This window comes from Myripristis murdjan, chromosome 1, assembly GCF_902150065.1.
Source record: "Myripristis murdjan chromosome 1, fMyrMur1.1, whole genome shotgun sequence".
In the NCBI taxonomy this organism is placed as follows: domain Eukaryota; kingdom Metazoa; phylum Chordata; class Actinopteri; order Holocentriformes; family Holocentridae; genus Myripristis; species Myripristis murdjan.
In genome coordinates, this window is record NC_043980.1 from 35,061,674 (window position 1) to 35,195,587 (window position 133,914).

The 133,914-nt window shown below is 41.6% G+C and overlaps 14 protein-coding genes across 19 annotated transcripts; 7 read left to right on the forward strand and 7 right to left on the reverse strand.

The window, feature by feature from the left end:
- Positions 1–221: 221 nt before the first annotated feature.
- Positions 222–13,710, reverse strand: ppp1r12c (protein phosphatase 1, regulatory subunit 12C). The gene is made up of 20 exons (XM_030078598.1): positions 13,354–13,710; positions 12,934–13,108; positions 12,038–12,168; positions 11,477–11,595; positions 10,648–10,807; positions 9,581–9,725; positions 9,356–9,430; positions 9,146–9,225; positions 8,748–8,860; positions 8,595–8,662; positions 8,100–8,230; positions 7,442–7,529; positions 6,109–6,226; positions 5,366–5,481; positions 5,019–5,077; positions 4,182–4,221; positions 3,316–3,420; positions 2,867–2,917; positions 2,409–2,459; positions 222–829 (listed from the first exon to the last, which is right to left on the reverse strand). Exons 1-20 carry the CDS (start codon positions 13,584–13,586, stop codon positions 743–745), a joined length of 2,145 nt encoding a protein of 714 aa, XP_029934458.1. The 5' UTR covers positions 13,587–13,710; the 3' UTR covers positions 222–742.
- Positions 13,711–13,799: 89 nt separating this feature from the next.
- LOC115378415 (nicotinate-nucleotide pyrophosphorylase [carboxylating]) lies at positions 13,800–20,055 on the forward strand. 2 transcript variants are annotated; one of them, XM_030078714.1, is made up of 6 exons: positions 13,800–13,937; positions 15,131–15,320; positions 15,858–16,145; positions 17,195–17,505; positions 18,233–18,364; positions 18,450–20,055. In XM_030078714.1, exons 3-6 carry the CDS (start codon positions 15,884–15,886, stop codon positions 18,675–18,677), a joined length of 933 nt encoding a protein of 310 aa, XP_029934574.1. In that variant the 5' UTR covers positions 13,800–13,937; positions 15,131–15,320; positions 15,858–15,883; the 3' UTR covers positions 18,678–20,055. The 2 variants fall into 2 exon arrangements, with proteins under 2 accessions (XP_029934574.1, XP_029934628.1); XM_030078768.1 differs by having other exon boundaries at positions 15,861–16,145.
- A 1,911-nt stretch (positions 20,056–21,966) lies between these two features.
- LOC115378061 (integrin alpha-M) lies at positions 21,967–38,453 on the forward strand. Its single transcript, XM_030078222.1, has 31 exons — positions 21,967–22,050; positions 23,168–23,285; positions 24,220–24,311; positions 25,001–25,083; positions 25,219–25,333; positions 25,465–25,595; positions 25,690–25,832; positions 26,473–26,623; positions 26,963–27,098; positions 27,203–27,276; positions 28,049–28,169; positions 28,928–29,070; positions 29,713–29,859; positions 30,365–30,562; positions 31,034–31,164; positions 31,341–31,498; positions 31,591–31,757; positions 33,065–33,181; positions 33,293–33,363; positions 33,463–33,604; positions 34,090–34,188; positions 34,334–34,413; positions 34,524–34,601; positions 34,745–34,820; positions 35,388–35,495; positions 35,586–35,627; positions 35,723–35,851; positions 35,952–36,065; positions 36,175–36,210; positions 36,327–36,437; positions 36,803–38,453. Exons 1-31 carry the CDS (start codon positions 22,011–22,013, stop codon positions 37,064–37,066), a joined length of 3,615 nt encoding a protein of 1,204 aa, XP_029934082.1. The 5' UTR covers positions 21,967–22,010; the 3' UTR covers positions 37,067–38,453.
- Positions 38,454–39,106: 653 nt separating this feature from the next.
- LOC115378137 (flocculation protein FLO11-like) lies at positions 39,107–46,442 on the reverse strand. 3 transcript variants are annotated; one of them, XM_030078409.1, is made up of 12 exons: positions 46,274–46,440; positions 46,005–46,160; positions 45,807–45,909; positions 44,782–45,132; positions 44,449–44,562; positions 44,194–44,308; positions 43,951–44,060; positions 43,487–43,614; positions 41,427–43,282; positions 40,934–41,041; positions 40,681–40,808; positions 39,107–40,186 (listed from the first exon to the last, which is right to left on the reverse strand). In XM_030078409.1, the coding sequence occupies exons 2-12, from the start codon at positions 46,085–46,087 to the stop codon at positions 39,860–39,862; spliced, it is 3,423 nt and encodes a 1,140-aa protein (XP_029934269.1). In that variant the 5' UTR covers positions 46,088–46,160; positions 46,274–46,440; the 3' UTR covers positions 39,107–39,859. The 3 variants fall into 3 exon arrangements, with proteins under 3 accessions (XP_029934269.1, XP_029934342.1, XP_029934199.1); XM_030078482.1 differs by having other exon boundaries at positions 40,732–40,808; positions 46,005–46,442; XM_030078339.1 differs by having other exon boundaries at positions 46,005–46,440.
- A 1,444-nt stretch (positions 46,443–47,886) lies between these two features.
- On the forward strand, positions 47,887–52,677 carry LOC115365509 (group XIIB secretory phospholipase A2-like protein). The gene is made up of 4 exons (XM_030060554.1): positions 47,887–48,167; positions 50,937–51,025; positions 51,196–51,361; positions 52,307–52,677. The coding sequence occupies exons 1-4, from the start codon at positions 47,918–47,920 to the stop codon at positions 52,423–52,425; spliced, it is 624 nt and encodes a 207-aa protein (XP_029916414.1). The 5' UTR covers positions 47,887–47,917; the 3' UTR covers positions 52,426–52,677.
- A 31-nt stretch (positions 52,678–52,708) lies between these two features.
- On the reverse strand, positions 52,709–60,236 carry LOC115365494 (uncharacterized). 2 transcript variants are annotated; one of them, XM_030060542.1, is made up of 7 exons: positions 60,010–60,236; positions 58,501–59,236; positions 58,159–58,350; positions 55,007–56,473; positions 54,818–54,976; positions 54,612–54,690; positions 52,709–53,397 (listed from the first exon to the last, which is right to left on the reverse strand). In XM_030060542.1, exons 2-6 carry the CDS (start codon positions 59,191–59,193, stop codon positions 54,625–54,627), a joined length of 2,577 nt encoding a protein of 858 aa, XP_029916402.1. In that variant the 5' UTR covers positions 59,194–59,236; positions 60,010–60,236; the 3' UTR covers positions 52,709–53,397; positions 54,612–54,624. The 2 variants fall into 2 exon arrangements, with proteins under 2 accessions (XP_029916402.1, XP_029916394.1); XM_030060534.1 differs by having other exon boundaries at positions 54,818–56,473.
- Positions 60,237–61,144: 908 nt separating this feature from the next.
- LOC115367545 (cyclin-dependent kinase 12-like) lies at positions 61,145–67,115 on the reverse strand. The gene is made up of 4 exons (XM_030063343.1): positions 66,968–67,115; positions 64,390–65,138; positions 64,100–64,201; positions 61,145–63,199 (listed from the first exon to the last, which is right to left on the reverse strand). Exons 2-4 carry the CDS (start codon positions 65,119–65,121, stop codon positions 62,039–62,041), a joined length of 1,995 nt encoding a protein of 664 aa, XP_029919203.1. The 5' UTR covers positions 65,122–65,138; positions 66,968–67,115; the 3' UTR covers positions 61,145–62,038.
- A 2,261-nt stretch (positions 67,116–69,376) lies between these two features.
- Positions 69,377–78,219, reverse strand: scrn2 (secernin 2). 2 transcript variants are annotated; one of them, XM_030058700.1, is made up of 9 exons: positions 78,042–78,219; positions 77,127–77,289; positions 75,332–75,513; positions 74,472–74,671; positions 73,903–74,118; positions 73,386–73,551; positions 72,542–72,722; positions 69,924–70,109; positions 69,377–69,769 (listed from the first exon to the last, which is right to left on the reverse strand). In XM_030058700.1, the coding sequence occupies exons 2-8, from the start codon at positions 77,286–77,288 to the stop codon at positions 69,957–69,959; spliced, it is 1,260 nt and encodes a 419-aa protein (XP_029914560.1). In that variant the 5' UTR covers position 77,289; positions 78,042–78,219; the 3' UTR covers positions 69,377–69,769; positions 69,924–69,956. The 2 variants fall into 2 exon arrangements, with proteins under 2 accessions (XP_029914560.1, XP_029914551.1); XM_030058691.1 differs by having other exon boundaries at positions 69,953–70,109; positions 78,042–78,210.
- Positions 78,220–86,591: 8,372 nt separating this feature from the next.
- sp6 (Sp6 transcription factor) lies at positions 86,592–93,014 on the forward strand. Its single transcript, XM_030058713.1, has 2 exons — positions 86,592–86,810; positions 91,256–93,014. The coding sequence occupies exon 2, from the start codon at positions 91,376–91,378 to the stop codon at positions 92,294–92,296; it is 921 nt and encodes a 306-aa protein (XP_029914573.1). The 5' UTR covers positions 86,592–86,810; positions 91,256–91,375; the 3' UTR covers positions 92,297–93,014.
- A 4,653-nt stretch (positions 93,015–97,667) lies between these two features.
- Positions 97,668–102,449, forward strand: cwc25 (CWC25 spliceosome associated protein homolog). The gene is made up of 9 exons (XM_030056283.1): positions 97,668–97,893; positions 99,193–99,365; positions 99,477–99,713; positions 99,831–99,900; positions 100,022–100,173; positions 100,490–100,562; positions 100,682–100,887; positions 101,633–101,800; positions 101,978–102,449. Exons 1-9 carry the CDS (start codon positions 97,876–97,878, stop codon positions 102,090–102,092), a joined length of 1,212 nt encoding a protein of 403 aa, XP_029912143.1. The 5' UTR covers positions 97,668–97,875; the 3' UTR covers positions 102,093–102,449.
- Positions 102,450–102,828: 379 nt separating this feature from the next.
- psmb3 (proteasome 20S subunit beta 3) lies at positions 102,829–106,517 on the forward strand. The gene is made up of 6 exons (XM_030056050.1): positions 102,829–102,986; positions 103,965–104,149; positions 104,899–105,006; positions 105,212–105,389; positions 106,164–106,258; positions 106,357–106,517. Exons 1-6 carry the CDS (start codon positions 102,984–102,986, stop codon positions 106,403–106,405), a joined length of 618 nt encoding a protein of 205 aa, XP_029911910.1. The 5' UTR covers positions 102,829–102,983; the 3' UTR covers positions 106,406–106,517.
- Positions 106,518–107,503: 986 nt separating this feature from the next.
- Positions 107,504–120,120, reverse strand: LOC115362015 (phosphatidylinositol 5-phosphate 4-kinase type-2 beta). Its single transcript, XM_030055812.1, has 10 exons — positions 119,498–120,120; positions 116,271–116,368; positions 115,440–115,536; positions 114,664–114,816; positions 112,883–113,029; positions 112,025–112,063; positions 111,397–111,510; positions 110,200–110,461; positions 109,733–109,836; positions 107,504–108,718 (listed from the first exon to the last, which is right to left on the reverse strand). Exons 1-10 carry the CDS (start codon positions 119,639–119,641, stop codon positions 108,638–108,640), a joined length of 1,239 nt encoding a protein of 412 aa, XP_029911672.1. The 5' UTR covers positions 119,642–120,120; the 3' UTR covers positions 107,504–108,637.
- A 2,102-nt stretch (positions 120,121–122,222) lies between these two features.
- LOC115362101 (polycomb complex protein BMI-1) lies at positions 122,223–128,399 on the forward strand. The gene is made up of 9 exons (XM_030055932.1): positions 122,223–122,423; positions 123,113–123,240; positions 123,897–123,993; positions 124,097–124,152; positions 124,306–124,435; positions 124,997–125,036; positions 125,179–125,277; positions 126,087–126,167; positions 127,142–128,399. The coding sequence occupies exons 2-9, from the start codon at positions 123,123–123,125 to the stop codon at positions 127,520–127,522; spliced, it is 1,002 nt and encodes a 333-aa protein (XP_029911792.1). The 5' UTR covers positions 122,223–122,423; positions 123,113–123,122; the 3' UTR covers positions 127,523–128,399.
- A 44-nt stretch (positions 128,400–128,443) lies between these two features.
- Positions 128,444–133,275, reverse strand: LOC115362266 (CDGSH iron-sulfur domain-containing protein 3, mitochondrial). Its single transcript, XM_030056160.1, has 3 exons — positions 133,022–133,275; positions 132,382–132,492; positions 128,444–129,780 (listed from the first exon to the last, which is right to left on the reverse strand). The coding sequence occupies exons 1-3, from the start codon at positions 133,112–133,114 to the stop codon at positions 129,595–129,597; spliced, it is 390 nt and encodes a 129-aa protein (XP_029912020.1). The 5' UTR covers positions 133,115–133,275; the 3' UTR covers positions 128,444–129,594.
- Positions 133,276–133,914: the final 639 nt, after the last annotated feature.

The window sequence follows — 133,914 nt, forward strand, 5'->3', positions numbered from 1 at the left end:
ATAAATATACAAGTTAAATATACATTCAGAGGAGTGGGGGTGTGGGGGGAGAATTGGCATGCAAATACAGTTTGGTCCAACTTTACAGTAGTCAGCTCCACAGAGTATCAACCCTAAATCATCCTGAGAGAAGTAGACTGACCACTTTGACTTTCCCCCCAAGCGACATGCAAGACCACACAGGATGGGGTGCGTTTTTGGCACATGTAAGATTTTCTGTCTTATTCTAATAAACCCCCCAAAAAGCTGAGCCTTTTTTTTTTTTTTTTTTTTTTTTTTAAATCTCACACATCTGACTGACATTCCCCCACCTCTCTCAGAGGTCTAGTAGTATGCTCTCTAAAACATTACTGAGCTTGCACTGTGCATGGCTTTAAGTCTCTCAATACATAATTCCTACAACAAAGTAATGGAGCAAAGCACATAAAATATTCCAGTTAAAAAAATACCATAAAAACTGACTTAAACAGGAATACCCTAAAGTACCCAGTAAACACATAGGAGGTGCAGTTGAGCTTGTTATACAGTAGATTTGCCAAAACATAGAGGCACCAACCACAGGAAAATAACCCCGCAATCTACCTCCTGTTCCAGTTACTGAGCAATGTCTCTTGTTGTTTTTTTTTGTTTTTTGTTTGTTTGTTGTTTTGAATCAGAGATGCTGGGCTCTCTGATCCTGGTTTGTATCTTGTGAGTTGGGCAACAGAGGAATCCTTTAACACTTGTTTGGGTTTTCCGAGGTTCATTTAGACAGTTTGCTGATGACTCGAATGAGAGCGGCGTTCTCATCCTTGAGCCTCTGGTTGTCTGCTCTGAGGTCCACCAGAACCTGCAGAAACACAGTCACACACACGGGTCACACACACGGGTCACACACACGGGTCACTCAGGCAGGTGCTCACAGCCACTTTGCTTTAGTTTCCTGCCCTCTCTCTACAGCACTTATCTATTCACCTGCGCTAGCATCTGTCTATCTTACACTATCACACCGGGAAATCTGCTGCGGTGAAAACCCTGCAGCTTCCGTTTTGCAAATGTTCATGTTTTATTTTATCTCCCAAAGACTAAATGCTGCTGCTGCAATTAAGAAAATTACACAATTTTCAGAGCTAACGCAATCTTAGAACCCGTCGGCTATCATCTGATGACAATTTAGCCTCTGGGGGGGAGTTCCGGTGTAGCTGCTGGCTCCTCGCTTCTGTTTCTTTTATTACACAAGTCGAATGTTTCTCCTCACAACACACACACAATGTTGGTGTTTTAGGTCCAGATGACATTTCGGCTAATGCCCTCTGCCTCTTTAGCTCCTCATGCCAACTGTTTGCCAATTTTTTCCCCCCCAAAGATGGGATAGTCATTTGAGTAGTCATTTTGCGTTACTGGTTAAGATTTGGGTTAGGAAAAAATTGGTTATGGCTGATATCAGGCAAAGGCTGTGGAGAATGAAAGTAAGTCAATTAGGTCATGACACCACCATCTTAGGGAAAAAAATATTGTGGACTGTTCACCTGCATGCAACCGCTCAGACTACAAACAGAAAGCAGAATGCTTCCAATACCAAAAACTTGTCTGTCTGCATTCATATGCACATATCTCTTAATAGAGGTCAGGAATAATGAGACTTGTTCAAATCACTCTGGATGAATTCAAATATGTATTCATGCAAGGCTACAATGAATGCTCTTAAAGGTGCATTAAGGTCAATCTTTACTGTCCCGTAGCACAAAATGATCAGAACATACCTGCAGGGGTTGGACAGGTTGACTGATCAATAAGAGTGACTTATCACTTACTTTTCCAAGTGCTGACATTTCTGAGTTTCAAAAGCCCCCGTGTGACGCACACACTGTTATGTTACCTCCTCACTAGACCTTTCTGTTTGTTATCCCAGTTTGAGGGCTTGCAACAGAGGATGATCAAAATTACATCATTACTGTAGGCCTTTTTCAGCTATAATTTCACAAATTTTGACATTTTAGAGATACGTTTTCCCCCCAGCAAAGGAAATGAGTTTAATGTATAGTTAAGTCCATAAGTATTTGGACAGTGACACAATATTCATCATTTTGTCCTTGTACACCACCACAGTGGATTTGAAATGGAGTAATCGAGATGTGATTGAAGTGCAGAATTTCAGCTTTAATTTGAGAGGTTGAACATCAACCTTTGGCATCAACCTTTTAGGAATTACAGCCAGTTTTGTACACTGACATTCCATTTTCAGAGGTCTTGATTACTCCATTACTCTGTTTTGATAAATCCATTTCAAATGCACTGCGGTGGTGTGCAAGAGCAAAATTATGAATTTTGTATCGCTGTCCAAATACCTATGGACCTAACTGTACAGTCACAACACTACATCTCTGAGCAGTATCAGCATTCAACAGTATTCAAGCGAGTGTATGCACCTTCAATTCATCCTCCAGTTCCACTGCTTTCTTCTGAAGTGCCAGCTTCTCCTGTGAAGGAAGGAGTGAGAGCATCACATGAGAGTTTATGTTTTATTGGCCAGCAACAACAGCTGAATACTTTACATATCACTATAAGATATCTGACATCTGTGCCTACAGTAATGAAGGCCCGGTTCAACTTAGAAAAATGTTTTTGACTTCCCTGGTAACTCTTTACATCTTTAAAACCAAAAGGACATTTGGTCGCTATCGTCCAAACACACAACCATGACAACGTTTCACTGTGGAGGATTTGGTTTGGCTTGATTTTGGAAATGTGTACTTGTACTGCATACGCTGTGGGAAATGTTTTGATGTGCATTTAGCTGGACAGACGTGCTGAAATCTTAATAAGACGGCTTGGTTTCAGAAGATCACATATCTTGAGTAGAGACACAGAGACGACGCAGACTTACAAAGCGCTCCAGCTCCAGGAGGGCCGGTCTCTCTGTGCTGCTCTCCTGACTCTGAAATACACAGAGGAGCAACATTAACAACTTCACACAGGCGACCTCACAACTGCATAAACTGCTCTATTCAATCACAGTGACATTTTCATTCCACAATATCAAAAAAAACAAACAAAATAAAACACACTACTTTTATAAAATGAGTGTCAACATCAAATGCAACAAATCAAGGTACTTGTTACAGAACAGCCAATAAAAGATCCACATTTCTTCAGGGTTTTCTTAAAGTGTTTAAATAAAATGAGCAAATAGGATATCAATAAACAACTACACTGGATGATTTGTGTCGTGCTGCTGTTGCTTTCAATCAGGCAAAAATCTGAACCTTTTTAGCATTTTGGACTTGAACGCTCCCATTCCTGATGTAAGACAAACTCAAAGGTGAGAGCGCTAACCTGCCGGAGTCTCTCCAGCTCCACTTTGTTCTGGCTGAGCAGCAGCTCTGTCTCCTGCAGCTTGTCTTTGAGCAAACAGTTCTCCTGCAGTACTGCCAGGTACAGCTAGAGGGCAAACAAACACACAAACACAAACATCACTGAATAAAACACTGAGTAGACACCAGCCTTGTGAAAGTCAGTAAATCATGACTGCACCTGGAAATTAACGGTGAAGTTACACAGCCTGTCAGGCATTTGTTGACTTGTCTCTCATTAGAGCCTTTTTAAAGGGGCAGTTCACCCATTTTGAATTTTCTTTCAGGTTTTTCCTCATCCTCTAAAATCTATGGGTATGCAGTAGTGATGCTATCCTCCTCTCACCATTCTGTCTGTGCTGGATGTTTCCCATGCAAACAATTAGCATCATGCCATTGTTTCAATACCCCCTGCCCCAGGTAGCTTTCTTTAAAAATAACCACCTAAATCCTCTCAAACAACACGGAGCAGCACTTTTACAAGCGCTGATGTCTGAAAAGGAAATGCACATCAGACTAGAGAGTGCAGAAAATGTTTCCTCATATCACTGTTTATGAGTCCGAACATGCTCCCATGTGTTGTAATGGCTCAAATAAACTAAGAAATCTCTTTTGGCTGTTCAGCCTCCATAACAAAAAGGAGCGATGTTATATGTCTAAAGATGCTCTTTTCAACCAATTCATTTCTATTTCACCGTCAAATTACTAAATACCACTTAAAAGGTAAGATAATAATCCCAAATTTTTCAAAACAGGTGAACTAACCCTTTAAAACATGATTCTTGTCCCTGCTCTGAAGAGTTTTCAACCACCCCTCTCCTATGAAGACATTTTGGGTTAGACACATACCGTTCTGTAGTCAAGTGACGAGTCTCCCTGTTGACTTTCACTGCAGACACACACACATTTAAAGGTTTAAAAGCACAATCAAACAAGAGAGTTTCTCACCCTCACAGCTGATTCTCCACAAACAGCTAAAAATAAATGGCAGCTTTTTTTTTCATTATCTCATATTTTTTGGATCAAAATCTCATTACTTTTTACTCCCTGGAAAGCTGTGTATCTGTAATGGATCCTTAACCGTGCTAATAGCTACACTCCATTTTATCACAGGAGATTCATTTCACACTCAAAAGTAAGATTATATTCTCTGGTAAAAAGAGAATTTCAATGCACCGTATTCACCTACAAGGCTATACTCTTACTTCAAAGAACCCCAGCATCTCTCACTCCAATTTGTTTTTAAATCTGGGGACTACAGTAGTGATGACAGGACTGGTTAGTCTTGCATGATACATTCATAATTACTAGGCTTGACACAGCTGATGTACTACTAACTAGATAAGAATAAATTATATAAGACATTGAAATGGGTATTTCTGGACATTTTTAAAGCTTCAATAGAACTCACAGCAACCATTTTTACATGAAATAGCAGGGTAAACACGGGATGCTGTGGAAAGGCTGCTTGATACTTTCTATGATGGTGCTTCTATGTGACCATGTTCTGTTGTTCACTGGTAGATCCACTGGTAGATCTCTTAAATATATACTGTAGAGGTCTCTACAGTATATATTTAAAAACATGAGCATCACATGCTCAAAAGGCTGTTTCCATGTCACAGCGAAACAAGAAGTCAACAAGATGCAGCTGGATTGATCAAAATCAAAAGCAGTGCAACTCACTTGGAAGTGCTGTTACCATGCGTATTGTCTGTGCGGCTTGTATCATCCTCATCTTCATTCTGAAAAAGGACAGATTTTTGTCATCAGCTACATGGTACCACAGTCAAAGCACACTTACTGCTGTAAATTAAGTAATCAACAGTTAAAAACACGAGGAAATAAAGCAATAAATGAAAGAATGAATGAATGTGTTTTCTTCAACCAACTCCTTGCTGTAAAGGAATCTGTTCCTCTGGCTTCTTAAACATTTACTGTATTCAGCTGTCATGCTGACATCTAGGTCTTATCTACATCTAGCTGTGATAAGACGGCTGCACACACGGTGATGATATGAGCTCATTTCTTACCTCTGCATCCATCTGCACGATCCCTGTGGAGCGTCTCTCTTTCCTCGCTCTCCTCCTGTCCCTCACTCCCAGCCGGGTCTCTCCCTCCGGCTCCACTTGCTTCACTGGGTCGGTATCTGAGCAGCATGGAGGTCAGCAGAACAGCATCACTACAAGACCTTTTGTTTTTGTTTCTGCAGCTGCTGCTCAACTCTGACGCCAGAGAGGAAATAGGTGTGTGGAAAGAACATCTAAAAATGTAAAAACCTGATGCAGATTGTTGTGATAGTGCACGTCAGTTGAGTCATTTTCTATCTAACAGTGAATAACGTAACATGGTAGATTTGTGTTCCAGTTTGGAGCTGTGACAGCATTATCAGCTCGCCACAACACTGCTGACACTGCAGGCGATGCAGAAGTGGTCTTCAGTGTGGCTACGAGGAGAAAAACGCCCTTATTCATATCTACTGTGAAGAGCACTCCACCCAAACTGAGCTCAATAAACACTGTGTTTCTATTAAAACTGCCCTCACACCTAACAGGGGTGAGAGATCAACTTTAGCCACTAGCTGAATGCTGGGAAAGGTTTGGGTGTGGCCAGTGAACTTGTTTTCTCTATCAGCTCCTTTTGGCAAGTCATCGCTGAGATGCGTCTCCCTGTTCCAAAAGTCAATCTGCCTGGTAAAGTGCAAATAGCTGGTGAATTTTGGGATACACAAGCCCCTGGGAGCAGTTTATTGTCTCTACATGCGAAGGTCACTCACCCCTCTCCGCAGGTGTGAGAGTGACGATGGGGCTGACAGGCTGGATGGTGCGAGGCGGCGGATCAGCGGCTTTGCTCACACTCCTCTCTGCCTCTTTCAGGTCTGTTAGAGTCACTCCCTGTCAAGACAAAGCAGCACAACCACTCACAGGCTTCGTGTCCTCTGTCCACTTTTTTTTTTCAATGCTCAGTGCAAATACAAATATTAAATATATACATTTTTATACTAAGTATATACAATTGAATAAATAAAATTCATCTTGTTGTAGAAGCAGCAGGCCCACACTGGTCTACATTTTCAATGAGGAACTGCATCACTTCATCTGTATTACTGCACATCAACAGCTGTCAAACTAATTGATTCACCACCACCCACATGTGATTCTGCCTCTGTTAACCCTATAAAGCCATTTGTATCATATATGATACACATTTTCAATTCTGTTTTTCGTTTTCAGTTTAATCAATACTTGACCAAAATACTGCTGTATACCTTTGAACACTTCCCCTGTTCACCCTGGACCATACCATTGGCACTTCAAGTACATATCATATTTCATACACCAGAAAGGTCGTGTAATAACATATTTTTTTAAATATATACATATATATATATATATATATTTTGTTATAGGACTAAATAAAGGGTTCATTTTCAAAAAATTGGAATTTTCTACCAATTCTTTCATAGTTCAGGCTTTATAGGGTTAAGCTTGCTAGCATCTGACAATGGATATGTTTCCAAATCTAACTTTTGATTTGGATTATGAGTCTGAGGAAGGAAACAAAAACATGGCAAGCATTACAGCTCATATGATTCCTGATTGAACTCCTCGTTACGCAGCCTCACAGAAAAGCTGAACATTAAACTGCAGAAGAGATGAGATGAGGCTAGTAGACAGACCGAGTGGACTTTTGAAACAAGTGGCTACAAATTAATATTGCAGCAGATGAAACGTTGCATTTAGGCTTCCCCTCAGATCGGTCTATGCTGATAAACAAGTTTTATTTTGGGGAAGTATACTGTGTGGTGGAACATTAAAAACGGTAATAAAAATTTTCAGTTTCATTTGAGATTGAAAACAATGATTGTTGCTGCAAACTTGTGACTGTCGTATTAAAGCAACAAAACACTGGGGGTCTGTGTTATAGTAAATAACATGATGTGTGATGATATTTACTATGACACAAGGCCTGTCAGGCTCTATTGCTTAACTTACACCACTGAGTTAGTTGCCTAAGATTCGACTCAGACCAGGAAGAAGTTTGCTGCTGTAGACTGTGAAGCTGGTTTTGACAGTGCATTTAATTCAGACGGGCTCAGTGAGCAGTACCTGCGTGGAGCGACGAGACTGGCGCATTAGGCGAGAGCGCGCTTTCCTCTGAGACTCAGACTCCTCGTCCCTGACTGGAGCCTGGAACCTGCAGCAATAAACATCCATAAACAAATACCAGCTATCAGAGCTCAGTTTCATGCAAATGTAGGAAAAGCTACATACATCCTGAAAACATCAACATTTTGGAGTTCAGTTACAGTACTTGGCCACTGCCATGTCACATTGGAGGGAAAAGAAAACCTGTGCCTTTTACCTCTACCCTACAAGTCCTTATTGGCAAAGCAATAGAAGCTCATGGGAACTACTTCCTGCAAAGCAACAAGATAGGCTGAGGCCAGTTGGGGCTTAACTGAGGAAAGCTATGCAATACAGATGTTAATGTAAAAGACATTATGTTTAACATTCAGTCGTTAGCACATTAATTCTGAGATCTAAACCTAAATGAACCTAAATGAGATCTAAACCTGAATGAAACAGAGCCGTCATTAATGTCATTAGTAACACCTGTGTTTAACTGCTATGTCATGTCAGAATGGCTGCTGTGTAAAAAAAAAGGTCTGTTAAACGAAGATATAACAATCATTTTAAATCATATGAGGTGAATGCCTCAAGAGTTGAGGTTTTTAGACACTGCTATCAGTGTGTTGTTTCTTACTTGCGCCTGTCAGTGTTGGGGGTGTTGGGACTCTCAGCCATGGCGTCCCTCTTCTGAGGAGTGGGCTGGACTCGTGCTGTGCGGTTAGCCCTGTCCTGCTCCTTCTCCTCCTCATCTCTCTCCTCTGGAGTCTGAAGCACATCAGAGGCATGAGGGAAATCACTATCACACATACATTACAAATTAAAAGTATATTAATTTGACTTTCAACTAGTTTCTTGTAACTGTCTAAACGTTCTTCCTATTATTCTGTGCAGCAAACCAAATCCATCCAGCTGACTGATCTGGCTTTAACAAATAATTTGGAAGCACTGCTTCACTCCTGTTTAATGATGCACTTCCCTCGACTGTGAAAAGAAAGACACGCCCACATGTGACTGACAGCTGCCTTTCAGTATTTGATGTGACAAATTAACACATTTTCAATCTTTGTTGGATTCATTTCCTGCTGAAAACACAACCCTGATCTGTTGTCTTATTCTTTTCGCTTCTTACTTTATCAGCGGGGCTGACTGTGGACGTGGTCACACTCTCACTGTCTGGGCTGGACACAGTGGAGCTTTCTGGGGACGAGAAACAGCATCCTTTCAGAGTCAGGTCGATCACAGCCATTTAGGAGATAATGTATATCCGCGCTGGTCAACTTACCAGGGCTGCTCTCTCTCTCCTCGCTCAGCTCCAGGCCGCCGGACACGCCTCGCTCTTTGGACTGGTCCTGCACGTTCATCTTGTCTTTGCTGCTCATCCTGCACACAGAGCTCCTGGAATGTGTAATATGGGTGTAAAAGTTAGCCTTAAGGCACTTCATAGGAAAACACGGCCTACAATAATGTTTCAACACTTCTGCGCTGATTACATGGGAGCTTTTTGCTGCTGGGATACATTTGGATATATATTTTACCATGTGTGTCACTTTAGTTCCTGCTGATGGGTACAATGCTATACATATGGCATAAATAAATATATTTATTTATATATATTTAACAACTCTATAACCTGCTATGTAAAAATATACAGAATGGGATAAATTCCACTTGGGTACTGACCTCCGACGTTTGCTTTGAGCATTTGCAGCAGTGGAGCCTGCTTGGTTTTGTCTGTCCAATATGGACTGTTCTTTACGCCACTGCAGAGACACACACTCGTCAGCGATCGAGACACAGGATAACTGTAAATCTTGACTGTACAAAGCACATTAACATAACGGCAGATGAAAATAAACTTTTTTCACTTGGAAAAACAAAAGTACATCTCACATTGGCTTGTTTCTGTGATAATTCTTCCAGGAGTGCCTCGACACTTTCATCGGCAACATCAAATGGCGTCTGACCCTGCAAAGTCCATTACAAAAGAAATCAAACTGATGTTCAAGAAGCCGTGATAAACACACGTTTAACTGTTGTAATTAATCATTTCAACTACTATGTCACTACTAGTCTTCCTAGGCTAAACCCACAAGACAAAAAAAAACCCTCAGTCACCCCGTTGCTGCGAGCCTCCATATTGCACAACTGTTCAGCCAGGATGCGACAGGCCTCCCCCTGCCCCCAGTGCGCTGCGGCGTGGAGAGGCGTCCAGCCGTCACAGTCGATAGCCGACACATCCAACCCACACTGGCACAGCAGCCTACACAACACAGCAGCATGGTGACAGGAGCAGGAATTACACGGCTGAACATATGGAGTGTACATTAGGAGCTAGCCGAGGGTGGAGATAACAGGACTGATTGGTAAAGAGAAAGTTTTGCAAACATCAGTCATCAGGATGCCCGACTTTGAAATAATAATAATAAAAAAATGTAGCATGCCACATTAATATAACATCAGAATGTTGATTATCAGACACAGCATCCCTAACTCTAATTTCAGCCTTTCTGATTTTTAAGGCATTTTATCAGTATAAGCACAAAAACACCACTGGTTACCAGTATCAGTGTAGATCTAAATCAGTCACCTAGGCCAGTGGTTCCCAAGCCAGTCCTCAAGGCTCCCCTGTCCTGCAAGTTTTTGTTCCATGCTCACCTGGTCCAATTAAAGCCCATACACCTTCTTGCACACCCTGCTCAGGTAGATCTGTTTCAACCAATCAGCATGAAGCCCTTAAATGGATCAGGTGTGAAAGAGGAGAGCTGAAACAAAAACCTACAGGACAGGGGGGCCTTGAGGACTGGTTTGGGAACCACTGACCTAGGCATGCAGACAAATCATGCTGTGACTAATCTTTAATGTCTGGTGTTTCTTTTAAAATGGCCTTTAACATACCAGTAATACTGTTCCTCTTTTTTCACAACTATTTACCGGCAAGAGGTGGATCTGCACTAATTAGCTGTCACTGATAAACAGCTAAGGAACTAAAAAAACAAGTAACCACATGCATCCTCCAGTCTGATCCTGTCCAGTCTGAGAGAGAAGAGCTAAAAATTGACTTGCTTGAATTTCTATAAAATATGTTCATACATCAGCCGTTAGAAACACTGCTGTATCTGGCTGGACAGACTGCCAGTTAAATTTATGTCATATCCAATAGGAAGAAAGTCAGAGATACATACTTGATGGCCTCCAGGTAGCCCTTGGCTGCAGCCACATGCAGTGGGGTGGCCCCGGTCCTGGGATGACGTATGTCAACGGGTGGGCCCTCGGTCAGCCAGGTCCGAGCATCTCTCATGATCTCCTCCTCCTCCAGCCGCTTGGCTGCCTCTAAGTCCACACCTGGACCCAAGAAAAAGTGTTAGACATGCACTGGAGACATGAGGCAGACACACTCGGGCTGAATCATACAGAAAGGAGAAGTGAGCTTCCTGTTCTCGGTTCCTCAGTGTGAGACTTCCACAACTCCTACTACTCCCATGCTCTTAAAACAGACGTCCTTTTTTGTGTCTAGAACAAACACTTGTCACGTGTCAACCCATTTTAAAAACAATGTTGTGTCAATGTGTTTTTAACAAAGAGTATATAAGAGTATATAATGTTTGTGATTTTTAAGTAAGGCTGCACAATATGCAAAGAGAAAAAAAATCAGCAATTATTAAAGCAATTATTTTCACAGATATAGAGATTTCAATATGCATTGCAATTTTAGTGGGAATGACATTTTTTGCATCATACTTTTCATTTTCACAAAAAAGTTTAAATGATGATAGGATTTTTTCTGGGGTCTGTACCAAACAAAATGTTTTCTTACATCTGGAGATTGCAATCTGTGGGCTAGGCTATCTCTGTAACACCATAATACTTCATTTACAACCATGTTTTGTCTCATGGTTTACTTGCATCTTCTGTGATTTGGATATTGCACTTAACCATACTGTGATTTTGATCATATTTTGATGAATTGTTCAGACCTGTTTTTGAGTATGGTTCTTAAAGAGGAGCCCTCACCCTGTCTCAGCGTGTACTCCTGAAGAAGAGACTCAGTGGCCTCGTCCTCAGCAATGTCCAGAGGGACATCACCATCGCAGTTGACAGCAGAGAGAGATGCACTCTCCTGAAGAAGGAAACTAACACCAAAGACAGAAAACAGTTAAGCCTAGATGATGACAACAGACTTACCTTATTACATCATCTGTACTGGCAGTGCTCAAGTTCAAGTATGGATCCAGAAAAGAAGCCAAAAGGCATTTGCACTATACACAGATAGGGTACAATAACAACAAATTAGTGGTAAGTGAAAGGTGCATTAATTCTTAAATCTTTTCAGCTGTGTGTGTGCCTGCGTGTGTGTGTGTGTGTGTGTGTGTGTGTGTGTGTGTGTGTGTGTGTGTGTGTGTGCCAGCCTATTCATGCTTTAGCTGACTTGTGGTCTTGCCAAACACAACAACAATGTTCGTATTGTTTAATGCAGAAATACTCTGGCACCCACGCGTATTCATGGCCCCCGTGGCAAAGACTACCCTATTACACAGCTGTTGGAATCTCCTAACTTAGAGACAGGCTACGCACTCTGCAATGTCCACATGGCCACAGGAAGCAGCTACATGCAGTGGCGTCCATCCCTCACTGTCAACCTGGTTCACATTGGCACCTTGCGCCAAAAGAAAGGACACCATCTCCATGCTGCCATCTATGCAAGCCTGTGCAAAGAGGGAGACAAGGAAAAACAAAACAATACAGCTATGACTATGTATTAGAGGTGGGGGAAAAATGATTTCACTTAAGTATCATGATTCTTTTTTTTAATGATTTTTTAATCTATTTTTTTATTACTGAAATTATTTTGTTTGGTTGTTGGTACCAAGCATGTCATAAGTTGCCGGCAAGTATCACTCCAAAGTTTTGTAAAAGGAAAGATCTCTGAATGAAAATGGGTTCTCTGGGCAGCCACGGCTCTCCCCTTTGCAGACATGCCCATCTTATGCTAATCTCATGCATTTTGGGCCACAAACCATGCAGTCCAAATGTGTTCTTTTGGCCTGTTGTAAAATGGTGTCCTTGTGCAGACGGGGGCCTAAACAGTCTTGGAGTTGCATAAAATGGCTTTGACTGGAAAGCTGAGACTCTTGTGGATTCAATGAGTCACATTTGATTCATGTGTGATGATGTTAGCCCCCACAGTAGCCATTTAATTGTAGTAAGACCATTTAAAAAAAAAAAAAAAACAACTTGACATCACTGCATAACATGACCTGTTGTGACCTCTAGGGTAATCCCAGCCTCATGAAACTTTACATGCACAAAGTAGAGAATGATTCAAAAAACAAAAATCTCAATAAATTGTAATATCGAAATGGCACCCAAGTATCGTGTCAGCATTAAATTGGGAGATCGGCATATCGTCCCAACTCTACTGTTTATCTCTGATCATTAATGTGAGATGTCCAGAGGGAAGGAGGCCTTACCTGATGGAGGGCAGTGATGCCATCGGCGTTGGCACAGTTAATAATGTCAGACAGATCTTCCCCATTCCTCTTTTTGGTGTCCCTCGCCTCCTTGAGCATCTCCTGGGCCTCCTCGGTGTCCCCGCTGGCACAGGCAGCCAGGAACTCGGCAGCCCGGTCAAACGTCACTCTCCTCCTGAAACACAGCGCACGGACACCGGGGTGACTCGTTTGCTCGCTTTGGGGGACAAACATGCATCGTAGCACCGCTGATTTTCATACACATACACACACACGCGCGCGCGCATGCAGCGTAGGTGGGGAAGCTGCAGCCTATTGCAGCCATAAACCTGTCCTCGTCGCAGCTTCCGATGTGCCGCCTAAGCTAGCCGTGTTAGCTGGTCGCTGTTTGAAACTGTGAGGCAGGAGATAATTTCTCACCGTCGTTTGAGGAGGTGGCTGCTCGGCTCGGAGGCCTCCCTGCTGTTTGTATCACTGCCGTCTCCACCGACACACTGGTCCCTCGGCTGCTCGTTGTTTACGGCCTCCGACTCCTCACCATCCTCGGCATCGCCCCGCCACCTCCGCCTAGGCACGGCGGGCTCTCTGTCGGTGCAGGAGCCGGCCCAGCGCTTCAGCTGCTCCCGCCGTTTAGCCTTCGCGGCGTCCCCCATTCTTTATCCAAGGAGGACTTTATTTTTTAAATAAAAGATAGAGTGGAAGGAAAAGACACACCCTCCATGTGTACACTTTCACTTCCTGGTTCTCGCTCTCAGTGAGGAGCCTCGGCTTGTGTTCGAGCTCGTAGTGAACGCGCAGAGCTGCGCAGGCTTGGCTGACGTCACCACCAGCCGAGGCTGTTTGGGCTTTTTTTTTTTCTAGCAAAGCGAGGAGTTTCTCTCTGGAGCCCTATCCCAGGGTTAACCTGAACTGACTGATGGCCAAGCCCACCCTAGTGCAGTGAGGCAGCACGACCACCCAACACTAAAAAGCCTGATAGTCTCTATTCAGCTGTTTCTCACTGTGTAAGTGTTCATTTATCCCTTTAACTGTGGGACTGGACAACAGTTCAACAGTATCCCTATGTATATATGGCGTATATAGGTATAATTTTTTTTTTTTTTTTTTTTTTTTTTTTACACATTTGCTCATAGTTTCTTATTTCTATATTTTTTGTTGTATTTTGTAATATTAATGTACATGCTTTTAAAAAACTATGATTAATTCATAAGTAGTATTAATGCATATAATTATACATAACACACATGCTTCATGCTCTTATATAATTATATATATATTTTAGATTTATATAGATTTAATATATATGCACACATTTATTTTTCATATATATATAAAATCTGTCAAGTCCAACACCATCCACCCCAGTGACTGCCACATGGAAATTATACTTAAAAATTAATCTACATCTATTTTATATATACATATTCCATTCTATAGATATTTTGCAGATATATGTCATCATACATATAATCTATGCAAAGGTTCAAAGGTGAAAGGTCTATTGATGTTCTACAGCCATATTTTAGTTTTGTTTTTTTTCTGTTTTTTTATATTCTTTGTATTGATCCACTTAATTTATTTTGTTACTTGTGTTTGCTTTTCTAAAGATATTTATTTCTCCCAGTATTGATAGATATATTTAGTCTAACGTTGTCCCTGTGCAATGTCTGTATGACCTGCTGCTGTGACACAAGAATGTCCCAGTTTGGGTTTAATAAAGTACATCTATCTATCTATCTATCTATCTATCTATCTATCTGTCTATCTATCTATCTATCTATCTATCTATCTATCTGTCTGTCTATCTATCTATCTATCTATCTATCTATCTATCTATCTATCTGACATTTCCCTCCTAACGTTTGGTGCTCATCTGACTCGCTGTCTGAGGCACCATCAAAAAATACGGTGACGTAACCAGCATTGCAAAAGTCGCACGAGGTGTTGAAGAAGCAAACACTCATTGCAGGCAATCGGCAACAAGGGGAATTTAGGCGTGTCTGCACAGGCCCACAGACAGACACAGCCATGATAACACATAATACACTCTATCCTGTTCATTTATTTTCATTGTAATAGTAAAAAGCTGCATATTGTGGCTTTAGTTGGCGCGCAGTGTCTGGCATAAGCCCAAGGGGGGATGATTATTGTTGTGTGACTGACTTAAACACATGATATTCTTTTACTTCCTTTTAAGAAAGTTGTACAGCGACCTGTAAATCAGCCTGGATGAAGAAATCAGTGTGGGGCCCACTAGCTGTTAGACAACTTGTAAACACTCCAGCGTGGACACAGGGTCAAATTCCACCTCTGCTGAGCATTATGCTGCTGGATCTATCACTACAGCTCCGTCAGTGACCAAAGGAGAAAGGGAGCCACAACTGAAAGTAAGTAAATATATCTCATTGCTATTGTGCTGTTCCATTAAGCTATACTTTATTATTTCAGAATGATTAACAGCAAAGCTAGCACACTCTTCTTGGAATATACCATATCATACTTTACCCAAATTCAGTTGCGGCCTAATATGCACCGACTTCTCTAGCGGAAGTGGGTTAGGCCACCCACATATTTCACATGCACACATCAGGCAGGAAGACTTACAATGTTTGGTGCATTCAAAAGAGATTTTTAAAAAAAACAAACAAACAGTGTTACAGTTGGAAACCAGACCCCCTGTCAAAAGAGGGGCTCATAGATATAGTAATTTTCAACTAAGTATAACATTTGTACATAGTATTTATTGTTAAAAAAAAAAAAGAAAAAGTTAAAAAAAGGAGGGTTGGAGGACAATGTCTTTGTGTTTTAGTAATCAAACTCTAGAAAAATATTGCACCTTTAATGTTGAATATTTCTGACTTCAGTATCATCTATCATTCATCGCCTTCACTTCATTTGTCACTAACTGCCGTGTATGTTTTCAGCAGAAAACATTTACCTCCTTCTATACATGTTCATGATGACACCGCCCAAATGTATAGCACCACACTCCATCCCACCCCACACACTGACCCGGCTGGCACGAGAGTGGCTGGCAGAGGACGCACCAAATTTTGACCCGGCGGGTGTTTGCGTGGGGTCACAAGAGGTCGAGGCGAGGCTGCTGTGTAAAACCCCCCACAGCGTGCTGGCAGGAAGCCCCTTCTTCACAGCCGTGTTGGCTGAGGTGGGCTGCACCGTGGACTGGATATACCAGGAGGGGGCTGAGATAGGTGGGCAGTGGACTCTTTTATCCCACGCACTTGACAGCACCATGATGTCATCCGTTTTATAAAACATGTAGTACTGACCACAGACCCGATGTGCTTTTTCATCTGAGAGCTACTTTGAAAAAAATGAAAAATGAAAGTGGCCAAGAGCTTCTCATGTTTTGTATTAGTTGCACTGATTCACATATCATATCAAACCACTCACCAATCAACTTTAAATCCATACCAGCAATTTTGTGCAGCAAAATGCAACACATTTTTGCTTGTATCAAAGTTTACTGAGTTTAAATTTCAATTTATCAAACACACACGGCATATAGAAACACCTTCACTTCACTTCCCATATCAAGAGTTCATCATCATTTCACAGGGCGCGTATATGCAAGTGCTTTCACACCTCCTCACAGTCAGATGAGTGTCACAAGAGAGGTGTATGATGGAGTAGGGTTTTTGCACTAAGTTCACTAATGTGAAATCAGTTAAATGTTCATATCTCAGCCTTATTCTGAATTTAGGTTTTATGACATTCATATCAGAAAAAGTGTCTTAACAAAGTTGTGTGGAGCCAAATAGGGCAGAATTGCTCATTCAGGGCTGCTTGGTGAATGTTCATTTAGTTTTGTAGTTGGAGGGAGGATGGGACATCTTGTATATTTGATTGACGTGACATGGGCAGGAAGTTCCGAAGTGCATTCATAAGTGCATACTAAATGCTGACTTTTTTTGGAGATAATTTTAGAATATTTTGATGAGCTACTCAGAAACAGGCAGTGAGCTTCTGGTAGCTCACAAGCTGACTTTCTGCAGATGTCAGTGAAATTTTCCAGTGTTTTTCAGCGACAGTTATCTGGCATTAACAAATGTTGACTGGAGAGCTGCTGGGCCACTCATACTGATACGGTTCAGATGTTCAAAACTATCGCAAAGTGTTAAATGAGAGACGACTGGTGGGGATTTGTGTGCCAAGGCACTGATTTTTACACTCTCTGAGTCAAATTACCCCTGATTATTTTGCGGTGTGTCATTTGAGCTCAATCGCCTGCTGCCACCAGGTCCAGATGGCGTCACACTGACAGCTGTGGTGAGAGGCCCAGCAAGGTGTCTCCTCATTGGGGAACGAGTGGCACTCAACTGCCTGGCCCGGGCCTCGGGGATCGCCACCCGGTGCTCTCAGCTCCAGAGAATGGCTGCTGCAGCGGGTTGGCATGGAGAAGTGGCAGGCACACGCAAGACCACCCCAGGCTTCCGTCTGGTGGAGAAGTACGCCATGCTGGTTGGCGGGGTGTCCATGCACAGGCAGGACCTGAGTGGGATGGTGATGCTGAAGGACAACCATATTTGGGCATCAGGAAGTATCACACAGGTAGACAGTTGCATCAGTGAGTGCAGTTAAAATGGCTACAGCAAAAAAAAAAAAAAAAAAAAAAAATGGCTACCTAAACACACCACTATGCCAGGTATTGAAGTTTGATGTGAGTGATTTTAACACTTCCAGATTGCACAGAGCCAAATCAGATAAACACAATTCTCCTGTCTACACTCATCAATTAAAATAATAATAATAAAAAAATAAAAATAAAAATAAAAATAATGGAAATTTGGCTTCACAATGAGGCAAGCAATCCAAATGTTATCCTTTTGAAAAAGACAAAGAAAAAGAGAAAAGACAAAAGACAGAACCAGGACAAAAAGAAAACCCAGGAACCCTGGTGGCTAACTTCATGTCATCCCTCCTGTTGCTCTCTACTATCACTTTTGAATAAAGCAGAAACGCTCCAAAAATAATCTATCAATCATCAATCTATTATCAAAAATAATCTTAAATAAAAGGAAAAGGTTTATATATATATATATATATATATATATATTTTTTTTTTTTTTTTTTTTTCTTAGATACCATGAAACTGCAGTTTCAGAGATTGGTGTGTCAAACTTTGAAATCAATTTCAACCTTTGAAGAAGCTAAGCCTGTGTGAACAAAAAAATGCAGCGGGGGAAGATTTTCCTGAGGACTTGAAATGGTTGACAGCTGAGACAGAGACCTGGTATGAATGCACGTGTCCTCAACTCTCAACCTGTTTGTCCACTAGGCTGTGAAAGCTGCCCGCTCAGTGTGCGGCTTCAGCAGCAAGATTGAGGTGGAGTGCAGCTCCAGGGAGGAGGGCAGTGAGGCGGCCAGAGCCGGGGCAGATATTGTTATGCTGGACAACTTTCAACCTCAGGTAAAAGAAACGCGCACCAAAGCACAGGTCATCTCCGGTGTTCATGGCACGGTTGTCATTTGCTCTGCTTCTGCCACCCATCCAGGATCTCCACACTGCAGCTCGTATGCTGAAGGCAGAGTTCCCAACTCTACTGATAGAAGCCAGCGGAGGAGTGACAATTGAGAGCTTACCTAAGTATTTCTCCTCCGACGTGGACATCATCTCCATGGGCTGCATCACACAGGGCTGCCCGGTTGTGGACTTCTCTCTTAAGGTTCAAAAGCCTCTCAGAGCTGCAGGAATGATGACCCCCTCCCCTAAAAATGTATAGATAGATAACACTGACTGCGGGAGAGACTGAGGAATGATCCCTGAACAGCTGCTGTACCACTAGATGTGGCAATTTCCAGAGATTTATGAAAGAATTAGACTCCCTTCACTGTGGAGGATAGTCATCAGAAGTGTCATACATAAAAAAAAAAAAAAAAATTAAAAAAAAATCATTAAAAAAAAACTCAAAAGAGAAGTGGAACTTGACTGCACTTTCAGTTTTTGTCTGTTTAAAATTATGCAGTTAAGTGTCAAAAGAGGGGACACAGAGTCGTAGATGGAAAAAGTACACACCGTCATATTTGTGAACTAATGGTGCTTTAACCACAGATTTCCTGAAGCTGCTGACCACACCTGCACAATGCTTAGGTGTTACAGACAGATCATCAGTATTCAGGATGTCTTGTATGTACTGTGATCTGAACTGATGTTTTATTTTAGGTCATGCCCCAGCATTTCAGTAGGCTAAAGGTCTGGCTGTTCAAAATGCAAATTCTCATCGTTTTAAGGCAGTCCACTGTAGATTTACTTCTGTGCTAAAGCTCACACAGCATGACAATGCTGTGTGCCCCAGCCTCTGTTAGGTTTCAAAATCAGTTACGATGACAATGTCCTGATGAATTTCCTCATACCGTTTTGATCTCTCAGTGACTGCAAGCTGTCAGACTTTCAGGCAGCAAAGCAGCCCAGACCATGATTTCCTGCACCGCGCCTCACAGTTTTGTTGATGAGGCTGTGGTGTTGGTGTGCAGTGTTTTTGCCCTCCAACATACATGTTTTTGGTCTCATTAGTCCACAGAATACTGCTCCAATAGCACTGTGGTCTTTATCAAATGTGAGACAGGCAGCCATTCTTTGTATTCCTTGTTTTCCACACTTGTTCAATGCTTTTCTTCTTATGAACTCATGGAAACAGATATTCACAGATGCAAATCCCTAGTTACTAGTTGAAGACAGAAATCTTTATAGAATACCCACATGTAAGGAGAACAGCAACGGTGCTAAATTTCTTCCAGTTGTTCCATTTACCTGCCTGACCTTTGACTGACTGAGGCCCATATTTTAAGAGATGCTTTTGTCACGTATCTTTTTTCTGAGGTCCTCTGAAATCTCTTTTAATTGGGGCATTCAATAGATTTATGTCCATCCAACTCTTGATGATTTTTGTGATAATGCAATACACCTTTAACCTATAACCCTTACACTCACACTGACCCTAATCGCCCTCAAAAGCGTGACATAATTTTTCACCCCAATAAGGGATTTCAGATTCCTACCCACACTCAGTGTAAAGTGAAAATGAACAGGGTTATAAAATGATTGTCTTTAGGTCCTGAACTGCTCATGAAAAGTTTGGCCTAGTATACATGTCTTTGTGTCTTCACATGGATTCTGATTATTTTGAAGTTGCAAGAGAAATAAAGAATCGTTAGAAATACCTTAGCTGGTGTTCTAGCATTTTGTTACCTCATGACATGAGGATAACATAGACTGCAAGGAAGATAAAACAACATCCACTCCATAACTGTGAGCTTTTAAATTCAGCATCACCTTAAAATAAACAATAAATAAATAATAACTTCATCAAGTCTTATTTATTTAGGGGAGACCGGGGCTGGTTGTCACACGGGTTGGTTGTCACATTGCTTATTACAGCCACACTAGAGGGCGCTGTAACGTGATATTGACATCAAACAGTTGGCCTGACATCCTGCTCATTTAGCACTGGTCATCTTGTTGATAAAACACAAAACATTGAGGTGAGGAGATATTATGTGATTTGTATGGGTCAGAGTAATTTTTTATGTTGGTATTGTTTTTGTATTAAAAGCTTGTAGGTTATTGGTCAATTAAAAATCAAACACTTCGGCAAAAGTCGAAGGTAATAGCTTTGATTTGAGTCAGCTTTTAGCTAGCTAGCTAAAGCCATGTGGTGGCTAGCTTAAAATGTTTGTCAAGAGGTTGGTTGGGGATGGTTGTCTCACTGCTCTGGGGGTTGGTTGTCACACGTGTGACAGCCCAGCTAAGGACTTCGATGTTAATTACAGAACATTAGCTCGTTTCTTGTTACTTGTTAGCTGTTTGTGTTTTATCCCAAGTTAGGTTAGGCAACTTCTGGTCATATTTTTCGATGGGGAAATCAGTTCAGAAAGACATTCAGCATGGCAAACATGTTGTAGTCCATATATTCTCAGATGTTTTCAATTATACACACACGCGCGCGCATTAATGTTGATGTTATGCATGAAATGTTTATGTTTTTAATAAAGGCTAGATTTTTTTAGCACTGTAAATTCCTTAATTTCACCTCTTATTACAGAGGACAACTCAAAAAAATAATCACCTTGTTCAAATTCATGTTTTAAAGACAAGGGGCATTGATGAGTACTATTACTATTCATTTTAAAACATATTTGGTGTTTCTAGCTTAAAAAAATAAAAAGTTACTTGTTATTTTAAATCACTTTTTTTTTGTGTCTCTGATGGTTAATTGCCGCTTATTTTAAGCCAAGATCTTAAGCTTCCATTTAATGTAGGAATGACTATTGAAATATGTTCAGATGATGAGCAATTCACACAAGAGTAAAAAGTGTGACCGGGGTCCCCTACTTTGTTTTATCCATGTTAAGAGCGATTTGCAAACAGCATCCGAAAATCCCATTAATTGATGCTATATGCCAAAAATAATCCAAAAACTGTCAGGAGTGGATGTGGTGGTTGGACCCAAATGCAGAAACACACAGGCATGAAGCTCAGCATACAACAAAATATTTAATAAACTCACAGGAATCATAGGAAATGCAGGGAACACATGACAGGAAAGGCAATGACTGGACAAGGAACAGAACTGAAAACAGGGCCGTATTCGACGTAGACGTACCGGTACACAGGAGTCATTGCAACATTTTGTGAGCAATGAATCTAAAAATCCAGGCCATCACAAAATTAAAAAATGCAAAAAAAGAGACTATTGAGCACAGAGAGTCCTATGAGGACGAGCATACTACCTGTGTGTTAATCAGTGGCAAGCCTCTGGCTAAGAGGGTCAAATGTTTTCGTGAATGATGTGATGCAGAATGTTTACGTAATGCTTTTATCTGAATTTGCACAATTAGACAATACACAATGAGAGAAGCAATCAGAGAAGCAGAGAAAAGGGGAAGTGAAAAATAGTGAAAAATGTTTTGCTGAGAACATTTCTGTGAGATCAACCGCAGCCTCTCTGCAGACACGCCCTGTATTTAAGGCACTCAGGAAGCATTGCCGACACACAGCTCATACGGTTTCACATGTGCCACTTCCTCCTGCCCTGAGAGGACTGACGGGATGCAAGATGGGTCACCTTGCTCTGTTCACTTACGTGGTGGCTGCCGGTAAGCTCAGATATTCGCTACATTTCAAATTATCATTGAACAAAAAAAAAATAATAATAATTAAATAATAATAATAATTAAATATGGCTCTGTAAATGGAAATAATTAGATGTGATTTATCTGTGGGAAGATAAAAGTGACAGTGGGCTTCTGTTTGAGTGTGAGATGGCTGACTTTTTTAAAACTGAAAAAACTAATCACACAGCAAATTAACAAAGGTTTTTTTTTTTTTTTTTTTTTTTTTTTTGCTGAATATGCAACAAGTTTGCAGTTTCAGATCTCCATCTCAGTTATCAGAAAATCTACATTGACTGTGGCCACATTAGAAAGCTGTTACTCTAATCCGCAAAAATGTGCCACATGCCAGACAGAGGTTCTGCGATGCTCCCTGTTCCTTTATACATTTCATAATCAGGAGCACAGCCTTATCTGCAAAACTTAATATTCATGCGTTAGATGAGGGCATGGCAAATCATGTCTTGTGTGGAAAAACAGCAAAAACTGCACTTTGTAAGAGTAATTCCATCTTGTCTTCATGTAAAGTCACAATATAAAACTGACAAGTGGCTATAACCTACAATGTTCATGCCACTTAAAAAGCCAGTTTTGCTGACGCGTTTAAAAACCTAACTGAACACCATTTTAAATTGTAGTTCTTACACATTCCACCTTAAATCTCACAGAGATACCTTGAGGGTTCCTGGTATCACTTTCCCAGGCAAAAAGGCGGTGTTATGCAAGTGATGCAGTGCAGCTGAAATGACATGAGCTTCTTCTTTTGCACAGATAGATAGATATGCCTTCTTGATATTTTTTCTTTATTTGAATTTTATTTATACCTTCACAAGTATTTCTAGAACTTGACACATTAATTGAAGAGATTAGTGTGTAGCTGATCCTGAATAATTCTATTTATAGCACAACTTAGAAAACATCAAAAAGCAACTGTAGCATTGCTGATTTGGTAGTGCCAGCTTGCCTTGAGAAAATAAAATATTCAAATTATTTTAAGACTCATAAATTCTGTTTTTCTATTCATTGTTATTTTAAATTAGACACAATGATGCCTTTGATTACATCAATTAAGCACATGGTGATATCTTGTGACACGTTGCAGTCACCTCCGGATGTTTGGCGTTCAACATTGACACGGTCAACACCGACATCTACCCAGGCGAGCCCGAGGATTTCTTTGGATACAAAGTTCTTCAGTTCATGTTTGGAGAGGACAAAGGGTAAGTGAACGCAACTTGGAATGTAAAGTAGTTCAAAACAAGAGAAATGTTCATGAATATTTATCATTTCAGAATGTGTCAAATACATTTGCATTGACGTCTGTGAATGTCTGATGAACCAAAGGGGAAGAAGTTGCACAGGTCATTTCAGTCTGAGTGTATTCTAGATTCAGACTTGAGCGCAGCCTTGTCTGTGACTGTGTAGTTTTTTGGGGGGGGGTTTTTTTCATCATTGTGGTGTGTATGTGTGTGTGTGTGTGTGTGTTTTAATGCAATCACTTCTCACAAACAGATAAACATCTGTGAATGCAGCTGCACTCGAATGCCTTTTTTTTTTGTGTGTTAACTGCTATATTCAGTCAGACTGAAAAACCTGTGCTTTTTTTCCACTTGTTCATGAAATATCATGTGCGATGTACAAATCCTCTCCTGCGTGCTGAAAACTTAAAAGTCGCTGTTTGAATGTTTGTGGATAGATTCAAACATTGTTCATATAATTCATACATATTTTATACACATTTACTATATAGCAGATTTATAAAGGCACCTTTTTTGCACTTTTCTCACTTTTGCAAAAACAGCAATGCAGCAGTTAGTCTCAAAACATTTGTGAACATTTGTCTATGAGCTCTGGTTTACCTTTTAAGTGATCATTTTGGGGATAAAATTTCCCCCAAATTTTGATATCCATTTGACATGATGGGGGAGAGTTCTGCTTTATCAATCAGAGAGTTGAGTGAAAAATTGACCTGTGGTTTATCTTGTTATTACACACATCACATCATGTGCAAGACGCAGACTCTGCAAACACAATGCAAGTCCTAATCCAAACAGCAAAACGTATTTCCTTGTTCTCAAATACATGAAATTGTGCCCAGTTTAACATATTATACATGCCTAATACCTTGTTACCCCTTGGCTGCCCCATCTACAGTGTGCTAGTCACTGCACCCCTGAAGCAAAATGGATCCGGGGCAATCTGCAGATATGATGAAAGCCAAAAATCCCGCTGCTTCGTCCCTGAAGGTAGATAAACATGATCTGTTTTGCAAATTAACCTGTTGTCCCCCACCAATAGTGCATTCAACCCCCAGCTTTTAGAGCTTTCCATTCACTTAAAGGACCATACAAGTGGTATGGTGCGTTAACCTGGCATGAGACGAACAGATACATTAATGAATGAAACTCAGAAGGGCTAATCCCTCTGGTCCAGAATCTGTAATAAAGAGCAGCAGCAGGAGTGTGAGCATGTCAGCAGCCACACGCTGAGTCAGAGGACACACCGCAAAGTCCTCTTCTTCAAAAACTGCAACTGCAGAGGGTGTGGCCAACTCAGCGTGAGAAATAATTATGTTGCTGCCGTGTTACACTGGGAAGTTCTGTCACTCTTGACTGAATGTCCTGAAAAGTCAATCAGGTGTTGAAAAACCTACTGAGAGTTTTGTGATGATGTGTGAAACTGGAGATTATGAGCTTTTTTTTGTGATTTCCCACGTCCCCTTTGGCCAAGGGGTGCAGAAAGTTAGTTACTTCTTCTTTGGCCCATGACCGATCTGAGCATCTTTTGGAAGTTATGCCGCTATGTAACAAAAACAGATTCCAACAACATAGACAATGGCAGGAAAACAAAATATAAACTAAGGAAATGGTGTAAATGTAAGAAACATGCTCATTATATTTGTATGTTCAGTACTAATGGTGTGCTACTGTCACAGACATTTCCATCTCAGGCAGAACGCTCCCACTCAAGCACTTTGGACTGTCCATAGCTGAGGACTCAACGCGCTCCCAGTTCACTGTAAGAGCAGCAGCGAGCTGAATCTATTTCATACTGCCTAACTGAAAACCCAGTTACCCCTGTGCCATCACTGCAATGATCTGTGAGAGACAAATGAGCCTAATCTGTGAAATCTACATGATGTTTCTAATTTAGGTGTGCAGCCCGAGTCTGGTGCATGAATGTTATCAGAACTCGTTTCTGCATGGTGCATGCTTCAATTTTGACAATCAGCTCCAGGAAATCTTTAACTTCACCCCTGCATTCGAAAGTAAGATATTCAGAGACTGCTAATCTGTTTTTGACATCTAGCTGGAAATGCCGTTGTTGCTGCGGTATGTTGCAGTTGCAGTGTGTTTTTCGTGCTGTCACTACTAAATTTCTTTTCATGTTTTTATTCAGAATGTACAAAGAAAACTGTGGACCTTGCCTTTCTCTTTGATGGATCAGAAAGTATGGCAACCGAAGAATTTCAAGAAAACATAAACTTCATAGAGAGTATAATGCACGGCCTGAAGAACTCATCAATCAAGGTCAGTACACTACTGTGGCGTTAAATGGTTCATAGCATGTACTGTGTGGATTTGATCAATTTAAACTCAGCCATTGTTTTATTTATCTTCACAGTTTGCTGCAGCTCAGTTCTCCTCAAAAACCAGGAAAGTTTTTGACTTCAAAGACTATGAAGAGGGGCGTGCCTCGGATTTATTAAGGAACGTAAAACATATGAAGGACCTTACCAACACGCATGGGGCGCTACATTTTGTGCTGTGAGTTGAGAAAAGTCATTTGGTGGTTACTGAGACACACAGCAGCTGATTTGAAAGGAAAACCCAAAATAGCTCATAACTGCAAAATGGCTATTGTTGGTGTACATCAAATTTCTGGGCCGATATTGTTGTTTGGTGATGTGTTATTACTATTCCCATGGTGGATCTCCAACGTAGGCCCTGTTTCCGCCCTGCATTAGCATCCCTCCTGCGTGATCCGATCACAGGCTGACACCTGTGTACAGGCAGAAACAGCAGCAATGCATCCTCAATACATCTTGAGATCTGATTGCTCAGGCCACATTCGGACGTGGCCTGGGACGCTTTTGTCTTTTTAATTCAATTCAGCCGCAAGACCTGTAAGCTGAACCCAAACGTGTTGACTATGGACCCGTGGATTCAAGCCTATGTCTTAAAATAGAGCGGCATCAACTTAAGTACTGAGTGGGAATATGAGGGTTTAGGTCAGGGGGGAGTTATGTTTTCAATCAATAGTGGACCTGTGAAGCCCTTTTACACTGTGACTGTGAAGAAGGGCTCTAAATACACTGGAACTTAAACTTGGGACTACACAAGTTCACAGAATGAATGGAATGAATGGATAGCATGACAGAGGTTACTTGCACTTATTTTTTTCCAGGGATAACATCCTTGAAGACCCAGCAGCCGGAGCCTCTCATGATGCGACCAAAGTTGTGGTAATAATCACAGATGGGGATCCCAGTGATAAAGACAGAAGAGGCATTATTGCAAAGTATGACAGTAAAAACATCATTCGATTCGTCATTGGGGTAAGTCGTGATCTGGGAGAAGATGCTACTTATTGTATTGTTTTTAAGATCGTCTCTCATTGCTGGCCTTGCTTTTGATCGGGGACAGGCAAACCTAGAACACTGGAGTAGTTTCCCACAGATTTTGCCAGAGTAAAATCAAAAGTATGGCTCTGTTTTAGAGTTCATCTGCTAGTATTTAGTATTTTCTTAGCAATGTGTCGGTTTTTTTCAGCACATGTACTGCTTGAAAAACACACAACAACTTCATGAATTAGGAGGCACTGATCTGAGTCCATTTTCTGCTGCTTTCTTGCCAATGTGAGGCTTCAAGGTACTTCATGATCTCTCTGTTTTCAGGTCAAAAATGTGACTCTGGACAAACTTAAGACCATTGCCTCACATCCAAAAGACACCAACACATTAAAAATTTCAAACTACAGCGGACTCACAGACATCCTGGGAAACTTTGAGAAAAAGATCTTTAACATAGAAGGTGATGATGAATTGTTTATTTTGTCCTCTGCAAACATGAGTATCGTTCCATTTATTTTTCCTAGTATGCCCCTGCAGCGCTAACTTGGTCTGTCCTGCATTTAGGCTCCAAAGCAGCTTTGGCTGACAACCTCGTTAATGAAATGTCTCAGAGTGGGTTCAGTGCCGCCTACCACAAGGTGAGTTAATCAACCTGAGGTCGTTTTATCACATTTAGCATACACACATACCTGTAGAATGGATCACTGCACAGCATCTGACTGAATTATTCCTTGTGCTATTACACTGTAGGGGGAGTGACTATTTACAGATCAACGTTCACTGTGCGTTCATGATTCAGTTGGTTGTTATTAGTAAAATGACTCAATGAATCCCACTTGGGCTGTCAGGCAGGGACAAGGCAACAGCTTCATAAAAGCTAAGCGTTCATTAGGCTACGATCTGGATCCAAAGCAGCAAGCCGCTTTTGGGCTACGCACAATATCTTGAGGGCCATAAATGGCTGCATACAATAAAGGAGCATACGGTAATATATTTTCTTCTCGGTTTAGCCTGCGGTGTTTGGGTTTCAGTTTATTTTGTAGCGAGAGGAAAGCCTTACCATTTCCAATGTTTTATCTTATTTGAAAAAAGAAAAATAATTCAGAGATCTGATAACAATATATGTAATCAACAAATATTCTGTCAAAGTGCTGCATTTCAGTACGTATTCTATACTGAACTTTTTTTTTTTTTGTAACGATTCAGTTTTTACACTCCTACTATTAAGCTGTTTTTTAATGATTTTTTTGCATGACATTTTTGCTGTCTTAATGCAACAACCAAGCCGCGTTGAGTACAGCTCATCAAGTCAGAGTAGACAGCGTGCCTACACGACACCCCTCCTCTATGTTCCTGATCAGACCTCCGGTGGTTTACACTGCCCTGCGTCACAGCTGTGTCTCTCCGCAGGGCACCTTGGTCCTGGGGTCAGTGGGCTCAAACTCCTGGAGTGGTGCTCTCCATGAGTTTCAAAGCCCCTCATCTGTGAGGCAAATTCAGGATGCAAACTTAACTGCTGACTCTTACGCAGGTAATGAACTCAATCTGTTTATCTCTCAATCTGTTTATGTACGTACTGTAGGAGGTCATAATCTGTGTGCTTGTGTATTGTTTAACTGTTGTCTTAAAGAATCATTCCAGTGATTTTGCATGTTTAGCATAATATCTACAAAACATATAGACTTCACGTTCCTGCTAATCTTTTCCCAAAGCAAGCTGTCATATTTAGAACTTTGATATCATTTTGCCAACCTTTTATAAGTTCAAACTTTCTTCACACCAAATTCCATCACTGTAATAAAGTCGTCCACATTAATTTTCCCAAAAGCAGCAGCACTGATGTGTTTTGGGCAGAATGACACAGTCCCTCCGCTGGAAAATAGTCCCAAGGAAACATTTGCTTTACACAGCCAATCTTCAGTTCTGTGGTTTGTGAATGGTGACGACTTTGTTAGCCACAGAAGCAGAACATTATAAGGTGGGTTTTTCAACCCTAAATTCAAATTTGAACATCAAGGGATTTTGCTTATATTTCAGAAAATCTTAAGTACCCCTGCATGATTTGCAAAATGTTTTGTTGCAATATAAAATGTGGGTGAACTGTGATAAACAGGCCAAACATTTTAAATCACTGGCATGATCCTTTACGATATAATCAGACACTTGACTTTTCTTGAAATAAATGGAAACAGTAAAAAGTTAAAAGTTTAGAGATGCGGTAAAGGAACACTTTAAATTTGACATTTCCCACCATCAGTGAAGTGTATGTGACTGATTTTGCTTATGCAGGATACTCCATTTCAACCGGAGAGTGGAATAATATATCTTTATATTTCACTGGTGCACCAAGATATAACCACACAGGAGAGGTCATATTTTTCAGTCAAGCAGATAAGAACTGGACTACAGAGGAAAGATTAAATGGGGAACAGGTTAGTAAATGGATTAAGGATTTTTTTTTTTTTTTTTTTTAAATATCTGTTTCAAACTGCTTTCTTTCTTTAACAGAAATCACCTTATGTGTGGCCTTTATGTGTGGCATTTAAATAAATAAATAAATAAATACACTGTCAAAATTGCAGTACACTGATATTGATACCAGTGTGTTAGCTCTATCTTATGGTACAGGAAGTGTTAGTGCAAGTGTTCCAGAAAATTAAAACCTGAGGGTTGTGCGTACTGTAAAAGCAAACATGTAGCAAAGGCTGATAGACCCTGCCAGTTTCCTCAGCGGCAGTCTGATTTGTTAACAGGAATTGTGCCGTTTCGAAATGAATGTACTACAGATTTCATAATGTCATACTGCAAGACAAGCAAGACAGGGCACTCTTGTGTTTGAAAGTTAAAACTTGTGGCTTCTGAGCGGAAACCAGGGTACTTCCTTGCCTCATATTTTGGCACCTTTGCTGCTTGCAGGAAGATATTTATTTGAGACAACAACACAAGAAAGCCAAGACAGTCCTTTATGTAGAAAACTTAGTCAGTATGGCTTCCTCCAAAGAATTTCAGGAGAAATTATTACGAAAGTACACTCTGGTATTTAGCTTCCTCTTTTGTATTTGACACATTTCCAGATTGGTTCCTACTTTGGAGCAGAGCTGTGCGCTGTAGATGTCGACTCCGACGGCAACACAGATTTCCTACTGGTGGGCGCACCGCTGTTTCACCACTCTCAAGATAAGAGAGAGGGACTGATCAGCATCTACAAACTGACTCATGAGGTAGACTGAGGCCGACACACTCACCATGTCACTAGATGACCTTTCTATCACAGCTTCTTGGCCTGTGCCCTTTTTTATGCTGTGATTTGCTGGGGAAACAACGTCTCAGCTGATGAGAGAAATACAATTGACAAATGGATCAAAGAGGCTGGTGCCACAGTCGGGAGCTCGCTTGACTCACTGGGTGCAGTGATGAAGGCCAGAACTAAGAGAGGGGTTTTGGCTATTTTGGATCATATGATGGCATATTCGACCATGGGGCGGGGGGTTCATATTCTAAGAAAAAAATTTGGATGTTCTCTGAGATTAAAGTGGTAAATTTATGAGGAAAAAACTCACAAATTTATGACAAAAGGACAACAAATATAGTTTTCCCAATTCCAAAAATCTTTGACCCTATCAGTCCTTTAGACTCAAGAAGATGGCAAAACAGAGCCCAGGTTGAAAAACACTGGGATTATCCTTTAAGTATGCCTTTGTTAACTAATCTTCTCATTTCCCGCAGCTGAAACTGAAGAGCGCAATGAATGTCTCTGTGCCGTCTCGGGGCAGATTTGGGACCACCATCACTTCTGTTGCAGATCTAAATGGAGACGGTCTCCGAGATGTAGCCGTCGGTGCACCACTGGAGGATAATAAAAAGGGGGCTGTGTACATTTACCTTGGTGACAAACACACAGGAATACGCAGCAATTACAGCCAGGTGAGACAGTGTTCAGGAAGATGCAGGCTCTATTTCTGTCAGTGAGGCATCACAGTGAGGCTTTCAATGTCTGTGTTCAAGGAGAGCTGCAGGGTGGCTGGCTGGTTACATCTGCAGGGGAAGCACTCTGTAAAATCTGCACTAAAACCCACCTCACCCTTCCACCAGAAGCTACTTCCCCCTGCTGCAAAATAATGGAACTGGAAGGGGCTTCAATAGAGTTTTGGTCATAAATATGCCAACAGGAGAGTCAAAAATAGACAAACCAAAAGATAATGAGTATTGGCAACTTCAATCCCCAAATACTGGCCATTAGCCTTCCAAACCCACATCAGCCGAACCGTCACCATGACAACAGGCATTTCTATTTTCCTTAACGTTTCTGAAGAGCACCTTCCTATATTGCAGAACTTTGTCAAATTGTTACCAAATGTCTGTGCAAAGTTTACAGTGTCAAAACTGGCATTTCAGAGAATCATCGGAAAGAAAATAGACTTTGGGCTGCAGCTCTTTGGCCAGGCAATCGATGGAAACGTCGATCTTGATGGCGATGGACTCACAGACATTGCGATTGGATCAAAGGGAAAAGTCGTCATTTTGAGGTATACTTACTAGTTTATTAAAGTAGGTAAATTATTAGGTAGCTAGTATAAGATCAGATTTATGTGACACAAATACTGCACTGTGCTATCAACATAAAAAAGAACATATTGTCATTTCCAATACCATGCCAGGTGGCACAGGGGCTTACGATCTAGAAACTAATTTTGTCTTCCAGGTCCAGGCCTGTCTTTAATGTCTCGGCTTATATGAGCTTTGAACCGGCTGAGATAAGCACTGACAAAATTGACTGCCCAGATACCACAGACACGTCTCTACTCATGGTTACTTTAACCGTCTGCTTCAACCTGACCGAGACGACCTCGAGACCAGCAGGTAGGGGCTCAGCCTGCTGTCGTGCTTCATGGTTAGTTGCCAGCTGCAGATACCGCCCTTTAACCGAGACCTCTTCTCGTACGGTTTCTCAGAGACACCAGAACCTGGACTGAACATCTCATACGTCCTTAATGTGGATTCGATGAGGCAAACAAAACGAGGTTTCTTCAGGGAACATGACAAAAGAGCTAGTCATCTTAAAGTTTCCCAGAAGCTGTCTGATTCAGTGACCTGCATCAACCACCCTGTCTACATGCCGGTAAGGGATTTCTTAACAGGACAAATCCACCCTCAGATGCTCTTACAGCTGATATCGTATCAGTCTGGGATGTTTGCTACATTTCAGGAGTTGCTTTGTGATGACATGTTCTAATTTAGTTTTTTATGTACCCATTGTTCTTCTGTCAACTTAATCTACTTTTACTTGGGTTACTGATTCCCTGTTTGTCCCCAAAAGACTTTGGGCAGCCCCAAGAGCATGGGGTTCTCTGGGCTGTAGATGTACAGGTAGAGCAATAGCGTGGTAAGCTCTACCAGTTTAGAAAAACATTTAAAAAAAAAAACTTTGTGCTTAGTTCACTTTCTATGAATGAAATAAATTAGAAATAGAAAGCCTTTATTGTCAGTGTGCGAATACAACAAAACAGGAGCGCTACTCCTGATCACTGAAATTAATAATAAGACAATTTAAAGACAGACAACATGTAAATAAAGATGAAACTAAAATAAATACTTTAAAAACAGAATGGATATTGCACTGTAAAAATGTAGTGAATTAAAAGTTAAAAGTGGCCCAGCAGATGACGGTGTTTTTCTAAAGTGTATGTCCAGTGCTGGAGTTAGGAGAGAGCTGCAAAAATGCAAGCAGCGGCTACTTGTGACTGCATTCTGGTTTATTGACACTGCTGTCAGAAGACAAAAACAGGGATATCTGCCATTTCTATGATGGCTTTGTGTGTTACATGATTTCACATTGAACACTGGCACAAAACGGTTGGTCTAGAAAAAGATACCGATGGACTGACCAAATTCTTCAATATGCTGTTTATATTTTAAGGGGGACAAAATCTATAATTCACCAGTTATATGCAGAAAATATGAAAGATACAACACAAAAGTTGTAGTTCAAAATGTGAGCTTTGGGGCATTGAACTAAAGTTCTCCTCTGTACTATACACTTGTTGAATTTCTGTGCCGAAACAAGACGAGGTAAAAACCTGGTATTATGTGGCTGGGCTGCAACAGCATTTGGAGAGCATCTGTTTTGACCTCAGCAGCTGCACTGGACAGCAGATTTCAAATCATAACATCTTTATCTAGTCGCGCTCCCTGTGTCCCGTGAGCGCTTTCTCAATGTGTTGAAACAGATGCACGTACCCTTGTCCTAAAGTGGAATGTGAAATTCTTATTCCCACCTGTCAAGTTTCTTATCAGAAATTTAGTTTGCATAATTAGCATACTGCAGTATGACTCAGCTTTGGTACAACATATCAATTAATCAAGTTAGGCTTACTGCCTCAATACTGCTGGAGGAATATGCAGATGATCTTTTTCCCCTTTTTACAGAAATGTGTGACAGATACTTTATCACCCATCAGCATCAGGCTGAAATTTGAGGAAGAACAAAGTGCGACCCAGGCTGCCTTCCTGAATGTGGACAGTGTCACACAGGCTGTTGCCGAGGTACGTTCAGTAGCCAAGGTAGCAAGATGTAAATAGATAAGAGCACCAATACTGACTTGCTTTGGATTATTAAATACAAAATGAACAGAGACGATCGTGTTTGTCTCACAGGTGCCTTTTGAAAAGTACTGCACAAAAAACGACACCTGTATCGCGGAGCTTGATGTGAATTTTGAATTCAGGTATGTAAATCTGTCAAATATGCTGACCTCCCATAACCTCAAGATCATAATAATTAAGCTGTATGTGCAGATGTAATGGAAAAGCTTGATTTCTTTCAGCACCCCAACGTTACTGGTGGTGGACCAGGACTACTTTAATGTCACCGTGGTGTTGCTGAATCGAGGCGATGACTCGTACAACACCAGCTTGACATTCCACTATCCTCCAGGCCTCTCCTTCTCCATGATGACATTTGTGACGGTGACATGCAAAAAACATTTAATTGTCTCACACAACCGAAGCATCGAAACCGAGACTATTTGATTGTTGATTTTGACTACACTGATTTTATAGTAGGAAAAAAATGTTGCACTGTTGCACACAAAATGCTACAGTATGCACATAAAACATGCTCTAGCTATATAAATAGAGTGCAAATAGATATATACCATGGCCTGACCTGAATTATTCTAGCAAAAATCATATTCTAGTGAAAGCAATGTATTTTACCCAGTATTTTACCCTAATCTAGCAATGCTGATTTTGACCATGCTGATTTTATAGCCGGAAAAAAATGTTCAGGAAATTAAGGATAATTAAGCCAGGAAACAACACAGCACTTCATCTTTAGCCCCCCTAATGCTGTCTCCTCTAATTTGCCTTTGCATTTTCTCAAAACTTAATTATATAAAAGCACAAGCAAGTTGAAGCAAACATTTCAACTAAGATTTGACCGATTTCACCAGGGAACAAGGTCGGTGCTGCACTCCTGCAATGACCTAGAGGGCGTGCTGGACAAAACGGCGTGTGGTATCAGCCTCCCTGTCTACCGACACAATTCCACTGTGAGTCATGTTCTCAAATTAATGATGGGATCAAGTGGAGTTTCATAAATCCAAGCCAAATTTCCTGTGGATGTTTCTTTCTTCTATCTGAACCTTATCTAACATCATTATCATGGGCCTTTTTTTTTTTTTTTTTTTTTTTAAGGCAACATTTAAGACTTTATTCCGAATCATGAGCTCCCACGATTGGAACGAGACAATGTCGATGACCATTATTGGGCAAAGGTAGAGTGTTACACATTTCCCTTCTCATTATCGAAATAAAACAAAATGCAAACCCATGATTTCACTCTTAATATTTACAATATTAAATGCATTTCTTCTCTCTGATACAGCGATAATGGAAACTCGACCAGAGGCTCCTTGACCAAAAGCATCGATGTACAATTTCAAATTCATTTGGCAGTAACAGTGTAAGTTGCTTTAGTAAAATCATAGCATGCAATCCAAATAATACTTTTAATGCTTAAATAGCCATAGGCTATTCATTATCTTCATTTTCTTAAAAAACTATCAAATCTAATTGCAAATGGTGATTTTCTTGTATTCTTTGTAGGAATGAAGACTCCATCACCTACCTGAACTTTACACCTGAGGACAGTGGACCGAAAATACTATCCACTATATATGAGGTAAAGTTGTGTATTAACATCAAAAAGTCAAATATGGAAAAAGAATAGAAACACCAAACGGATTATAAAATGCAGCCAGAGTGTTTAGATGTGTTTGCCAATGTCAAGTTAATTTCTCTAAACTGACCATATATATCAATATCTTATCAATATCATGATATGAACCTAGATATCGTCTGGGATTTAGGTATTGTAATATTGTGATATGGCATAAGTGATGTCTTTTCCTGGTCCTAACAGCAGTATTACAGTAAAAAAAAATGCAATTTTTTGAACTTATGTGACTGTCCCAGCTGGTTTATTAATTGCCTCCACCTGCTTGGTCATCTTATCCAAATTACTAATGACTGACTGTCAGTCCTCCTTACAGTATCGTCACAAAATCGCTATCGAGCTATTTGGCCAAAGATATTGTGATATTGGATTTTGTCCAAAATCACCCAGCCCTAACTGAAACACTGTCTCGCCATTAAATTTCTGAAGCCCTTCCTTTCTCAACATGTCTCGAGGCTTCTTAAGAGAAGATTATAAGCAACAACTGGACTAACTGTCTCACACCATCTGTAGGTGAAGAACCTGGGTTTTAAAAGTGTGCCTGTTTATGTGACCCTGTACATCCCAACAAAACTGGAGCACAACTTTGAACTGAAGAACTATCAAGTCTCAAATTCACAGGTAACATTTTATCGGGCCAGACACCACTTTACATCTGCTGCCGTTGTTAATATATAAAATGACAAATCCTTGATAACTTTCTTTTCAAAGAAAAAAACTGAGTGCAAAGAAGTCAACGACGGCGAATCTGAGGTGAGTGGAACATATTTGTTATCGAAATATTCACACCTGAATATGCTGTAAAAGCAAACTGGAATGAGCGAGCACTGCCGCCGCCTGTGTTGCAGCTCTGCTCCTCGGACAAACACGGCTGCAAATCCATCATGTGTGAGTCATTCGTTCTGGACAAATATTCAACTTCGACATTTATTCTGACTGGGGAGGTGACCTTTAAGGACCTCAAGCAACACGCAGAGGTACGTCTCAAAAAAATAAAAATCACCTGTATTGGTTTAAAAGGCAATTAATTATTGCGAGTGTAAATGTGACGTTAACAGACGTGCTCTCACTTGGCAGAAAAATGGGCTGGTGAAACAATTCACTGGAGATGGAGCGGAAGTTCTGTTTCACAGCTCTCTAAAGGTTGGCTACGACAAAAAGCGCTATGTTCTGGCATCTAGTAAGAACAAGGTGGGTTGAATACGGCTGCAGTAACACCACAATAACATTACTCACTTTTGGTTTGCTTTGAAGTACATTTACAGCCTCATTTTATCGAGCGGTTGTCTTTATTTGACAGAATAAAGACCAATCTGCGAGTTTCCCCCAAATAAAGGTAAATGGTTTTAGTAGAATACAAAGGGTATGCTCAGTCTACAAGCAGACTCAAATAATAAAAACTATTGTATTAAGAAGAAATTTCAGATCAAAGTTCTGTTTCCCCCCCAACAGGGCGATGTTAAGGTTGAGTTCATTGTTTCCCCAAATGAACCACTGATCATTGGAACAGGAGTTTCAGGGGGACTCTTGCTTTTGATCATCATCATTGTAATCATGTTTAAGGTGAGTGTCAATTTTACAGTTTCCAGGCTCAAATGGTTTCATTACAAAATGCTACGTGTGCGTTTGGAGTGTTGGGCCGGGTTAGCTGGAGTGTCTGATGGTCTGGCACAGCCTATAAAAGTTTGGAAGAAGACAATTTGACGCAATCTGGCCAGAGACATCACATGAGAGATTGTTATTTTTCATGGATCATTCTCTGAATTCAAGAGTTTTAAAGTTGTATATTAAGCAACTGAGGAGTTAAATAATTTTGCTTTAATAAAAAAAATAAATAATAAACACATTTCTCTGTTGTGAATTGTATCTCCTGAAAAATGTATTCATTGCGTTTGGGAATTTTTTTTTTCTGTTGCGTCTGTGCTAAGATGGGGTGCTTCAAGAGGAAAACTGTCGAGTATTACCAAGAGCAAGAGGAAAAAGCGAATGATGACCTGGAGGACTCCGAGGGAGAGGCAGACGGCCAATCCCAGCCTGAAAACAAGCCTGACCAACCTGCAGAGGCAAAACCGCTTCTTAATGATGGTTTCGCTGCCACCAACAGCAGCCCGCCGAGCAACATGGAGGAGGAATCGGAAAAAACACAGTCTGCCACCACTCTGCCATCAGATCATTATGCTAACGTTATCTGAGGTCATTCTCAGGGAAGACACTTGCAAAAACTGGAACCTTGTTATTTCTTTCATAATGTATTGGTAATATTATTTAAGGGATGGTCCATCTCTAAAAGTCCATTCCAGTCATAAGCACTCACTTCCTTTACAGTAGAAACTTGCTTTCTGTTTTCATACAAGTACCACAGTGTCTGTAAGCACAACACCAGATCGACTTTTGACTCTTACAGCAATTGGTGGCCAGTTCTTTCTGGATGGAGAAAGTTGTCCTCACGTAATTTGTGCAGCATTATCCATGTCTCAGTGAGCCAGATTCCATTATTCAATGATGGAAAAAGGCCTGAGATCATTGTGCTAATGGAACAACTTCAGCAGGTTCTCCTTGTTCTCTGTGGACTGTGGAAATCATCCAGTGAGAAATGTCCAGTGCTCACAACACGGAGTGAAGCAGCGGAGGAGTTTATGTAAGAGCCAAGACCCATTAACCACAGCGTCAGTCTCTCTGGTCCACTCAGTGGTGGTCTGTGGAAATTCTCCGCTACAGCCTGTAACTATGTTGAGATTCTGCATGCTACCATTTGTAAGAAACCTCTAAAACTCGGACCAAAAACCTTCTATACCTGCTGGAGAAAACAGATTTTAGTGCACACAGTATTGTCTGCCAGGTTCAGGGTTTGGGGACATATAGAGGTTTATTGGGGACATATAGAGGTATATTAAGTACTTTAGTGGACATTTTTAACTTGATCGATCTGGAAAATACTGGCCACCATTTACTTCAGTTGTTGGGCAAAAAGTCGATACAGTGTCCTGCTAACAAACTCTGTTGGTTGTATGAAAACTGACAGCTTTCGTGTTAAGGAGATGAGTAATTGTTAAGTGAAATTTAGGTTTAAGGGTGAACTATTCCTTTAATGTGTTTGTTGGACACTTCCCAGCCTTTAATTGTAATTTTATTTTGCTGGACCGAACCACTTAGTATTACCTTATGCATACATATTTACACGACTAGATTAAACCTTACTGCTGCATAATCCTTAGTTATTTCTGCTTTCTTGTAATATATTGGTTAATCTTCTTTACAGTGTTTGATGAGAAAACTCTTGTATATACAGTTATTATAAAAAAAAAATGTAGCTAAAAGAGATGTGCAACCATTTGAATTAGAGGCTGAAATGTTTTTTGAGAATCCTGTGAGTAACAGGATGCTTGTGGGATTTCCGTGGGGTCGGAGTCAATGTGACTATTCATCACGTGACTGGGATGAGACGGGAAAAAAAAAAGTCAACTGGAGCAGGCCGGACAACTTTGTAATAGCAATATTTCCGTAAAACACGAACACAATTTTTAATATGAATAAAACTTTTCTTTATTTTGAAAATAATGCTGGTTGTTCTGTCATTTTTTTATTCTCTCGCGTCTGCGTGACGTGTGGGTACTGATGATATACAGACTACAGGGCCAATGTGGGCCAAGCCACTGGCCAAAGGGTGTGAACAGGTAGTTTGAGGGATGGTGACAACATCAGATCAAAATCATTACATTGGCTGATGAGTAGACTCGTCTGCAGGGCACCCCTTACCTGCTGATAAATGCTGTTGTTTAGTGCAGCAACATTTTATTTATTTTTGATTCATAAGTTTTCATAATTCATAATTGTTTTACAAGGTTGAGTTTTTTTTAGTTGACAAATTTTTTTATGCAGAGACAAAGTAGACAATAACAGCGTGAAATAAATATTAAATAAAAAAATAACAGTGTTAAATGAATGTTAAGTTCAACAATTTCATGTCTCATTTCCTCTTGTTATTAAAATATCTTTTATCAGATATTACAGATGATATTGGCATTATATATCGGCCGTCAGCCACCCTGCTCTCTAAATATCTGCATCGGCAACTGGAAAATCCATTACCACCACTATAGTTTAGTAAAGTTGTGAACGTTGGCATGACAGATGTTACAGCAGGGAAACAAATACAGAAAAGGACGGTTAAGGTCTGACTGAGCCCCACGTGGTCTACACAAAAGTAAAAAAACAACTTATTTTCACAACTGTGTATTTGTATGTTTATTTGTTAGGTAAACCAAGAGGGATTTTTAGCACAGAAATCATTTTGATCAAATTCTCTTTCACACCAAACAACTTAAAATGCAGAAAGGAGCAACACAGTTAGCTAAAAAAAAAAAAAATCTTTAACACAGTAATGAAAACATGTATTTGAATGAGGGTGCATTTTTTTTAAGACAGAAAAAGTATTACAGGCAGCTTTCCAAACAACATGCTCGGACTCTGAGATAATCCTCTACTTGATTCAAATGGAAAAAACCCAAACAACTAGCACTTATCCTCCAAGGACAGCTTAATGTACCAAAACAGTGTTTGTATAATTCAATTTCTACAGTCCAACCACAGTTACAGAGAAAAGAGGAACAAGTGGTTTCTCACTTACATGCTTGTTTGCCCACTGAGGGCATGGCCACTCCAGTTTCCCTCATTGAGTTCAGCCACTATTATATACATGATTTATTACCTAATGTTATATAAAATACATGTTTGGCTAAAATATGCATCTCTTTATAATCAGGACTGAAATGTTTGTAGATTCAGACTAAGAGCTCCTGATGCAAAGTGAATAAAGAAATGTTTCAGTTAAGAAGCAAAAGTTGAACACCTTGGTTATTGAATCATACATTAATTTTCACATTTCAAATACCAGTGTACAAGTTATAGTTATAGTAATAGTTCTATCTATTCTATAACTAAAATGTCATATGTGCAACGCAAGAGTTGTAAGAGTTATTTCAGTGTTAATGTCCAAAGGGGGAAGCAGTGGGGTCTAAAGTCTTAAAAAGGTCCTTCACTGGTGCGACCCTGACGTTCCCTCTCACACACTTCTTGTGTCTGGAGGTTTGCTTCATTGGAAGGCTCGTGCAAGGTTGCGTCAGCGATGCCATTGGCTTGACAGGCAGGTTGTGCATGCCAGAGGTGCTCACCTGGGCTTGACTCATACCCGGACTGGTGGAGGTTGACCCGCGTCTTCTCTCAAGGGACATATGACAGTTTTGAGGAGAGATGCGACGCTCCTCTGTAACGGGGCGGGGTTCGTTTTTCTCAGCAGAATGTCTGCAGGATTCCTGAGCAACACAAGGGAAAGAAAGTAGGGCAAGACGAGGACAACACACATTAACCCGGGAAGAGGTGGACCTCAGCTCTTGTCATTTTTGACCTGAACCTTATTTTCCCATCATTCTACATCATACAACTCAATTCAAAATTTCTTTCTCTCCACTACAGAATTCCTTCTATTTGCTTGTCTGGGTGCTCTGCTCTCTAGTACAGTTCAATTTACGTTAGAACTGATCAGTATCATGGGGAAAAAAGGGTGGGGGAATAAGGAGCAGGTGGCAAAAAGCTGTAGTGACGCAACAGACGTTTTTAACAAGTGTGGCAGGGAAACAAAGCAACAAGATGAGAGACGGGATGACAAATCTATTGAAGCACAGCCAGATAGCAGATTGTCCCTCCATGATTGCAAACTGTGATCAATCTTGTCGGGTGCCCTCTCACTTCCCGAAAAAAAAAAAGCTGCCCTGCCCAATAACTGCCGCAATAACAAAGAAATTTCAACCTTGAGCTGACGATAAGCGTCCTCCCCCAGTTCCTTTTTCACTGTTTTCACCTCGTCTGTCTTCTGTCTTATCAGCTGTTGTTCTGTGTGGACACACCCAGTGCTGCTTTTGTGCTTGTTTTTACTTTCTGAAAAGAGGAAGAAAATATACTGATCAATTTTACCTGAAAAGTTGGGGGGGAAAAAACGCAGCATGACCATTTTATTCATGCAGACTAATTTCAATAATCTTATCAGTCAATTAATGCCATACCTGAAGGGATGTCAGCATTTCTTTGTTGCTGCCCGTCGTCTTGAAACGGACTCAGTGACACAAAGAGGGTTTTCAGAATGGACTGAGCAGTGCCTGCTGTTGAAGATCCTACAAAATTTAAAACGCATCATCAAAATAGTTTTCAGCACTAGAATTCTGCATTGCACAACAGGGCTGGGTCATATATCGATACTGAAATAACTGAATAGATATCGCCTGAGGTTTTAGATATTGTAATATGGTGATATGGCCTAAATGATGTCTTTTCCTTTTCCTATTAACTTCTGCTATTTGTCTCTGTCTCTTTGGTCAACATATCCACATTACTAATTATTGCTGATGAAAAATCATGTGTGTAAATATTAAATGTAATGAATATCAGTAGTCATCTCTATAGTATTGTTACAATACTGATCAATGTACTCCATTAAAGATACTGTGATATTTGATTTTGTCCATATCACCCAGCCCTATTTCACAGTAAGGCTCTTACCTCTGTGGGATGAGACATCAGAGAGCTGCTGCTGAGCCTGGGCTATGGAGGGATCTGGACTGGCATCACTGACAGAACTGAACATACGGCTGCAGGCAGGATTCACCAAGTGCTTTGGGGATTGATTAATGCTCTCAGCTGAATATGAACTGCTTCCATTTGTCCTTTTAGGTTGTGAGGGCAAATCAGGCGATGTGGGCACAGCAGGAACCTCAGTGAGGATATTACCTGAAAACAGGCCTTGTGAAAAAGATGTTCCAAAATCAGAGGCTCTTCTGCTGCAGCCTGTTGAACCGGACGCAGACTTGGCTGACTGGTCTGGCTCTCGAGGACTGGAGGAATCAGGCTCAGACTGTGTGCACAGTAGGGGGCCAGCAGTCTCACTGATGGGGCTTGCAAAAAGGCTGCGGAAGGATACTGCAGTGGCCCTGCCAGGTTCAGCTGCAGTTTTGACAGGAATATCCTCTCCTCTGGAGTCTGTAGCACTTGTAGCAGGATGCGAAAACTGACCAGAGTCCAGAGGAGAACTGGAAGTCATTATCGAATCTGGTGCAGCCTGCAAGCAAGGTACCTGCTCAAAGTTGTTGGTGATAGGGCTTGCGAAAAGCCTGTGAAAGGGTCTTTTCACAGTCGTAGTCACCGCTGAATCAACAGTATGTTCCATTTTACTGCGGCAGGCTTCAGTATAATTGTGGGGCTGCGTGCCATCTTTTGCCCCTTGGGAACGATGTTTGATGTCAGTGGGTTCTTTACATTGCAATTCATGAGTGAGAGAGTTCACAAAAACACGGTTATTTTTGTAGCTGGAAACAAGGTCGGCAGAAACAGCAGCTCCACCTGTGGAGAGGGGATGAGGAGACCGCACTGAGCCCTGTGAGCCAGAGGGCGCACTGGAGGAACGTGACTTTAGCCGCGTGGGGCATTTAGGAGCAGATGTCTGAGTAAGGGGGTTAGAAAAGAGGCCGTGGAACGCTCCCTGTGTAGGTTTAGTTGGTCCAAAAGGAATAACACCTTCACTTTTACTGCCTTCAGAGCCTGACACAATATTTTGGGGCCTCTGGGACTGTGCTGAGTCTTGCAGTGAGGTTACATCCCTAGGCAGGTGCCTGTTGCCTTTTGTAGGAGGATGGGGAGAAATGAGAACACTGGGAGCTCCTTTCACATCTGTTTTGGTCTCTTCCAATCCAAAGGGAGGCAACGAATCCAGCTTCACCACATGGGAAGCTCTTACAGCAGGTTTCTGGGTCTCAGGTGTCACCCTAAATTGTGCAAGATCATTGCAGGTCTTTGCAGACATACTCACAGTTGAGATCTGGCAGGCACGCAGTGGACCAGATAACAAACTCTTGACATTTTTTTCTAGGGATTTGTCTGATTCACTGGCAGTGTTTACTAAACATGAGACCACTTCATTTTGGTTTGCTGAGCTTGAGGGAGGTTTTGGGGTAGAGCATGTGGACTGTGCAGAGAACGGGGTAGACAAGTGGCTAAAAGCTACCTTACTAGAGCCAAGAACAGCATCAACAGAGTACGGAGCATCAATGTGGTCTGCAGAGCTTGAAGGAGCATCGAGGGGACTCTGTGGGGTGGGAAGGGAGGTAGATTCTTGGCTTGCAGAGGTTCCAAAGAGACTGGGGAAGGGTTTGGACCTTTGAGACCCAAGCACTGCCTCTACTGAGTAAGAAACGGACTCCTTGTGGATGAGGTCACTTGAGGGGGGGCTGTGAGACGGGGCAGTATCTGTTGCATGTGGTACAGGATCTTCCATATCATCAGCCAGTCCCTCAGCCTGACATACAGTTGCTTCGTTCTCAGCATGAGGCACTGATGGACATGAGCTGTTGTAAAAATTAGGTCTGCAAGATTTAAAAAAAAAAAAAAAAAAAAAAAAAAAAAGTTACTGTGAGTCAAGTTTGCTCTGTAGGTACGAGTTATTACATCATGTCACAACTTCTGTTGATTATTGCTGTTAACATAAACATCTGTTTCACTGTTTAGCAAGAACTGCATGGATCTATTTACAGAATTACGTTGACACATTCAAATCTGTATGCTCATACCTGATGGGATTCATCAGTACGTCAGGAGTCGTGTTCTCCTCGGTAAGAGCTGACTCCTCTGTGTCCTCTGGTTGGCCTGAGGCTCCCTGTTCAGCTTTCTTGGCAAGTTCCTTGTCCCTTTTTAACACCTGCCATGAGGAGACACAAAGCCCATGACTGTTTTTAGTGTATGGTAAGAGGGCTGCTTGATCATGGCAAAAATCAAATTACAGTGACCGGATTATAGTGATGATTATTCACTGACTTTGGAAACATGATGCATTTATTGAACTTTTTATCTTGTTTCCATACTCGTCGGAAGCCAGAATCATGATTGAAAATAAAATCTGATTAATCACCCATCGTACCAATCATACATCATAGTAGATATTATATACTGTTAGTCTACCAGTATATAATATGTAGTACCAGCGGTAGAATACACACTGGCAAACAGAAATAAGACAGATCATTTATATACACACCGCTTCCAGGAGCTCTTTTGTGAGATCAGTAAGAGGCTCATGGGAAAACTTGCATTGGCCTCCTTGAGCACACTTTCCTCTTGTATGGAAAAACTTGCAGGGGAAGGTATGTGGCAGCTTAGTTGAGGAAATATTTTTGAGTTTTGTTTCACCTAACAGTGACAGAAACCAGTCACCATTAATTAGCAGTATGTTATCAGTTGCATTCGTTTATTTCATCATCATTACTGAATGAAAGGATATTGTGCATGTATGGGCAGCTTTCTCCTTTTGTGCAGAATCCCTGGATGTAGAACTTGCACACTTCTTTGATGAGATTGTTGTAACCTTTAACGTGTTCCAGCTGGCAGTCATCACCCTGTATGTAAACCAAAAAAGTAGGAAACAATGCTGTGAAGCTGACAGCAAGATAAGAGAACATAGTAAAAGCAAATTATCCAAGTCTGATTTGTCAACTTTGTTGGCATGTAAAAACGTGTAAAAAAAAATGTAACCTGCCTTAATGCATCGCCCCCAAAGGAAATGTCGACAAAGTAATCTTCCATCCACCATCAAGGCATTCTGCTCCTTGAACTCGGCGGTCATTAACCTCTTCTTTTTTACAAGGACGTCCTACCAGAATGACAGGAATGAGATTCAGACTGAAGAATCAAGACTAAAAATGGATAACTTCACAGATTTTTTTTCTGTATATGTGATAACTAATTTTACTCATCGTTTTATGCCCTGAAACTACTGCTCATCTGTCCACAACAGGTGAGCACCATGCAAATGTTATTTCATGTGTCCAGCTGTGACAGATGACCCGCTGACATTTTGGGTCTTGCTCACCTGCTTCCCTCCTGCGTCTGTTTTCCATCCGCTGCGTTTCTCTGAGTTACGGTTGGACTGACGGCACCCTCCTTTGCCAGGCCTTCCTGTGCCACCCTGCCAATTCTGATTCTTCCTATTCTTCTTCTTCTTCTGTTGCTGCTGCTTAACATTATTGTTATTGTTTGTTTTGGCTTTATTCTGCTTTGGTGGACCACCGTGGCTACTAAGGTCCGGTTCTTTGGTGAAGCCAGCACTTGCATGCTCATGGCCAGACTTCTCCACATGGTAATCTTTGGCATTAGAGCCACACCTGCTGGAGAACTCGGGATCCTGCCAAGTCTCTGTCGTTTTGGCTTGGAAAGTGTCCTTCTGCGCAACAGCAACAAAAGACAATTGTTAAGTTCACTTTGTTGCCTTCGTCCTTATTTTCGAATGTTACAGAAAGACAATTCACAACGAAACAATCCATTCACGGGGAATGTCACAACATTTGATTAGTTTATACAAAGAATCATTCAATCATACTGTACTGTGCTATGTTCAAAAAATGTAAAAAAGTAGCACATCCCAATTTTTCAAGTCAAGCAGGACAAAATGCTCACATTTCACCTGTTTATTTGGCTCACATCACAGACGCTGAAGTCAAATAAACATCACAAAATAGTCTGATTTCTGTAAACTGACCTGAAAATTGGGGATGTGCTACTTTTTTCACATTTTTTGAATACGCCGACTGGATTTGGGATTCAGCATTCCACTGAGAATCATACTGTTGAAGCGCAACCTTTCCTTCCAACATTATATGGTGATATATATCATTACAAAGACATGAAGCAGGTTACTGTGGGTTTTGCACCACTTTGGCACCCCGCTGCAGTATCCTGCTCTGTGTGCAGGATCATTTGGAGGAATGGAGCTCCATCCCTCCAGTAACACTTGGACAACCTATGCCAGTCTGCTCCGGTGGCTTCCAAACACACTTGAAGCTGTTTTTCCCATTTGTGATCCGTCTCTATGCAGAGGTGTGTGTACTGAGTGTGTACCTGTCTCTGTCTCTTGGTGTGAGCACCACTGAGCTGTTCACCGCACGCTTTCCGCTTTCTGGCACAGCCGCCTGTAACGTTCTCCTTCTGCTCCCCGGACACTCTGTAAAAAAAGTCATAAATGTGTATAAATACAACAAAGACCATGACAAGAGACAAAACCCTCAGTACAACAGCCTGACAGACAGACTCAGCTACCTGTGTGGCGGGGCAGCCTCACAGCGACGGCTCACATCTTCACCGAGAGCGCCCAGCTTGGTGAAAAGGTTAGCAAATGACATTTCCCTTTTCCCAGTTATTTCCCTGTTGTTCCTTGCTCAAAACCAGGCGAAGCTGCCATGTCTGAGGGACTTTCTGCCGGTGTAAACTATGAAAGTCACACGTGACAGCGACAACAACAACCTTCATGAAGTTAGTATGCGATTTAGCTAGGATGCTCGCGGTGCATATCACCGCTACGCACGCACCGTAAACTACGGGTGCCCGCAAGGTGGCTCAAGCCAAGTGTCTAACCGAAAGGTTAGACGTTTATCGAAATACATTCAACTTATACTGAAGGTACGGAACGTGTAGAAAACGTGCGGTATAGCGCCATGGCTGTGATTCGGTCTACGCTTCCGTGTTTGTCGAACGACGTCACTTAACCCCGCCCCGGAAACTTCCAAATATGGAGAGAATGCAGACTCGAGAAATACTTTATTGATCCCCGAGGAGAAATGGGGTCAGTTGCTGTTGCTCAACTTCTCCAGAGAAAAAAATATATATACACGCATGAATGAAATTATAAGAAATAGAAAAATACATACGAAATATAAACAATGTGTGCATTACATTTTTTTTGTAAAAAAAAAAAAAAAAAAAAAAAAACTCCGAACAAAATTAATCTTACTTTTCCATTAATCCTAGTCGTAAGAAAGTATGTGCATTATGTGCAGTATGTATAAATATGTGCTTTAATCCAATAAAATATTAAAACAATAAATAAATATAGACACATAGATACTGTACATACACATTAGGCATATGTAAGAAGTATGCCTATTTATATCAAATATACACAAGGATACCCAGTCCTACAGGTATAAAATTATTGCACAGTTAAATGGCGAAATAAACAGTTAAACAGTGTACAGTTATGCAGTGCGTTAACTTGTCATATGTAGGCCTACAGTGATCTGTGACTGTCACTAGGAAACACAGGAGCCCTGAATTTTATCACCTTAAAATGGTGGCACTCTAAAACCTATTCAATAGAAAAGAAAAGAAAAACACTGTGCTACATTTTTATTAAACTCTGTGGGTTATATATTCTACAATACAGTTTTAGGAGAATCTCCCAGCCACCATGTAACCCTCTAACCCTGAATTTAAAGTTTGTTGGTCTGGCACAATTTTAGGTAAATAAAATAAATAAATAATGTTTATGAAGTAGCCTGTTTCAACAGCACTTACTTGCATGAAATCCCTTGTCAGATATTCCCCACAGGGACATGATGCCTGTTCTCTGTGGCATGAATGACCTCATCAAGTTCTGTCCCATTTTTTATGTGGTGACCCCATTTGACTCTCTACACTTCAAACCAAATTTCCTGTAGAGAGCTCAAAATGCTATTTTTTCCCACTGAACCTAAAATGATCACGTGATGCCTTTCCAAGCCTCCTGTGACTGAAACATTATTTGTTCTCCCGAAACCAACAGCTCTTCCTTGAGTGAGTTCCCCTCAGAAATCAGTCCTATGGACAGACTGATGGACTCTAGTTTTTAATGCAAATTAAAGCAGTTCACCCAGTTTGTGAAGAAATTTGTACTTAGTGGAGAGATTAACCCTGAGTTTAGATGAGATTAAAATTGAATGCCCTTGGCTGTAAGGTAAACAGCCCACCGTGCCTCTCATCAGTCTTGTAGAACAGCCTAATAAAAACAGAGACACACAAAAATCTTGATAGAAGCTGGACTTTGTTCCTCCACATGCAAGGCCGTCCCTATGTCCCGCTCAAAGTTCAGGTCACGCAGACAGTTTCAGTATTCCCTGCTTGTGTGTTTGCGTGTTTCCCTACAGTCTTTCACCTCTGAGGGTAACTGTAGTTGTCCTGAGCTCTGTGCCTGCAGAATGACGCGTCGGGTCCCTCTCGCCCTCCTGCTCCTCCTGGGCCTGTGTGTCCAACATGCTGTCGGTCAAGAGGCCCCAACAGCAGCACCACCTGGCCAGGCCTCTGATGGCTCCCAAGCAGAGGAGGACACAGGGGACTGGGGGCTGGGCTCCCTCAGGGGCAGCTTCGAGGCAGCCAACAGCTACTTTGACTCCGTGCTGGAGCTAATGGGAGGCCGTGACGGAGTGTGTCAGTACCGCTGCCGATATGGTGAGTCAGTCAGTGAAGCTGATGAGAGTCTAAATAGCATTCTGCATCGTTTAGGGATGGACAGATACACTGCCACCCATAACGCTGCCTGTGAAATCAGCAGTAGCATTTTATTCTGGAGTACTGACCTTGTATACAATCACTGATTTGTTCAATGTGTATATTTTTTCCCAAAATTAATTTTTCAGTTAAAGGTTGTGATGTGTTGCTATGGATCTGTGGATTCATGTCAGTATACTGGTGTCTCATGGTGTTTTCCAAGAGTAAAATTCAGACCACTTGTATTTACTGGTATGAAAATGGTCCAATTTTAACATATTAAATAGTAGCACACATTTTGAAGATTCAAAAGCAAAAATGTTGATACTAGTATTGGTTCAGCCCAGGTAAAGTCTATAAATCTGCTGTATTTTATACTTTAGGGTGAGGATGTACAAACTTTTTTATGTAAAAGATACCTGTAGGTAAATAAAGTGTCTGATTAAATTTTGGTTGTCAGCTTTCAGTGCAGAGAGAAACATTGTTTCAGAGTAGTCGTTTACAGATTCACTCCAGCGTTGGCCTCCAATGAATGTGATGATAATGAAATCAGACATTCCCTCGGCCTGAAACACTCTCACAAAACCCTTGGGGCCCAAATGTGAGGAGAAACCACGTTCTTGACAATAAAACCTTTTTAAATTTAATTTTAATTGATTGATGATTTATTCAAGTTTGACAGAGAGGCTTCTGGGCAAGGACATATTATCTATTGCATCCTGTTCATGAACTGATCTGGCCAATGATTCAATTAGTGATCACGTTGCATTTTTTAGGGTAATTAGCTGAAACAGAGATAAACCAAAAGTGACCTGGAAAGTGCTTGGATTTTTGTATAAAATGGGACAATTTCAGCTTCTTGACTATGCAAATGAGGAAAAAAAGAACAGGATTTTAGCTCTGCCACTTATTATATTCATTATCATAAAGGTCAAGGCCTGAAATGGACTGTGACCCCGGGATGATAGGAGAAGCTTCTTGCTCTGATTAGGAAAAGCATGGTCATGTGAAGAAAGCAGGCTTTTAGTATAGGCATTTTGTGACAAAAAGGGGGTGAACCTAGGAAAAATTGCAACAGAAACTCATTCAACTTTTTTAGTCTCATAAATATGTTGGTTATAACATATCAAAAGTCCTAAGAAATCCCAGTGGTGGAAAGTATTGAAAAATGCTGAAATAGGTGATGTCTCAATTTCCCATTGACACCCATGTTAAAACAATGATTTATGTAAACTAGGCAAAAAGTTCTGCACCGCTTTTTCAGTCTGTAATTTCTCACCTTTATTTATACAAGATAGTGTTGTATCTTATACTGTTGTAAAGCCTCATTCGTCCTCTTTCCAATGAGATACAACTTGTAAGGATCCTGCATTTCTGGAATGAGTGACACCGGAAATTGTGTGGGAAGCGACCTATTTTTTTTTTTTTTTTACAAAATCCCCTCCAATATTTTTTCAGTTGATCATTTCTCCCATTTAACAATACCGATTGGTGTTGTCTTTCATACCGTTAGAAAGCCTGATTAGTCCCCTTTTCAATGAGAAATAAGTTGTAAGGATTGTAAATCGACTGGTATGACCAACATGGCTAAACATGTCCCCTCCCCCCCTTTTTGAGGGGAGCAAAATCCCATTCCATGTGTTTTCAGGTGATCATTTCTCCCCTGTGATCAGACCAATTGTATTTGTGAGTTATACTGTTGGAATGCCAGTCCCTTTTACAATAGGGTATAACTGTAAGTCTCATTGGAAAGAGGACGACTCAGGCTTTACGACGGTATAAGATACAACACTATTGTGTATAAATAAAGGGGAGAAATTATAGACTGAAAAAGCGGTGCAGAACTTTTTGCCTAGTTTATGTTTTCTTGTCTTAAGTCCGGATGCAGTATAGTGCTTGTGCAAAAGGAAATTCTTAATAGCATATATATTTTATGAAAAGAAAGGGGTGAACCTCACACTAAGGGGAGAAATGATCACCTGAAAACACATGGAATGGGATTTTGCTCCCCTCAAAAAGGGGGGGAGGGGACATGTTTAGCCATGTTGGTCATACCAATCGATTGACAATCCTTACAACTTATTTCTCATTGAAAAGGGGACTAATCAGGCTTTCTAACGGTATGAAAGACAACACCAATTGGTATTGTTAAATGGGAGAAATGATCAACTGAAAAAATATTGGAGGGGATTTTGTAAAAAAAAAAAAAAAGGTCGCTTCCCACACAATTTCCGGTGTCACTCATTCCAGAAATGCAGGATCCTTACAAGTTGTATCTCATTGGAAAGAGGACGAATGAGGCTTTACAACGGTATAAGATACAACACTATCTTGTATAAATAAAGGTGAGAAATTACAGACTGAAAAAGCGGTGCAGAACTTTTTGCCTAGTTTACATAAATCATTGTTTTAACATGGGTGTCAATGGGAAATTGAGACATCACCTATTTCAGCATTTTTCAATACTTTCCACCACTGGGATTTCTTAGGACTTTTGATATGTTATAACCAACATATTTATGAGACTAAAAAAGTTGAAAGAGTTTCTGTTGCAATTTTTCCTAGGTTACTTTGCATAATGCCTATACTATTTGTTTATTCATCTGAAAATATGGATTCTTTTTAACTGCCATTATTTTCAGGTGGAAAATATTGGAAAGTGTCTCCTTGCCGCTTGTATAGCTTCATTTCTGGAAGCAAACATTTGATACTCTTTGCTTGCCCTCTCAGGTAAAGCTCCCATTGCACGTCCAGAGTACCAGATGCCAGAGCCTGATGGGTGCAGCTCCTATTTCTTTGGCCTTCCTACTCCAAGTGCGGTACGTGTCATTTACTCATCCACAGTTCATCCACAGTGACTCCTCCAGATTCACAATATGTGGCAAATTAAAGTAATCCTGACTGAAAAGCTGAATCTACCATTCTACATATGCAAGAGTAAGTATTACACACGCAGGCAAACACACTAATCACCTTTGTCCTGTACCAGATGGATATGGGCATCCCTGCCATGACAAAGTGCTGCAATCAGCTGGATATGTGTTACGACACCTGCGGCTCCAACAAGTACCGCTGTGACTCCAAGTTCCGCTGGTGCCTCCACAGCATCTGCTCCGACCTCAAGAAGAGCCTCGGCTTCGTGTCGAAAGTTGAGGGTCAGTAAGCTATGGAAGCTATTGTTTTGTTTTATATTTGTTTTTAATCTTTATTTATCCAGAGTAAATTAATCTTACCATAAGCATAATCCAGCATTATTTGAGAATATAGTGTCTCAGAATATAGTGTTTAGTGTTTCAGAATATAGTGTCTATAATAACTATTTTGCTGGATGAATGCACACATAAAGACTTAATGCACATAAAACCTATACATAACGCACATACTTGTTAAAATTTGTGAGGCACACATTTTTATATTTCATATTCCTTTCTATTTTCTTATAATTTAATTCTTTTGAGAATTGAGGAACTGCAGCTGACCCAGTTTCCCCTTGGGGATCAATAAAGTACTTCAGATTCGGATTTCTGACGCTGAAAGGAAGGCCTCGGTTGACTGACACGCCTGTTCAAAGTCAACATGTGGCAGCTAAAGTCAGGCCATGTTGTGGCGCTTGTGCACATATCCCGTTTTAAAGTGCTAGAGCAAAAAATAAATAGTAAACAGACACCAAATCAAAACCGTAGAATCCGCAACAATACATGTCAATGAACCTTTATTTAAAAAAATAATATAGGACAACTTTTTTTTTTTAGCAACAATCTGTTCATCAGCTCTTAGCCTTTAGTTCTAGTTTTAGTGGGATATCTCTTTAAGTGACTTGCTCAAGGACACCTAAGTTTTTGGGGGTCTGGGGATTTGAACCAGCTTATTGTCAGAAGCTGCTTTTCTAATGTGCGGGTTACAGGAACTTCCCAGAAATCATACTGCCTGTTAGACTGTAACAAGCAATCCAACCATCCGAAAGCAATTAATTTGTGTTTCACACCATTCCATACCGATACATGTTTAACATTTTCAAATTAACAAAATGACAGGCTTCGCAAATATATGAGTGTGTGTACTGACTCAGTCCTGTGTGTATGTTCCCTGTCTCCCCTCAGCCTGTGAAACAGTGGCAGACACCTTGTTCAACACAGTGTGGACTCTGGGCTGCAGGCCCTACATGAACAGCCAGCGAGCGGCCTGCTTTTGTGAAGGAGAGGAGAAAGATGAACTTTAGGGAGCACACCGCCCTCTGATCTGTGAAGGAATACAAGTTGGAGCTCACATCAGTTGTGCTGCTGTGGATTAGGGTGTTACAAGAGACTGCTGGGGAACGATTTGTGTAATCTCTCCACGCTCTTGCTCCTGTTTTTGTTTTGTTTGTTTTGTTTGTTGTGTGGTCTCTTGCAAACAAGGTTGCATCATTCTTATTTGAGGTGTGGTATTGCATTCCTAAACTGTATTTGTTCATTTCACTGTGTCGTATGAAAATGCTATCTCTAACATAAAACCTCGACAAATGTGTATTAAAATCTTTATGACTCCATCTCATTCACATGAATTTTCTGTCTCAATACAAACTTTGAATTTGTACGTAAGATAATTCTATAGTTAATTTCAAGCGAAGATGCTTCCACAAACCTTCTGAGCCTAGGGACGACCACCAACTTTGGCTCAGCTCAGCTTCATGTAGACCAAGCTTAATTTTCATCTGCCTCTCATTTCAGACTTAAAATGGGAGTGAGCATGACCCCGACTTTTTCACAGACTTAAGCTCTATGCGAAAAATAAAAAATGCTTTTCATCAAAACAACTGAGACCATAGGAAAATAGTTCTGTCAAATGTATATATTACCAAGAGAAAAATAGAATAGAAATGAGAACTTACAAAGTCACAAACTGGTGATGTTCACAGAAATATCAGAGCTGGAGGAAAAAAAACTAAATCTTGAACTTTTAAATGCCTTTTAACACAAATCAGTAATTAAATATTGCACCATATTATTCTTAAAATATACATAATTTGTTTAAGGATGACAAACTACAGTGATGTTCAGTACAAGTCTTGAAATATTTTATAAGTAAACGGTGGTCCTGTAACACACTGAGACACGTTAAATCGTGAAAGGAGGTCAGCAGGGTCCAAGTGATCGGATTGGAGCTGCAGCAGGATCAAATTATCAGTCAAGACACGTTGCTCTTCACAGATCTATTGAAAGGGGAAGAAAACAGGAATACTGTTACTGGTAGGAATTGTATTGTGTTTTGAGTACAAAAGTATACAGTATGCTGGTATATGTATTATCTCTTGATGAAAGCAATAAAAATAATTAAAAAAAAAAAAAAAAGAAAGAAAGAAGGGGGAAGAAAATTTATAAATATGACAAATGACTCAATTTGGTGATTATTTCCACTGAAAAAGGTCCATAGAATTCTAGTCCAACAACAATTTCAGAAATTTAGATTTCATCATTATGTATCATGTATAATACTATCACTACGGTAATGATAATAATACAAGAGTGCAAAAAGGAACTACAGAATACAACGGAAAACGCGACAAAACAACTTCATTATTAACTGTGAATACATATTATTAGACAGAGAGCTGGTATTACACAGTGTATGGATTTTGATGTCTCTGAGTGGACCATTAGACCACTACTTTTTGATGGGTAATGATTAGTTTTAATCATTACTGGAGGGCAGTTTGGCACAAATGAGATTTTGTGTAGTAGGTTTGGGTGCAATGAATTAATTTTATTTGATTATTTGTTCAAGAAAGTTTCACAGGTCTAACAACCTTATCCATTTCTGATTATGAACAGCATTTCAGAACAATCTTGAGATGGTGTTGAAAATAACTGTCGGATCATTTGTTATTTCATTCATCATGGACACGACTTACCTTCCACCCACTGAAAAGCACCATATTTAAATTTTGCTCAAATACTCTGTATGAGTATGTTTTTGGAAATTGGATATCTCATTTTTAAACAAAACTCACTTGAAACTAGTTACTCTCAAGTTGGGCTTTGTAAGTGTGGGGGAAAAAAACTGAACAAGATGTAGAACCCATTTTCATTCTGATATCTTGAGGTGAGGCAAGTTTTCAAAGGGGGGCCAATGACAGTTTTTCCCTCGCCAAATTTTAGCATTACTTTGAAGCAATATTTATCAATATGCTGAATATCTAGCATGACATACTTGGTACCATTGGATTTCTTAAGTTGTCTAGTTTCATCTGATATAGGATCTCTGTTGTAGCTTCAAAATTGAGCCCGATATAGGCTCTGAAATACACTGTATCCTCAGCAGAGTTTAAGAGGTTAGAATGGGGTGGCCAATCAATTCTATGAGAGGCCCGTGCCGCCTCTGGCCACGCCATGAACCTGCCAATGAATGAATGAGATTTTTACTTACTTTTTCTAGTCCTTCACGTTAGGGAGTTTTTGGCAGATATGATGCCCTTTTGCTTCATCAGCTGATTAAATGCGTCAAGCTGGGGGAAAAAGTGGTTGCAAAAGGTAAAATAAAAAAAAAAAAAATCAGATTGAAAAAATTGATTCATTTAAGAATATCATGTCATATCAGATCACTAGGTAACTGCTACTGCCACTGCCACTCACCTTTTTCTTCAAGTTTGCTTTTATTTCCTCCTCTGTCAGCTGCTTTTTGTCTTCTGAGCGCTGTTTTTCTGTGGTGGCTGAAACAGCGGGTTTTGGTACCCCCGGCTTCACTTGAGACTCTGCCACTTGCTTTGTGGCTGCTGCCTTTGAGGCCACTGCCTTTGAGGCCGCTGCTTTTGAGGCCGCTGCTTTTGAGGCCGCTGCCATTGTGGATGTTGCCGCCGTGGATGCTGCCGCCGTGGACGCGGTGGTTATGGATGCTGCCAATGTAGCCACTGCCGTTGCGGATGCTGTGGTTACGGGCGCTTCTGTTATGGCCACTGCCGTTGCAGCTGCCTGTTTGGCATGTTTGTTTCTCTTCTTCTTTTTCTTTTTTGAACGACACTTTTGGAAAGTGGTGAGTGGCATCAGACTGCCCTGATTTCGCCTCTGCTTTAAGGGTACGACCTTCAGGCAGTGACGACCCAGCTGCTGTCCGCTTTGGCCCTCACTTGCTGACAGGTCTGGGTTCAACATTAAATGAGTGTCTTCAAGTGAATGAGAGTCACGGGGGTGAGAATAAGGGTAAGCTATGTTGGGTGTACCCTCAGAGCCAAAATAATTATATGATGTGTTCTGCTGGTAAAAATACCCACTGGGAGCAGGGGGGGCGGGCACTGCACCATGTGTATAAAACCAGGCTGAGTTTGTGGCAGCATTGTACGTGCTGCTGTGGTGGGCAGTGTAGTGAGAGTGCTGCGCTGAATTGTACTGTTGCAATGCAGCCTCAGCAGCTGGCTGTGAAGAGGGATACGCTGGGTTTGTTGGATATGGATGGTGACCAGGAACACTTTCCCAGGAGCTGATGCGCTCCTTGTCTATGTCCATGACTGGACCCTGGGGCTTTGCTGTATCTCTACTGCTCTCTCTTGATTGTCTGCATTCTGATGTTCGCCTTCGTTCTTTGCTGTCCCTTGAGTCTGAGTCTGTGCTGACGGAGCGCCGCCGGTGAGACGGACTGAGGCTGCCGGAGATCGACGAGGAGGAAGAGGAATTCTCGTGATGCCTGGGGATACTCCTCTGCCTCCTCTCTCTCTCCCTGTCGCCATGTTGCCTGTTGTCATGCCTCTTCCCATACAGCCTCTCCTGAGTGCGGTCGGACAATTTGCTTATCTCCTCCGCCTCTAGGCTCAAGCCCAGAGTCTTAAGAATATTCTGGAGCTGTTGGCGTTGCTGGTCCTCCAGCCTTGGAGGAGACGTCGAGTTGCTGCTGGAGCAAACATGGCTGTCTTGTTTCTCACTCCTGAGGATGGACTCTTCCTCACGCAGGGACTGTGTTTCTGTGCTGGATGCCTTTTGGCTGGGTGGTTCAGACTTTCTCTCTCTACTCTTGGACCGACTCTGGTCCTGTTCCAAAGCTCCTCTGGAGGATCCCTGGCTCTCGCTCCTGTAGGGAACATCTGACTTGTTGTGTGCAACAGGGGGCTGAATGTTCAGGAGCTTCCCAGCATCAGGAAGCTCCTCGCTGTCATCATTGACAATCCTTGTGAGCAGGTTGATGTCCACTCCTTTGTTAAGGATGTTGAGGAAGCGCTGGAAACCCTCGCTTTCCATGTTCTTCTCCAGGGCTGCTGAAGTAGGGCTTTGGCTATGAGAAGGTGGTTTAACATCAGGGACCTATTAAAGGGAAGATCCAAAAATACTATTATGTAGTTTTCGAACAGCTAACACTTTGTCATGGACAAGATAAATTTGCATTTAGGTAGAAGACAACAAATAGCACTTGTGTTGCACAACATATTAAGGGTGTCGCAAGATTTGATACTCAAGTACCAAGTCAATATCTAATCCTTGAAAACAATTCAAGTACAGTATTAGCAGCATTGTTGTAACTTGTGTGGTCTTATTCAAATGTAGCCTTAGCCCGTATGTTTCAATACATGCAACAAAAGTTGTACTCTTACTTAAATGTCTATATCATAACACTGTATTGATTTCAGCAGGACATGTCATGTAGTTCCAATAAACTGTTCCTCTAATGAGTATTTTGTTGGGCTGCTTGGTTTTCTACTTTAAAGTGATAATTCAGTTATGAACGAAGCACAACAACACATGCTCGTAGTACGTTCCAAAAATACTATTTTCTGCTGTAGCACTGCCACTGCATCAACACTATAGATTGTATAAAAGATGAAGGTAGCCACCATGACGTCCCCCAACCCACTGGTTTGTGGACTCGCGTTTTGAAGCCTCCAATATGGCATCTTGGCCATTACCATCTTGGTTTTTGGAGCCAGAAATGACCATATTTTGGACGAGAGGGTAGAGCTGGTGAGGAGGATGAGGAGCCTGACAGCACCTGGCTCCACCGTGTGAAGTGACATTACAACTTTACCAAACGCTACCAGCTCGAAATGGCTGCATCACATAAACAATATTAGTTAAACGAAGAGATTTATTGAAAAAAAGAAAGAAAAAAAAACTGACTGCAGTTCCAAATGTATCGCACGGTAAGACAACACCAACTTAAAACGGCTGCCTCACATGAGAAATATTGGTGTAACTAAGAGATTTGCCCCAAAAAAATAATTTTTGACATACATAGATAGAACACCCAAAAACAAGGTCATAGATACACAGCGCCATGGAAAGGACCCCAGACACTGCACTAATTATACATACATTTAAGCCTTAATATAAATGACACAGACGACTTACATGAAAATCTGTAATCATGGTGGGGGAAATTAGCTGTAGAGGCCAAAACAGGTCTTTGAACCAGGCTGTAAAGATGTTTATTTGTGCTGAAAATTTTAACACTGGAGTATATAAAACCAGATTGTTACTGGTGCAGTGGAGTCGCCCCCATCTGGCTATTAGAAAGAATGCAGGTTTAAGGCGCTTCAAAATTGGCTTCACTTTCCAGAGCTAAAGGTTGGTGACCGTGCAGTGGTGCCCCTGTCCCATATTTAATCTACATGGTCATACAGTGGCAGTGCTATGGCAGGAAACAATTCTGACAACTTTCTGTCACCACTAAAATTCATGCTGTTTTCCAATCTTTATCTACTTCATACATTTTGAGGCAGTACACTCCCTCTGAAGCTCTTGTTTTTGCAACAGAGAATGATTTAATGCACAAATATTGATGGATGTATTACCCGCATACAGCAGCAAATACCACTAGAATATTAACTTCAGATGAAGGCTTACAGGACAATGTTGCACTTCATCGGTATTGGTATCACCTGCCAAAATTCTGGTAACATGACCTCCCTACTACACACTGAGATTCTGTATAATTTGAGAATATATAGTATGACTCGACTTTAGTTGCGTTATCATTTGAAAAAGTTACAAACCTCCCCATTTGATGGCAATGCAGGTGCATTACCACGTCTTTGCCTGATTAGTGCCTTTACTCTGAGTTTCAGGGGATGGTCCTCTCTGCGCAGACCACTGTTGCTCCGGCTGGATGAGTTCATCCTCTCTGCGAAATTGCTGGCCAGCTTGGTTGACAGGCTGTGTGGAAAATCACACACAGGGACGTGGTCCTGAACAGAGGAAAAGGGAAAGCAGTTGCCTTATGCATGTTGGAAAGCATGTACAGCATCATGCATGCACTTTCTGACAAATGATATTCCTGGAGAAATCCAATGGCTCAAGATATGTATGTGTGTCTGATGAATGAATTTACCACTCACCGTTGGGAGATAGCGGTGCTTTTGCTGTAAAATAACATTTACTCTGTCTTTCAAAGTTGCAGCTTTGGATGCAGCTGACTGCTTACTGTAAGAACATCCTGCTTCTAGCTGCACAGGTGGCTTGTTCTTGTCCACAGACATGTCTGGGGCAAAACTCTCTTCTTTTTCTACCGAAAATGTCTGATATGGGATCTTGTTCTTTAAGAATGGCTCGATTTTTTTCATGGCAATGGAAGCTTTCTTAAGTAGGATCTGCTCCTCAATCATTTGAAGCTGTCTCCTCTTCCGGACCAGCTCCTCATCCTCCTCGCTCATTTCTATCGGCTGTCCATCTGGATCTGTGTTCCTGTCTGAGTCGAAGGCAGCGTACTCCTTTCTGTGCCGATTATGGGGGGAAGGAATGTGGTGCTCCCGTCCTACATCAGTCCCTATGCCGGTGGGTGATTTTTCAAGGGTGTAATCGCAGGACACGTCCGTATCCCAGCCAGTTCTTGACACTTTGCTTGTCTGTTCATTAATACCGCTCCACTGTTTTGGGTCCAGGTTTCTCTGCTGTTGCCCATGAGCATGTTCCCACCCAAGAGGATCAGTATCCCATTTGCTTTCTGTCCTTTGTGTAAAATCACTCAGTGGTTTTGGGTCCACATCTCTTTGCTGTCTCGGATAAGGCTGTCCCCAGTCAAAATGATTCATGATTTACTCAGCCTTAATTGTGGTTTATGAATCAGTGGGATCCCTGTGGACAGAGAGATGCAGTGAGGGTTACAACAGATATTGTCCTTGTTCCAGATCAAATGAGACAACTGGTTGTTTCAGAGCTTGCACATGATTTTATTCATATGGGTTCACCATTTGAGAGGTCACTCCAAATCCCTAACTTGGCTGAACAATTAAACAGAGAATGGATTCATTTTTATTTCTTTTACTGCATTTATCATTTGGTTGTTTGTATGTACTACCCAGGAGTGGCACACCACATTTTGCCATATTGCTGTGTATTGTCAGTGAAAGACTCAATTCTGCCCCGCTCTCTTACAGTCTATATTGGACGGCTTATTGTTTATGAGTGGAACATGGAATATTCTTATATATAATCTTGTGAGAGTGTCGGCCTATATGGATCACAACATGATGTTTAGGATATGCGCTTTAATGAAACATGCCACATGATTGTGAGTGATTTCATAATAAACTTTCCTCGTGACCTTTCCCAAACTCCCACATCTTCTGCCAGAAATAGTCACTAAGCCAGGAAGCGCCAAGACAAATATGTGATAATAATATGTGGCAGTGGGTACATGTTGCATAGTGGGGACACCAAATCCGGAGTACTGCTGAGCCGCACCACTAGCCAGCGCTGCGTTAGCGTTAATGCAACATGCCAACCTAATGCTACATGGTTTAATACAACTTTTAGCCGTCTCCATACATGTCTAACTCGATATCTGATCACACTTGCTGGCTGATGCTAACAAAACAGTGACAGGCAGCAGTTAGCAGACTGTTTACCTTGTTACTGAGGCTGCTCAGATGATTTTTTCCTCACTCAGTTGCATCTCGAGCGGAAAGAAAACAAGATTTCACGGCTGTAGGTGACAATAACGGACTGCTTTCAAACACTTTGTGCTTCACATGTAAGATGAACAAACTGAACTGGGCTGAGTTTCAGCAGAAACGATAACCATGGACTTAAAAATAGCCTGAGACCTGACTTAGCTCACACAGCAAGCAAAAATATTTAAGTGCTTCGGTGGTACCAGGAGCGGATGTTAACGCTGTGTTAGCGCCACCTACTGGTTGGAGTACTAACATGCGTGTGTGCTGCTGAAGGCATTCAGCTGATGTAGACAGACGTAGATGTCGACAGTACTAACGGGAAAAGTCAAGAGTTTTATAAAATTGTGTATATACAAATATATGTATATATAAATGTATACATATACTTTTTAAATTTTAAATTCTAATTTTTGTAATTTTTGACTAATTTCTTGTTAAATTACTCATTGCCTTTTTCCTGTTTTTGACCAATTCATTGAATGTGCTCAGGTTTTGAAGGGTTACAACACAGTGGATGCTGAGGTTATGCCTGAGGTCTTGCACAGCTAACATTGGGAGTGTATATCTCACGGGGAGCTGGTACAAACATCTCGTGGGTCAAAAACGTTTTTGCCCCATTCAGTCTGTCAGATTTTAAATCCCCATGGAGATATAAAATCCAGTTTCCTCACACATGGAATAACCTTTAAGGAAACAAATGCAGGACAAAGCTACAGATACGTCATGCTTTACTGATAGCTGCAAGGATCCAGTGCATCTTGCTCAAGAGTACCTTAGGAGGATGGATGTTTGTCAATGCAGGTGCTTGAACCCAGGCCCTCTGGCTCAAGGACGGTCTTCATACAGACTACCCTACCCTGCTGCTCCTCAACAGTAGGACAGTACAGGGCTCAGTCCATATTTGGTCTGCTGAGGGTTTTATTGGGAGGAGGGAAGTGAATCAAATAAGCCCAGTGAAACCAACAGGAAAATATAAGTCTGAGCCCTGAGGACAAAGCAGAAACTTTGCTAAATGTTTATGATGGACTTCACCCGCACTTTGTCAATTTAATGCTAAATACCAATAAAAAGTTACCAGAGCACCAAGTGATATTTTAAAACGACTTATCTATTTTGCTGAGCAGCAGAGAACAAAAAGAACATGCCTTTTATACACAACAGATCAAAAGTGAGTCTTAGCACTTGCAAAGCAGTAGACACAAGTGTTTTTATACTTGATAAATAACTAAAATGATGATTCAATTACAGATTACAAGGACTTAATTTTCTGTACAATGATTAATGGATCTGACACTGGTGAGCTTCTGCAGCAGACTGTGTACTGCAGCACTTACACACAGGTATCCTAAGAAACTCCCCAATTTCAAACTGTAATAAATCAATCAATCGCTTCACAACTTGGCATCATTATGTTTAATAATATACAAATATTGCCAAAACAGTTGTGTGCATGTGCACATGCAAGCGTTTCAACTTGTCGACACTCAGCGCAGAGTGCAGCTTGTCCTTGTAGTGTCAACCACAACGCCTGGAGGAGCTGCTGCCCATCTGTTGTGTTGGTGGATAAAAGCCTACTTCATAAAAAATAACTAATACACTCTAGAGAGCTGATTTTTTTTTTTTTTTTCAAAAAAGAAAAACCAAAAAAAGTAGTTGACTTTATTAACCAAGATTTACTATTGATAATTACCACAGACCTTTTACTATTTTTGCATTTTTCCAGTCTTTCTCTGAAGTACATCATGGTGTGATAGATACAGAAACACAGTATGCTCAGAAGCAAAGGCTACCGTGAACTGTGGCGCTTCCACATCTTTGTGAGCCACAAAGTTTTCTGCAATGCAACACTGGGCCTTTTACAGCTCCTGGAGTTCAGAAGTTCACTCTTGTTCCAATAGTAAAAATCTGATTAACTCTTTTCCTAAACTTTCCTCACCCTTTTCTCTCACTTGAACACTGTCCACAGACAAAGAATATTTCTTCAACTCTTCAATATTTCTATCAACGGTTTTGTTTCACTCTGAGCAACTGTCTTCATTTGTCCGCTTTGTTTAGTGTCAATGACCTGCAGATAGCGGGGCCTTGATGATGTCTTTGATTTCTGAGCACTGCTGAGAGGCTGAACTGGATTTGAATCTTGCACTTTCAAATATGTGAGCTGACGATTAGGAACTAGGAGTGTGTTACTCTGGGCAGAGGCTGATGGAAAGGTGTTCAAAGCTTGGACACTGGGGTAATGGGGGTATGCAGGGGGGAGAGGATGAGGCAAGAAAGGTGTGGGTGCAGCAGGGATCCCCCAGTTAGGAGGCACAGCAGGGGGCGCTGCTGGGTATGAGTATGGTGTGCAGTGAGCTGCAGGGTACGGAGGCATGGCAGCTGTCGGTGGAGGGAGTTCAGGTACAGTGTAAGCATGACTAGGAGAGAACAGGTTAAATGTGACAGTGCTTTCATGGGACTCATTTCCACACATGTCAGCGTCCTGTAAAGAGCTACTGCTGCTCTTGTCATTAGTACGGGCATGTTCAACAGTTTGGGGTACATCTGTTACATCCCTGGACACTTCACTCGAGTCATTTTTCAGGGACAACTGCCCAGTTAAAGGGCCAAAACTAGATCTGCCAGATGATGAGGATCTACTGTAACGTCCTCGCTTGTTCTCACTTTCTCTTCTCTCGTTATGCCTGCGGCACTTGTCACTGTCCTTCTTTCCATATAACCGCTCCTGAATCCGATCTGACATTTGCCCCAGCTCCTCAAATCCCAAATCCACACCAATAGCCTGCAAGACGTCCTGAATCTGCTTGTGCTTGTGCTCATCTTCAGGTTTCAAAACGGTCTTTTCCACCACTGAAGGAGAGATGGATCTGCTGTCAGAGCTGAGATGGCTGCCTTGTACATTATCTCTGTACAGAGACTTCTCATCAGATGGATCATCCGCGGTGTTCTGCTGGGAAGTCAAAGACAGCCAATCATCAGATGGTGTGGAAGACTGACCGACTATCTTGGTGAGAATGGCAACGTCCACCCCCTTGTTGAGCACATCTAGGAAGCGCTGGAAGCCTTTGCCTGCTGTCTTCTGTTCAGCACTTTGCCCCGGTAGAGCAGGGCTGTGTTTGGTGGCACCGTGTTCAGCCTTAAACACCTGGTGGGGAGCAAACAGAAGGTAAGTAACAGCACTTGTTCTGCACTGTGTTGTTTGCTAGCTAGTAGCTGGCAGCGGTCCTACATATTCTCCACTCCTAAATTCTGTGTTTTGGTGGATTTTTTTTCAGACTATTTAACATCTCAGCCTACTGATTGCTACATTTTCATTCTGCATGTTAACACTCCAACGTTTATACATGCTGGCAGCTTCATGATGACACAAAAATGATGATCCCAGTGTTTTTTTCCCCCAGACATGACTAATGGTGGTTGCCCATGTTAGAGAAGTCAAATGATTTCACAGTTTGCAGAATGCACTTCTCTTGGTTTTAGGGTTTTTCCCCAGCCATTTTTTGTACATTTTAGATGGGTAAGCCACTTCTCAGAAAACATGCATTTCCCTTGCCTTGGATGGGATGGCGCTTTAAGTGCTACCATTGATTTGCATGCTGTAATACGGAGAGGTGTTTGAATTGCTCTGCCCCGCCCACTAAATAGAAAGCATATTCACCTGCCAGTTCCAGATGTGAACCAAATCAAAATAAGCTGCTTGCATGACTAATTTATGACTGTAATTTCTGAATTAAGCTTTCTAGAAAAATGCTTCTTTAGAAAACTGTTAACTTAAGAAACAGTCTGGAAACGCAAACATTGTTCAATCTCTGTCCTCTTTTTCCTTACTTATCCATACATAGAAATTATCAAAATGATAGAGAAATTTTTCATACTTTTCCATACAGTGTAGGAACCCTGAGCTACATATTTGAACTAACCAGTAAACAATGTAGAGGATGTCTAACAGGTGCAGATTTTGCTGTGACATCTAATTCTTTTGCAAATCTGAATACTAACTAGTGTTTGTACTTGTCAATTCATGGATCTTGTGAAATAGACCGACCTGTCCACTAGATTCCTTCACTGGAAACCTTGTTCTGGTTTGACGATGATCCTCATAATCTGGGCAGGGGCTGTCATTCCTGTCTCTGCATTTGGTGTGACTCTGAATGAAATGAAAGAATGTTTTGTGAATAACACAACAAGGTGGACACAGCAGAAATACCCACTGACTGGAGGATAATATGTGAGAATCATCAAATGTTACTACAGTCAAGCACATGAGGATCTTCCTCAGCAAAAACAAGCTGAGGCAATCCTGACACTCAGGATCAATCGTGAACATCATAATACCTTTGTGGGATATTCTTGCGATTGTGTCCTCTCTCGCGGAGGGTCGTTGTTTCTTTCTTCAAATTGTCCATTGTTGAAATACCCAGATGGACAGCTGTATGCATAATCTTCAGGTCGCTGCCTGTAGGTGAATTCTTCATGCTGATGCCTGTGTTTTGACTCTTTAGGCGTTCTGTATTTGAAATCCTCTTGTGGTGGCGGCCGATGTTTAAAGTCCTTAGGTAGTTGTGGATTTGTAAAGCTGTTTGGTGACTGCCTGCATGTTATATCCTCAGGTTTTTGCCTGTATTTGTAATCATCCTCAACATCACCTGTAAACCTCTGCCGTTTCTTTTCAGAAACACCCCACTCTGGAGAAGTGGTCGACTCTGCTGAATACGGCTCTCTCTTTCTCCGCGAAAATTCCTCATTCTCTTCCCATTTTGCGTATTCCCTTTTCCAGCCGATGTCCTTCTCAGGGGTGATGCTGGAAGGACTGTGTCTCCTCCCCGAGCTCTTTCTGCTCCAGTCCCTGTTCAGTGAGTCTTTACTGTACATCCTCTTTGGAGACTCACTGTACTCCCTATTTCTTGTGTGTGGGTCTCTACCATATTTATGATAGGAATCCCACGGCATGTCACTGTGATGTCCTCGTCTTTCTTTCCAGCCGTCACTGCAGTCATCCCATTGCCTTGTGCTTCTGTCTCCATATGGCCGCCTGTGGCCATACTCAGACTCTCTTGAGCTCATCATCACAGGATGAAGATGCACTGCAACATAAAAGAAAAGCATGAGCTTCAAAGCAACTTGACCTGACTTCAGAATGATGAGCAAGCCAAACCTGTGGCACAGATAGGGAGCATATTCTTTTTGATCATTTTGCACTTTCATCAGACCTGCTTTAAGGCAGATGAAGTTGCACCATTTTTAAAAGACGCCTACATCTACAATCTCACTGTCTCTGCCTGAAACAAGAGAGGGCAGCATCTAGCCTGCATGTTGGCAAAGCAAGTAATTGGCAGTCTTTCATCAGGTCCCAGTGGCAAGAGAGAGATAGCTAGAGAGGCCTATCACTCAACTGCCTCTCAGGTTTATGCTTTGTTTTTCCATGTCACAACTGGTTACTGTCAGTGACTGGGGTCCATCTATGAATATGTAAAAGGGAGCCAATACTTTATACTGCATTCACAATCAAAGTTTTACTTTCTGTAAATACTAAAGCCTGATGATACTGAATGTTGGGGACCAATGCCAATGCCAATATTAAAATAATTCTGATATCGATGCATACATAAACTGCAATTATCCCTCAAATGTGGTTATCAAACACTGGTGACAAAGTTATGTTACACAGACAGAATACATGTATATATCCCCTTTGCAGACATGCCCATGCAGTTTTTTGCATGCAGTCCTAATGCGTTCTTTTGGCCTGTTGTAAAATGGTGTATTTGGGCAGACTGGGGCCTAAACAGTCTTGGAGTTGCAAACATTGGGCTTGACTGGAAAGCTGAGACTCTTGTGGATTCAATGAGCCACATTTGATTCATGTGATTATGTTAGCCCCCATAACAGCCATTTCACTGTAGTGAGACCACTTTTTAAAAACTTGATGCCACTGTATAAAATTACCTATTGTGACCTCTAGGATAATCACAGTATACTACAAACTAGAGCCCAAGAGCATTTAGAGGATGTATAGTTTTCCAAGCATATTGACAATAATGGGGGTTCTGAGCAATTTCCAGAACAGAGGATAATTGAAAAAACAAAAAGTGCAATATACTGTAATATTGAATTGCAATACTTTGAGCTGGAATTGAACGGGGAGATTAAAAATATTGTCCCAGCCCTGAGAGATATGATATGCAAGAGTTGTAAGATGTTTACATAACCAAATTTACAGATAAAGAAGGGTATCCAGACATGCAAATACACAGTTATATCTATCCCCCTTATAAAATCACAAAAATGTATCTATTTACTGATGTCTGTTTGGTTCTTTGGCATGGTAGACCTACAGTGGGCCTCCATAGGAAGGCTCTCCCTGGTTTATGGCAAAAGGGACAGAGAAACAGAGGGATAGACCCTAAAACCTGCACTGATCAATGTTATTTACGCCTACCGCAGGGATGGCGATGGCGATGCAGGGTGTTGACTGTGCAGGCATTTGGTCCGACTGAAGACTGCAACATGTGATTTTCACTAAACCTCTGTGTGGCTGAAGGTGTGTTAATGACTGGAATGAGTGGTGTAATGTTGGGCATGAACTGAACACCTGCACAAACTCACACACTTCATGTTATCGCTATGTTAGGCCAAGGCTTATGGGTAACTTGGCTAATGCTAAAGTCAGCTGGCTGATTTGCGCTTGCTAGCTGTGGTTAAGTAAATATTCCACTATCCTGAATTATTTCCCACACCTACTGGTTCATCAACACCAATAAAGAATGCCGTTTCGTGGAGTTTGTTCTTTAGCAAGCAACCTATTTGGTCTAGTCTCCTGCGCCTGTCGATACGCCAAACTAGCTAAACCTGAGTGAGGAAGAGGAGTGGGACGAACTTCCTTGCGGTCCGACAGACTAAACAGTTAGCTTACCTTATTTCACCGGCTGTCCTCCCTTTGTTTGGGATAAGGCACCTTGGAAAGAGCAAGCTTTTGGCTCGCTAATATTTAACTTACTCTGCCGTTGGCTTTTGCATTCGATTTTTAGTGACTGCACCCGGGTGTCGGGTCACTTAACCGCCCCGAGTCTACAACAAGGTGTCCTCACTACCGCCACCTGGTGGACGGAGTGTAAACACCAGCTTCAGCGTAGCTGCTTTCCTTGGTCTCATAACGGGAATGACATTTGAAACTTTAACAGTAAACTCAAAATGTAATTATAATTTATTAAGTACCGCAAAGGATTACTGGACGTTGCATTCCCACCCAGCACTGCTAAGTAGTAGTAGTTGTAGTGATAGTAGTTGTGGTAAAGGTAGTAGTAGGTGGTGGTGGTGAGTAATATGAGTAGTAGGAGCAGTAGTAGTAATGGTAGTTGTAGTGGTAATGGTAGTAGTAGCAGTAGTAGTAGTAGTAGTAGTAGTAGTAGTAGTGGTGGTGGTGGTGGTGGTGGTGTTTGAAGGAGCAGAAGGAGTAGTAGCAGCAGCAGCAATAGTAGTTGTAGCAGTAGTGGTAGTAATAGTGGTTCTAGTGGTGGTAGTAGTAGTAGTACCAATAGTAGCAGTAGCAGTAGTAGCCTATAGTAATAGCAATAGTAGTAGTAGTAGTAGTAGTAGCAATAGAGGCAGTAATAGTAGCAGTAGTATAGTAATAGTAGTAGTAGTAGTAGTAGTGGTTGTAGTAGTAGGGGTTGTAGTAGTAGTAGTAGTAGCAGCAGCAGCAGTAGTAGTTGTAGCAGTAGTGGTAGTAATAGTGGTTCTAGTGGTGGTAGTAGTAGTAGTACCAATAGTAGCAGTAGCAGTAGTAGCCTATAGTAATAGCAATAGTAGTAGTAGTAGTAGTAGTAGCAATAGAGGCAGTAATAGTAGCAGTAGTATAGTAATAGTAGTAGTAGTAGTAGTAGTGGTTGTAGTAGTAGGGGTTGTAGTAGTAGTAGTAGTAGTAGTAGTAGAAGTAGCAGTAGTAGTGGTTGTAGTGGTAGTAGCAGTAGTAGAAGAGGGGGTTGAAGCTGCGGTTGGAGATCATGTGACAGCTGAAAAGGACAGACATGGAGCATGACCTGTGGAACAGGCTCAGGTTGCGTTCAGTAGGCATTTGACAGAGAGGAAACAGGGTAACAGTGTAAACTCAAAGAAACCCTCAAAACTCAAAAATGACATCATATTTCTCTCCACAAGGTGCATGGACAGACAGAGCAGAAATATCTCTACATTTCTATGTAAATATGTATGTGTTTGTTTGAAATTGTGGCAGCTTAAACAGAAATTGAACAGATAAATTGTTAAAAATCACTCAGCTAATGTTTCTCTATGGCAGGGGTAGACAACCATGTTCCATGGAGAGCTGAGAGCCTCCATTTCCATTCCAACCAGAACATCCTCCAGGTGAGTTCACTGATCACCTCACCTTCGAGCAGAGAGGACGAACAAACCAGTGAACTTGCCTGGTGGAGTTTTTGGTTGGAATAAAAACCTGATGACTCTCGGCTCTCCATGGCACATGGTTGTCTACCCCTGCTCCTTGCGATAGCTACAGCTGATGAAGACAACCCACCACATTTTTGAGGGACATAATTTCTTATTACTGTAATTCATATATATCCACTCAATGTCTACTTTCTTAGGTATATATATATATATATATATATATATATATATATAATACTATGACACAAAGAAAACCTGAGCATTATAGACATAATAAATGTAAACCTTTTTTTACCCCAGCAGTTCAGTTCCTAGTGGCTGTCCTGAGTGTGGTTACCAGTTCTGTCCATCAGATGGAGACAGAGAGTTGCCCTTACTTGGTGCTTAACTGTTCTCCAAAACGAGATTTTAACCTTGTTTTTTAAGTTGACCATAAAACATTTTGTATGTTTCCTTTCACATTTGAAAACAACAATTGCCATTGATTTTTTTTTTGTCAACCCATAAAGAACCATGTAATTCTTAAACTGAGGATGAAACAATAAAATACAGTTATGAAGTTTTCACATTATCACTGACAGACATGATATCGTTATAGTTTAATACGGTGTAACGTTTTGGGATATAGGGCAGTTGTACCCTGTGAAACAATGATTGTCTCAGCACAAGTGTCTCTGAATATGTTGCCCCTTGTGGCAAAAGGCTTTATATTATTTTCAACTGTTGACAGGTTGAGAGTCCTACTCCATGTCCTACTACATGGACAAAACCTCTCAGTTTTTTTCATGGTCCAGTTAATATTTGTAGGTGTTAAAATTAAGGTATCCTGCTTCCTGGTGCTGGAAAAATAAAATTCTTACATTATAACTGCACTGCCTTATCTGTATGTTTTTAAAAACTCACAACATACCCAAAGGCCAGACAGTGCACATTCTTTATTGAATCTTTCCCTAAAGGTAGTCATCAAATAACAACCCATTCACTTGCAACAAGAAATAACATGTTAAACAAATGCCGTACTTACAGTATTTGTGCAACGTCACACAGCTCTACATAGGCGCCTGTGTATTCTACATCATTATACTCACTAATGAGGTGCAGTCATTGCTCCCTGGGGTTGATAGACATGAGAAATGCTCCAATCACATGGGAAGTTAAGACATTTAGTCTGTGTTAATGATGGAATGGTGTCAAGGATGTGTGCTGTGTGAGTAAGACAGAGGCTTATCAAACAAGGAACACAGACGATGACGGTCCCAGGGCCATCTCCTGCAGATCTGCGAGCACTAGGAATCTCCACGTGAGGGCACTGTAACAGAGGGAGATTTGACACAGAAACACGTTAGATCCTAGTCTGGCTTGGCTCTGTATGGCACAAAGTCCTATTCACAAACTCACATTCACACCTGCAGATTTTACACAGGAAAGCTATGTTGGAAACATACGGGTCCACTAACACACACCATAAAATGCAGCGGCTGCAGCCTCCCACCTCATCACTGGTAGAACTTGATCTCTGCATCCACACAGTCGAAAAACAAGTCCCCCAGTTCCTCCCCGGGTATCTCTCCATTGAGCATGGCTGAAATTTCACTCAGACACTGGGACTCCAGGTCCCGCAAAATCTCATAGACAGCTAAGCCGTCGTTCTGGGAGAGAGAGGGAGAGGGAGAGAGAGAGATGCTAGAATTTACTGGACAGAGAATTTCAATTAGTCCAATATTTGACCCCTAAAAGCCTCCAATAAAAAGACAAACCCTGACTAAATAGAGTTAGTGACCATAAACTGGCAAGGCAAAATGGCAAGAAAGGGAAATGAGAATTTGTATGCATGTGAAATGTGAAACAGGAGAAGCTGAGACTGAAATTCATTTTCTAACAAGCTGTCCAAAATACAAAGTTATTAGAGAGGATTTCTCAGCCAATTTAACCAGAAAATCCCAGACTTTCTTTCCCTCCCAAATGACAGACTGATGCAGAGCCTGCTGGGAGAAGACAGCGCTGCAGTAGCGCTGGCAGGGGAATACGTTACTACGTGTCACAAAGCTTGTTTTTCTCTCTCACAGAGTATTACCTCACTGTATAGTACTATATATTAATTCCACACTGGATATAACTTTATATTGAATGAACTACTATAATTGTTCTTGTTGTTGAGCTGTTATTTATTTTTCATTTATATGCATACATATACATTTTTATTACCTTAATGTGTATATACATTATATTGTTCTCCATTTTTATTTCATTGTTTATATGTAATTTCTTGCTTTGGCAGCATGTTTGATCCAAAACATCATGCCAATAAAGCTAACTGAATAGAATTGAATTGAATCGAGAGAGAGAGTCAAACCATACTTGTATATAATTTGTTTCAGTCTTGAGCAGCAGCATCACTAAACCTTCCAATATCATTTACCACCAAAACTTTCAACCCTTTACTATATCGTTTACAGTTTTGTACACAACTGGCCCAATGACTGATGACTGACAAGACCCTGTTACTTGGTCAATGTGCTAAATTATCAGAGTCAGGTCACTTAACTTTCCAGCAAAGAGAAGTTTGCTTTCATTTTTTGGTGATTTTTGTTTAATCATTTCTGCCCATTATAATGATCAAATCTACAAAACTGAGGATTCACTTCAGCTGCACTATGTCAAGTGCTGTGATATCCCATATCCATGTGCTTGAGTGCTGATTGTTGAGAAAGGAAAAAAAATAACAGGCCAGGGTATTTTGGGGTGTATTGCTGTGAGTCAAAGTGTGTCTGAGTGCAGTTCTCAGCAGTGTAGAGGGTGGACGTGGAGGGGAAGAGCTCTGGCACACCAACAGACACAGTGTTGAACTCTCTGGAGGCGTCCTGAGACTAATTCAACCCGGCATCTGTGGTGGGAGATGCTGACATGATAACAACAATAACATGCCCAATAATAACCAGCTCCCTGTCCCAAACTAGGTTTCTAGATAGTTCCACACACCACGGGGTGCAGGGTGTGAAAACAGTCTAATACATTTAGACAGCCACAGGGAGGATTTTAAATCCTGATAATACACTGTCCCTGTGACTGTCAATGCACCTGAATTGTTGTCATGCATTATACCATGGTCTGGGTGGAGACTCGTTTATGATTGGCTGGAAGGTGTGCATTAACCTTCCGAGCCTCGGAACAAGGCATGTGAAGCGCAGTCCTGCCTGCTCTAGCTTCAGATCAAATTTATTATCATTCACACAACACTGTGCAGCGGGAAATGTCACAGCTGCACCAGCAGGGTCATGTCTTGATGGTAACCCTAGATTTGCTAATCTCCCGCACACTCACACATGATTCAGCACAGCAGCGCGGTTCTAGTATTTGCATCTACATGCTTGGTAATCATAGCTACATTACTAATGATTGTTCATCCAAAATATATATGTAAGTATGTAAATATCTAATGAAAGCACCAACAGTTATCCTTACAGTATCTCAATAGTGATATTGTATTCAGTAAAAGATAGTGTCATATTTGATTTTGTCCATATCACCATGCATTATAACCATTTAAGACACACCTAGTCATGGATTATCCCTTACATAAACTTCATTGACCTTCATTGACATGTGGATTAAGACACAAGTCTTTGCAAGTACCGCTTGTCACATGTGATACAAAAAAACAAACAAAACAAAACAAAACAAGTCATTCCAGACAGTTGGCTTAAAGTGTAAAATGCAAGGCTAAATTATTATTATTATCATTTTTAACTACTAAAAGGTCAAAGCATTCTCAGGTTGGTCTACCACTAAAGAGTGTAACTGTATGCTACACTGGACCACTGCTGTTAGCAGCTATGCAAATGCTGTGACACTGCAATAATTGTGTGTCTGTGAGAGTGCAGTGTGTTTATGTTTAGTCTAGTCTCACACAGTGTCTTGTCTGCACTGTGTGTGAGGTCCTTTGTGAGTCCTGTAATGTGCAACTGTCCTGTTGCAACAACAACTGACCAAGTCAAAGTCCACGTCCACCCCCTGTACTGCAAAATAACCACCAATCCTAATGTCACTGTAGATGTAATGACTGTGTACTGAGTGTGCCCACCGGATTGGTCTCCATGTTGCTGAGTGCCACCTGGTGGGCCTTGTACAGATCATGTCTGCGGTCCACCTGGCTCTGGAAGCGTGGCTGCATCCTGACCGGGTCATCTGGGCCGAACTCTGGGGAGACCACCCTCAGCACCGGGGTCATGCACTCCGAGAAGATAAAAGGCTTGAATATAGACCTACAGGGGAAATGTGGGCAGTCGGGAAGAGGAAAGAAGAGAGACAGAAGCACAGACACGACACACAAGAAAGTCACCCACACAGACTATGAGATTCCCATCAACCCAGAGTGCTGCTGGAGGATAGAAAATATAGGAAGAACAGAGATAAAGACAGAAAAAGCATCAGGGACTCAATCTGGGTCCTAAATTCATGTCTTCCCAGAGCAATTAACCAAATGTATCAGAACACTACTGGTATTTGTAATCTGTAATCTTTTTTTTTTTCTTTCTTTGTTTTAATTAGGCTACATTTTGCAGTCATTGCAATGCACTTCCCAGATAACACTTGTCAAGTGAGAGTGGCCTGCAGTGTAACATATTTTTCCTTGAATTTTGATTAGATTTCTTTTCTACTGGTGATATTTGAGCCTCTGTAGGTGGTGCTCTTTTCTTTGAATGTTCAGCCAATAATTGCTGTTGCTGGCAGAAACATACAATACAGAATACAAAATACTTTGTTAGGTCAATCTGATACAGAGAGTAGCAAAGTGGACATTTATGAGATTAACTGTCATACATATTCTGAAGTAAATCATTATAACATTGGCTAAAATGAAAATGATGTTTAGAATACATTTATTCTGGAGGAATTACAGATTTCGGACTGAGCTGTTGACAAACCTGGAGGGGTCTGGGGTGGCAGTGAGGAAGTGGATGCAGGGCAGGCTGGGGTCTCTGGGCAGGATAGACACCATGCTGCCTGTGGTGCAGAAACCACCCGAGTCCATGCAGATACCACTAGGCTTGTCCCTCAGAATTGACATCATCGCCTCTGCTGTCATCGAGCCTGAATGTGGAAGGGGCACAAAGCAGACCACTGTCATATTTACTATAGTTACTTGCTGTTACTATCCCATGATTATCACCGTTACACATACTAAATACAATAAGGACAGATAAGTTCTCAGAGGCATTTTGAGATATGTAAGACATAAATAACTGAAAACACAGCATGTTGAGGTAAAGTAGGTACACCAAAAAAATAGCAATGCTGTATCACAAAATACCTCCTGGAATGCAGTGAACATCACAGTATCATGATACATAATTAGTATCATTCACAGCTCATATTAATACATATGCAGCTGAACTGTCCCCTGTTTATTGCCCCCTAACCCTCAGCATGCCCTGCGCTCACCATCGTGCTGCTGGAGCAGTTCTGTGCCTCCCTTGTAGCGCTGTTTGGCCAGCTCCATCCTGGCAGGCGGATTCTCGGGGTTGAAGACCTGAGAAAAGTTGAATTCTCCCTCGCCGTCCCACCAGCCTTGGGCCTGTGCCACGCTCCGCAGCTCCGGGTGCTCGGCTGAGATCTCACTTCCAATGGTCAGCTGGTTGGAGATGTTCTTCACCCCGTCTGAGAACAACAAGGGGCTGTTAGCGTATGAGGAAACTTGATGATTTACAACTTATGATGCACTAGACCCTTAACTGCTCCTTCACTGTAAAGGCTAGATCTCAATGGATAGTTTCCATGCCAATTCTAAAGCCAAGAGCACATTCCACAATTTAAGGCCTAATTTAGTTTTTACAATCTGGGACAAAAATCAACTGACTTAACTGAGTCAACTGACTCAATGAATTTATTTAAGTTTAACCAAAAGAGGCATTCTGGTCAAATGTTTGACATGTCACAGACATCCAGAAGTTTTCACAACATATTTCATTTTTCCTGAAATGCATTTCTACACTCTACACCGCTGTCCTCACCTGTGACTTTCTGTGCCACCCACAGCCTTCCAGCAGTTTCCAGGACCCAGGCCTCGTTGCGGTCCACCAGGAGGAAGGTGTTGTGGTAGCTGAACGGCTCAGGGTCCTCCCGACATGGCCCTCCCTGGCCATACTGCTCCAGGAGGCCTGTGATCACCGTCAACGCCCCCCAGGCACTGTCAGCCCGCTCCAGCCCCAAGCTGACAACAGACAGGCATTCTGGTTTAGTTATATCTAGGAGCACTATTTGTTACACGTGAAAGGACTGAAGTGACTCATGTCTAGGAGTGACTGGGAGTTGTACGTATTCATAAATTGGCTCTGTTTCAAGAGCAAAAAGATACAGAGATACTGACAAATACTACCATGTTTTAGCATTGCATCTTCTTTGTTTTACACCAAGGAAAGATCATTACATTTTTACACATCAGAAGTATTTTCCTGTTTTTTTTTTCTTCAGTTCAGCTTTTAATAGTGAAAACCCTTTGAGTTTGTTTGAAATCCTGATGTGCCGCACATCCCATTGTTCACGAGGGAACGCTCTTTGTTAGAAGCTCCACTTGGCCAAACTCCAGTGTCTGAACATTTTTCATAGACAGAGATGAATAGATAAGGGCTTGACTCCAACAGTGCTTATCATAGCTGCCATGTCATGCTTATGATAATCTGCAGACAACTTTCTGATCAAAGGCTGAGCGCATTAACACTTCTATTCAATATTCAGTATCCACAGGCACATTTAATTAAAATGCAACAAAGCTTTCTCCCCCTATCAGCTCTAAACTTAATGCTTTTTCTTCAAAATTGGGTTAGCTGTTATTATGAATCTTTGGGACTTTGGAAATGCGTTTGGTGCTCACCGGACAAGGTCCATGCCGAGCAGAGCCTCTCCCGGGGTGATGGGCTCACGGGTCCACACCGCCTCATTCCCGATACACACTCCATGCTCATTGGCTCCCATCTCAGCCCCCCACAGCCATGCAGGCCTGCTGAGGACTACACCATGGGTCTGCTCTGCCTGAGGGATCTGGATGTATGTACACTGCAGATGGAGAGAGAGAGAGAGAGGGAGAGAGATGCTCAATGTATAAAATGAGCAATCTCCATTTTATTTCTCATCAGTAAAGCTGAAGGACCGCATTGTTTTGAATAAAGAACAGCTTTAACACATCTTTTCAGAAGATACACCCACATAGGCCCAAACAACACACCAATGCACCAGTATCATCAGCATATAGCGCCTCCCATAGACAGAGATGGGCAAAGATACCTCATAATCTGACATGCTGCAAATGACAAATACATCCTTATCAAATGTATCAAAATCAACTACAAAAGTACTGGTGTCAAAAATGTAGGTAATTGAAATACAAGCATTTTGTATTTTTTTTTTTGTGATAACATTTCCATATGTGTCAGTGCCAATAGATAAATGAAAAACCAAAACTATGGTATTGAAGTGTTTTGAAGGTGATTACACATGAAAGCGGCTGTGCTGTCACTTCAGCCCTGAGCATGTGCAGCCCTCAACAGAGATGGCAATGAAGTGAGATGTCCCACTCGGTAGTTACTTTCATCATCAGCTCTGGAAAACCCTGTGTGTTTAATACTCAGAGCGTCATTCATTAAGACATGTTTTTCTTTTTTAATCTCCTGGGTGCCGTGTGATGTAGCCTGGTGTGTAAAAGCGCGGTAAAATCCTGAAGGAAGAGCTGCTATTCCGGTTAAGCTACTACTCGCTGCTACTACCTGCTTCTACTTCTAGGTTCACACCGACTTAATACATAGACATAAAAAACAGTTTAGAGCTAAAGCTGTTGTTAGTAGGCCTAACTAGGCTGGGCTATAGTCTGATTTACTGGGCTCAGCTTCATCAGACAGACAGCCTGCTACCTGGAGGACAGTTGAAGATTTTTTTTTTCATCAAAAGGATTAACTCCACATTGTGCAGGAATAAATCTTTTTTCACTGCCAGCTGTCCAAGTCTGTCGTTCAAGAACATGTTTCTCTAAAAATAAAAATAAAAAACAAGATTTAATGAATGACAATCCGAGTTAAACGCATCGTTTCTTCCAGAGTTGATGATTAAAGGAGGTAAAGACAGACAGATCTCTCTTCTCTCGTCTATGAATGTTGCTCGAACAGAGCCCCTTCTCTGATCTCAGGTTTGGTCCCTCCTGAAAACTACTGTTTGAACGTTCTGAAATTCAAAACGGTGCTCCCAGATTGATGTTCTCATTTCTCTTCAGATTGACCAAATACAAATTACAAAACACTCAAAAGTAATAAGAAATACTGCTAATCAGTTCCTGTAGAGAGATCAGTGTCTGAATGTGGTCAGTTGATAATGGAACACACAATTAAGCACAAATGAGAAAAAAACAGATTTGAGCAAAGTGACTCAAACATTTTCACCCTTGCAACACACGAGACTTACTCATATCTGTATCTTTTACAGTTCTGGTCAAGGATTAGGCCTGATAGGATTACAATCCCTTATGCTGAGTGGGCTAATAACAGTGCCACATGTGTAAATGATAACGGACAGCTATATTAGATATGCTTCATTTTATGTTTGCAGCTCCAGTGATTGATGATGCCTGTCAGCTTTAGCAGCCACAGACAGCCAGGGGGTGTGGGTCCAGGGCTGGGTACCTCCACTGTGGAGCCGGCTGGGTGGCAGGCAGCGGGGTAGTAGACCACCTCCTGGACCTCATCCCTGGGACGGTCCGAGTTCTTCCCAAAGATCACATGGTCATCGCGAGAGCCAGGGGGCAAGGACACAAAACAATCACATGACAAGGGAGGCTCTGCCATCCTGCAAAATAGACGGAACACAAAGACTTAGATGTTTAAGTGGATTAATCGGCAGCCACATTTTGAAGTGTGGCTCTAGCTGTACGGAGGAAATGTAGTCCTGGGGCGACATCAGCTCAGTAGCCTAACCGACAAGACTGCACAAGTGGGTGTTCATCCAATTAATCAATTTATCATTATGTAATACAAATAAACCCCATGATTTAGATGAATCGTGATGGCCGGCTCACAAAGTGTGTGCGTCTTTAGCATCACTGGATCACATTGTGCATGAGGGGGAAACAACAGCATGTCAAAAGAAGAAGTCTCCCCACCCCAGCTTTTGCAGAAAGTCAGATTCAACCGGTGCACTGCCCATCCCTTTCACACAGGGATTAGGAGGCAGTCTTGTGCAGGGCACTTTATTGACTATAATCTTCACAAATCCCACCGCCACGTTGCTCTAAATCACTCTTGTCGGCGTTTTTAATACCATATCGCTTTCAATCCGGAAATAATGTCGCCAAAGTGTGCGATCAGTGATCTCCGCTTTGGTAGACGAGCGTCTTTGATCAGTGTTTATTATGGAGATAAGGCCTGGGTGTCGGGGAGCAATGTGCCCATACTGTCATTTCCTTTTAGGCAGAGCCAAAGAGAGCGACACGCCTGTCATTTCGTGTCAACGCGTGGGATTATTTAGTCGGTATAAGAGGTCGACTCGTCGGGCTAGAGCAAACTACTGCTACGGTGCCATAGTGCCGGAGAAAACGTTACCTTTTCAATCGCAAGAGCGGACGGCTGGCTGGGAGAACGCAGGTTGTAGCGATACTGTACCACGTGACCAAAAAATCCAAAGGACCGGAGTACTTAAAGGTCTCGTCTCTCGTCCGCCTGTGAGGACAAGTCTCCTGTCCGCAAGTCAGCCGCGGCCCACACGCTGACACACAGCAGGCCCGGGGGCTGCCACGGTTTGAGAGCCAGGCTGGTTTCCTTCTCGTGTCATGAGCTGCAGTCCAGCAGGCAGGAGAGGCAGAGGACCAACAGTGACTGTCTCTGAAACCATTACTGCTTTTTTTCTGATTGCCTAGGCACTCTTTAGGAAACTATAGGCTATTTTTTTTGCAAAACTACAACTACACACTAACCACAAAACCGTACAGCAAACCAGCAAAACATCCTGTATCTTGCAAAGGCAATTCATGCAAAACTCTAAAAACTCCTTTAAAAACTTGCGTTTGTGCGTCAGTCCACTACACACACACACCATCATTTGAGTAAGCTCATGAAGCACCAACTGCACACTGGTGGCTTTTTGCTTTTTCCTCTATGCAGGGCAAGAGTTAGTCATGCATGTAGTAAACACACACAGGTATCCAAATGTGTACAGTATGGTTAAGTATGGGTGTGTATTCTGAACACAACACACTATCAGTACAAAATGTTCTACTGTAACTCTCCAGAGACAACAAAAGCACAGTAGAAGAAATCAAACACATTCGAGCACTGGTTTTATTTATATTATTTATTTATATTGATTTAAAACATGTTTTTAAAATAGTTTGACAAGTTTTGCAATAATTGTTTGGTTTTGCAGGAGGTGTATAATGTTTTGCTGGTTTGGTGTGAGGTTTTGGGGTTAGTGTGTGGAGTTTGCGTAAAAAAAAAAAAATCATTATACAGTGAGAAATGCAGAATTTATTTCTTCTCAACAAACTCCTTGAATTCCTCGGTAGCCATGCATCAGAGGTCCTTGCTCTTGTGTGTTTCCCAGATTAAAAAAACAAAATTACTCCCCAAAACAAAAGCCAACAGAAGTACAAGGTAGCTCAACGGTGTTAATGTGTGTAAGGGTGGAATTTCCCTTTTAATAAAATAAAAAATACCACATACAGCACAATATGTTCATAATTAATGATTACATTTAAATTCAGTTGAAGTAGTAACATCAGATTCTTGAACCGTCAAAGTGTGTTCATTTTCAAAATGCAGTGTCAATTATTTTCAGGGGCAGTGAATCAAAAAGCAGTCCATCTTACATCAGATTCAATGTGAGGAACCAGCAATACAGTCCAGTCCTGGCAGTGGGTTTGCCTGCTCTCTACTTCAAAGATGTGACTGTAAACTGGTTATTTTCCAAGAAGGGCTTTGTAAATTATTCCAGTGTTGATCCCATCAAACATAGACCAAGGGCCAGACAGTTTTTATTTAACAGATACAGTGATGGGTGCCGTATTTATCACCAAAGATCAAACGGCAGAATGGTGAACAGCATCCAGAGGCTATAATGTGGTGGAAGATGCTTGCCTTGAAATAACATCACAGCAGTCAAGAGCAGAGAGAAAACTTCATCTAGGTGAGGTGTCAGTGATGACTTCTGGTCACTTCACGTCTTCACGGCCGAAGTCGAGCACATTCACAATACAGAAATACCGGAAATGTCACCTAAATGCGGTCATTTGGCAGCAAAATGACAATTGTAGTTATAATTGCTATGGTAACAATGCGCAACAGTAGGTTTATAAAATGTGTCACACTAGCTTGAGAGTTGGGCAGATATATTGTGCTGTGGCCCTCTCTAAAAGCAGTAATAAATATTAATATTTACCATTATTTGGTCCAACAAGGCAACAAGGCAACAGAGATGGTGCACAACACAAAACTACTTGGTTAAGGTTAGGAAAAGGATACTGTTAAGGTTAAGGAAAGCGTGTCATAATGGTTAAAGTTAGGAAAAGGTGAGGGTTAAGGTTATGAAACGTTACCTGCTGTTCGCTAATATTATAATATAAAAGTGTCGTTATTTGTTGTTATTGCTAGAGGTTGAGTAACTATAGGGCATAATATGTTACTGTAAAAATGACATAAGAAGTTGTTTTTTGCGGGAAGACAGTCTCGTTCGTTGGGTTGTCGCTGTACAACCTCTCACATCAGCGACGTGCCACAACAGGGTTTACTGAGAAGTTTGCGTGGCACAGTGACCCCAGTTCTTTGCAAATTTGGCAGTGGCACACATAAAAACAACCATCCTGCCATGTTGATTTGAACGGGAAAGTCCATTCCACTCTAATTTAAGCTCTGTGGGATTCAACAATAAACACTCATCAACAGGACCAGATGTTTGCCAACTGAACTTATAGTCTTCAGTTCATTTAGTGATTTTTATGACATTAAAACAACTAATGAACTTTGACTTAATCTCTTGAACTCTTTTACCTTAAATTTCCCCTTAAGTGCTACATCACTTATTTTGAGTGAAATATTCAAACCCGAGATGTCATTGTTTTGTTGCTGCAGTATTACATCTAGTAGAAAATATCTTGGTTTCCTTTGCATCATTTTAGACACATTTCCCTGTAATTCACCGGCACATTATTTGGTATCTTTTGAAACCTTGGGATCTCCACTACAATTTTAAAATAAAGTCCTGTGGGTTTGTACAAAGCTAGGCTGTGCAGCAGTGATGAACCACCCGTGGCAGCAGTGGAGCTGAAGAGAATAACTCCTCAGTACTATTTCAGCCAATCTGCAGTTTCAAGGCAGCAGCGAAACTCCCGCTTTTAAGTTGAAGTGCCTTAACAATTTTGTAGTGTGGTTTCTAAAACCTAGAAAAGTCTTGTTCTATTCTAAGGAGTCATGTATTGTGGCAATAAGAAAAACCACTTTAGGGAGACGATACTGCACACCAACGCTTTTTACCAGTCGGGATGTAACTGTTCAGTGTAATTAAAGTGGGGTGAACGCCTAGTGAGAAATCTGGCCTGGTTGTCGGGAGAAATGTGTGCACCAAGCAACAAAGTGTGTGAGTGTGTCATAGCAGGTATGTCAGTGGGTTTATGAAGTGACTGCCCCCCTTTCAGTGATGTTTCAGTGCTAAGGTATGAGCATAAATCATCGTTTTCTACCCCCAACCCATACAGACACACACATACACAAACACACTCTGTAACCACATTAGACAGATAATGCAGCTCTCTATTTGATCCGCACAATAAAACTGATATCTGAACACCAACTTTACAATAGTGCATCAAGCAGACGGGGACCCCGCCGACATCTGTTGCCTTCACCTGTGCTAAAAATATTTTCCTCAGGATGTGACTGCAGTAAATTCAATCAGCAGTGATATAAACCTGTCCAACAGCATTGCAAAGGCAGTGACATATAGTCCTTGGTATGTCAGTGTGCATCCAAACTAGACTGCTGAAATTAGTCGGCCTCATTCTGGAAACTCACTCACGTTGCATCGGCTTTGATAATGCAACCAGTTTTGTGACAGCGCCCTATTAGCAATCCACGCAACCTGGTCCAAACAGTGGACCTATTGGCTGAGTTTCAAGACCACTGAGCACCTGGGCTGTCTGTGTAAGCGCTCCGCTATGCCCAGCTTTGCAGATGGTGTTGAGTTTTTTTTTTGTGCAGCAGTGGTGAGTGCTGTTGCCTTGTGGCACACTTGAAACGCTGAAGGCAACGGGACTGAATTCTTTGGAAATTTTTGGGTAGACAGCGTGTTACCTGAACGGCACTTGGCTACTTCCACACCCTCTCTGGCCTTTCATCTCTGCGGAGCGTGCTGACAACCGTCACACATCCTGTCTGCCTTAACACACAAACAGTAAGAACACCATGAGAAGTAAACACCCACCTGAGCCAAAGACAGACACACCCAAGTGAGACGTCGCACACATATACAGCATGCACAAACACACGCAAGCACAGACAGAGTGGGGCTAAACAGACAAGCTGAAAACAAGCCATGTAAATGCATCGATATCAAACCACTCTGACAACAAACACTTAACCCAGTACTGACTGATGAAATAATCAAGAGTGACTTAGGACGCAGATAAATCAAGTGAGGCAAGTGATTGTTTATGGTTTTAACTATCACTGAAATATCACAACACACTGCCCGTCTCCTGTGAGAACCTTTTTTGTTGCTTGGCGCACACATAAGCATACTTTTAACAGATTTCACTGTGATCAAACATTTATAGACAATTCCAACAGTCAGCTACAATAACTAATAAAAACCTAAAATTTCGCCTGGATCTCACTCTGTTACATGTAAATAAATGATCAACAGCCAGAAAGTTTTAGGGATAACAAAAACTCGTCCATGCTGAAGCTGCAGTTATAATGATACAGTTTGAACTGGGTGGCCCGAGGATCCACCATACAGGCCTGCTCGGTGATCACGCAGACACACACACACACACACACCCTCGCTGTAAAGTCTGCTTCCAGCTCTCCCAGAGACATGCAGGCGTTGCGGCCCAGTTTGTAAGGCTGCCATGTGAAGCGGAGGGCCGTCCAGAGGAAGATGAGGGGTGTTAGGGGACGGAAACAGCTGGTGGAGAGCCCAGAGGATATTAATCTGGGGGGGAAGACAGGATGGCAGGAGAGGCCATCTAATAAAGCATGGTATTACGGCTGCAAAGGTGTGTGTGTGTGTGTGTATTTGTGTGGGTCGGTCTGTCTGTCTGTCTGTCTGTCTTCCTGGGGTATTACTTGTGAGCTGGGGAAGAATGTGTGTGTGTGTGTGTGTGTGTGTGTGCGCGCGTGTGTGCAACAGACAGTCCATTTGGCTGCTACAAGCTTTACTCTCTTCGTCTGTGCTGAACCATTTAACAAGTCAGAGGACATTTCTGTGCTGGCTGCCCAGGTTGTAGTTTCAACATGTGTAGGAAATCAGCAGTTGCCTCCAGTGTGAGTAAAATTATCATATAAATTTTGCACGGTATTTCAAGTTTTGCAGCACTCCGTACTCTCAGGTTCTGCTCCTTCCCCTCATATGCAAAATCTTCAAAAATATGCATTTTTTTTCCAAGTTAGATAAAGTAAAGCAATCCAAATTGTCTCTGAGCAATTAAAGTTCCGGTTAAAAGGCAGAGGTGGAAGATGGGAGGAGAAGCTGGGCGGCATCAGTCGTACAGACAGTAATGACGGCGCCACTGCTGTTTAACAATCAAAGATGGGAGGCGGGGGCTCGCAAGGAAGTCTCTCCTCGAAAAATACAGGTGTTTGGTACAATCAAAGCACAGCTTGCAGAAATGACTGGGTTTGAAGTTGAAAGGGGAGGCAGGAGGAGAGGGGGGCCATTGTGGTGAGTGAGCGCCTGTATGAGAAAGAAAAAAAAAGGGAGTCAGAAGACGACTGTGGGCTGGTCTCTCCTCTAGGATTTTGAATAATTTACAAGGATAAGGAAGTTGACTACTAGGTGCTTACTGTTTACTTTGTTATGATTTTTTTTCCTTCCCCCTGAGGGGAAGTGAGGCTTTAGCCGGCCTAGCTCTCTGGAGGCTGGCATGTTGGCAGTAGGATTTGTCTGGGACAGCGGTGTGGTTCCCGTGGGACTAGAAAGCAAACCTGCAAGACAGCGGAGTCAGAATCAGAACCAGCTCTGTTTGGGAGGATGAGTATTTACAAAACATGTGGCCCTCAAAAAAAAAAAAAAAAAAAAAAAGAAAGTCTAAAAATTGTACACATATTGTCATACTTATGCACTTAAGCGTGAGATGTCTCACGTAATTTATTTTGACCTTTAGAGAAACCAAAAGCTCTTGCTCCTGAGTCATAACTGTAATTAAAATACAATAGATACAAATAAGGAGTGTGTAGGGTGTGTTTGAAAGGGAAATTGGCTTCGGGAGGATAAAGAGACAATACGGATTTATTAAGAACGACTGAACAATGATTTTGAAATGGAAATAAATTTTTTTATCTCCTGATCTGTTTGTTTGCTTTGATGCACATAAGAGCGGCAATATGGATGAATGGGTGTGATGATGGGCCCTGGCATCAGTGCCACAGCTCAAACAACTAAAGGTCGGAGGCATGCCCAGTAGGAGAGATGAGATAGTTCACAGAAGCAAGTCTTTACAACAACAACAACTAAAATAACCATACTGACAAATCAATATGTCCTTATTATCTCTGAAAATGTGATACTCCAACTTGGAAGACAGTCTCAGGAACCACAAATACAGTCAAACAATTTAGACATACACAGTGTAAAGACATATCCAGAAAAAATATGCAACCACTGACAGTAAAAAAAACAAAAAAACTGTCAAACAAGTTATCTAAACAGATTTAAATCATTAGGAGAATTTGTAAGCCCTAACTTGTAATTGCACTGTAATTAAATGTTATTAAACAGTCTCTTTTAGATTGTGCGGCATTGTACCCACTAGGAAATATGCATGACTATATAAAGATATCAGTAAACACCATTTAGACTTGGTGTGTGGTCTTTAATTCAGCGGCCTGATCTCCTCTATGTGTACATGTACATTATACTGAGAATAGACCAGCACATCAAACCTCCGAAGAGACTGAAGGGTTTCATTTCAGAAGGCTGTATATCCATGTTTCGAAAAAGTTGATCTCTTGTTCAGTGCTCAGTATTTAGGAAACATTTTTCTGCATTTTCAACTCAGTTCAGTTTGCATACATCAATATCTTACTTGAGAGTACAATTCTTTCTTTGAACATTTCTGCACTGTGTTCAAAACTAGCAGATCACAAGAAAGGAGCTTTTACTGGACCATAAGTGTCCTATAAGAAGTTATTTCTAGTTTCATCGCTCTCTATTTATTATCTATAAGGCCACCAAAGTTCATGCTGATTCAATATTTTGTCAATATGCATTGATCGGCTCGTGGATACAGTATATCACCTACATGTAATCAGTTCAGGCTAAAGTGCTGCCTCAGAGAAAGAGGAGCAGAGATGGTAGGAAGCCACTTCCCACCGGTCTGTCTGTGGTCTGTGTTTGTCAGTTGATTTGAAGTTGCTCCACCGACATGCTGTGACAGGAAAGGAATTAACGCAGCGAGGAGACAAAATAAAAAGCCTCAAAGGAAGGCGATGATAAACTATTAAATGTGTGATGCACTCTCAAGGCCAATGCCATCCATTATACCCTGACGTTTTACAATACTTACAACCTGTGACAAATTCAACCTTTGGCGCACACTTCATGCATGGCAGTTGAGTCGTTGTATGACACACATTATGATTTATTGCCATTCAAGATAGAAATGCATGGGCCAGATTGTTTGATGTGGTTTGATTAAAAACAAAAAAAGCTTCATTGAGTAGGAACAGAAAAACAGGACAGGTGAGTTCAGCTGGTATGTGTTGAGATGTCGGCGTTGTAGTGGAGGTCAGAAATCGTCAGCCTCTGCAGTGGTCTGAGCCAGATCACGTCTCAGGAGTGTCTGCAATCAAAGGATTTCCACGTCTCAACAACCTGATTCACAGGCTCCAGGCACCCACCTCCCATCCCGCCCCCGTCCATGTTCCAGGACCAGTGCAGGTTACAGTTCTGAATGAATGTTTTACATAGATAGATAGATAGATAGATAGATAGATAGATAGATAGATAGATAGATAGATAGATAGATTTTTATTAATTGCAAAGCTTCCACATAAGAAAAGAGCTGCAGATAATATATATATATATATATATATATAAATATATATATATATATATATATAGAGAGAGAGAGAGAGAGAGAGAGAGAGAGAGAGAGAGAGAGAGAGAGAGAGAGAGAGAGAGGTGTGTGTGTGTGTGTGTGTGTGTGTGTGTGTGTGTTATTGCTATTGTGAGTGTGTCACCAGGGCTATGGGCTACATCTGGTTTCTCTTCATGGACATTTTCAACCAAATAGGAAAGAAACTACAATGAAAATTGGAATGGTTTATTACTATTTAGCCATTTGTATTCTCCCTTATGGAATAAAAAAATGATCATTCCTGGAGCATGCATGCCCAAGTCCTAAATTATTACTGGGCATGAGTTGACAAACTATTCCACAAATATATTTACTTTGACCTTCAGACAGTCATTTGATTTCTTTGTCCTAAGGAATGCCATCTGACCATCTTTGTATTGTTGGATATGAGCTTATTTATAATCACACAGCAGTCTGTAGTGTATAGGGATCCAGCAGTGGGGTCAGAGAAACCGAAGAAATCCTGATACAGATCATCTCATCTCGCCTTCTGCTACTGAAGGAATCACTGGTGGACTAGTTCCTCGTTTCTCCTGGAACCGAATGATGGCCCCTCATTGGCCCTTGGAGGCCCACTTTAGGAGCCACTGAGCCAAGGCTGCAGCCCATGAGGCTTGTTTGGCACTTGGACAGAGCCGGCTTTGCGCACTGATCCTGCTGTTTTCCCAGGCAGCGCCAGTAGTTTCCTCACCTCCCGCCGCGGGCGCATCTTCAAAGAGGGAGCCTGACACCAGCGGAGGGCGGAGCTCCGAGCCCCTCTACATACAGAGCCTATCATAAAGTTAGTCACTGCTGAGAGTGGAGCTTACCTGAGCGCCCACAACACCAACACCGCCTCACCTGGACTGTTTGCCATGGAGAAAACCAGATAAACTATGAGGATACTATGTTTCCTTGCGCATCTTTTGACGAAGGGAAGAAGTGTCCCCGCTGAGCCGAGCCGCCTCCAAGCTGTTGTCACGCGAGCTGCCTCTACTCCACTAACTTAATAACGGCAAGAGCGCGCGCTGCCACGGACAAACAGGTAACTCTCATTACTCCTGACTTAGTTATACAGCTGGGTGATGGTGCCTGGCTGAAGCCTAACAACACACTGGAGAATGGCAATGCTTATTTCATCTGAATCTTATCTGATTTATAACTGTCGGCATCCTCATTAACCCTGAAAAAGGACCAAAAAAGATGGTATCCTTTACAAATAAATTCTTAAGTTTCTATGGGAATAGATTAGCAGAGTAAGAATACAGTCATGCGTTAAGAGGGAAAATACGATATGGTACAATAATATCATAATAAAAGCACTGTATAGTAGCCTAAAAGTGAATATTAATAATAAGTTGTGACGCAAAATTGGCTAGTTGAACACTGGAGAGTCAGGCCTGTTTAAAATAGAGCAGAGTCTAACTTGCCAGTCCAACCACAAGTTTTAGCATAGTTCTACTTTTTTTTTTTTTTTTTTTTTTTTTTTAATTGTCCTAAATTGTATTGTATTTTATAATGTTTATATAGCCCACAGTGTAGTGTTATTGCTGTGTAACACGGCTCAGTTGGCTCATTTGAATCCGTACAGGACTTTGCGGTAATGGCATCCAGCGTGGCTCGGCTGTAATTGATCCAGCAGGCCGTGTGTCAGCTCCAAGAGGTCACTTTCAACAGCATGTCACTTATTATGGAGCATTTATCAGAGTAAACAGGAGAGAAAACATCAGTGTTTTGGATTTAAATAAAAACACTAGAGGCAGGATAGTCTATCACGGGTAAGAAAAAAAAATATTCACACCTGTCGGTTATTATAATAAAGACACTATATATGTCAGCTAGTGTTCAATTTCAAAATAAAATACCAGTGCTGCTCTTGGTTTATTATTATGTCCTAATTGTTGCCTTCATTTCTTTACCTCCTTATTATTCCACATAAATATATTATAATGAATCCGTTCAAATCAGTTCCAGCTGAAATCAAATTACTTAGACTGTTGTTAACTTACTATGTTCTGTATGAAATTATAAGCAATTTGGGGTTGGGAATAAAAATAAAAGATACAAATGGCAGTGCAATCAGATTGAAGTTATAAAAATAAATAAAGCTGAAAGAGCATGGGATTGATGGGGCTGGATGATATCTAGTAAATTAATCTGCATTTTCCATACCAGAATGGACATTTTAACACTGCTAAGTCAGTAATTTAATTAAAACAGGGACTATTTTGGGGCAAAATAAATTCTGATGTTGATCTGATGAAAATCCTGATGACTGATCAATATTTAAAATACAGCCAATTACATAAGACTAAATGTCCCCATTTTAAAAGCAAAGTAATAGTTAGCTATAACTAAAAAACAGCAACAACAACAAAAAAAACAAGATGATGTGTTCTCGTGAGATTTAAGCCGTCATGTTCTGTAAATCTCTTTTGGAATGACACACTGCATTTCATGTCAAACATGTCCGTTCGCTGAAAGCAGACATAAACACTACAACAACACCACCCCTTCCAAATTTTGAAGGATTCACACAAGCAAATGAAGGAGTTACTTTTAAATGAAATCACTGCTCGCTGATAGCTGCTCTCATCCCACTGAAACACGTCACAGGGATAAGATAAAAGTAAAAAACTTAAAAGGCAAAGTAAGAAGGAACTCAGTAGTGTCGTAAATTTGCCAGAAAATTCCTTTTGTGCATTTAAGGCACAAACACACTCTTAAATCACTGAGGATGTGAGGCTGCCCTCCATGTGTCAGCTACCAGTGCACCTCAAGCACCATATGGGAATCTGCTGGTAGCGGCTGTCCATCCACCTTCAGCTCTATATGTTTGTAACGTATCCTTCCCTCAGCCGTGCAAATCACAGCACGATTCAAAATCAGGTCACATTATTTGACAAATTCTAAGACACAATGGATTTACCCTAGAGTTATATAATCTTTGTGTTTGCTTTAACCTGTGTGGTGGACAAAATGCAATGGATTTGCCATCATAGGGCCACTCGGAAATTTATCAAGAAGTATTGAAAACCTCTGACACTCTCTGAAATGATGAGTTCAACCCCACCCATGTTGTATGTGAAGGAGCTTAAAACAACCTAGGAATTACTTGCAGATGCCATTTGACCCCGGTGTGTTTGGAGCGTTCACAGACAGCCGGTTTTAGCTGTGTTTTTAAAGTTTGGGATGAAATTGGATGGGGTGGGAGGACTTAAGGTGGAGCAGTGAAAAATAAAACTGGGTGAACCCCCCCCTCAATACAGAAATAAATAAATAATTACAAGAGGAACAAAAAAGACATTCAAAATGATCTACAATATGATACTTATTTTTGCCAAATCTCAGTAAAACTGTGTAAGGGTGTAGGTTAGTAGTCTTAACATAAGGCAACTTTTGCTGAATGAGCCTTGAGGCCAAATCATTGGATCACAATTAAATTTAACCGCTTTCAGAAGCAAAGCTCAAAATCACTTGCTCTAACTCAATTCTGTGCTCATATTGTACATTTGGCTCCTTTCACAGCCCACTGAATAAAAAAAAAAAAAATCAGGAATATTGGGAAAGTTTGGTCTTCCTCTCCAGTGCTATTCCACCCTCTCTGTGCCTCTTTTCGATGGCAGACTTGTAAACCAGAGGCTGTGCTGGGTCTTGGTCGGGCAGGTTTTATGACCAAAGCACTGTCGTCGTTCTGCACCCTCCTCCTCCCACAGCCTGCCGGCCCCTGGGGCCCCATGCCAGCTGTTTCCCTCGGGACCTTTAAGTTCCACCGCCACTTTTGAGAATGGAGGAGGACGCTGCTGTCTTTGTTTGTTTACGGTTATGTCAGAAAGAGGAGGGGGGCAGGAAAAAAAGGGGGGACCGTTCCACTGTGCATCTAACTTGCATTCCCAAAAAATTACAGAGCAGTGGCTCTGGCTCCGGGGCAACATGAAATAAATCAGCTTGACCTTTAACACCAGACCTTTCATTAGGGAATTCCAAACTAATTGCTTTACGATTTCATTACAAGTAGAAAGCATCTCTTGGAGTGCGTTTGACTGAGCTTTTGCGAAGCAAGTGTAATGCATCACTCATAATCCTGCTGGCGTGGCTGTATTGACTCAACAAGCTGACATCCTCTGTGTCAAGCTGAGTGACGCCACCCGTGTACCTGCAGACTGGCGTTAAACCATTTGCTGTGCCCGGCTTTAACGGGTCTATATATCGGAGAGGATGCATGTCTTCCACTGCAGCTTGGCTTCCTGGTTCTAGGTGACCTTATGCAGTCTGCTATCTCAGACATGCTATCACACCCTGTGATCTCAAGACCAAGATACCAACCTCTGAAGACTCAGACTACTTTACTGTTTCCTGCAGTAAAGATAATTGTAGATCTTCGAGGATGGGGGTGTGGTGGGGGTATTGGAAGTCAACAGATTGTTTGGGGCCAGAACATGTTTTGAACCAAGACACAACTCCCCAGGGCTGGTGGTTTCTTGTCATAAACTCCCATCAATTTCTTGAATTTTAACAAGCTTTTTGTCACCTTTGGAAATTCTCTTTGCATGGGACGGCTGATTAACGCCGTCAAGGTGTGTTGCACCCGGCCTACCTGTTGTGTACTTTGGACAGGATGCTGTTTTAGAGCGTGTGCCCATAATTATATACATAAAGTAATTGTTCTCTTGTTGTTGGATTCTTATTCTCAGGCTCCTGAATGCCGTCAGTCTGCAACTGTTGATACTTTCTGCCGCCAGTGTGTAAGAGGCGGGGCGTTTTACGGGGCTCTTTTTGTAACTTGCCTAGAGGCCTGTTGTTGTAAATCATGTGTGATTCATAAAAAAACTGGTTCTCCTGTCTGCCAAGCTTCATCTCCACAAACCTCAGAGACGTACAAATAGACTTTGGCCTGCAGCCATACCTCCCTGGATCTTCTTCCTTTACCAAACTGCTCTGCTGTCAACACCCCCCCACCTCCCCCTCGCTGCTCTCCCTCCCCCATCTCACCAGTATTTAACTCCCTCCGCCTCTGCCTCTGCCTCTGCCTCTGCCTCTGCACAGGGCCAATGATGTTGTTTTCTTTGCGCTTGTCTTTGACTGTCCTCCATGGGAAGTACCTGGCAGCGGATGCATGTGGCAGGTTTTTGCCTGGACACGTCTCTCTCCCCCTCTCTTCTATCTCCACGGCCACGCAGCGTGAGAACTGTGGTATCCATGGCAATGAGGGAGGTGTGCTTGGGGTTGGTTATTTAAATGTGATAAGTAGGAGGATTTGGTCTCCAGTGTTTGCACATTTGAGGTTCATTAAAGTGCAGCATCATCAGGTCTTGAGACATTTCAAAGCCTTTGGAATTGAAAAAAAAAAAGGCCTCATCTTCAGGTTCACTGCATGCAGTTTAATGAACTCACTGATTACGTTTGTTTTACACAAAATGCAAGCAAGGGAAAAAAGTTGGGTGGGTCTCATAGAGGAGATAACAATCTGTCTGTTCTTTCTGTCTGCAGGTTTTTTTCACTCAATGGCCATCCCACCATGTGGTGATCTTCTCAGCATTACCCAGTAGGTAACAACACTTTTGAGCTGCAGTCCTCATCACCGACCTTGCACCTGCAACAGCTGATCTCATGGCCCACCCCTATGAGCCCTGGTTACGGACAGCACCACCTAGTGGTAGCTCAGAAGACATGAACATCCCTTCCTGGTGGGACCTCCACCCCACACCAGGGAGCTGGATGGACTTGCAGGCTGGTCAGGGTGTGGGGTTGCCTTCAGTGGGCGCGGGGAGCTCCATGGGACTCCAGCCCTCTTTAGGACCTTATGGCTCTGAACCCCAGTTGTGCACCATGCCTCCAGCTCAGCTTGCCCCAGCCTCCCACTCTGCTCACCTCTTCCCTCAGGAAGGCTTCAAGATGGAGCCACTGGCTCCTGAAATGCTCCAACAAGAAGCATTCTCCCTGGAAGAGCCGCAGGAGAGCACTGCCGCGGCCCGACCAAAGCCCCAGCGGCGCTCCTCGTCCAGAGGCGCCGGCCAGGCCGTGTGCCGCTGCCCTAACTGTGTTCATGCAGAACAGCTGGGTCAGAGCACTGATGACGGCAGGAGAAAGCACATGCATAACTGCCACATCCCTGGTTGTGGCAAAGCCTATGCCAAGACCTCCCATCTGAAGGCTCACCTACGCTGGCACAGCGGGGACCGGCCGTTTGTCTGCAACTGGCTCTTCTGCGGGAAGCGATTCACCCGCTCTGATGAACTGCAGCGCCACCTACAGACGCACACAGGTGCTAAGAAATTCAGCTGCGCCTTATGCCCCAGAGTTTTTCTGCGCAACGACCACCTGTCCAAGCACATGCGCACACATGAGTCCCCACCAGGGCACGGGGAAGAGAGGGTGAATGGAGATGGAAGGATGGATAAGGGTTTTGATACACCCACCCCTCCTCAGTCGTCCTCCCAAGTATCTGCATCAGACGCTACAGAGCCACCGCTTAAGCTGAAATGCGAGACAGAGTCCTCTGTCTCCAGTGTAACAGGGCAGTCTAGTTAACTGCTTTACTTTTACATGTTTTCTCAGTTTACCATCAGGCTTCTGTCTCATTCATAGAGGTATCATAGTTTTACCATAGAATAGAGAATAGAACAACATACAGAACAAGCTTTGCTGATGAATTCTGGATTGAACAGAAAGTGTCTTTCTGCAATCTTGTGAATTTGTCAGTGGGACTAATGTAAAGACACCTGCAATAATCTCAATGCTACAGCACCAAGCAAATAACGCTACCAGGAAACTCAGAGTTATCTGAGCATAAAGCATTCCTCTGTGCTTACATCCAGATGAGAGCTGGCTAAGGAGGCAACCGAGCTGGAGCTAAAGCTTGCTGCTAGGACTTCCATTGCTGCTAGTGCTACTATTACCAGTAGACTAAGAGACTTGGAATGAGTTAAACTGAAGGTGGCTAGTGAAAATGTTTACAGTGAAACAAAGTAACCAAATCTGTTACTTGAAAACCTGGAGAAAGCTCTGTCTCCAGCAGTCAGTTTTAATTTTCCTTGTCAGTGAAAATGTTGTCAGAGGCAGCACGCCTTTGATTGGGGAAATAAGACAAGGCGGATGTTTTGTGTTGGTTGCAGACTTTCAAGATTTCTACTGCCTACATTTGTGTGTAGCCTACTGTACAAGTTGTGACGAGACACTGGAAAATTACACTACATTTTGTATTTTATTAAGTGCTATCAGTCAATTTGGATCGCTGACCTCAGATGCCGCAAAAATTGGGTGTGGTGTGTTGATGCAGTTAAAATGGCAACCAACAGAACAGTGTGACGGAAAGTATGCTGTGCCATGACAGCACGTGTGAGTCTGTGTGATGAAAGCCAATGTGATATTGTCTAATGCTGATAAATTTATACATATACACACACACACAGACACACACACACAGACACACTCAGTGGCCACTTTATGAGGTACTCCTTACCATTTACGTAAACAGCTCTCTCCTCCAGACAGTGAATCATGTGGCTGTCTCAGTATAAATCATGCAGACAGGACCGAGCTGCTCTTCAGCTAAATGTTAGAACTGGCAGGACGTGTGGCCAAAGTCGCTCTGAACATCATATGATTATTGGCACCACACATGCCAGTTCCAGCATCTCTCTGAAAAAGCAGCCGTCAGCTGGTCAGCAAAAGCACCTCAATAATGAAAGAGATCATATGCGAAGCAGAAAAATAATGCTTATTACAACAGTGAAGTGAAGAGGGGAATCTCACGATGTAAACGTCAAGGTTCACCTGACTAAGTGACTAAGAGCAGAAGAGCGTGCCAGCTGCCACTCCTGTCAAATAAAAACGAGAAGGTATAATGGGCACCTGATCGTCACAGATGGATGAATGTTGGCTGAAGAAAGTTGGCTTGTTTGGTCCAGAAAGTCATGGTGTCTCTTGTGCTATTCATCAGGGTCACATGAATTCTGCATAAACATGAATCCTTGGATCTGTCCTGCCTGGTGTCAAAGATACAGCCTGCTGGTGGTAGTGTAATTGTTTGGGGGAAGTTTTCTTGGCACAAGTTAGACCCCTGAGCATCAGAGGAGCTTTTTTGAAAGCCACAGCATACCTAAACATCGTTTCTCCTCATAGCCACAGTCGCTTTATCAAATGGAAACAGTATACCTTCATCTCAAGAGGAACATGATGGCGACTCTAGTTCATCCAGCCCAGACGAAGTTCATATCATGAATGTGCCACACAAAACAAGTCCAAGATCCCTGAGAAATGTGCCGAACAACGTGACATCCCATGAAGATTTATTGCTGTTCTGGAGGCAAAAGGGAGCCCTAATTGGACCTAATAGAGTGGCCAACTGTAAATATGAAATTTCTATTTCAAGTTTGCATTTCCTTGGCTTTGCAAGGAGATGTTCGAGAGAGATTCAGGGCTTTTATTTAAATATCATCAGATGGATATGTGCATATCCTAATAAGTTCTAATGTTCACTGAAGAGCTGGTAAAAGGGCTCATCCTTCAACACGTTTTGTGAGCAGTTGCTGTGTTTGTTGTTTAAGTTTGAGACAGTCTTCCATGTTCTACACTGAGAAATGATTTTGAGCCATACAAAATACAATGTTGAAACACTCCAGCCACCTGGAGATTCAACATGCGAGCGAATTCGGTGCATGAGTGTGGACCGTCGAGGGGAATACAGCAGAAAAATGCATCTGAACAAAGTTTGCTTGCTGAACTTGCACGGTACACCTAGTAATTGTGTGTGTTGCTTGTTTTGAGTTGTTAACCATTGTAATAATCAAGAAGATATGTAGCCAACTGTAGTTCATTAGCAAACCACACAAGCAGTTTTACCGTATAAAACACTATTAGGATGTATGTAACTCATCACAGATAGGCTGAGATTTTCACATGTTACATCTTACATTATTGGAGGCTCACCATTTTGCTGTATTTATGTACAGAATTTAAGAAAATGGGAGAAATTTCATACACATTAGTCAGTTGTTGTGTAAAGACCATTATTATTTCTATGGCTGTAATCATTATCATAGATAATCTTATTATATTTTCTTTTATGTTGGTCAATAGGACAAGAAAAAAATTTTTTTTCATTGTAGTAAAATTTTAGCTGTGGAAAGTGTAATAAAAAAGTTTCAAAAAGCATTCAATAATTTAAGTATCACTGTGTAATTACTTGCATATAATCTATTAATGTCCTTTATGAAATAAAACAAGCAATATTGTGTGTTTTCATGTCAAATCTTTCCTTAGAATTATTACAGTTTTTTCTGAATGTTTAGCCACCAACAGTGATTCCTGAAGCTCTGTCTCTGAAAGCATCAACACCTGCAACCGATGCATTTACCGAGTGTGTCAAAGTGAATGCACGCTCTCTGCTGTACGCTCAGTTTGTCATTTAATAGCACACTTCTAGCAAACAGGAAACTCTGCTCTCTACATCGCTGCACTGTTTTGCCAATGGCCTTTCGACATTCAGAACTGTGAAAACACTTTTACATAAGTAATGAGTTCACTTACAAATCAGAGCTGCAGCCACAGGGAAACATCTGGTTTGAACAACATTGGAAGCCAATGGACAGAGAGGAAGAGGAGTGAGGAGGAGGAAGAGGAAGATGAGGGGGGAAGAGGATGAGGAAGGGAAGAAGTAAGATAAAGTCTTACATATGGCCAGAGAAGGCGAGATTTTGCCAAATTTTCTTCTGGTCATTTTTTTCTACCACAAATATTTTTTGATTTCTTCTTCTCTTTCTCTTTCTTCTCTATACTTTTGTTGTTTGAGGAGAGTTACAGTAGAACAGTTTGATAGAACAGTTTACATAGAGAAAAGGCTAAAGCCCCCAGTTTTTTTTTTTTTTTTTTTCATTTCTACTTTCAGTGTGCAGTTGGTGCTTCATGAGTTTACTCAAATGATGGTGTGTGTGTGTGTGTGTGTGTGTGTGTGTCATGTATTGATGCAAAAACACAAGTTTTAAATGAAATTGAAATGTTTTGCAAGAAGTGTTTGCTTTTGCAAGAGATGTATAATGTTTTGCTGATTTGGTGTAAGGTTTTGTGGTGAGTGTGTAGAGTGCAAATGCAAATTGTAGTTTTGCACACACACACACACACACGCACACACACACACACACACACACACACACACAGATATGAAAATTTGGAGAGACAAAAATCTATTTTTCATATTGTAGACACATTTTTTTAATCACATCACCTTTTTGTTTATATAATCATATTAGTGTAATGCTTACATCTGGAAAAATTATGCTGTTTAGTGGGTTATTGTGAGCAGGGAATTATGGAAATGTTGCACATTTCACAGAGGCCTGACAGAAAAAATGATGACTTTGCTTGGTGTTGGAAATGTGATTTCAGGTTGACCACGAGGACAACTCAGCAGATTTAGCAGAGAACTGAAGCCGTGTCAGCAAGTGACAGTAAAAGAGATGGATTGAATCATCACACGGTGCTGTTTCGTGTTCCATGGAGCTAATGCTGTTTTCTTCTTTAATTCATTAACAGCTGTAATGTCTTTTTGTTCAGCTGGCCTGTCTGTGGAATGAGTTAAACTGAAGGTGGCTAATGAAAATGTTTACAGTGAAACAAAACCAAATCTGTTACTTGAAAACCTGTGTGCTGTTTCAATAACCTTCATCATCTGTCCCAGTCCAGCAGGGCAGGCAGCAGCCGCACCACAGCAGACCACTGAGGAACCAAAACATTAAAGTCCAGGCACATTTCCCATCTACAGTCTGTCACTGCAAGATAAAATAGCTTAGGCTGATTTCTAAACAGAACAACCACAAAGCTCTGAAATACACAGAGTCAGATGAAACACAACAAGTGAAGGTGAGAGCAGATTAACCAAGCAATCAATCACAGTTTATTTATATAGCAAATTTTCATACAATTACATGTGACACAAAGTGCCTCACATATTAAAACAATAAAACACCCCCATCCCCTCAAATAACAAACAAACAAACAAACAAACAAACAAACAAAAATCATCAATTTGCAATAAGAAATAGATAAAACTCAAAATAGAAAAATAAACGTAGGAATACTCAGGAAAAAATCCAAACAATAGATAAAAAGTAAATCAATGATTAAGAGTGCAAGATAAATTAATAGTAAAGGAGAAGACATGTATAGAAGTGAAGTGAGTAAAACCAGAGTACCGGAGTGTCTGATGAAGTGGAAAGTCGGAGCTTACCAGGAGCACATGAAGGCAGCAAAACCTGACAACCGGAGGCTACTTTGCGTCCTAGTACAGCGACGAGGTTATATTATATTTTATTTTATTTTATAATAACTCATGCATCATGATTTTGGTTAAATATTAAACTTAAGATGAATGATATTCCAAAATAATGATATTTCTTATATTCTTCTTTTTCTTTTCGTTTTTTTTACACAGCTAACCAAAATTCATCCATTTCTGATATGATTAATATGACCTCTCACATAGATAAACACAATATTCATTGTAGGAAAGCGGCGGAATAGCAAGCCTTCCTTTGCCTGGTTTATAAAGGATTTCAAATTGTTTTTCTTATCCCTTAAAAAATGTACTTTAGTAAAATAAAATTTGAAAAAAGCAAGAAAGAGTTGTGGGGATATATTTTGTTCCTTGTTTGTTCGTTTGTGCTTTTGTTTACATCTCCGTCTTGTGTTTGAGAAGCGACTGGTCAAGTATATTTTGTGTATAAATCGCCGCATCTCAATCAATTATTTTTCTTTATTTTCATTTTCTTTTCAACGTTGATATTGTGATGCTTTGTTTGTATGTGTCCTCTGTGAGAATTTGTATATTCCTAAATGAATGTTTTTAAAAAAAGTTTTAAAAATCCTTCGCTGTCCTAGGAAACGCAAAGGCACCAACCGAGAGCCGGAAGCGGAATATGAATCACAAGTAAGAGGAAATGGTTCGCTAACACACAAACACAGGAGTCTGTCGTCGCTGGCTGCCCTTCATTTTCCAGCTGAACTCGGCTTTTTCCGCCTGTAGCTCGACGGCAGAGGACACCGTGTGTACGGAAAGAGCAGACTAGTCTATTTCTTCATTTGTGTTGGATTAAAACCGCTGCGGTTTCAAGATGGGAGGCGGCGATCTCGTAAGTATGAGCTAGCTTAGCCACAACCCATAACATCAATGTGTCTCTGGCTAAGTTATTCATTCATTACGCACATTAGTCGATAACATTACTGGTGTTCACTTAGTAGACCATGATTTAGCTGGATGTCTCACTAAAACCCGCTCCTCAGCTGGGTGTAAGTAAACACAACATAACCATGAGCCACGTTCTTCAATTAGTCACGACACTGTCCAACAAATGTCTCCCAGCTGAGGTGAAGTTGCCGTCTTATGTGCCGAATGTACCAGAAAACCTCCAGGATGTGTGTCCAGGCTCAGGTCGCAGTCTGACTGGTGTAGACTGTTGTCTGTGAGGAAAGAAACAGTAAAGCGATGTATTTTTGAACGAGGTTTGGGCTGACAGCGCCTGTTGTTAGGAGATGTTGCCTGGTACACTGACTCTCCCTGCTTGGATCCATACTCACACACTGGTAGATTGTATAACTGAGCTTTGATGATGACAACACTAACCATTTTTGATGGTCAGGCTAAAGCTCACGTGAATGAAATGATGGAGATTTGCTTGTATGGTACATTCAGTGTGGAGCTGCACGATGTGGACCAAATCATACCTCGACAATGATGCCAGATATCCCAATAGTGATACAATATGACTATGGGTTCCCACTTAAATTTAAATTTTAAGTGTAGCAACGGTGAAAATTGAGCCTTCTCCGAAAAACAATGTAATAATACCAACTGGACATAGAAAATGCAGTTACTTCACAAAGTATTTTATTGATCAGAACTGACCAAACTTCCTTTCTTTCTTTCTTTCTTTAACCTTTATTTGTTAGAGAGGGACAGTGTACATTAATAAACATTTTAAAAGACAGTAAAATGTAAATGCACCCAATTATCGCCAAAAGGTTAATTTCCATTGGTAGTCCCCCTGCCAGAAGGATTATGGCTATACCTAAAAGCAACAGATTACAGTAGCAATATTCACAATCCTATTATCAGTCTCCCTATCTGTCTACCTTAACCCCTAAATTTGATATTGTCCATATTGTTGCCTTTTGAGATATAAATGTCACACATCTTCATATCTAGATAACGATATGATAATGATTTATCATTCAGCCCTAAGGCAGTTGTCAAAGTAAAATCATCAAACCAGCTCAAACTAAATAAACTGGTGCACTAAAGTTAGTTTTTGTAAGTTGTCACCCTAGCTGTAAAGAGTAAACAATCAATCTCTTGTACCTAGTAGGTAGAATTAAATAGCTTTTATTATAACTGCAACTTAATGCCCCCTTCCCTTTCCCTCTTCCTCCAGAATCTGAAAAAGAGCTGGCACCCCCAGACTATGAAAAATATCGAGCGCGTGTGGAAGGCTGAGCAGAAATACGAGGCCGAGCGGAAGAAGATCGAGGAGCTTCAGAAGGAGCTGAAAGAGGAGCGAGCTCGAGAGGAAATAACTCGATTCGCACAGGAAACGGGGGCTCTCAAGTCAGTGCTTTCTCACGTTATCGCCAGTCCTGTTGTCATGCTTTCAGTGCTGCCACTGTGTTTTCAGAGAAGCTCGCCATGCTCTAACAGGTGACTTTTGTGTGGCAACAGAAAGAGAGATGACCGTCTGGACTGGATGTACCAGGGCCCTGCTGGCCAGGTGTCCAGAGATGAGTATCTGCTGGGACGTGCCATCGACAAGCAGATCACCGACCAATACGAGGAGCCTGAGAGCGGCCCTTCTGCGGAAACTGGCCTCCTGCCCGGGTCCATCTTCAACCCGACCACCCCCGCCTCCAGCCTCGACCTGGCCGCCAAGATCAGGGAAGACCCCCTGTTTGAAATCAGGTTCGTCCATTCCTTCTAATTTGTGCTCTTCCAAAATTCTGTTAAAGTCACACCAAGGCCAAAGAATTTGATCTGTTTTGCCCCGGCTTATTTATATTTTTATCTTTTCCTCTTAAGAAAACGGGAGGAGGAGAAGAAGAGGGAGGTCTTGACTAATCCAGTGAAGATGAAGAAAATCAAAGAAATGGTAAAATTACTGTTGCAGTTTTACACATAGTTTTGGTTTTCAGCAAAAGTTGGTTTTTGCTGGAATTAAAATGGTGGCGTGTAAATCTTATAATGTTGATATTTTTTTGTGCCCTTCACAGCTTCGCCAGAATCTCGAAAAGAAAGACAAGAAGAAGAAGAGGAAGAAGGAAAAGAAGGAGAAGAAGGGAGACAAAGAGAGGAGGAAGGAGAAGAAGCACAAGAGAAGGAGCACCAGTTCCAGCTCAGAGGAGGAAAATGACAAAAAACACAGGTAGATATGTTAAAATTTCTATCAGCATGTGTGAGACCAGTTTACTGAAAACAGTTTTGAACTTGACACAGATATATTACCAGAAAATAGTGGTGTACTGTCAAAGTGCCAGGTTATATTGAAGATAAATGAAACTAGCACTTGAAAATCAATATTTCTAATTAACCGGTAGACACTGACATTTTGACAGCGTTACTCCAGGTGACATCAAAGTGAATGGATGAACCACATGGACTCTAAATTTGGACTGATATGTAGCTTCAGATAAACTTATGTTGTATATTGTTTGTAAGTTGGATCTATTATCTATTTTCAGGACACATTCAAGAGATGAGTCTTCAGCAGACGTCAAATCTCACTCCCATCATGCTTCAGGCTATGGGCTGCAGGTAAGGAAGCAGCAGACCAGTGTCACATGACTCCAGTAATACCTTCATCACTCTCACACACAACCGAAGTGTGTCGTACAGATTCAGCGCCGAGTCCTAACAGTGACATGTGCTTTTAGCTCCCTGCTGGCAGACATCACCAGTCCTCCGCTCCTTCCGGTCACTCGCGCCGCCGTGAGAGGAGCCGCTCCCGGTCGCCACACGGTAACAACAGAGAAAACCACAGAAGCGACAGAGAAAACCACAGAGGAGACAGGAGGGAGCAGCACCGAGCTCCCAGTCCACAGAGGGAGCGCTACCAACGAAAAAACAATCACTCATCCAGGTAAGAGTTCACAGTTAAGGCTGGGCAATATGGACAAAATCATATCTTTGACCCAGATATTTAGATATCATGTTGTACTGTAGGGAGAACTATTGTTGCTTTCATAACATATTGACACACACTAGAGAGTTTTGATAATAATAAGGTCTAAAAATAAAGTCTAATAAGGTCAGAAAAATGCATGATATGCAGCCATTAAAACCAGGGGAAACTTCTGCCATATCAGAAACAGTACGACATGCCTTCCAAAAACTGGAACATGGACTTAATTGGTGACTTGGACAAACACCAGCAAAAAGGCCATGAAAAACGTCTCAAGTTGTTGGTGCAGCGTAACTCAAGTCTTGGTTCTCCATGTAGTATGTTCAGGACGTCCTAAATCCACATACTTAAGCCAAACTGAATGCAAAACAACCCACTCCTGGAAAATGTCTCACACACTCTCTACCTGTCTGTGTGATCAGTAGAAAATATATTGAAGTTGGTCTGCTTTTTAAATAAACATCCTGTGTAGTATACAACTGCCAAACTTAAAAAAACAGGTTTTTAAATCCTGCTTATCCATGTAATGATAACATTCAACACAACATTGTGACTCGGATGTTTTTTTAAGTCTGCTGGTTGTATTCTACAGAGGATGTTTATTTAAAAAGGAGACAAACTATTTTCTGTTAATCAGAAAGTTGGGGTGAGTAAATGTTGGGTGAGGTACTTATTTGACCAAATGTTTGCCTGGCTTCTGTAGGCACCTCTCTGCTGAGGAGCTGGAGCGCAAGAGGCAGGAGATGATGGGCTTTGCCAAGCTGAGAGAGGAGGAGAGGGAGGACAACGTCAAAAGATACAAGAGACAAGACGAGCTGGAGAAGCAGCGGGAACAAAGTACCAAGCATGACCGCCATGCCGGCTTCATCCAGTAAGTGTTGGACAGCCAACCATAATCTGACATGGCGTTTTTACATGTTCTTCTGTGTTCTCTCTCTCTTTTACAACATAACGTTTCTGGACACACATTAGCCATGTTCCATTTTAAATGCAAGAGTGCTGTCTCCCTGTCAGCCCTGACACTAACGCTCAGCTGTCCCTCCTGCAGCAACATGAAGCTGGAGAGCGCCTCCAGCTCCTCCCTGGAGGACAGAGTGAAGAGGAATATCCACTCCATCCAGCGGACCCCGGCCTCCCTCGAGAAGAACTTCATGAAGAGATAAAGACACAAACACTCATCACGTTTAAATGTATGAACTGATGGCACAGACTTGGCAGGAGTGTGCAGTCCACTCCCCTCTCAGTGTTGATGTTTCTGAGTGTAGAGTTGGAGGGATGGCTGCTGTGTTTAACGGGCAACGTCATTTATAATGTAACAAATGCAAAGGGCCCCTGTGAGAAAGTCACCGTCCCTTCAACACTCACATGATCCCAACTTTGTATAGTTTTTTTTTTCCACACCTCCAGTAAGACCTGCTTTTATCTTGGATGTTTTTGTAATATATGTTGGTGATTCAGTGTACTCCCTTATTCCTTAAATTAATGAGGAATTTTATTAAAACCACATTTTTGGACCTTTACTTTGCCTTTATTTGAGTTGGATTCCCTAATTAAAAGTCTGAGGCTTGTTTATGAGGAAAATTGTAAAACTAATACTGAAACTAATAAAAACTAAACTAAAACTAAACTTTTTTAAAACAATAAAAATTGAACTAAAATGAGCAAACCAAACTGAAACTAAACTGATTTGAAAACAAAAATGAAAAACGAATTAAAACCTAAAGTAAAATACAAACTATAATAACATAATCTGGTGGGATTTTGCCTCCCATCGCGAGATGACAAGCTCAGTTTTAATTTCGTTTTTCAACACACCTCAACCAACCTATTGGCATGTTGCCGCCCCCTTCCACCAATAAGAACAGCGCTTCACACCGAGTGGTGCCCGTCGAGCCAATCAGCGCGAAGTACACCATGACGTGTGTCGACTCAAGTTCGTCAGACTTCTGTGTTTCTAAATCGTGTAGTCACTGTAGGAAGCTAGCGGCCATTGAGGAAAACCTACAGAGCTAGCCAGTTTGCCGGTGACAGGACCCTACCACAACAAACTCACCATGGTAAGGACATCACAGAGAGACAGTATCAGCAGAGGTTTACACCAGCAGCGCTTTTCTTCTGAAATGACCTGCAGAACTGGAGTTAACAGAGCCAGCCAGTGCTAGCTGTTCGTGCTTAGCCTAGCTAGCGATAGCTTTTAGCCGACTCACCCCGGCTCCTGTATCATGCTTAGCTAAAGTAACTTAATAGAAAATGGTGAAACTGTAGCAGTTCTGACCACCACGGTGAGCCTTACTGTGAGGTGTTTTCAGCAGACTGTAGCTGTGTGTGAACACAGGAGGGATAATAATGACACATGGAGCCGCACCGGAGCTTAGCTACCGTCACATAGCCGTGTGCAGTGAACGGTAAAATAGTGTTTCACCAGAGTAAAACCAGCCCAACTCTCTGTAACTGGCTAATGTAGCTGACTTTAACTTAATTCTGTTTGTATCTCAGTTTGTATTAACATGAGCTAACGCTGTAGTAACCAGTGCAGCTTGCTCCAGTCCTCCGGCATTAGCGTAAAGCTATAACTTGATGCTGGTTAGCAGCTCCATGTTACAGCAACAAGCTAACAAACACCTGAAACCCTGAGCTTTCTTTAAACTAAACTAAACTCAGTTAAGTAGCAGCTTGTCCATACATTGCACACATATACATTGCAAAAATAATAAACACAAGTAGTAAAATAAGAAAAGTGGATCAATACAAAAAATAAAAGAAGAAAGACAAAACCTATGTATACCCTATAAGAGGAATACAGAATAAAATACACTAAAATAAATCTATAGCAAAATCTCTAGACCTTTTACTTTTGAACCTTTGCATACACTGTATGTATAATGAGACCAATAAGAAAAATAGCTGCAGAATAGAAGATGCGTATATACGATAGATGTATGATTTCCCTGATGCCTGGTGCTGGGAGCTGAGCTGTTGTATTGAATGTTCCTCTCAGTGTTGATGACAAACTGCCCTGTCCGTCTCCTCTGCAGTCTATTATGTCCTATAACGGCGGGGCCGTCATGGCCATGCGGGGGAAGAACTGCGTGGCCATCGCATCAGATAGGAGGTTTGGCATTCAGGCCCAGATGGTCACCACAGACTTCCAGAAGATCTTCCCCATGGGAGAGAGACTGTACATTGGGCTGGCAGGACTGGCCACTGATGTCCAGACAGTGTGAGTTTGTCTTACTCAGGCCGGGACTCTGTTGTTCTCTCTTCTAAATTATTGAATCTCTTTAGTCCACTGGCACGGGGACTAAATATCACACCAAAGTTAAGTTACATTTTGGTGACTTAAAATCTGGCCAGGCTGTATTCAAAGGGGTCCCTTGACCTCTGACCTCCAGATCTCTGAATGAAAGTGGGTTCTCTGGGCAGCCACGGCTCTCCCCTTTGCAGACACGCCCACCTCATGCTAATGCCATGCAGTGTGTTCTTTTGGCCTGTTGTAAAATGGTGTATTTGTGCAGACTGGGGCCTAAACAGTCTTGGAGTTGCATCAGTTGGCTTTGATTGGAAAGATGAGACTCTTGTGGATTCAGTTAGCCACATTTGATTCATGTGTAATGATGTGACCCATCGTGACCTTTAGGATAATAGCAGCCTCATGAAATTTTACAGCCACAAACTAGAGGATAATTCCGAAAACAGAAATTGCAATAAATCATGATATCATATTGCATGTTGAATCAGCACCCAAGTATTGTGATCGCATAAAATCAGCAGTTAAGCACATTGTCCCAGCGCTGGTGCACCACCAAGTACCATGATGTCATTGGCTCACATCCAGAGTTGTGAAATGAAATCCATTTACTGTTTTCCACGACAGTATTATTATCCAGTGTAAATGATGTAGGAATGATCCGGAGGTGGCTGTGCTCTGATTACACTGATAGTGATTGGCTGGATTTGTGCTGTGTGTAGATCCCAGAGGCTCAAGTTCAGACTGAACCTGTACGAGCTGAAGGAGGGTCGCCAGATCAAGCCCAAGACCTTCATGAGCATGGTGTCGAACCTGCTGTATGAGAGGAGGTGAGACATTTCCGATGCTGTGCTTGTAAGCTGATATTCCACAGCAAGTCCATACACATCTTGCCTCACATTATGTTTTTGGCTAAATTATCTAACCACATGTTCCAATGATGTTATCTTCTTTCTCACGGAACAGAGAGACACCATTATAGCAGTCTGTGTATGTCAAGTAAGAGATAAAGCTGGTTGTTGTCATCCTCATCAGGTTTGGTCCATACTACATTGAGCCGGTCATTGCCGGACTAGACCCCAAAACCTTTGAACCTTTCATCTGCTCCCTGGATTTGATCGGCTGCCCCATGGTGACAGAAGACTTCGTCGTGAGCGGCACCTGCTCCGAGCAGATGTACGGCATGTGTGAATCTTTGTGGGAGCCTGACATGGTGAGTTGGAGTATGATGTCACTTTTTCACCTGGGGGTTGTTGTTTGCGAGTTTATCCAGGGGTTTCTTCATGATGTCGACTGTATCTACAAGCAATTACAAGCATTTTTATTGCGGAAAATGTTTGTTTTGTTGTTGTCATATTGCTCTAAAATCCTCACTGAGATCTTTGTGCCACGGAGACAAGTCGTTCTGTTAAAACCTCTTCTCCTTTTAGTTCCAAATATACGCCCTTACTTTACTGATCCAGTTTGAATCCATTTTTGACAGTTATAACGGCGTGTTAAATGTCAAAGGTGAGCATACTGGACCTGTTCATGCACTGGCTCTGTCTTTGCATGTCAATCTGGAACCTGCCCCTGACCTTCCACAGATTTTGACTCGTGTCAATTGTACATGATGCCTTCACAAACAAGTTTTAATTTATTTATGGCTTAAAGTGCATGTGTTTACAAGGGTAATGCTTTGGTTTTCAGAGGTATCCTATTACCCAAGGCAAGTGTATCATATGTTTGATCCTTTTATGCAACAAACATTTCTATTTCATTATCCTTAAGAATGAAATGTTTTGATAGTTGTGTGTATTTTTATTCCACCGTGGGCTGCTGTAACATTGATAAATCTGATTATTAAAGAAAAACCTTAAGGGAAGGTTCAATGGACCCTCACAGCAAGGTGTTTTTAGGAGGGTTTTGATCATTTTGTTCCACAGTGTGCTGTGTGTCGCTTGATATTTATGACTCATAACCTGAAAACTGGGTGTGACATGCACAGGAACCTGAGGACCTGTTTGAGACCATCTCCCAGGCGATGCTGAATGCAGTTGACAGGGACGCCGTGTCTGGCATGGGAGTCGTTGTGCATGTGATGTAAGTAAAATCATAATGAGATGTGTCAGAGTTATTGACGGAAAACAAAATCACAAGTTTGATGTGTTTGTTTGACAACCTTTTGTTTTCTCTGGCAGTGAGAAAGACAAGATCACCACACGAACTCTGAAGGCCAGGATGGACTAGAAGCCCAATTCATCACTCACACACTTTTTGTATAAAAGTAATAAACAACGCTTGTACTCTTTTTTTTCTTATTCATATTGTTCAATAAATGAACATAGGTTTAAACAATGAACTTGATGTGTGATGTTTTTGATGGAAGCACATTTCAGCAGATCTTTACACTGCTGCTGTTTTCAATCTCTGAAAAATCTGCATGTTGTGGGAAGCTTGTCTGTGGGCTTGAATTGTCTCCAGAAAATCAAGATACCACACAAGGCAAGTGGATGCAGTTGCTTTAGAAAAAAATAGGCAATTAAAAAAACACTGTACAGGGAGCACCCAGCCTGCTGAAATTGTTTACTCAGTCTTTCAGCACGCCTTTGCATCAAAACACCAGACGCCCCCTCAGCCCCAGTCACATTATGCCAGGGTGCAGGCTTTAGCTGCTGTACTTTTCTGAAGCGCTGCTCTGGGATTCATGACATAATTTCTCAATACAAACTGCGGGACAGCGGATTTAGGGAAAACATTCTGAGTGGGGTTGGTTTTGGTCATTGTAAATAAGAATTTGTTTAGTCCAAAGAGGATACCACTGATGCTCCAGTTTTTACCTATAAACTGACTACATTATATATTAAATACTATTAGTAGTGGTATATGAATGTTTTGTGGTGTTGCCTTCTTTTAAGCCTTTAGCCTGTAGCCTATGAATCACCATGTGGAGGTGGACAGTTTTTTCACCACAATGATACAGATGAGGTGAGAGAGTATTAAGTATTAGAATAACTGACTTAATAAAGATTAGCAGTAAATTAATGTGTAGTTCGGGTACTGAGGAGGTGAGGCAATTTTGAAGAGCTAGAACGCACTCATTATTCCTAATGCAGATACCCTGCTGGGCCTGCTGGTGGCGTTAGAGGGAAGGCCACAGAGAAACCCCAAATTTAAACTGATTGCACCACCACTGCCACTGTTAACATGTAGGCCAGTGGCGCCAGAGTTGACAAGCATCACCATTTACCCTGCAGGAGTGCTGTCACCAAGTGTCATGATGATTCATTACAGAGATGTAGACAGATTGAGCATGAACCAAAGAAATAAAGGCATTCCCAGAGCGAAAACAAGATAAAACTCCCTTTAATATGCAATGAATCGTTTCAAGTAACTTTTTTTCTAATGTCTGTTGGTAACAAAACAATACTGTATACAAACACAAAATTGCTACATTAAATGTAAACAAGATATAAAAATGATTCTTATGGTAATAAAACAAGTATTTGCTGTGGAATTCCCATTTTTATGTGAATTTTCTTAGACCAACCTCCAAGCTCACGGTTAAAATTTCAAAAATATTCAAAAACAATATGGCAACGTAACATTCAAACACCAATTTTTTTTCCTTTTTTTCTTTCTTTTTTTTAAGTCATAACACTCAGATGCAAGTTCAGTGGTTGGATGTTTCAACTTACTGGTGGAGACTCGTACATATCAGCCATGCATTTTTGATATTGCATTCATTTACTTAATAAACCATTACATATTAATGTGTTTATCGCCTGTTGTTCCAATTTCTGTCAGCAGTGGTTCTTTTTTGTTGTTGTTGAAAAGCCTGTTGGCTACTGCGGAGTTATCATGCGATCTGATCATTCTGCATCTGTGTGTGCGTGTATGTGTGTGTGTGTGTGTGTGTGTGTGTGTGTGTGTTTGTATGCGTGCGTGCGTATGTGTGTGATAAAAAATAATAACAACAATATGAACGGAAACTGAACAGACTGTACTAACAGACTCTTACTGCTGAAGCTGACACACTCGTTCAAGGCATTTGTGAGACAGTTCCCGTGCTGGCGTGAGGAGAACAGGGAGGTGGAGGAGGAAGCTGAAAAAGTGGTACAGGGAGATTCTCAGACATTATTCCAAATTCAATGGGTATCACAAGTTTTCCTTGAAAGATGCTTACACTGTGTAGGCAGGGAGGGCAGGGCAGAGGGTTTAAAAGGGGGAACAGGAAGAGGGAAAGGGCCACGTTGCTTTTTCAATAGAGTCCAGCGCCCTCTCTCTGTGAGACAGTGTAACAGCCGCGTTGCTGTGCCTCCCTCCTTGTCAGTCTGTTGTCCCGGCTGTGGGAGGTTACCGGGAGGGGCTGAGGAGGGGGGGCTGGACTGAGCCAAAGTGGTGGGGGAGAAGAGAAATAATTGGGTGGGAGCTGATGGATCTATGACAGGGTGTGGTTGGCTGGACTGGGAGAGGATGAGTCTATGATAGGATGTTGGACATGAACTCGAAGAATCTTTTGGAGTACTGCTCTGGGTTCACTGTTGAGATCTCAGCCCCCGCCTGAGAGGAAAAAGGCACAAACAGAAATATTCAGAGCAACAGGTACACTGTATTTCAGTGTCTAAGAAGCTTCCAGAAGTTTTCACTTTCATTGAAGGCTTTTGGATTATGATACACTTCCTGGGCTCTTTGCAATCCAACACCCATGTTAATTCATTGGCTGCCAGCCATTTTCAGAACAGAAAGCCCCATACTGCCAGCGTTTTAGAGCATTTTAAGTGATCTTTCAAGACCCACAGAATAGTTTGTTCTATGACTATGTAAACACCGAAACCACCAAAAGTCTAACTGACGTCGCACACCGTCATTGGCAGTCAGTGTTTGGATATGAATTGACGGTGATCGCCGTTAAAGGCAGCCAATTAGTTAAAGTCTCCATTAAAGTAAGGCCCCGTTCTGACGTGGTTTTGACATCCGTCTCTAGTGATGCAATCACATGTGGACAGTGGAGACGAATCACATCCGTCTCCAGTAACTTGTCATCAGATTTGCCATCACAGCCTCAGACCCTTCAGAAGCACCTATTCTTTCTTACTCTGATTCTAGTCCAACTCTGCCGGTCATCCTGAAATTTACCACCCATCTTATTTCTCATCTTTGGCCAATTCCTGAAACAACTGTGGCCAATTTCTCTATTATTTCTTTATTGCTTACTGCACAGAGGCCATCTCGCCTTAAAAACAAACCACTCAAACTGAAATTTCATGCCTACCAGCTCTATCAAACACTCCTTCCTTCCATAAAGTGAACAAGAGGCCTTCCCATGATGCAGGGAAGGCATCAGGACACATTAGTGTTCACACTACAAATGCAATGTGGCCCAGGGCATCCCTGACCATCTCTGAAGGCGGTTTGCCTGATCGGATCACAACACATCTCAAGGGATCGCTCAAGATGCATGTTAAAACCAAGCATGAACGGGATCCCAGACTACTTATTGTTCCTTAAATGCAAGACTACAATATCCTCTACCTTCCACAGGTTGTCAAGTCATGATGTGGTCCTGGTACTCACCCCGTGTTTCACAGTTTTGGCAGCATGTGCAGCTTTTTTCTTAGCGTCATAGTGCGTGAGGATGTCGATGATAGCCATGAAGTATACCTCCTTCTTCACAGCACCTTCAACAAACAATAAGATGTAGCATGAGAATATATTGTCAGAATCAGGGGGGTTTACTTTCACCATCAATTGATTACAAACTGCCTGCATCTTATTTCTTCATTCAGTACTTATCTATTGGGCATAAATGTTAAAGGAATCCACACTTAGTACATGTACTGGGGCTTTGACCCTTGCATGATGTGTTTATTCTACTAGTGTGGACTAAAAATATCTCAAGTCTGATGTAAATGTTGACAAATGGATTATAGATCGATCAATTCTTGTACTTCCAGCAGACAACCAGCTGCCTAAGTGTCTGCACTTGATGCGAGGGTACGTTCAGTTCAGTGAGCCAGAGAAATGTTAAAGACGACGCTCACTGTCGTGGCTCTTGATTGCGTAGACATCCACCGAGGGGTCAAACTCTCCGGGGCCGAAGAATCCGCCAAAATTGAGGGGGTTGCCAGGACTGTCGGGAGGGGTGCCAAAGGAACCAGTGAGCGCGCCACCGCCCATCCCGTCATTCTCATACTCTTCCTCATCTCCTCCACCCTCCACGTCCATCTCCTCCTGCTCTGCCCGCTCCACATCATGGATGCCCACCAGCAGACTGTAGTCCATGATCTTCAGGGTGGCCAGAAACTGACACACACACACACACACACACACACACACACACACACACACACACACACACACACACACACACACACACACACACACACACACACACACACACACACACACACACACACACACACACACAGGGGAGTATTTATTGTTACTGTGATCAGCCCATCTACACATTTTGGCAGCTCATACAGTCACACAGGGCTGGGTGATCATGTTGAAATCAATATCATGGTCATCATAAGGACTTTATTTCATATCATTGATCATGATATGGCTTATGTGTGCACAATCACTTCACAATTAATCTTAATATTATCAAACTCATGTCCACTGCATTGAACTGTTTAATAATACAGTTCAATGCAATATCAAGCAAAATTGAGGTTTCAAATGATGCTTGCTAAATGTTTCGTAACTAATTTTGTTAGTTTGTTAGTAAGTTGCTTATCATCAACATAACTGTGTACAATATCACAATATCATATCATTCCACTTATAGAAACAATATCATGATACGATATGATGATAATTGTATTATATCACAGATTATGCATGATAATACTGAATTATCGCCAGCTCTAAAATCACAATACAGTAATGAAGCTATTTATTAAAAAAATGTAAGAAACACAAGATCAAAATTGAAAAGTCAACAGAAGTTGGTTTAGACACATGGTTTGATAGATGATACTGAATTAACTAACCTAAGTTCCTAAGGCAGGGCATTGTCAGTCCTGATGGAAAAAGCGCAATCACTTTTAGTCTTGAGTCTAGATGATGGGACAGTCAAGAGGCCCTGCTCGAGGATCCTGGACTGCACTTGGACTCACAGGGGATTAAAAAGTCTGTAGTGTAGTTAGGAGGCAGGCCTGGCCATGCTTTAACTCTATCGATTCTAAATGTAAGTGAATGGCAAAGTGCAGTGGCCCTGGCGTGTCTCTTACCTCTACGTCACGTTTCAGCTTCTCCAAGAAGTACTTCTTGTTGTCATCTCCTATCTGCAGCTTATGGCCTTCATTCAGGAAGTCGTTGTCTTTAAAGGTAGGCAGTTCCTTGGCCTAAAGACAGACATTTGTATGGTTATAAGACACAGCTTGTGGGCTTTCTATGTTTCCTAAGTGGTTACTACAAATGACAAGGTGGAATTTTACACAATACCCCAAATGCCAAGCACAGTAAGTTGCAAGTACTTGGATTACAATGTACACTTTGGAGTAATTTTATGGCCTCTATTTTTGTAACACTTTAGACACAGCCTCCAGTCAAATCAAATTTTTGTGCATCCAGAGTTGTGACTTATTGTATTCTGGACTGTATGGTCAAAGTCACACTGGAACAACAATTTTCAAAATTTTCAGTCAATGCAAACAAAAAGATGATACCAGGACAACAGACCATAAAACAAAGAGCAAAAGGATAGTGAAAAAGATACTTCATTCAAAATCATAGCCTAGAATAAATCTATGACTTTATTTAGCTGTAATTTGACAGCCCTGTTCCTGAGACCAACAAGGCCATTTATTTTTGTCCTATCATGTCAACAGCCCATCATGACATAGAAAGAAAGCGCACCTTCTCTTTGTCGCTGGCTTCCCTTGAGACAGTAGAACCCTGGATATGAGGAAAAATAAGAGCAAAAATAGAATTAATTGAAAGAAGCGGAGGGGAAATCAGAAGCATTGTTAGACGACATTTATTTTAACTGTCAACATTAGACAGCAAGTTTTCTCCCGAGTATTTGGCAGGCGTACACTACAAAGGATTTCCTGGGGAGTTGAGAAGCAGGCAGCAGTGCAGCGTATTCACGGTTTACTGGCAGGGAATTTGAACCCGTATTAATCTGCAGCACAAGCCCAGAATTCTCCACCTTTTGTGGCTGAGCTGGATTTGAAATCTCCCCCAAAGCTTACTGTGAGATTAGAGACTGTTTTCCTTTGACATGTATTTGTTACCTATGTTTCCATTCTCCCTTTTGAAGAAAAACATCCTGAGTTACAACTAAAAAGCTAATTTTCAGCTTTTCAGCACATCAGCCGTTCAGTGTGACTACAAATGTAAACCACCTTTCATCTACTGTCTATCAAATCATGCAAAGCTCCAGAGCTGTGCTTACATTACACATACAGGTGAGTTATATGTTTACACTTTTAACGTTTCTTAAATAATTTCATTTGCTTAATTTTCATTGAAGATGTGTGGCATTCTAGCAGTCAAGTTTAAAAAAAAAATCAATGGTAACAGAAGGAAAAGTGCTTTTAGTTACCTTGGAGAGCCAACCAAACACACTTCTCTACAATTACAAATATATTATTAAAAAACTGAGAAATGTTTCCAACAGTGACAATTTTCTGGAGTATTTTCTCACCTTTTGCAGATCCTCAGTCACATATTTGGGAGAAAAAAAAAAAACAGAAACAAGACATGACTTGCCTTCAGGTCATACTTGCGGTGCACAGTGAGGCGATGGCTGAATACATTCCGGGTCACCACCATATACGTCTCCACGCCGTCCACTGTTAGCCTGTACATGCCCAGGAACTGGGGGAGCAGCGTGCTGCCGTGACACTCCACTATGAACTGCAGAGAACCAGGAATGAGATAAAAAAAAAATGTTAAGAAAATGTAGAAGTGGCAATGATGAGGAAATAAATATACATCATGAGAAATGATTCAAACCAAAACGTGAGTTCTACGGTGCTATCATGTTAACAGCACTGCATCATTTTTACATGTATGTTTCTTGAGATCCAAAATAGGGATGCCTATTTTTAATTGTTCTCACAGGTCATACTACTAAAGCATGTCCACACTAAAGGTTAATTTATGGTTCTGCGTACACGTAGCTTACAGAGTGTTTGCATAGCAAATGCGGCCCTTGCGGGCCCTCTGCGACCGCCGCAGAGACTTGCCGCACACCTTCGAAAAATTGTAACTATGCGTTGGAACTACAGAGATCCTACGCAGACCACAAGAGCTATGATTGGTCCGCCGAACTACATAATTTCCGGCACTTCACCCCTCTGGCTTCACTGCCTACTGTAGTGTCACATTCCAATAGTTTTCACCTCACTACTTTGCACCTTTTGTTTGTAATGATTTGCGCATTTCAATTCTTTTGCACCATTTGTACTTAATGTGCACATTTCAATTATTTTGCACCATGTTTTGCACTATTTGTTTGAGAAAATAAAACAAGTCAATAATAAAACAATAAAACAAAACATGACTGTTTATTTGAAATGCCACAAATAAGTTTTTTGAAAAGGCTTTTCAGTGTAGGTAACAATATGATAATAATATATCGGCGGGGAATTGCATAGCGTACCAGACCGACAGGACGCAGAAGCATGATAGGCACACACCATCTGCAGAGCAACTGCATGCGTGTTGCGTCTAGTGTCCACAGAACCATAAATCAGCCTTGATGTTTGCCACCCACAAAAGTTAAGCTTTTGTAAACGATCTCCCAGGTAGATAAATGTGAAAACAGCGGTTTGCTGTGTCCATGTGGATGGGGAAACCTTTACAAAACAGGAAACTCACAGCACAGTCAAATACACCTGGACACTGTCCATCTTAAAAACTGTTGGCAAACTTTCTCACAAGTTTTGTTTAGCATTTACACTGACAGGCTTTGTTTAACTCCATTGATGCAAGAGGCCTCTGCTTTCACCAACCTTTCATGGGAGTTGAACCTTAGAACGTTGGTCTTGCAAATTTTTGACCTGCAATATCATGTGGTTCATGGTGTAAACTCAGGGGAATGCTCATGACAAAATCACCCTGAATTTTGCTCCACAGGGTATACCAAGGAAGAGGGCATCCATTTTCATGAGTTTCGAAATGTTGTAAATGATACACTGATTTCCACCTTCTATGGAACACAGCATGAGCCAAATTTTTGTCTGATTTTTTTTTTTCTTTTCGTCCATAATTAACAAAACGAAAGGGCATTCTTCTAAGAAAAATTGGCACTTGAATTTTGAAGTTATTTGGCAGAAGTATTAAATTGTGAAACTTAACTCTTTGCCAAAAGCATAACCCAGTTTTTAGTTTTTTTTTTTTTTTTTTTTAAATCTGGGTTTAGGGATAAACTGATGAAGCTGAACTAGCAGCGTAGAAGGTGTGAAAGCATGGTATGGTATGTGAGTGAGAGTATGTGTGTGTATGTGTGTGTGTGTGTGTAGCTGTGGTGAGGGCATTGCCCGTACCTGGTGGTATTTCTTGAGGATGTTGTGCATCTCAGCGATGTCCTCACTTGACACAGTCTTGATGACAAAGCGGTGGTCGTAGCTGGACAGGAAGCGGTTTCCGAAGCGGCCCTGGGTGTCGCTGTTCAGTGGGGCGCTCCTCGTCAGAGAGTTCTGCTCCAGGACAAACAAGTGGCAGGCACACACCAACATTATACAGCAACTTCCCTCTAGCTTCCCTCCATTCAAACATGAGGTAACACAGAGACTAAAGATCTGTTTTTCCACTAAGGAACAGGCTGCAGTCAAACAACGTACAACATCTGCAAAAAAACAAAAACAAAACAAAACATACACAACAACATGTATATATACACACACACACACACACACACACACACACACACACACACACATATATATATACAGACACACACACACACACACACACACACACACACACACACATCTATATCTATCTATATATATACATATAGATAGATATATATTTATAGGTATAGATAGATAGATATGGATATATAATAAAATTCACCAAAAAAACCCTAGGTGAAATGTAAAATTGCCTAACTGCACAATAAAAGGCAATACCCTGATAGCAGAATCAAAAACTTGCTCTAAACAAAACAACTTCAGGCAGCCTCGAGATCCATTATTTAAAAAAAAAAAAAACTTAAAAGAGAAACCATCTCTTCCAGCTTCACACAATGCTGAGTTCCATTCATTCATGATGAAAATATTTGTCACCGCCCTGGCCCAGTGCACAGTGTTTACCTCACCTGGTAGTCCTGGTCATCGATGCAGAACCTCTCCCTCAGGTTGCGGAACACCATTGGGCAGTACTCTTTGAACTTAAAGCGACTAGGCAGGTTTTCTCTGAGGGATGAGAGCATCACAGATGATCACAATCACAAACACAAGATTGACTCCTGCACTTGAAGCTCTTGAAATTTGCAAGCATAATGCTTGCTTATTTTGTTTTGTTCTTACTATTTTTAGAATGTGAAATGTGCAATGTGTGTGGACAATAATTCAATGAAGAGGTGACATTCGCCGTCATCAGTTCATATTAGAAATGCATTTGTTACACTGCTCATCAGAAAGGGAGATGCTGCCTGTTAGATGAATAACTGAATCTAATGGTGCGTGGAACAGCAAGGCAAACCTCAACATTAACCTGTTTGATTGACAGACTATTTAAATTTCACATTACAATTAAGGCAGGGTGGAGCTGACATGATGTTCATTCACAAGCATATCTATTTGACAGACTAAACAACATACAGAAGTAAAAGAGATCTCTGCAAATCCCAAACTATATGGATGTATTCTGAAACCTGCACATAAAGTTATTTTGACACAGGATCTCCTGCTCAGCTGGATAGCAATGTGGAGCACACTTCCATGTACACAACTGTAATAGCATCTGTTTTGACAATGTGTGTGGTGATTTCTCATACTGGTGGATAAACTGATAAGTGTTGATGAGCATTACTTAATGTAGCAAATCTTATTTTAGATTTATGCCACTGGCTGGGTTTCAAAAAGTCTTCTGATTGGATTTAATGAGTGGAAAGACAGTGGCAGTGCTCAAGCTTAAAGGTACCTACTTGTTAAAAAGGTGGTTGTCCACTTTGATCTTACTGTAGGCTTTAAAGTCATCTGGCATCAGCATTACTGGTACAGGCACGTTACTTAACTCGTTGATCTGAAGGAGGGGGGATGGGGAGAGAGAGAGATCAGAATACACCTGAAGAAGGGGGAGTGAAAAAAAGGCTGATGTTCACACTGTCGGAACATGACAGCACAAATAATTGTTTTTAAAAAAGTTAATATTAGAAACTGCAACTCCCATTTTGACAGAAACTGCAGTTTCTTTAGGAGGAAAATGTGTTAAAAACAGGCTAAATCTCTGCCAGGCAGATGCAATCAGTTGCACTCTGAACACGATCTTTCATTATATTCAAACAGAGAAAATTAAGTGTAAACATCTCATTTTCCTCACTCAAATATATATATAAAAAAACACGGTGGGAATAAAAGCTGCATTACAACTGGTATAAGCAAGAGAATGTTTTGTGTGACCCCCAACAGAGCCCAACAAACACAAAATTTCAGAGTGTATTTACCAGCAGCAATCATTAACTCTGGGACCAAAGAACAAGCTGACAGTTCCTCTCTCTAAGTCCCCTGACACTGATCTTATCTGCTGACACACATCCAGAGCAGAAGCTCATGCTGAGCTCAGAAAAAAAGCTCCTTGTAGATTTATGGCACATAAACAGCCCAACAGTGAGTATTCAGGGGAGAGATTGTGAGTAACACAAAAAGAAGTAACACTACCCAGGGGACAGTTGAAGGGGAGTCTGCAACTGAGGAAATCAACCTTAAAAGAACTACGAGGCAAATAAATAAATATATAACCTATGCAAACAACAGCAGACAGTACACAATCCTGGCAATGCTACATGTTCAATAATTGGTTATCAAAGCTGCAGCAACTAAAACTACTGATAATGTGTCAGTTTGTTGGATGACGCATTTCCTACAGTCACAACATGATGCTGTTATATCTGTGTGCTATCAAGTTATTTCAAGACATCTTTAAGCAATATTTAATTCTGGTAAAGACATTTAATTTTTTGCAAGCACAAACAACTGAGTTAATGAACAGTCAAACTCTGACATTATTGCTGTATTAAGTTTTTATCCCATATTCTCAATAAATACAAATTGCAAAGCAGTGAGATTTATAACCAGAAAATAAAACAACATGATCAAAGTCCATGTGGTAGTTTTTTGACGACATGTGCAATGTGAAGATGAGGTCTTCAAAACAAAATCAACTCATACACGTCTGGGGAGGCCAATGTAGTTGGCTGACTCCATGAACTCAGAGTATGTGCAGCAAATAATCAAGATGTTTTGAAAAGGGGGTTTATGAGGAAGAGAAACAGGTTCTTTACGCTTGACTTCATGACAGAGTCAGTTTCATTTGAAGTGTTTAAATAGTGTAAATGGTGTAACAGATCAGTACGCTGAACAGCCCTGAGAGATTTGACAAGAAAACAGTTTCCTGATCACAAAGATCACATCACTTGATTGTCTGAGTGGTTTCTGTAGGACAACTGCGTCACAAATGGTGTTAATGACACAAATGAGCAACAATACGTGGAGCTGGAGTACTTCAGCGTCTGGCACGTTATTAAAAATGCATTCTTCTTATGACTAAAAGAAGAGGGCTTTGAAGAGAAGTCTGTTTGATGTCTTGGATCTGCTTGCCACCCACACCTCAAATCACCCGGCCAATGTACCCACACACCCACTGCCAATGCTCATCCTCAGAATATATGTTGCAGTGATTACCATGTTTCCAAACTGCTTTGGTTTTATTCAGCCCGTTCACAGGGCAGCTTGTCTGTTTTAAGAAAAACAGGCTTAGCGCTGTATGTCAGGTGTTTTATGTGATTCATACATTAGCTCTTGCAGACATCAGCATGGGAAGTTTAAAACAAAGAGCTGTGAACGTACATGTACACAAACTAATTTCCAAGCTTGTAAATTAACACCACCCACCACAGTAATATCATTAAATCTGATATGGCTGTCTTTTCTACTCTATCGTCAACTAATGAAAAATGCTTTTATATATATGTGTAATGTCATGTCATTTGATCATGGTACTCATGCAAAGGCAATGGACTGAACCACTCAGTAATAGGACAACATAGCATTAGTGGGAGCCAAATGAAAGCACCTGGAGACACCATATTATCTGAGGCAGTAAGAAAGCCATGAGGTGCATAATGCTGTCAGCTGCATCCTCAATCAGAATGGTTCCAAAAGTTATAGCCACAGACACACTCTGTCACAGCAGAGAGGTATGTGTGTGTGTGTGTGTGTGTGTGTGTATGTGTGTGTGTGTTACTGGGTTTGGGGGTGGGGCACCGACAACCAGCAAAAAAAAAAAAAAAAAAAAAAAAAAAAAAAGCATTTGAGATGAACAAGCACACTGAGTTATTAATGTACAACTGCTCCATCAACACCACACTGTCGAATGTGCCCTTCACTCTGCTTTTCATAGCCATGCGAAGCTCAGCCAGAAATGAATGCGATATGTTTTCTGTGCTAATTATAGGACAGTGATGGTGTGGCGTTAAATAGCAGAGAATGGATGAGCAAAGAAGCTGAAAATGAGAGCTCGGGTCGGGTTTGTTTCAGCACGGCGATGTTTTTAAACAACAGCCCGGCTCTGTCTCGCTCAGTCTCCCTCTCCCTCTCCCTCTCCCTCTCTCTCTGTGTGTGTGTGTTGCTAAATCGCTTTTAACTTGCTGCTCTGCCCTGGCTGTCACACCCCTCCATGCCTGCACTACAGCAGACGCAGCTCACGACTATAACACCACATTCAGAGACCGAGACTCCACTATCCATGATTTATGATGCTAGATTAAGCTATGATCGCTGAATGCAAATGAGCACCACGTCGATTTTTTCCACATTTTCACGGCTGCAAGGGGCTTCACAGACACATATATCCGTGTAAACGCACGCTTCTGCCACACCAACCCACGGCTACACCAGGCATTTGCCGCTATCCACAAACTGCATGCAAAAGGTCCCAGCGTGGAGCCAGCCAACACATCTCTGTCAAGGCAGAAGTACTTTGGCGAACATCCACGAGCTAGACTGGGTACATGGCGGATGGAAAGCCCCAAAGTTGGCTTGAAAGGTTGAAGGCAGCTGGCTAACAAAGCTAGCTAAACGTTAGCTGCGAGCTAAATCACAACAGCAGCAGGCAGGGATAAACAAACCGCTTGTTAGTCAACAGGGAACGTACCGTATGGTTGACACCCCACATTAAAACGCTGAGAATAGGCTCGCTTGCACGGAATAGTTTCACCTTCTGTCCTATAAAGTGTTTCTTTTTCGTCTTGGTTTTGCTAGCGCTCACAGGCGCTACGCTGGTGCAGTTGGACGACATGTCTCTGGCCGGGAGCTCAGGCGGCACTAACGGTTGTTCAAGCTAACGGCGCAGCCTCTGTACAAACCAATTAGACGTTAAGAGCCGACAAATTTATAAGTGCATGGTGCTCGTCGTCCAGCTCGCAGTGTCTCTGAATCAAAGAGTGTCTCGTTTGAAGTCAGCGGTGGTGCATTTTGCGCCGTCACCACCCTTCCTCCCGAGCAGGCCACGGTAGAGTCCGGAGACCAGCTGGCGGAGAGGAGAGCTAGCCGGCCATCTAGCTACAGAGGGGGGGTGTGCCTGTGTGGAGCTGCGGAGACCCGCCGAGCAGCTCCTCGCCTCTCTCCTGCCGTCTGCAACCCCAAAAACCAGCGGAGGGTATTTCACTTGGAGCTAGGTAATCCCATTATGATGCGCCTGAGATTGTTGTCAGTCACCACCAACCAGCGTTTGGGGTCTCCTCAAGATGGCGTCTGTGTTGCACTTGCCAGTCAAGAGCGCCCCCAGCAGGCCGACCGTGGAGCTACAGGTGCTTTGGCAAGGAGAGGGTTCCCTAACTTTTTCATGTGAATCCTCAGCAGATGGACCTGGCAACCCCAGCAACAGTGAAAAACAATCACCCATAAACATTCACACCTTCCAGAGAGTGAAGTAACAGTGAAAATAAATTATATCCAGGGGTTGAAAAATCATCAGAATATCTTAATTAACTGGTGTGAATAGATCAGTAAAAGTAAAAAAAAAAAAAAAAAAAAAAAAAAAAAAAAAGCAGCTGGTGTACAATGTGCAGTTCTTCATTCAAAACACACTTGACCCTCCTATTGTCCTCAAGGTCATTTGACCCCATTTAATGTTTAATGTCTCCAGTTAGATGATTAACATAATTTTTTTAATTCATATTTTATGACTTTTCCTAATTTAGAGGGGACAAACTTGCTTCTGCTTTAGGGCCCTCACCAAACATAACCATATGCAGTAATGACAACCATTGACATTTGAGAGGGAAAACATGATTCCTGCAAAAACTTGGATGTATATAATCAACATGCATGTTTTACTGTGAGCATAGATGGTTCACTCAACACAAAACACAACCAAGTTCCAAATCCAGTCCAATGTCTGGCTTTCAAAGTGGCTCCTCTGACTCCACTGGTTTGCACTCTCACTGTGTGGACTCACATTGTTTGTTTGAGCACCTTTACCCAGTTGAGTTTTATTTCACAGAAGTGCTGACAGCTCTGAACCAGAAAATGACCCAATGTCTCCCAAAGTCACCAAGACTGCTGTCACAGTGTCCATTAAGTTTGTCTCCCAGCCACTGTCAAGGGCGTAATTCCAAGTTTCCAGCTTTAGGAGATACTTTTTCATGTTCAAACTGCAATTCCAAGATGAAAGGCATGATTCCCGTTTTTGTGGTTTTCACTTGGGCAAAACTATAAACCAAAACAATTCTTTTAAGCTGCAGTTTCTCAAAGAGCTGTATACTTTTCTTTAACATGATATGATGCCTCGGTTGCTGGTCTATATCTGTCTAAGTACATTATTGGAAAGTTTCCTTCATACTTAGGCTATATCCTAATTAATCAGAGATGTGGAGGGGAACCATGGTCCCAGGATTAATCTTTTAGCAAAGTTTGGTATGAAAGCCTTATGATTTGTTGTACCACTGTCTGCAGAAAAAGACTGAGTTAAAAAAGAGCGAGTTAAAAATTTAGTTTTGCGGACTAAGGAAGATGATTGTCAGTACTTTAAATATGATGTTGCCTTTGAATTGCAGCCTTTTTATCCTTCCCTCTTTTCTTTTTCTGCTCACAGTACTGCAGTTCCATACCATGGCCACATTTTTGTGTGTACACTTTATACCTGACCAGGTATCCACTGAAGACTTAAAAAAAAAAAAAAAAAAAAAAAAAAAAAAACATTATTAGAGCCAACCTTGTTAAATAAAGACTAAATAAACAATTAAAATAAAAATGTACGAGAATATAATAATAATCTTTATTTATATAGCTCCTTAAAAACATCACAAAGTACTTTCTTTGACAGACACAGCAAAGCAGAATAATCAGAAAGCAAATAACAGAAAACCAAGTGCATAAAAAAAATTAAGGGAAAATCCAGAAGTAAGGTTAAAACAAGAAAACTACAGATGCAAAACACAGTAAAGAGTGTACACACACACACACACACACACACACACACATATATATATAATTAATTAATAAAGTGATACTACAACTGTACAACTACAAGAATAAAAACAGTGATAAATAGACAAAGAAAATAAAAGGATAATAACAAGGCAGCATCACATAAAGGCAAGTCTATGCATAAATATATCCATTTTAATATACACTGTACATGTGTAATGAAGCTGGAGGTGTATGTGCAGGGCCCGAGGTGTTGCTGGTGCAGGCTTCATGTTGGGAAACCAAATCAAATCAGGGTCAGGCACATAGAGGGCGTGGCAGCACCGTCTCCTGGACAGCTTCATATCAAACACTGCATTAAATCAAGGTGAAAAAAGATAAGTGTCCTGGCTGAGCAGTGTGACCGGAGCAAGAGAGAGTGAGCAGAGAGCCCGATCCACATCTTGTGTAGAGCCCCGGTAGCCGGAGCAGATACCCTGTATGCCCCTTGAACAAGGCGACAAAATAATATCACGTGATCCAAAATGGGCAGTCCTCTGACGGTGCTGAAAAAAAGCCATTTTCTGGCGCTGCTGCAAATTCTATCCAAGTCCAAATAATTGAGCAGGATCCTCGCTGGGAGGAGTGGGAAACTTTTATGTCATTATCAGGTAAGGAACGAAGCATCGGCGATCGCCTTTTCTCGCAGGCGATGCGCTGGCTCGCCGCGGCGCACACACAAAGTGCACGGTGTCACATTTTGAGTCTCTCTTGTTCGCCTCTCTTGATACAACCCTGTCAGTGAATTTAAGATGGCTGCTTTGTGTACCAGTGTGATTTTTTTGAGGCTCTCCCCCCTCTCGGTGCTAGTGTTTCTGCTGAATATGTGTCCAGTCGGTCCTCGGCTACACGGGAGTGCGCCGGGGAAATAGAAACGCTCTTTGTTGCTCCGCGGGTTGAGTAACAGGACTGATGCACAAGATGAGGCCACACAGGGGCGATTCTATAGTCGGCTCCTGTGTACCAGCACAGCCTACATTTTGCTCCACTGCTGCTCGCCTCAACGTGTTATTAATCGCCTAAGCTTCCACACAACATGTCATTAAGAGTGTTTTTTGGACGCGATCTCCCTCGGCTGTGCTTTTGCAGCCTGTTGTCCCAAGGACGAGCTGCAGACATTGTCATGGAAGAGCCTCATTTACCACACTGGACATATAACTAGTAGTTGGAATAAGCCTAATGCACTTTACAGGCTGTGGGGGATCACATCACATGATCACACTGCAGACCTGCTCTGTAATAATGTCTCTTGTTATGATGATCATTATTATAATTATCATTATTTGCTCCCCTCTTGCAGATCTTTCCTGATGGATAAAATGCAACCCAACCGGATTAAAATCACAGATCTCAATCCACATCTCACATGCCCACTGTGTGCTGGTTACTTCATTGATGCTACAACCATTGTAGAGTGCCTGCACTCCTGTAAGTCCCCAACATGAATGCAAGCAATAAAAAGAAAACACGGACCTCACAACCAGTTGCAAAATAAGATCTTCTGCTAGCCTCTGTAGTGGTAGTAAGCAATATAATGTCAATATTATATCAATATTGTGATATGAGACGACATATCTTGGGGTTTTGGATGTTGTGATGCTGTGTTGTGGCCTAAGTGTGGTGTTTTCCTGACTTTAAAGGCTACATTATAATCACAAGAGGCAATTTTCTGCACTTACTAGGCTGTTCTAGGTATTATTTGCCTCTACTTGCTTGGTGATCGTATGCACATTACTAATGATTGTTTATCAGAAGTTCCCTTGGTATAAGTATCAATAAGCATTGCTACAGTATTGATTTTGAGGCATATGGTCAAAGATCAATGTGATGTTTGATTTTGTCCATACTGCCCAGCCGTGGTAGTGAGAAGGTGGACAAGCTGCTGTCCTGACAGAAGGTTGGTGTATTGTAACCCCACCTTCCTGTTTATGTTTATGTTTATCTTAATACTAATAAGGCTGATGGGTCGTGATGCCCAGAGATAGAAGTGGGTGGATTTTGTGCACCTGTCTGGGCTTATGGGAAGAAGCTGCCGGCATGTTTCATCACTTCTTCTCCTCTGTCCTGTCTCTCTCTCTCTCCAGTTTGTAAAACATGTATTGTTGCCTTTCTGGAGACCAACAAATTCTGTCCTCGATGTGACGTCCAGGTACACAAGACATGTCCTCAGCTCAGCATCAGGTAAACATTTTATTTAAGGTTTATATGAGGTGCATCTTTGAATCCAGACAAAGCATTATCTCTAATAACAGACTTAAAAATGTCTTTTTTTTTTTTTTCTCAGAGCGGACAAAACTCTACAAGATATTGTTTATAAGCTTGTTCCAGGGTTATTCAAAGGTGAGCTTGTGTTTCTTCAGGCAGGAGTGAGACCGAGACTAAATCCTGTCCAAAATACATTCACTAAGGTCTTAATTTCCCTTCTTTTATGATGCATTGCTTTTGCTGATCAGCACTTTAAGGTATTCCTCTGTTCCGTGTTGTTGAACTCAGATGAGATGAAACGGAGGCGGGACTTTTACGCAGAGAACCGTGTGCTGGAGCCCGGGGAAGTGGTGGAGACGTTTAACATAGCAGAGGATGAAATCATCAGCCTCTCCATACAGTTCTATGAGAGGAACAAGTAAGGCCCTTATGTCTCCTACTTAAAAAAAAACAAAAAGCAGTAGCAGACATTCCTCATGGTGCATGTGTTTACTGGCTGCTGCTGGAACACTGCAGCTGCCCGCTCAAAACAATGAAACGGCATTATGTGGCAAAATGTGGAGCACAGACTCTGTCCGAGGAATATTAACCTGAAATGCATACTGGGAAACGTAAAGGCCTGCAACCACAATGACTTACCGGTTGGAGGACATTTTTACTCAAAGCACCTTATTGTAGTGTGTGTGTGTGTGTGTGTGCATGCTTCAGGCATGATGGAAACTACTCAGCAACACTCTGCTGCAGAGACATAGGCGAGTCCACCATATTGCTGCGTCTAAAGTTTGAGAAGAAACCCAGATTGTTGAGTGTGTTGTCTAAAAGATCCAGTTAGAACAGGCATGAACTGCAGCTGTGGCTTTTTCATATCGTGTGTGTGTTTACTCAAACCCAAATTAATCATGTGACCTGTCCTTTGACAATATAGATTACAAGCTTCAGGTGATGTTGATTTATTTTTTTTTTTTGTATTTGCCCACAGAAATAATGACAGACAACATTCTGACATGGATGGAGACAAGGTAAAGCCTTTATTAGTCCCACAGTGGGGAAATTTCAACACACAAACACACACTTTTAGTGTATTTAAATAGCCGTTTTTGTGCTGCTCTTGTCCTCACCCCGCAGTTGAATCTCTTCACTGCTCTTTTCTTTTCTTCTCAGTCCAATGGCAAGCGGTTCCTGCAGTGCCCGGCAGCCATGTCCGTCATGCACTTAGCAAAGTTCCTTCGAAGCAAGATGGATATTCCCAGCAGCTATCGGGTAAAACTGTAGAGCCTCACACTCGCCCGGCTGCAGCCGTACACAAGCAGAAACACTCAGAGCGTTTATGTATGTGGAATTCTGCTAAATAGGACCCAGTGATTCAAGCTGGTCACACTGTTGAGGCATTTTTATTGATCAAACATGATTCATGTTGTTTTCCCAGTGTTGAACTGATGTAACTTTGTATTACCGACGGCAAAAACATCACTTTGCATTTATTTGGACAGAAATTGTGAGTGCATTATGATTCTAGATTTGAGCAGGAATGTTAACTGTTGCACCATAATTTTCATTTTCACTGAAAAACTACTAAAATGATCTGATTTTTGCAAGTTGTCTCACGTCTGGAGAATACAATTCACAGGCATTTCTGTAGCTGCACAGTACTTCATATATAACAGCATTTTGTCATTTTACCTCTGTCAAGAAATGACAGCACTGTGCCACGTTGCAATTGTTCAACCGTATTTTGGGGCATGAATTCTCAATTTAAGAATATTGAATGTTTGCAAAAAAATATCAGCTCTTGGCAGCTTCAGTCTGAAAATAATTGCTATAGGCCTTCCAGATTCATATTAATGAAACTTTTGGTTTACTGGGCTTGGCATGGAAAGCTGCTGAACGTGCTGGTAAAAATGATCAACAATTAGGACAAATCAAATGCAGCGTGTGCACCTGCATCCTGATGAGTCACCTGTAACTGAACACCTGGCAACTGGTGTTAAATATGATCATGGGAGGCATAGAAACTTGGAAGTGGTAAGCTGGCAGATTGGTAATTTCCGGGCGGTCACCTTGTGTTCCAGGTGGAGGTGTTGTATGGGGACGAGCCCCTGAAGGACTACTACACACTAATGGACATTGCCTACTTCTACGAGTGGAGACGAGTGAGTGACGGCTTTAAATAGTGTTTATATTGACCAAAGCCATGAGTCTTCCCAATAGCTCTTTTTGTATCTTCACATAATCATCACACGGACTAATTAGTGTTCAGGTTAGCCTGAAATGTGCACGAGTGAAGGTTTGAATTGAAAGTTGGTTGGTGTTTTTGGACTGCACAGTGGTTTGCAGCTTCATACTTGGCTTCAGTCAGCAGAGGGGGGATCAGGAAACCAAGCTCATACCTGCATGCTAATATTAGGCTCCCTCTCACTGTCATTCAGTAAGAGTAGCAGAGGCACCTGTGGTCATCTGAAGCACATTAAGAATGAAGTTATTGAGCTTAATCAAAATGTGAACTATACATACACGTATGCTGTACTTCAATGAAATAGAATGAAATTAACAAGGAAAAATACATACATTTGCACATTAAGGATTTGTCCACAATGTGATGCATTTAGTTCACTAATTTAAAGGGTCCCCACAGGTTATGCAGTATTCGGAAAATCATGGAATTTAGAAGTCTTTTCTACACAGGAAATGCTAAGGAATTAATCCAATTTTTGGGACAAGTCATCGAATATTAAATTTTGACAGTCTTAGTTAAAGGTCAGTCAAGGTTTCCCCCTCAGAATAAAAACGAATAATCAACTTTAAATATGACTTCTCAAGCTGAAGTGTTTAAGAATTGTGGTCAAGGAAAAAATGTCATGTTAGCTTTTATAGGTCATGGAATTGAAATATTTTAGTGATGGAAAAATGAGGGGATTTGACATCTGACAGAGTGGGAACCCTGGGTGTCCTGGGTGGCTCATTTGGTCACGGTTTGTAAAAATGCACAAGTGACATCCTAGACTTGCATCTGGTCCAGGACCTTTTCTCATAACCTCCCCCTGGGATTGAACGGCCAGCGTATCAATAGATTATCAAACCGCAGATGCTATGACCGAGGGCTAACGATCTGTGTGTGTGTTTGCAGACTGGTCCCATCCCTCTGCAGTACTTGGTCAAACCCACCCGGAAGCGCAGGAGGGTGTCCCAGACCGCCGCTCAGGGCCACTCTGACGGCGTCAACACCAGCCCCACCTCAGAGAGCGACTCCCAAAGCGACAAAGTCCACAGTCCTGCTGCAGCCCAGCCCCCCAGAGCCTCCTCGCTGTCCAGCCCCACGTCCCACAACCTGTCCCCCGCCATGCGCAGCTCCAACGGTACCACTGTGCCCAACAACACTCAGCGACACTCTCTGGCCTCCAAACCGGGCGCCAACGCTCGGAAGGTGACTGTCAACGGCACGAGCTCCGGGGCCGGTAAAGAGGAGGCGAGGGGGGGCGACAAAAGCGGCTTGCCTCCTCCGACCTAACGTGCGCGCAGAGCAGAGCGGGGAGGACAGTGTTTGAATTGCTCCCTTCTTTCTCTACCGAGCAAAAAAAAGAAAAGACGAGCCGAAGCCGTCTTCCTGGAGAAACGCGAGGCAGATAACTGTTGTCTTTCAGCGGACGGACTGAAAAGTGCAGCCAAATAGACACTTGTATGTGTGTGCGTGTGTGTGTGGTTATGTGTGTTAGACTAGAACAATGCACACATACAAACTTGTACAGTATGTATCAAATGTGAGCATGTGTGCATACATATGTATAAACTATCTTTTATACAAGATATTGTAATTGTTTTGTATTGTATATGCAGTAGGTCTGTTTCTTTCCCATAGTTCATCAACATTGGTTTGGCCACAGTATTACTCGAGACAAAATGCTGAATGGCATTGCAGTGCAAATCACAGAGCAAGTTGGATGTAAAAAAAAAAGAAAAGAGAAAAGATCTAAACCTTGTTTTTGGACAGTCATGTATTAACTACTGTATAAATGTCCAGTACAAGCAGCCTCTCATCAGGTACCATAGGCCCCACGTGTCATTGAGGATACTCTGCGTAAAAATGTTGATGCACTTTCTCAGTCAGACCACAGAATCCAAACCAAACCGACAAGCTCTTGGCAATTGGAGAGGTATTTTACGTCTAGAAAACTCCAAGCACTTCCACGTTCAAAGCAGACATTTGTCGAGAGACCGTGCGCTTTTTCTTATGGCAGACAAGGAACTCAAAAGGGATTTGAATATTTGACCGTGTATGTTGTATTTCCATAAATTTCAACATTCCTTTTGTTTCTTTTGAACATATGATACTTTTTTAATCAGCCATACGTGCATGTTTTAGGTCAATAAAATGTTTACTTACTAGGTTTTGACCCAAGTGTCCAGTTCTGTTTTTTTTTTTTTTTTTTTTTGTTAATTCAACAGGGTGTAAAGCATGTTGTTGTGAACATAATGCCAATATTCAAAAAAAAAAAGTTTGACTCAAATGTTGGAACATGAAATGGCTTTAACAGAGAAAGGGGTCAGGTATTTCTGGCACAGATAAGAGAAAAAACAAAACGCTCACAGAAAACTGATGATTAATGGTACAGTATACATTTCCTCACAGTATTTCCATCCCCAAGAAATAATTCTCCAACAAGTCAGTGTGAAAAATTTTGTGCGTCTCAGTTGATTTACACATTCAAGAAAACCACAGACCTTTCATCAAATAAACAGAAATACAAACCTACAAAACAATTGGGGAAAATGAAATTGTGCAAGAATTAATTATGGCAGTTGTGCAAAAGTTAGTTATGATGGTCTGATGACAGTTTTATTATGACAATGTATGATCACCTTAACCACCTGCCATTTCGGGCTCTCCCCATTACAGTATTACATTATTAAGGGCAATATTTTTAATTTATACCGTTAACTTGCCTGTCCCCACTTGAGGACAGGCAACACTGCTGAGGTTTCTTGAACCAATTAAGTGACAAACCTGCTGACCACTACAAATACCTGGCAGGTTTTCAGGTGTGTTCTGTTTATGAACAAGCATAAAAAGAGCAAATATGACAAGGTGAACTGAATCATATAAATCTGACCAAGACACTAAGATGCATTTTCTTTTCATTTTTGTATCCTTGGAATCAGACTGAAGGCAGAAGTCCAGTTTAATGTTGCCTTGCACAACTTGAAGATTCAGAGATGGCTTCAACCTACATTTTGGATGTGATGTTAAACTGCAGGATTTAGGCATGAATCTTGATGTGACCACTTCTCCAAGACGAGAAGAAAGAGGACGGGACTGGTTCATAACCACTGGTCACATCATTTACACTCCCCCTCTCCTCTGTCAAACACAGACAGCCTCTGAAAACAAAAATTCAGTACAATTCAATTCAATATTTTTTGCAGAGCTGATTTCTTGATCTATTGCTGACCATAAAAACTTGGCTCTAATGGCCACTTTATAGCTTAACTGGCTCAAGAAACCTCACTGTGCTCGTTCAGAGTCCACAGACACCTCTGTGGTCTCCTCTGACCCCCACCAAAACATCCAGCGCTCGTCCTTCTTCAAGAGTCAGTGTGCTCATGCAGCGTGGCAGACCGGATGAAGTCCTGCTTGTGTGTGCCGTCACAGTACGGCGGGTTACTGGTGTACTTGCAACCGCACAGCCAAACTGTGGCGTCTTTGTCAGGGACGAAGCGCAGTGGAGACAGGCCTTGGGCTTTTGTCTTGTGAGCGCCATCGCAAAAAGGCTGAAAGACAAGGAGGTGCGCTCAGACATTGTGCTTTCAAAGATAGAGATATGTATGTGTAGATATGCCCTGCGTCCAGAGAGCCCACCATACGCTGACAAACACTGTCAATGCTGTTTGGGCAGGTGGTATGATCAACATACTGCCCCCGTTTTTTACTAACTGGAAATGATACAACACATCTGCATGGTGCCATCAGGTGACCTACATCTTCTACGAAAAGAAGGAAAGAAAAAACAAAGCAAAATATGTATCTCAACTAGGGATGCATGATATTGGATTTTTTTTTTTTTTGCCAATATCAGATATGCCGATATTTTCCAACTCCTTTGGCTAATTGCTGATGTCAGTACCAATATATGCGCATATTTTTTGCACCTACTTGCAGGGAACATGAAGTCTCTCCTGTTGCGGAATCATCATCATCATCGTCATCATCATTATTATTATTATTATTATTATTGTTATAATGCCTGCTCTTCTCATGAAGGCCAACAGGCAGATGGAGACATGGAGTACAATGCTTTTCAAAATGTACACATTCACTGGACAAAATAAGAAAACTGCTTCAACCTAGGTTATGTGAAACATACCATATTGATTTTTATATATCATTTTCTTTCAAATAAAACTGTAGGATTCATACTGCTGAAACAGGCTTGGATGATGCTCTGCCTGAGAAAATCCTGACAGCAGCCACAACAAGGCCACGTTTGAGTTTTTTCACATCACACTGGCAGAAATGTTGCTGATAACCAATACTGATAAAGTGCTGATATTACTTGATTTCAACTGATATTTGAGTTTATTTGGGGTTTTCATGAGCCTCACATTTACTGTTGTTTCTTGAGTAGCTCCTTCCTTTCCACACCCAACTGCATTGTGGGAAAGCAGTGTGCAGTAACCACCCAGAAAGCAAAAATGCATTGAATCAACATTGAGATATGGTCATGGCTTAAGATTGAATCAACATTGATGTCAGACGTTGAAAATAACATTGAAAGCGCTCGTTATGATCAACATTGAAATAATGTTGAATTTTCAATCAGTCTCAACATTGATTCAATATTTATTCAACTACATTATGTTCAACATTGAAATAATGTAGAATTGTCAATCAATCCGAACATTGAATCAGTATTGATTCATCTATAAATGCATTGAAATTACATTGATTCTACATTGCAACAATGTTATTATTAAAGGACCATTACATCACTTTTCAACCTTCGTCTGTAGGTTTTTAATACGCCTCATTCAAGCCCAAAATAATCACTTTTTCACTTTGTGCTGGAGCCAATCCAATCCCATAGGGCGAAGGCAAGGAAACACCCTGGACAGGTCGCCAGTCCATCGCAGAGCAGACAGACAAACACTGACATTCACACACACAGTCATACCTAGGGGCAATTTAGCTTCTCCAATTCACCTGACCTGCATGTCTTTGGACAGTGGGAGGAAACCCACGCAGACACGGGGAGAACATGCAAACTCCACACAGAAAGGACCTTGGGTGGGAATCGAACCCAGGACCTTCTCACTGTGAGGCGACAGTGCTAACCACTGCACCACCGTGCCGCCCCACTTTACTCTTTTGGGTCTCCTGCAGTCTCAGGAGAGAGCAGGTCTCGCGAGCTTCCCACGGCACGCCTACCCCTGCGGGGGTGGGGGGCGGGGGCACGGATGCACAGCATACCATACATTGAAACCATGTCTATTTAATGTTGACATTTCAACATTGAAAAACCAGCATCTATACAATGCTGATTCAACAACATTTTTTCAAATGTTGAAATGGTAGCTGTAATTAAACATTGAATCAACATAGATTTATCAACCTCAACCAAAAATAACCAATTTGACCAAAATTCAACGTTGAATCACTGTATTTTGCTATCTGGGCACCCACCCAACTCACTGAGCCACCAGATCTGTTTCACTGCAGTCATTTTGACATGGGCCAGTGAGGTAAACACAGGTCTTACCAGTGATACTGAATAAGGGCGTGTCCCATTTGAGACTTGCTGCGTTCACACCATATCGGAAAAACTCGTCATGACGACTTGAGCGTTCACATGCTCATTAAACTGCTGCAGATTAAAACACTGAACACCACTGATTCCTGCTTAGTGGAAAATTGTCATTTTCCAGGGCATATTTTTTCTCTCCAGTTAAAGATATTGTGATGCACCACAAGTGATTACCTATCAACATATTGCGTCTTGCAGAAGCACCTACTGTCAACTTGCAGATATAGTGGAAATATCCAAATTATGAGAAGAGCGTTTTTCCTAGTAAGAAGCTCATATTTAGGCTTATGATGCCACGGCGTGTGCTGGACAGGCTCTGCTACACTAAATGGTGCAGAGCCTTAATTCATTTAATCAATTATAGTTGTGTTTACCTGCTATTTCATGTCACTGTGGCTGCTGTGAAAAATGTCTGCAGAGTAACTTCACGTTGACATTCTTTTGTGTGCTGCATTTTTGTACTTTTACTGTGTAAACACACACACCCACACCCACACCCACACCGAGAAGTTGCTTGCTGCTTTGGGGCCACGGCTGAAGTACTCAGAGGTGCTTTCAAATGAGACTTCACCTGTTTCCGGCTGTGTCCACAGGTGCACCACGAGTAGCGCTTCCCAGCAGTCAGCTCCACTCTGAACGGCTTCTTGGAGGGGATGACGGGCTCAGCGGGTAGCGTGGACAGCTGGACACAAACACACACACACACACACACACACACAGAGGAGAAAATGAGACACAGTTAGGTGAGGGCCCTAAAGCAGAGGGAGGATTTCTGAGGACAATAAAACGGCATGTCATAGTTCCTCAGTGTCATCCAAAACAACTCAAACTGACGTGTAAAATGTTGATTTTTTAAGTTTTATATAGCTTGTATAGCCCATTATTAAATGTGTCCAGGACATTGAAAACATATCATGTTCATTCCTGTTTACCCACTTGTCCCCATTAAATATAAAGCTAAAAAATATTAACCATGTATATAGAGGCAATAAACACTGAATGAGGTCAAAGTGACTCCAAAGACAACAGGAGGGTTCACAGAAAATCTCCTTCCAGGTATATTCCAAGTAGAAGAAGCTTTAATTCTTGGTCTTGGCACTACTTGACGAGGATTATGTCAATATTGTATTATCATGACAGAACTGTGGGGTTTTCTTCCTAATAACGGAGGACAGAAGCCGTATTTCACCACGCACACACAGACTACTCACCCTGGCAACTGCCATGCATGTTATCCAAGGTTGTAAGGAGGCAGAGCTGTGCCGTATCCACAGGCGCTCTAACTTGGTCACCACAGTGTTCATGTCTCCCACGCCGGAGCGACGCTCCTGCCGCCCCTCAGCTCCCTGCTCACAGGTCAGAGGCTCCGGGTCACCGCCGCGCCGTCACACCGCCCGCTACGTGAACCAGGTTAGCCCGCGGAGTGATTTCCCAGCTGCTCTGTGTTTGTCAGCTGCGTAAAGGTGACTTCCGGAAGGGTCACGTGAACAATCTGAGCCAATCAGGACACGCAAGATTCTGATTTTAAAACATATTTGACTACCAATGAAAATTTAAAATTCAGAAGTCACAAATTGTTAGAAAACTATTAGACTACTTAGACGTTTTTTTTTTTTTTTTTTTTTTTTTTTTTAAATACAGTATCTGCCATTTACAGCCACAGATGGATGCCAATTAGAAATTCTGTTTTACCAATAAAATTAAAGTGCACATCAAAAATATTACACAGTATGTATCCAACAAATCTATGTTTCTTTGACTTTTAAAATGTAAATTTTTGCTGATGAGCCTGAAAAATAAAACATTTATTTTAACATTATGTATATTCAGTTATGTTTTGGACCCAAATGAAAGAATCTATATTGTGTCAAACTAGTCATGATGTTAAAACTGAATATAAAAATGTCATTACTTTCTCTGAACTTGATAAATCCAAAACTGATCTCATAACCCTATTGATTCTGATATGTTAAATTTCATATACATAGCCTAAGTGTTAGAATTACAAAGCTTAGCCCCAATTTCATTGTTTGTTTTGTTTTTACATAAATTTAAAGAACAGATAAAGACTATCAAACTTATTAACACTAAAAGAAGTAATAAA

Coding starts and splice junctions, on each gene's coding strand:
- psmb3 (XM_030056050.1), top strand. Junction 104,150..104,898: donor GCCACTGATGTCCAGACAGT/GTGAGTTTGTCT, acceptor TGCTGTGTGTAG/ATCCCAGAGGCTCAAGTTCA. Junction 105,390..106,163: donor CTTTGTGGGAGCCTGACATG/GTGAGTTGGAGT, acceptor TGACATGCACAG/GAACCTGAGGACCTGTTTGA.
- sp6 (XM_030058713.1), top strand. CDS start 91,376: ATGGCCCACCCCTATGAGCCCTGGTTACGGACAGCACCACCTAGTGGT.
- LOC115365509 (XM_030060554.1), top strand. CDS start 47,918: ATGACGCGTCGGGTCCCTCTCGCCCTCCTGCTCCTCCTGGGCCTGTGT. Junction 48,168..50,936: donor TCAGTACCGCTGCCGATATG/GTGAGTCAGTCA, acceptor TTGCCCTCTCAG/GTAAAGCTCCCATTGCACGT. Junction 51,362..52,306: donor CTTCGTGTCGAAAGTTGAGG/GTCAGTAAGCTA, acceptor GTCTCCCCTCAG/CCTGTGAAACAGTGGCAGAC.
- LOC115367545 (XM_030063343.1), bottom strand. CDS start 65,121: ATGATGAGCTCAAGAGAGTCTGAGTATGGCCACAGGCGGCCATATGGA. Junction 64,202..64,389: donor CGCAAGAATATCCCACAAAG/GTATTATGATGT, acceptor CATTTCATTCAG/AGTCACACCAAATGCAGAGA. Junction 63,200..64,099: donor TGAAGGAATCTAGTGGACAG/GTCGGTCTATTT, acceptor GCTCCCCACCAG/GTGTTTAAGGCTGAACACGG.
- LOC115378415 (XM_030078714.1), top strand. CDS start 15,884: ATGTTCATGATGACACCGCCCAAATGTATAGCACCACACTCCATCCCA. Junction 16,146..17,194: donor CCAGGAGGGGGCTGAGATAG/GTGGGCAGTGGA, acceptor TGCTGCCACCAG/GTCCAGATGGCGTCACACTG. Junction 18,365..18,449: donor TGGACAACTTTCAACCTCAG/GTAAAAGAAACG, acceptor CCACCCATCCAG/GATCTCCACACTGCAGCTCG.
- LOC115378137 (XM_030078409.1), bottom strand. CDS start 46,087: ATGTCATTTGCTAACCTTTTCACCAAGCTGGGCGCTCTCGGTGAAGAT. Junction 45,133..45,806: donor ACACCAAGAGACAGAGACAG/GTACACACTCAG, acceptor GCTGTTGCGCAG/AAGGACACTTTCCAAGCCAA. Junction 44,061..44,193: donor AAGCTGCCCATACATGCACA/ATATCCTTTCAT, acceptor CTAAGCTGCCAC/ATACCTTCCCCTGCAAGTTT.
- ppp1r12c (XM_030078598.1), bottom strand. CDS start 13,586: ATGGGGGACGCCGCGAAGGCTAAACGGCGGGAGCAGCTGAAGCGCTGG. Junction 8,231..8,594: donor CAGTCAGCCCCGCTGATAAA/GTAAGAAGCGAA, acceptor GATGTGCTTCAG/ACTCCAGAGGAGAGAGATGA. Junction 5,482..6,108: donor TCTCACACCTGCGGAGAGGG/GTGAGTGACCTT, acceptor CATGCTGCTCAG/ATACCGACCCAGTGAAGCAA.
- LOC115362101 (XM_030055932.1), top strand. CDS start 123,123: ATGGATAAAATGCAACCCAACCGGATTAAAATCACAGATCTCAATCCA. Junction 123,241..123,896: donor TGTAGAGTGCCTGCACTCCT/GTAAGTCCCCAA, acceptor CTCTCTCTCCAG/TTTGTAAAACATGTATTGTT. Junction 125,037..125,178: donor CTGACATGGATGGAGACAAG/GTAAAGCCTTTA, acceptor TTTTCTTCTCAG/TCCAATGGCAAGCGGTTCCT.
- LOC115362266 (XM_030056160.1), bottom strand. CDS start 133,114: ATGAACACTGTGGTGACCAAGTTAGAGCGCCTGTGGATACGGCACAGC. Junction 132,493..133,021: donor CATGCATGGCAGTTGCCAGG/GTGAGTAGTCTG, acceptor GTTTGTGTCCAG/CTGTCCACGCTACCCGCTGA. Junction 129,781..132,381: donor GTGGACACAGCCGGAAACAG/GTGAAGTCTCAT, acceptor CTTGTCTTTCAG/CCTTTTTGCGATGGCGCTCA.
- LOC115362015 (XM_030055812.1), bottom strand. CDS start 119,641: ATGTCGTCCAACTGCACCAGCGTAGCGCCTGTGAGCGCTAGCAAAACC. Junction 115,537..116,270: donor GACAACCACCTTTTTAACAA/GTAGGTACCTTT, acceptor CTCATCCCTCAG/AGAAAACCTGCCTAGTCGCT. Junction 111,511..112,024: donor AAGCCAGCGACAAAGAGAAG/GTGCGCTTTCTT, acceptor GTCTGTCTTTAG/GCCAAGGAACTGCCTACCTT.
- cwc25 (XM_030056283.1), top strand. Junction 100,563..100,681: donor CTTCAGGCTATGGGCTGCAG/GTAAGGAAGCAG, acceptor ATGTGCTTTTAG/CTCCCTGCTGGCAGACATCA. Junction 101,801..101,977: donor CGCCATGCCGGCTTCATCCA/GTAAGTGTTGGA, acceptor TCCCTCCTGCAG/CAACATGAAGCTGGAGAGCG.
- LOC115378061 (XM_030078222.1), top strand. CDS start 22,011: ATGGGTCACCTTGCTCTGTTCACTTACGTGGTGGCTGCCG. Junction 27,277..28,048: donor TCAGTGCCGCCTACCACAAG/GTGAGTTAATCA, acceptor GTCTCTCCGCAG/GGCACCTTGGTCCTGGGGTC. Junction 36,211..36,326: donor CGAGTTTCCCCCAAATAAAG/GTAAATGGTTTT, acceptor CCCCCCCAACAG/GGCGATGTTAAGGTTGAGTT.
- LOC115365494 (XM_030060534.1), bottom strand. CDS start 59,193: ATGAATCATTTTGACTGGGGACAGCCTTATCCGAGACAGCAAAGAGAT. Junction 56,474..58,158: donor CATTGCCATCAAATGGGGAG/GTTTGTAACTTT, acceptor TCCCTTTAATAG/GTCCCTGATGTTAAACCACC. Junction 54,691..54,817: donor AAGCAAACTTGAAGAAAAAG/GTGAGTGGCAGT, acceptor TTTTTCCCCCAG/CTTGACGCATTTAATCAGCT.
- scrn2 (XM_030058700.1), bottom strand. CDS start 77,288: ATGGCAGAGCCTCCCTTGTCATGTGATTGTTTTGTGTCCTTGCCCCCT. Junction 75,514..77,126: donor CAGCCGGCTCCACAGTGGAG/GTACCCAGCCCT, acceptor CTCCATCTGCAG/TGTACATACATCCAGATCCC. Junction 73,552..73,902: donor ACTGCTCCAGCAGCACGATG/GTGAGCGCAGGG, acceptor TTCCACATTCAG/GCTCGATGACAGCAGAGGCG.